This window comes from Anopheles moucheti, chromosome 3 (assembly GCF_943734755.1).
Source record: "Anopheles moucheti chromosome 3, idAnoMoucSN_F20_07, whole genome shotgun sequence".
Taxonomy (NCBI): Eukaryota; Metazoa; Arthropoda; class Insecta; order Diptera; family Culicidae; genus Anopheles; species Anopheles moucheti.
The window spans coordinates 72,717,523-72,848,221 of record NC_069141.1 but is presented as its reverse complement, the minus strand read 5'-3'; the positions used below and the strand labels follow the sequence as shown (position 1 = coordinate 72,848,221).

The following is a 130,699-nucleotide window of genomic DNA, read 5'->3' as shown; positions in this document are numbered from 1 at the left end:
AATAATTGAATAAGTAAGATTACTACGTTAGATTATCCATTGTTTCAGCTGTTGTTTATTAAACTCTGGCAGATCCTCTCCTTTTCTAGGGATCCTAAATTCCTAAGAACTTATAAACACTTTAATAACATGAGATGCAAGATGAAAAGATGAGCATAGAAATTTTGTTAAAAAATTGATATTACACAGATGATGTCAAAGATCAACCGCAAATATATATTGTTAGATTTTGTGTTGTTTGTAAGGTCTTTCAAAATTTTCATCAGACCGGATAAATGCTATTGACGGGTCGGAACCTTAATACTTCATTCATTCGATCCATGTAGATCAGATTGCCAAAGGCAACTTCGATCAAATAGATTGAACCACCAGAGATCAATTCGATCAATTCCAGTCTTGATCAAAGAGCAAAACTTGAGTATCCTGTCCATCATCGGCAATATGTTTTACTTCTCCAAGTGTCTTCCAAATTTTCTGGTGACTTGAAGTTAGGGGTACAACTATTACCGCCAAGAGGACAGTATTGTTTGTATAAAAAAGAAGGAAAAAGCAGTACACACATGAAAAGGAGCTGAAGAATTTATAGATTTTCTAATGGCAGATCCTTGGCCATAAATAATTTCTCGAATGGAAAATCTTACAATATCAGACTCAAAACCACTGAAAATGTTCGATGTTCGTCGATGTCCTTTGCTACAACTACACACCTTTTTATATTTGAAGCGTTAATAACATTAATCTAGACGTGCTGATGAATCTTATGATTTTAGAGGGTCGTAAAGAAAGTATTAAAGACATCACCCAAAGAAACTATCCGAGATCGTCCCACAAATTCTGCAAATAAAAATCCTGTGGAACAGAAAAGATTCCCTCGCATGCGCAAGCTGCTGGATGCTGGAAGGAAACTTTGTACGCTTTTCCGCACTCATCATGTACAGTTTTATGAAAGCAAAAATACTAATAATAAACAAATTAACCATTAATGATGCAACGCGTTTCAAATAAACCGATTCGATCTGCTTCATCCCAACCGCGCCGTGTAATTGGCGTTCAATAAATTATAACCTAACCCCATCGCTGCTCCAGTTGATGAGCTAATGCTTTTATTTTGACCTCTTCGCGTGCCATGCCCAGTTCTACGCCAAATCCACAACCGAAGCCGATCCAATCGGCACGGGATAAATGGTTCTGCTTTGCCCCATAATGCAAACAATAATAACTTCAACCACCCCATCTCGTCCGCCGTATTTTGTTTCGCTCTCTTCCCGGTCCCGTGATCTCCCGTCCACGGGGAGAAAGTATGATTACACGTCTGTCGAGCCGGTGAAACGCCCGGTGAAAGGCACGGTGCGCAAATATTCGGTACCTTTAATTGAATTAACGCGTCGAATTTTTAATCCGCATTCGGTTTTTCTGTTCTGCTTGAAGTAATAGCGATAGAGGACCCCGTCGATGGGACGTCGGCGATTTGCTGTAACAGTGGTGGAGCGCACGTCAAAAAGATACCATCAAACGGGAAGGTAGGTCACAAAACTATATCAAATCATTACTAACAAGGTCTCGTTGCGATCCGGTTGTCGGTAATGGGGGGGGGGGGGGACGGGACGGTGCTTATCCATCGGGCGAGTGCGAGCTCACAAGCGACTGGAGGACCCTTTTCCTACCGGACCCGGTTTTGTTCAATCGGGTTAAGAATCGAAACCCTCGGAGTTCCATTTCTCCCTGCGACTCTCTTCGCGGTTGCGGGGGATGATGATGATGATGTTTTTTTTCTACCTTTTATTTCCAATATCTTTCTTTGCCTTTGGCTTTGCATGATTACGGAACGCGGTACGGTGGACCCGGACCCAAACCCGGTCCCGCGTTTCACCATCATTCGGCCGGTAATCGCACAGCCGGACGGTATTTCTCGTCGTCATCATCATCGCCGTCATCGTCGTCGTCGTCGTGATCATGTACTTCGCTGCTCAAAAAAGGGAACGAACTCGGGCGGAGAGGGCCCTCGGAGGAAATCGGAGTTGAATATGCGCATGCGGGCTGATTAATTATTATTGAAATCACAGCTTTTGCCTTTGCGCCGTATGTCATTAACCTCCTTGACTCGACTCGGAAAGATTAATTGAATGACTTTTAATTTTATCTGACATCATTTACTTGTAAATTAATAAAAGCTTTTCCAGCCAAACACCAACACTAACGAGCAGTATCGGTTTTTGGATTGAATGCAAGATCGTGGTGGTGGTGGTGGTAGGGATGGCAGGCCAGATCACGCGCATGATGTGATAGGTAAGGAAGGGCAGAAATGATCCATCGGCGGGACCGACGTGTTGGCCGCCACGATCCGGCCTGGAACAACCAACAATGACAGTAATAATAACAGACACTTTGATAGCAGCATAATGTTTCACGTTGGTTTGCACCGCACGGTGCTTGTGTTGGTGCTTGGGGTGCCATGGGGGATGGAACATACACCGGGTGACGATTGAGGGGGAAAATACACAAACACACAGCAAAGGAACGATTGAAGGCAACGGGCACCGATCGTGAGTGAGCGGCCGTTGCGAATAAGCGCGGTTCGTTCCGCGGACGAAAATTCTTCTCATTTCACCAGAACTTAATAGGCACCGGGGTGGCTCATAGACCAACCGGACTACCTCGTTGACGATCGCCTGCAGATTGTTTGGGAGAAAAGCTCGTCCTGTTCTTTTTTTTTTGTTGCTGCGGACACAAACAAGATCCGCGACATTACTTATTCCACAGCCGTATGGAATGTATCGTATTTATAGCAGAGCCCAGATTCATGTGCATTAAACGGCTCATCGTCGTCGACCCGTTTGCCACAACGCGGAGACGGAGATGTTGGACAAGTCGGTCGCTGTTTGGGGCAAGAGGGAAACCACAAATGAGTGTAAAGAATTAACGGATCAGGGTTGGAAGAAACAAGCCAACAAAGGTGGTAAAAATGTGGGAGAGCAATGCTGGGGAATGCCAGCGAACGAAAGCCAGATCCGGCGGAGGGGTGGGGGTAGGGGGGAGACCGTCACGAACTCACACTCACATCTCGAACGCTTCAATCAAAACGAATTAAGAATTCAAAAAATTAAATAAAAACACAAATAAAACCCGCTGCGGAACCAGAACATAACATCATAAAGACACGAAAACAGCAACGCGAAGCGGGAGCGGGAGGTGGACGAAAAAAAACGAAAAGAAGAAAGATAAAGCGTGAAATAAAATCCACCGGGCCACACCAAATCCTCGACAGGCATGAGCGAACGGTGGGCATAACAAAGGAGAAATTATAAAGGACACTCCTTAATTAATTAAATCTCGCTTGTGTCAAGATCACTCGATCGTCACGCGTTCGATGATCTTACCGGCGCAACACACACGATGCTGCCGACGACTGCCATCATGATGATGGGGTGGGTGCGGTTTAATGATGTCGCCCCCCTTCTTTTTTTTTCTTTCTCCCACCCATGGTTGGCTTTAGTGTTTTATATGCCGCATTCAATTTTCGACGTTTTTTTTGGATCGGGATGGTGCACAGGCGGGAGTTTTTGGATGATTTCGGAATGGGTGTGGTTGCCACAAAACGGTGGCCACCCCCGCTAACCCCCGGTAACCGCTTACCTCCTGCCGAACGCCCACGCACACCCTGGGACCACCGCAGCCGCCGCCACCGCGTTCCTTGACCCGGATACAAAATGCGTCCCCGTTTATTTACATACAATACACGCACAGCCCGGGGGTGGCTCGCGGTTTTTTTTTCTTTTGCGGGTAATTTGTTACTCTTTGGTTTTTAATTTTACTCATCGCTTCGCTGGGATCGTTTGGGTTACGGGCTAACTCTGGCAGTTAAACATCCAATTGCAATGTGACAGTTTGTTGCTAGATCAAAGCGATCAACCTCCATGGTTAGTAATTGATGAATAAGTGAAGGAATGTCTAATTAATTTCGAACGCACACACGAATGGTTTAATGCAGCGAAAAGCTGTCCATAAAGTAGAGCAATAAGTAAAATAAATATGTAAAATGAAAAGGTGTAAAAGCAATGTAGGTTGTTTGATTTGAAGTAAGTCACGCCTGAAGTCAGTGGTTTGCTCCAAAAGAATTTAATTTGATAGAAGTTATGACAACTCTCAACAGCTAATCAAAATAGTCACTTGTGGTGGGATCAAAAAGGTGTCTTATATTAAGAACTGTCTCCGATTGGTCAAGCCAGTATTGGAGAACGGTATCGTACCCAGTAGAAGTGGCTTTGGCGATCCAAAACCGGAAAAACGGTCAAAACATTAGCTACAAGTCTAGCTGTCTAGTTTTCATCATAACACTCTGCACAACCCCATGTTAGTGCTCTTAATTATAACTATTGGGAAAATAGAGATTAATGTCAAGACTTGGCACTACTAAATTGCTCTTTATCGATGCAAAAACACACAGGATTTTACCGGAATGCGCTTGTTTTCAGTAGAAGGCATCGTAAATTCTTCAGTCAAAAAACAGTTTTAGTTTGTGATGGATGTTCCTTTGCATTTAAAAAAAAAATCATTATAATGCTTAATGTTATAAGTTTTACGAACAAACGATTAAAAGTTACTAGTATACACAGGAAATGTGAAAACAGGAAAAACTTGATAGAAATGACGAGACAATTAGTGGGAATGATGATAATATTTTGTGTTCAAATCCGTTACAAAGTTCCAGTTAATGTTCTTATTTCAATTCATTGAAATTCTCACTTTTTCCTTGACATTTCCATTTCATTTCTTATCTTTTGAAATAACTTCCATAGCCTTGCAGTGCTGAATTCTTTTAGAGCCTCTTAAAATATTTTGATTGATATGATCATCAAAATATTATTGTTAAACCAAAAACGTGAAAAGGAAGAAGAAGAAAGAGCTAATCAATAATTCTTATAAAATATGTCCAACAGTATTTAAAGTTTGATATTTGAATAAATGTAAACACAAATTGAAATTGATATTCACATCAGTCTCCCTATATTCTCGCAAGAGCCTTAAATCAGCAAACAGCTTCTACAACGGAAACTATTAATGAAATGTTATTCAACTATTGAATTTATTTGTACTATTTCTTGGCTGTTATAGATTATGCCTTAATAGATCTTTTAAAGATCATGCTTGCCATTTAACCATGCCTATAAAACCTTCTTTTCGTCACGTAGCTGGATTGAGTGTAGTTGAAAATGTATTTATTATAATACTTCCTGTTTTTTTGTAAATATTTAATTGTAGAATTACAAAATTAAATGAATTGAAAATAAACTTTTTAAACGGCCATAAACTTAACACTATTATATTTTATACAAATGCAAGTGTGTTTTTATTTGTGGCCACTATTAAACATTACCACTCAATACAATAGCTTACCTACATACAGAACTACATCTTTAAACGCTTGACGATGTTCCGAACTGCACACAGCCTGCACAATTTATGTAACACTCGGCCTAATTATCACTCACCATCTAAACAAACCCACCTCGCGATTGCCATTTGCTGTGCATTAATATTCACCATTGTGCTACGAAGCGCACACTGACCAAAGCGTAGCCATTGTTTGCACTAAATGCAGCGATGCACCATCGATGTAATTTCCTTAAATGGATTTATGTAGCACCACCCGCACACCCATCGCCTTCACCCACCAATCAAAAACATCGAACATGTGCCGAAGGTTGCTCCTGTTCGTAGCTCTTAAGACTAACAATGCTTTTTTAAATGCTTTCCCGCAAATGGTGACAAAGATCGGGCTGCCCATTTACACGGTTTCGAGCCCATTCCGGGAAATGGGTTGTTTGGTGGCTGCTGCTGCTGCTGCGGCCGGTAAAGTTAATCTCGGGAGGCAGATGAAGAAGCAAAAAAAAACCACCAACAAAAGCACAACACCTTTTACACCCTGCATACCACACGTTGGCGGCCATTATGTGGCGATTGGGGGTGATTTTATATCGTACCCTCAACCCATACGCTCCGAGCCCGACCGACCGGGCGGAAGCAACAATGGAAATAAAGCACAGAAATGTAAGCCACAAATTGTGGATTCTACGAAATCGATTAACCAGACCGCCCCACAGATTGCTGGTGGCCACGGGGATGGCAAATGGTACCGGGCGTTGGTGTTTCGCTTATGAATTCCACGCTTTTGGCATATTTATGAAAATTTAATAACTTTCGCCCTTGTTCGCGTTGGGTTGGGAGCAATCGGAAGGATGGGGACGTATCGGGGGAGGGGATGCACTTATAAGGAGTGTTTGAAGAAGACGCCTGCATAACGACATTCTCACTAGCAAAATGGCTCGTTGCAATTGGAAACCGATGGATTCCGATGCTCACACGCTTCGGCACAACCACACTTAATACGCGTCGTCGATTGGTTTGTGTATTGGCGAAAAGAAAGAAGGAAAAAAAGCCACCGTCAGAAGCAAGAAGTAGCACCGAGGAGGGCAAGAATCAAGGTAACATCATTAATTCTTTCTCACCTCATTTTAATATCATTTTCCTTTTCCGCACTTTGAATCGTTGAAGCATGAGATGGTGCAGCAGCAGCAGCATGATGATCTCTATGCTGATCCTGATGCGATGGTATTGGTGCGGCGGTGGTATGGGAGTGCAACCGCGAACATGCATCAACTATTCGCATTCGCCACCCCAAAAGAAGAATGCAACCGCGGACGGTATCGGACGGGGGGCCGACGTCCACTCGCATTGGTCTAGCCGACCGAGGTTTTGTGGAAAGAAAAGGGAGCAATAGAGTGCGAAAGCACCGAAGAAGCATGCCAGTGGACTTGAAAGATAATGGCAGCAAAAGGGCACTTCTTCCATCCGCGTCGAGTGCGCCGCGTCGCTCGAGGGTCATGCTGACAAAAGGTGCGAGAAGAATCTTTCTTCACGTTTTCACATCACCGGGGCCACAGAGGCCACTGCAGACCAAACGCACGGGTCGCCAGGTGAAGGGTGCAGGAGAACATTTTCGAGTGGATCAGGGGAAGGGGGGGGGGGCGACGGTTTGCGAGCGAGCGGGACCCACGATACACAAAACCGCAACGTCGAAGGTTCGGTTTTGCGCTAGACTTATGGTCTGGCCTCCTGTGGTGCTCTTGAGCCACGGTACGGCTCTTCAGCGCTTTCAACCGGTTTGCGGCCGACTTGCCCGATGACTACCATCCAGCGCAGAGGCATCCAGAGATCCCCCGGCTTTACCCACCCATTCCCATCCCACTTGGGGAAGAGCGACCCGCCAGAAAGACAATGAAAATCTGTTTTATTATCAGATTAAAGGCAGATGAATTATGAATACAGAAAATACCTAATGAAGTTCATTATAATCGTACCGAGTCCGCCGTGGCTTCACGTATGGCGACACGACGAGAGCACAAACAAAACATTCACACACATACACACAGCCGACAAAATGCATCTTTTGCAGTTGAAATGCAATCCCAATGGGTCCCACATTGGGGGTGGTGGTTTTGGTGGGTGGATGCGCGCAAAAATAATAAGTAACAATATAAAGGGCTTGCGTTGCGAGCAAATGAGGAAAACACTGAGAGGGGAAAAGCATAAACATGTTCATGTCTTCTTTTTTTGCTTTATTTTTCCAGCATTAGAGATTGGTATAGACCTCTGGATTTGATTAAAAGAAATTTGAAGATCTTAACCCGCTTTGCTTCATAGAGGACAGTTCCTATTTAATGACTCAGTTTACATTCAATTACGCTTGTATCGATTTGATTATTAAAGCACACCTTCTTCTTTATTTATTGATGTACAGGCAGTCCCCGAGATACGCTAATGTAGCGGCAAGCTATAACCCGGCAAAAATACTTAAAAATCAGAGTCAGAGAGTCGACTTCCTTCTCTGCACTCAATTTATTCAACAAGTTATGCCACGTTTTGAAGGAATACATTAAAATAAAAAAAAACTATCATTTTTATGAGAAAGAACAGTATTTTCGACCAATTTTAGTCCTTTTTGTCTTGATTTTGTGTTATAAACTAGCTCAGCTGTCAAATTTTCAAAATTCGCGTAATAAGAGGAACCGCGTTTCTCCAGGATGCTGTAAAAGTAAGTCCTGTATCCCTGAGAAACTGTCCCCAGGAATTTAATTTGGTACCAGAGATGTCTGTATGAAGAACTAGCACAACTTATGTAATATCTGTTTTTTGTACTAATTTTTACACTTAAATTTGTAATTTATTTAGTAGATGATATATATTACAAAATAACTCCAATTGATTTTGTAATTTACTTTGTACTTAACAGGTAAATCAATATTAAAGGGTTTGTCTTTTTAAATTCTAGTAGCAAAGTCGAAACCTTTGATGGTTTTTCTTTCATCTGATCCACAATGTGAAAATGTAATTCACACAATGTCGTGAATATTTTAAAGATATAGAGCCTTATTCCTCATTGCTTCGTAATACATTCATTCATTTTAGGCGATATATTGAATGCAAACATTAACAAACATTAAAACAGCTTTAATCTGCTTTAATTTGGATTTGTGAACAAACTGATGTATCGTATTTTAAACCCGGCTTATATGTGAAGCCTTGGACATCAGGTAACGTTGTATCTCGAGAACAGCCTATACAAAGGTCTCAAAAAAATTCTAGATCCCCTTAAAAGCATTCTAGCTCAACTGAAACAAAAATTCAAAAATGACTCTAACTTTGACCCCATTGAAAACCCTGTAAAATGAAACAATGGAAGTTGCTGTTGATCGGGGAAAAACCAAACAGAAATATTTTAAAATACGTATATACTTTCTTTGAAACTTCTATATTCATACTTTACTAACTACAAGTTGAAATGGGATAAAATAACAAACTTAGCCTCTTGTATATAAATTACGTTGAATATGATAAATGTGTTGCTATAATCAGGTAAATTATTTTTTTTTCTTTCATAACATTATACACAATACAATAACAACGAAACTAACCTAACTAACATGCATCGACAACCTATTTAGCGATCCATTTGCTTCCATTTTACCTTCCCAAACCAATGTCCGAACTTAAAATTCCCACGAAAACTAATCGCATTCATTCCCGGTGCTCGCGGTGCGTTACCGCGCACACATGGCAAACGCAAAATGTCCACCGCGAACACTCCCCACCCATAGCCAGACCATCAACGCCGGCATACCAAATGGCGATCGACCCAATCGCTGCCGATGGTTGCCACCGTCAGCGCTTCCATTATTTAGTGGTTAAATTAAAACTGTCGATTGTTACCCACCGCAACGCCCCGGCCACCACTCCTCGGGGTGAACCGTTTATAATTGTCAAGATTTGAATATTAACGAGTTGGCCCCGGGACGGGGGAGCGCCGAGACCTCATTCACCCTGGTGGTTGAACAGTAAAACCCCTCCCCGTCTCGGGGACATACACAATTGGGTTCTTCTCGCTTTGCTTTGTTATGCTGATGATCAACACATGCAAACGTAGGCAGCAACAAAACAACGCGCACACCCGCGAAAAAGCAATGTGCTCGTTTATGTGTGCCGGTTTATTTTCTTTTTTTCACATACGTGGTGGATGGGGTTGCGCGATCGCCGATCTTGTGTGACCGACGGTGACGAACAATTATATTAATGGTCACTTTTAATTAAATTCATCCCCGAATGACACCGTCACGGATGTGTACGTATGTGCGGTTGCGGTTCAGAATGTTGGCCTCCCTCCAGTATGTGTGTGTGTGCGTGTCTCGATTTGGGTTGGAAACAGAACGGGTGTCAGCGAAGACAGCGAGAGATGAAGGGATGATGATGGTTGACACGAAATTCTCGCATTCGTACGAAGAATAGCAATTATATTCATTTGCATTCTGTGTCGCATCGGCCCGTGCAAGAGGGACGGGCAGCTTAATTTAATGCTCTACATATTTGTAGACGTATGTACAAAAACACATACACCCATCCGATATGTTTTACAGACATCCACTCTTGGTCACGGACTCCACTTAGATATTGTTTCCCGTTCGCGCAACAAAGCATTACGCGTTGTTGATGAAACACGGTAGAAACCTTTGATTTCGGTACGACGCCGGAGCTCTGCTTGTTGGGAGGATGGTTTTTCCTCTTTTTGCCCTGTCTCAAGAAACATTTAACAGCGATTAGAACCACGATTGCAATTTATATGCACACAAATACAAATGTCTCTTAGCTTTTTTTCTGTTAGTTTGTGTCAGTAGGCGCATCTGGTGAACATGGCGCAGCTTATTAACTTTGTTGCGTTTCTGCTTATTATGCATACACACGTGTACGCACGGTTTACCCTCGTCCGACGTCAACGCAACGGTGTACACGTGTAATCATCATCATCACACAAGCGTAAAATAATGCAACCAATTATGGAGCATAGAGCTTTTTGTTGGGCGAGCAAACGGCAGAGAGTACGCTAGATTAACTCCGGTACGGTAAGCGGCTGAACGATTTGACAGACATGTATGATTTATTATGATTTATATGAAATAATTAGAGAATTAGAGCAAGATTTTGTTGATGGGTGCATCATTGAGGGAGCTATGCAAAATATTCCGTTTGGGCAGATATTTAAAAATGTTGCCTACTAAGGATAGAGATCGGCACTGAGCATTAAATTTTAATTGCTCAAGATGTATACAGTATTATTTGTTATTTAATCGCTTTTTCGCAGATTTATTAACTAAATAAGTTTTTTAATAACTTGCTTCACATAAAACGCACAACAACTTTTATGCATTTTCATCCCCTTTTTTGGGGTTAGAATTCCAAAAAAAAATTACACATCCAAAATAAAGAGAAAAAACCCGTAGGGAAAGCATTTTCCCTTCCGTTTGTGGCCTTAATTGACTTTTCACACCTTCCTAAACCAACGCGTTTAACGCTAAAACGACACAACGGGCGGAGGAGGGGGGATCGCACCACCGTAAGCGTTTATAATTGTGTCGAGGCGGCCCAAAATGCTAAGCAACCATGGCACACTTGGTTGGTTTCCGCCGCGTGTTCGCGTCAGGCATGGGACGGACAAGATGAGGCTTCGTCAAAAACATCAAATCTCAACCCGTTGAGCTCACTACCCACCACTCACTTACCAGTGTGTGGCAACAGTGCTTCTAATGATATGATTGTAATTGCCATCAAATTAGCTCCCTTCCATCCACGGGGCCGCCAAAGCGTCGCTGCTATTGTCCAAGGGGAGGGAAAAAAAATTCCAACCCCCGTCACCTTCTGGAGCGTCCGGGCTGCCCGGAATGTCACCTTCAATTATGATTTATTATGAATTTTATTCGCCCTTTTTGCGTCCCTGCACTGACCAAAACGCCAATTCTGGAAAGCGCAACCACCGGAATTGGTCTGTACCCTTCACCGTGTAACCCTCCCCCGTTGGGATGAACCACTCTTTCCCTTTTGTTATTGTTGTTGTTTTGGCGTACTGTTTCCTTTTCCTTTTTTCATTTTTCATAGTTCGTCTCCACTAAACAATGTAAGCTGATTATCAGCAATTATTTTCAGCACGAAAAATCATCGATGTAATTATTCTGTAATTTTCATTTAATTTGAATAGCGCTGCGTGTGGATGTGGAGGGAAAAAGGGAAAATAATGCTTAATTTAATAATAATGGCACAAGACACCGGTACTGCCGGTACGGAAATTAAATGCTAGAGCAATAGAAAAATGTTTCTAAACACACACACACACGGAATAAACGGACACCGACACGCATGGCCACGTATGGGAAGGCACCATTGTTTTCCGTTTTGTCTGTTTTGGTGTTTTTTCTTCACTTTTGATTCACACTGCATTTTTCTCCTTTCTCTACCAATACACGACCACAAACGTACAATCGGACCATATGTTTAAATGCCTTCATACCATGCTCTTCAATTAATTTAAGTGCTGGAAGAACACATTAGGAAGTACGGTGCAAAGGAACAAACGATTGTAGAGAAAAGGAAATTTGCTAGCAAAACGCACGGAGAGCACCCATAGAAGAAGAACTAAAATAAAATTAAAACAATTAGCGATTAAATTATAATATGCACCATTATTTAGCAGAAATTCATACGCAATTTGTATATCGGTCAACGGACTGAAATGCAATCGCTTTCCTTTCGGAATTAATGCAGATTAAAGAGAATTTATTTTCCCCTCCCGATTAACCCGCATCGAACAAAACCAGACCAACTGGATGGCTGGACAGAAAATTATGCGGCAAAGCTGTATGTACGATGGCACGCACAAAACGGCATAAATGCGATCAAATTATCTTCAATTAAATTCTAAACTAAATCAAAAGCAAAACCCATCTCCTCCATCCATCCACCCATGAGCCCCTGTTTCCGATCGTCGTCTTCGGAACTGTCGAATGGTGCGCGTTTAGGGTTTGCGGTCCGTGCGCATCAAATGCGCACGAAAGCACCACATTAACGAGACGCACAGATTGACAATAATAATTGGCCCCGGGTTACCGCTGCTGCCGTACCATTTTCCATCCCGGGCCACCACACGAAAGAAATGCCACTGTCTTCGGACTGATGCGCTTGGTGCGTTGCATCAGTGTTGCTGATTTTCGCTCCAGCAAATCCGACCCGGGCTAACGGTTTACGGCGTGATCAAAATTGGTATCGTCATCGCTAAATGCGCAACAATGGCACAATTTATGATCGTTATACAGCGCAAAGCGTACATGAGAGCTGGTGAGTACACCCGCCGGGATTATCTCCTCAGGTCGCTTGCTTCGGGTTTGAGGCCTCTTACTAATTACAGTAAAATTTGCATATGAAACTGTGTTTGTTAAGAAGAAATTATTCGTACTTTTAAATGATTTGAGGGTTTTAAAATTGAAAACCTTCTACTATTTCTCAGGTCTTTGAATTTTTATTGTCTCCGTTAAAGAATATTGTTGACTTAGTGGATTGTATCACAAAGCCATGTTTAGTGCTTCTAAATACATTAACAAAACTATCAAAATTGATAAATCGCATAGAAATTCAAGAGCGTCTGAGAAAAAGACAGTAATTAGCCGTAAAGGTGATAAGCGACGAACCCTAACCAGCCAAAGTCACACACGAACCATCACCACAAAAAGCAAATGATATTGCTAAGATGCTTCTGTCAAATACAAAAAACAAAATTTACAATTTGTTTGTCAAAAACCTCTTTTTATGTTTGTTTGCTAAAAATAATTGGTAAATTAAAAAAGACATTCAAAGCATTAAGCCGCGTCATTGTTCATCATGACAGCGCAAGATCCCACATTTCGGTCTAAGCTAAAAACTGATTGAGTGTTGCAATTGCAATTGCAATTTATTTCCGTTTGTTAAAAATAAATTGCGCGCGAATTTAAATCTGTTGACGCTATTTAAAGGCTTGTGAGAACTATGTTTATGAATTGAGTAGTTAGTAGAACATTTATATACGAATTTTTTGAAGAGAAATGCAGAGAAAAGTAAGCGAAGGCGTGCACGCACATAGTTACAAACATCTGATGGATCGACCGATCAACAACCCCCGTTCGAACCGTTACAATTAATAGCTTATCGAAACGGTCACCAATGAGTCACCACGGTTGCCAACCCACTGGAACCGGGAATCGCACCCTTGCCTACGATCACACATCACGATAAATCACGTACAATCGGCTCCGAGCTGCACAAAATCCTGCAATCGTAACGCCATTGCCTGCTGAACGGAAAAGTTGTCTTTCGGTATTAATCGAACCGATCGAGAAAACCACCCATTAGGCGCAGTCTTCACCTCCGCAAGACGTGTGAGTCTCGTTAAGACCCACCGGGTGAAGATGCAGCATGTCATCGAATCGAACGGTAAAGTACGTCCCGCACCAACTCACCCCGGATGATCGGTGAGTTTAAATTTCCTAATGTTTTACAAACGATCAAATGAAAATCCGACCGCTTCGAATCGAGCGATGGTTCAATTCGATTGAATGTTGTTTTTGAAACGCCCCGTCCCGTGGCTTTGCCTTCTGCTTCGCCCAAAACATCTTCATGCTGTACGCTTTGTCGTTTGTCCGAATCTCGTTCTAGATCGGCTAGCACCAAAGACATCACACCACAGCAAAGCAAACAATCCGCCGATCGTATGAATGGAAGCATTCTTGAGCCGTGTTTTGAGGTTTGAAGATGGAAGCGAATGAGTGAAAATAACGCGAGAGAAAAAAAAACCGGACGTCGGGCAATCGGACGCGGAAGGAAGGAACGTTGACCGTGGGCTCTAGCGAGAGCCAGAGCTTTTTTTCCCCGTTTCACACCCAGCAGCATCCGAGGCAACCGATAAGCCTCCCACCCACCCACTGCGATGGCTAACGGGCATCCGAGACTGCGATCGCTGCGATCGTTCGGCGTGTCTTCGTCATCGCGAACAACACCTTTCCGCCTTCACCCTTTCTGCCATCGTCCAACCGTCCATCGTGCCATGTTGCTGTTGTGTATCTGCATAAATAATTTCAAACAATAAAAACACATATAACCGTGTGCGCGCTGTGTGCGAGAGTCCGCCGCGAGTCCGCCGCTTAAGTAGAGGGCGAGCTCTGATTCGGGGCAAGTTTTACCCCGGCCAATCATGATCACGATCGGGAGATAATGATGATTCCAATATTTATTATTTTAAACGCACACATAAAATATGCACCGGGTCAACAAAGCCGCCACACGACACGAGCGCGTTCGGTCACATTGCCTCGGTTTCGTTCTGTACAGTTTTCTGTGCGCTTGTTTTGTTTCTGTTTCGGGAATGAGTGGGAAATGCGATTCGAGCGAACATTGGAAAACATAAATACCCATGGAAAAGTTTAAACAAAAACTCAGAACTTCAGAACGGTTCCAGTGCTGATACAGTTCTTAGCTCGCGCATAAGCGTAGTGAGAGATAAAAGGCAAAAGAAAAAGGAAACAAAATATGCCCCGGCACAGATTCGACACATTCGGCAGGAGGGTGTACTTTCGGTGTACTCGCATCGCTTGTTGGTGGGAAACGAGAATATAAGCAAAAAAAAAAAACAAGATAAAATATCACCAGCCGTGCGCATTGTCAAACGGCTTACTTCAGAGTCTATCATGCGTACGTTCTGCAACGTGGTCATTCGAAGTTAACGTTGTGCCGAACATTGGAAAATTGGGCGAATATTAAAGTACTCTGCTAATATGTGTTTAAGAAAAGAAAGGATGATCATTAAATTTTTTTGTCTAATACATCTCGATTTCCTTGATTTTTTTCAACTGTAGGAGAAATGATTCAGTTGAGATTCTATAGCGATCCTCAACATATCCCCAGACATCCAGAAGACCAGGCACCCCTGACACTACTAGTATATTAATAAAGTGATTTTATAACATTTCAACCATTTCATTCAATGACTCAATGGCAAAAGCTCACAGAATACTGACCAATTGTAGTTTAAAAATCACGATTTTAGTGATAAGAGTACTAAAATTTTGTTAGAAATTTATTTCCTCGTAATCTAACTCATCAATACTCAGTTTTTTGTATTGTCGTTAACACTTTCTTTATCTCCTTTCTTTTCTGATAAATCTTCTTTTTTTTTGATAAATTTATTTGTTTTTTGAATATTTTGTTTATACCCTTATGGAAAGTGCATACCTTAACAATGAATACTCTTAATATAATGTTTAAGGAAGTTGTTCTTGGAGTTTTTAAGCGTTTATCTCGTTTTAGACAAAATGTTTGCAATTCGTTAGAAAATATCACATATTTCTTCATACAAATCTATCTGTATGACACAATACAAAAGTTTTATTAAGTTGCTATTAAATTTCATCAACTTTACGAAAATGACATATATTTTTTATAGTAAATCCTTTTTGCCCTTAAATAACTTCTTAGGTTTACCCTTTACAAAAAAAAATCCGAATGAACCAGTGCATCCCGACCAGGCAGTCACGATGGAGGGCGGCGACCGCAAACAAAGCAATTGTGGCTGCAAAAATGCAGGCGCGAGGATCAATTAAACACCAAACAAAGCCCACTGGGGCGCGCACATCATGATCGTATCGCCCGTGGACGCCCGTCGAGATGAGAGGCCCGCCACAGAACGACACACTGCACCGGCGCGCTGCAATCATAAACCAAAATGGAGCTTAAGACCAGCAAAACAAAGGCGCGTTAAAATTGCGCGCTTTTCAGCGGTACGCAACAACACAAAAACCCACACCGAAGCAACCAAAACAAGGGTGAGTGCGCGAGCGCGCGCGCACGCCTCAAAGATCTGTCCTCACCGTGCTACATCATTTTTCCGTTTGGGTTGCGGTTTCGGCAGAGCCACCAATGGGCCACATTTTCCCTAGCCCCGGCCAGGTCCGCGGCCCCCGTTCTGTGGCGCAAAAAAAAAGAAAGGACGCAACGTTTCGACAGGTAACGATCTCGGGGGCTGTCCATTAGCCACCAAATGATCCCCACCCCGGGTTTTTGGATCGGATCTCGTTTCCACCTCTATATTCCATTCGTATTTCATATTGTGTGAGGAGGGTTTTTTTTTGCTCCGTATTCTTTTCCGTGCACCTTTATGCTCGCCGGATCCACACTTTTGCGTGCGCAACTGAGCACATAACGAGCTCGGTCTCTTCGAAAGAAAAAAAAAAGCCCCCAACTCCCTCCTCTCGACACGTCGCACACATCGAAGGGCGGATGATATCGTTTCGTATCGTACCTGCAATAGGTCAACAGCTTCAACGAGGATTGGTGAAAAAAGGGGGCCGGGAGTGATGATCGCTTTTTTACAGCATCGAAATGATATAATTAATTCACGCGTACACATTCGCCGGGCGGTGCGCGAAGATGCTGGAAGCCGACTGTTGAAATGAAGTACCGAGCCCGTAAGGAACTTGCGCGCCCGATTGTGGTAGGGCACATACAGCGCACCCTTCGCGCACCACAAAGGAACAAACGCTGGGGGTGAGATTTCCCTAGTACGCGTCCAAGATCAAAGATCAGTCTTACGGTGTGCCACAAGACGACAGTAAGCAGTAATGCAAAGCGTAAGAGAACAAAAAATGGACCACATCTTAAAGCCCCGTCCGGGATGACGAAGACCGGGAAGATCACATGCCCGTGGCAAAGTGTCCGCGCGGGTCCGCTTTACCGGTGTCCCTTTCTTCGCTTCGTTTTCCACCTTTTCCACACCGGCAATGCACTCGTTCCGACGTTCGCCCATGGTGCAAAGCCGCGTCATTTACTTGCGCGTCATATTTTATGTTTGAATTTCATTTATGTGCTCCGCCGTAGCCGTTGCCCGCGTTTACCGACTTTTGCTTCTCCGGAGTACACACACACTCAGAAAAAGGGCTTTTCATTTTTAATTGTCAAACGTCTTCGCACGGGGAGCAACGGGGCGATTGTACAAGGCGAGGAGCACAAGTACCACCGGACGGGTTTTTGCTGTTCTCGGTGTGTAATTGACGTGGCTTAAATCATGTGCTATATAATTCTCACCTCCACAACCTTTTCTCGTGCGAACACGATGGGAGATGGTTTCTTCCGTCCCGTTTGGAAAATCGGCTAAGTAATGCACCGCAAAGCCACGATACGGGGCCATCGGGTGGTAAAGCTCGTTTGCATTTTTAATTCATATTTGGAATGTTAATTTGTTTCGCTTGCGATACGTTTTTCTTGCCCAGCCGCAGAAACAGTCGTTTGGGCGACGGGCATAATTCTTCCCGGGTCCACCAGCTTGATCTCATTCGCACTCCTTCCCGTTTTGGGTCGCGGGAAACGGGGGTTCTTTTTTGCCGTTGTTGAACGGACACTCCATGCCCGTTTGCAGTTTCCATGCCCGTCGAACATGACCGACCGACCGAATGCACCCCGGAGGCGAACTCTGAGCGGTGCAAACTCATTATTGGTTTCCCCCCAACGCGATCGTATAAGCATTATTATTTATTGAAAATTGTTTTGCTTGCCTCAAAATATATAATTACCAAGCGAGCGCGAGAAAACCCCGTGCAACGTGCTCTAAGCCCTCCTCCCCGGTGGTTGTTGTATCAAAAACACACACGGATGGCACGGAAGATGGACAGACTCCGCAGTGCGGTGTGGTCGATGGATTGGTGCAACCCTTCATCGAACTGCACCTCAAGCTGCAGACCACATAATCACAAACTGCACAATAAGGCACACACACAACACCCTGGGCATTTGTCCGGCCGGGGCTGGGAAGCTCAGGGGTGGTTGGCAGGAAATATCGATCGATGCTAGAGAGCATTCTTTGTGTATCTTGCGTGTGTGTGTGTGTGTGTGTGTGTGTTCTTTTTTTTTGGTTCTGTTTTGTACACATTTATTGCTGCTTTGCAGCTGACTCCAGTGATTTGAAGATCAAACAGCCGGAGCGAAGGAAGGCATTGAACGGATGACGATCCGGTGTAATGTGTGACGACCTGCGCGATGGATCATCGATTTCAGCCGAGTCATGCACGCTGCCGTTAGCTGCACCGAGCGCCCCAAGTAGTGCCCACAAATTAATAGACTTCTATGCAAAATCTGCACCCCGCATGCGGCAGATGCAGCCAAAAGGGGGTTCGCTTCGCGCTAGGCTTTGTCCGGCCGGGCCAATGCTAAGAATTGATTTTGTATCGCGCCCCCAGGGCATGATGCATGTACGTGAGCTTTATTGAGCGGGAACTGGTTTACAAATGCAACGGAGATGTACCATAAAACGGACACAACGGCATGAACGTTATGCGTAGGATATCTGAAGGAATTTTCTCACTTATTTGGAGGGAATTTAATTCACCACTCATTGCGATCGTTGCGCGTCAGGCATCGTAATACACTGTAGTTAAGCATGCTGTAGTACAATAATAATGGCTGCAGCCTTGTAATTCGCCAATTGATGATTTTATGGCAAGTAATTAAATGGGTTAGAAGGAACGATAACTGAAACTTCGAGTTCAAGTGGTAAAGTTGAAGAATTCATTTCAAAATTCTCGTCAAGTTCAATTAGAGTTGGAGATGAAGATGCACACAAAGAATCTACCCCAGAGTCTCTGCGAAGATCAAACATCTTCCTCTGCGTAATCAACTAAAAATTGTCTAAATATCACAATCTACACACTGTCTACGTTTAACATCGTTTTGGGGTTGATCTGGAATACTTTCCACCTTCTGGAACTTTTCTAGTTCCATTTAAACAGAACCCAAAAATAGCTTCACCTTTACACCTTTGACCAGGGACTCCCTGCACTGCGATGGCAATGAATGTGGGAATGTGGTAAGTACAACACTTTACCGACGGTAATTGAATTGTGTGTGACACCGTGTCCTTGAAGACTCCCCCTCCATAGAATAATTATAAATTTAATGAAATAAATAAATGGAAACATTCAATTCCTCGGTGAAATCGATTCTAAATCTAAATTCCCCTCTCTGTGTAACACGATTTACTAGGTCATTGTATCTGCCATTTCTGACTTACTAGACTTATATTACCACGTCACCGGATAGCCAAATCCTCCGTACGGAAAATATTGATCCGGATGAGAATTTAGAGCGGTACTGTCGTGTAAGCTGACGGCGCCATCAATACACCATGGGGCTGTATCATCACGTTCTTTACCTTCATGAATAATTATGATCATGCTCAAATATTGTTCTTTTACTTCGGATTTTCAACCTACTCTGGGTCTTGTTCTCTAGGCACGAGATCATTGGGATTTATTCCAATTAATACATCAACGCCTCAGACTGATTGAAGATTTAAACTGGCCCCAAAATGGGGCGAAAGATGCGATTAGAATGCAATGAGAGTTTTTTTTTAAAAAAAAGGAAGCTGTATAATGAGTCGATCATAAGCAACAGCACAAAAACCGGTACCTAACGAAAGTAATAAAACAAAATTCCCAAAAAAACACTTCTTCCAACACACGACCGGCCCGAACCCGTTGGAAGGAAAACCCCGCTAGTGAGGAAACTATGTAGCGGACACACACGCACACGCACACAAAAAAATCAAGAAGCATACAAAAATAATAATTACTAATAATTATCCTTTTGCGGAGGTACAAATTTAATTGAGATGTTTTCGTTTCGTGGCATTTCGGGGCCCTATCGCCAGACAGTGAGCCGAACTTCAACACCGTTCAAGGCATGACGGGACGTGAAACAGGGGCGAGAGAAAGGGCGAGAGAGAACGAGAAAAGCAAGCGAGAAAAAGTGGAGCCCTATATGTGTGGGCAACTGTATGACCATAAAGTGTCTATTAAAGCCCCAACCGCCGGGACGGGAATGGATGGGATGGATGGAAGGAACGAAGAAAAAAAACCACCACGATCTCTCAGCTCATCAGACAGCAGCAGCAAAGGGAGTAGATAATTACTTGCCATGTTCAAAACAAATTATTAAAATGATTAGAAGGCCCAGAGCACGCTCATTTGGCGCATTAGTATTCTTTGCCGTCGTCGTTAATGTTGCATTTCGATCGCAATCCGGTGTAACGGGTGTGGTGGAAGGTTTGCTGAAATTCGGTGCCGAGATCTTCCCGAGCCACCCAATCTGCTCGCCCGAAACACGATCGATATGCAGATTGGGCCGCGTCGGCAGGAAAGATGCTTGGTGTCGCACCATTTTTCCACACCGTTTCCATCGAGGTTCTCTCTCTCTCTCTCTGTCTCTCTTTGGATACATTCTTTGCTTATTTTTGTGTTGAGGTTTTGATGAGCTATTAAAGCGTTTTCCAACCCACGATTAGTGTTAGCTGGGGAACCGTCGGTTTTTTGATGATTAGTTTCACAAATCGTGCTCCTGGCCATGGTTGGGACGGGCGGTACCAGCGGTGATCAATTCCCCACCCCGCAGACGCTTTCTCATTGACAATAATTACGCGTTTTCGGGTGAAGAATTAACGAGAAGATGATGAACAAATACACACCAGACTACCAGACCACCGCACAAAACCCCGAAACACACACCGGCCGCATACGTACATACACATAATTACAATTACCTGTTTTTTTACGTTTGTTGTGTGTCGATGGTTGTGTGCCTCTTCTTCAGAACGTCGAAAATATCCCAAATTAACGATGTACATCCGCTTCATGCCGCTTCGGGGGCTGTGCCTTTCCCTTTACGGGGTGGGGGCAAATAGCGTCCCCGGGGTGGATCTTGATGACGGCATTTTTTAATTCCAGCTTTCCGCAAGAACACGAACAACACGGCGCGTACGAATTCGCACATCCGATCGGCACGATCGAATTAATAAGTGTGGAGCTGGGGTGCGCGCTCCCACACCCCGACCGGCTGTACAATGTTGGCCCCGCAACATGTTCGTCCAAACGCACACGTTAACCTGTTGGATAATTCCTCCGGTGCGATGAACACTTTCCACCGCGTTGGGGAAAATGCACACGAATGCATTTTTAATTCCGACGCGGACACTTGCTCGGGGGAGGGAAAAAACTACACTTGCTACAGTTTCCACAAACGGAATCGGGATGATGATAGTGCCCTACCGCGGCGAACAGCACTGTAATATTGTACTCTCTAAACACTAAGCGCAACGCGTGAATTGCTGCGGCTTTTCCTTTTTAAAACTAAAACGATACACCATTCCCGTTTTCCTTCCTTCCGCACCTTTCTTTTACGTGCTAAAAGGACTAACGCGTACACGGGGATAGCGGATAAAAGCGAACGATGTGAAGTAATGTAGTTGTGGTTTTCCCGTTTTCTTTTCGCGCACACAGTAACGCACACGCCCGGACGGGGATGAGATTAATCGCACGGCGATGAGCTTCACGCTGCCGTCCTTCTCCCCACGGGCGGTCTGCAGTTCCATGCGGGTTCCCCCGTTGGGACCATGGCCAGTGGTCCCAACGAGGCCACACCGCCGCACCGCGATGGGCGCGAGTTTCGCGGTTCCGCGCAACACTCCACGCGCGCCGGCAGTTTGTTTACGAATAAACCGAACCGAACCCGGCCGAACCGGACGAACCCCTATTTCGGTGGCCGAACACAGCATGCAGTGTGCGTTCGCACCACTACCATCGCAACGAACGCACACGGGTAGCGTCACGTGTGCGGCCGGTACGCGAGCACTGCAACGAATAAATATTTAAATTCATTGCTTTAATCGTTTGGGTTAATTTTATGTTCATGTTTTGAGAGCTAGTTTTTTTTAACAATTATGAGGTTAGAGCGTTTCGTTTACTTCTGTATTTGACATGCTTAATAAAAAATGTGCTCAAATATGATGGATATAAAAAGTAAGTTACAATAATACCTTAAAATTAGTTGTACATTTAAAAAAACGTTTTAGAAACAACTTTTGATATTTAAAAAGTATAAATTATGACAAAGGACCAAAGAGTTTATTGTTGAACAATTTAGACAATCCAGAACCATTAAAACATTTTGTTTTCGTGGTTTTTTCTTTCCACCTGTGAAAGTTAATAAAAATTGGAATTGACTCAACAGCACGATAGACCATGGAATGGTCCATTATTAAATAAAATATAAATTAAATAACTAAACCACTGAACACAAACCAAAGAACATAAGAACAGTTATTGTTTGGTGAAGTGGACATTCAAATGTGCATCTACTGTCATTTTATTATACTTTAATTGATATTAGTCAGTTCTGAAACAATAAGAAAAGGGAAAACAGTGATACATAACTGCATGTTAAGTGAAAAAACTCCCTCAAGCATAGCGAAAGTAAAAAGTTATCAGAACTATTATTAAGCCAGTATCTTCGAATAATGTGTAGACATGATTACGCTTTCATGAGAACAGTGTCCATAACTTCAGGATTTATCGTCCCATACATAATAATTCCAATAGTTGAAGACAAATATCATTCGCGTCCTCGTAATCATTGCAAACGAAAGGCACATACTGCTTCCAAAACAACGGAAAAGAAAGAAGCAACAAAAAGCAACAACTCCAGAATCATTTCTATCATTATCGTTCTCCGTCGCAACGAGCAGACATTTTCATCAACACAATCAAGTGAAATTAACGACAAACGGTCCCGTACGGCACATGTTGAAATCGTTCATTTTCAATGAATAACATCCCGTAAAGTAAGCGCGCGACCATCATCAACCGCACCAATGGTCGTCCTCATCGGATAATCACATTGGACGAGATTTACTTTTATCTCGCCACGGACCCATGCCGTACATACATCCGCAAACCGATCACCACCCCCGGCTTGACCACCACCGGCCCCTACCCCGGGCGAACCGACCGTCCCCCCAAAACAGTGTTCCCGTTAGCCGAGCGTATCATTCATTTCAGCATCAGTGACAATGAAATCAAAACCCAACCCGGGCGGGTAAGTAAAGCACTCCCAGCACAAAACCCGGGGGCTCATTCCACCGACTAGCACTGCTCCCAATTCGGTCCCTTTGCTGGCGGCCATTGAACACGCTGGACGGTCACCACTCGATGGTTGTTACTGTTAATATATATGAAAACTGTCACCCATTATGGTCATTATTTCATTTAAAAATGTAGATCTAATTATGTGATGATGTGGTGACCGTGTGTATGGGAGCGCGGCACGTTACACTTCCACGGCACTTTGTCACTACCAGCAGAAAACAGGGAAGACAACGTCTCGAACCTACACCAGCATCCGCCACCAACAAATCGGCCGGTGCTGCCGGTGGAACATGCCTATCATTGAAATCGAAACGATTTCCAACCACCCCGGGGGCAGGCGCTGCTGCACCGCGCAACGGATAACCCCCTGCGAATGAGATGAGTGTGAATTAAGCCATAATAAAATGACGTCTTTGATAAGTAAATAAATCTTTCTCCATTAGGAAGGTAGCGCGCGATCATTCTCCGTCCGACGTTCGGTCCCCTCCCGGTTGTCTCCGCCACGACGAATTGCGATGGTATGATTTTTTGAGCGAGCGATCGCGTCGCGTCGAGTATGAAATAGAACATATTACTCCGCCGAAGTTGTGTTCACAGGCATATACTGCGTCGCTCCTTTTTACTACGCGATACTTTCAAGCACTGCTCAAATGAATTAAAAATTAATTCAATACATCCGGTCATTAGATGACACAGATCAGTGTCACCGCGCGAACAATGGAAAGGGGATCTGAAGCGAACGTTGTAACCACTGCTTCCGGATGCTTCATTGAACGAATTAATACTCTTCCAGTGCTTAGGGTGCGGTGCGGTACTTAGCTGAGAGAGAAAAAAGTTTGTATTCAAACAAACGTGAGTAATGCAGGGCACCACTTGCTGACGTCCGAAACTGATCCGCTTTGGGGTCAAAAGTTAGCATGGACAGTTACTTTAACGTTGAATCAGAATTTTGGGTGCCAACTACTACTTCACAAAGAGACTTACACACAACCAAACTGACAAAGCTTTTTCTTTTCGGCATTTATGTGATGCAAGACGTTAAGAAGGATATGTGATGCTATGTGTATATAGAATACAATGGTAAGTCCATTGCATTAGATGCTTCTACTAGCTGTACTAATGACCTACTCACGCTATGAGAATTACACCCAAGAAACAAGCCAAGTCAACGATACCATTGATCAGAAGGAGCTATGGAACATCTTGCATCGGAACCACTTTCCTGGGAAGTAGATCCGGTTGTTAGCGGCCACCAGGAACAGACAGGTGCAGTGCAAAATTAGAGTATCGAATATGTTGTCAGAATCGTTCGAATCTCACAGGAGTTTGAGGTAAGGTGTCGGACTCTCCATCCTACTCTTCAATATCACCTTGGAAGGAGTCATACAAAGCGCTGGGTTAGACAACGACATCCGTGGTACGATAGCGGAGGATGCAAACGCTCTGGACGACAGACAGAACGATGCATTCTCCCGACCATAAACCACGAGTGTGCTGAGCTGTGCTGGTTGCGAAGGCCGGCAGGACACGATGGCTGGGCATGCTATGAGGATGCCCCACCAAGAACCAAGAAAACTTACCTTATTGGCGGCCGTTTGATGACAGCGCTAAACTCCAAACGACAGGGAGAGGTACAAACGGCATCTGGACATTGTAGCTCGTTGCAATATCCAGCTACGGATAAACAAAATCAAGGAAAGTTAGAAGAAATGACAGGCCAAGAAAACTATCAAGGCCAACACAGGAGAAGAAACACATAAGTATGAAAATTGTACATTATAAACGAACTATTTGTGTTCGCTAATTTCTATTCAGTCAATTTTATTTTGAACACTATTGTACAATATTTGCGCCTCCACATCAGTCGATCAGTACATCAAACTCACAATTTGCCAGCCGCATTAGAATTATAATTGTATCATAATCAAAATAATGATTACTCATTCATTGGAGCTCATTTAATAGATCGTTTAAAACACAATTTAAAAAAGACATAGTTAAAAAACACAAAACACAAAATTATTCTAATAAAAAGCAGCTCATAAAACTAGCTTACCCTCCGCCAACATATCGATATCTACTGCTTTCAGCTTAGAATGAGTAGAGATGTTTTGGAACTTTGACGAAGAATACTTCAGCCAGGGTGACTTCAGCTTCTTTTCCATCATTTTGGGAACGGACTTGATCACGTTTGCTAACCGCTGTACGATCGGCGACAAGCTCTTAACGCTGTAATGTGTGTAGTGTTCCAGCGTTTTAGTCCAGATTATTCCATTCGACCCACTTCCTTCATCCATAGTTGTTAATGGAAACAGATACAACGATATGTACAGTGCTGCGGCCGCAATCTGCAATGATATGGACAATTTATTTTTATTTCTCGTACAATTAATCGTACATATATCCTTGATTTCGTTCCAATGCTTACCTCAGATGGTTTGTAATGCGCGGTGCTGTAATCAACGCTGGCAAGCTCTATTAGATACTTTGCCAGAACGTGATTCACATCCGACGCCTTGGCCGCCTTGGAAAACCGGCGCAGGAAGTGCGTTGGAAGGGGTTTGCCCAGATTGAAATCCAACGCGTTCACGATCTCCTTCTCCATTTCCAGAATTTGATACTTTTGGTACGTATCGTCGGTGATAAACACGAAGTCGTGAATCTCTGGTGGAAACAGTTCCTCGTATTTGGATGCAATAAACATCGCCGTCACGCCCACCAGCTGTAACTTCTTCTTCGGAACTGTTTTCACCTTCTGCAATGGCATACAAAAACATAACAACTTAGTTTGATCGCCTGAAATTAATCGCAGCACTGGTTAAGGACATCACGCACCTGTAAGTAACGATCAATAAGGGACACCGTCATGTGGTAAGTGTCGATGTCCAACTTGAACTGATGATGAACTTCGTTGATCCAATCGATCAGAATCGTACGCATCTTGTGTGAGATCTGATTCAAAGAGCGAACAGCAGTTAGTACAATACGGTCGGAATTACATTCCAATTCTACTTACTTCCTTATGACCCTCAAGGAAGTTCTCGCGCAAGGCATAGCCGGTCCTGCTCTCCAGTTGGTTCAAATACTTGTATATATCGTTCACGTATTCCGACACCAACATCGGATTCCAGCCATCATTCGCATCGATGTTCTCGATGCTTTCCAACAGCTTCTGCGAATGGGTGTCTAGTCTTTCGGTTTTCTGTACAGGTTTCTGAAAACGGTTTATTACTCATATGTCTACCATGTCGCTTACAAGCGGAGTCTGCATCTGGTACGTACCTGGGTGGTCGGGACGGTTTCATTTTCGTCCGAAGATGATGCGCTGCTACTGGGAGCGCTTTTTTGCTGAACTTTGCGATTTTGCTTCGCCAATGTCCGCAGGGACAGCTGGCTGTCTTCACGCTTCAACGCTACGTGCTTAATCTCGTTGCCTTTATTCAATTGCACATGTACTTTCACAGCCTCCCCGTTGCTGGCAGCTTTCAGTTCAGTCGTCGATTTTATAGATTCTGATCGCGTGATGGGTTTCTTCGGAACGACAACGGCGGTTGTACCGTCGACCTTCCGCCAACGAGTGTCTACGCGAGGCTTGATATTCTTCAGCGTCGGGTTGGCGTTCTTCAAGACAGCTCCCTTTTCGCCACCTTTGCCCACCAAGTCCTGGGATGCGTTGCGTAGCACTTTGTTTCCAAGCTCTCCCAAAACGGGACGCCTCGTTGCGATCACGACTTTCTTCATTCCTCCTTCGTTCAAGTTTCCCGCTACGTGGTTCTAAACAACAAAAACGTACGGATCATTAAAGGGTGCCGAAAGATCACTTTCGAGAAGCATCATCCTTTGGGGACCGAATGCACGAAGAGCAAAATGGTTCCGACGGCCATCGATGTTGCAAGTGCTGCCTGTTTCCCGTACCAAAGCCAACCCATTTGACCCGAAGTCAATGGCGTCATCGATTCCGTGAACCATTATGCGACCAGTTGCAAATCGATCTTACCTCATCAATTCTCATTATGCGGGACATTTTCGACGGTTATCGGGTTCTTTTCTCGATGTAGAAAACGGCAAAAGCTAGCACAAACAATACAGCACAAAAAGGCGCTACAAATATATACAGCTGTTCCACACGCCAACGGTACGCCGAGCTGCAGCAATCGGCCAGTGACAGTAAAACCGTTTGAATTCGTACGAACTCTCGGAGACGTTGAGCGCTAATGAGCGAAAAGGCCTCTTGGTACACCGTACACACACAGTTGAAACGATGTCGACAAGAGAGAATGCGTTCTCTATGCGTTCTTCGATGACAGCTCGCAGGGGTGCTGCACTCTACTGCACACAACTGGAGAATACACCAGAATAGGATTTTTCATAAAAGATAACATTGATTGTTTTATGCTTGATATCTTTAGCCAAAAGTAAGGTTCACACTTAAATTGTAGATATTTAAGATATATTTACCTGTAACACATATGCGTAGAAGAGGTACATAAATGGTGGAGTTTCGAATTCTGTGAGTTTTTACATTTGGGGGAAACCATCCTAGGAAACCCAATCAATGTGAAGTAAAGATGTGACATAGTTTTATTATTGCACTAAAAAACTGTGAAAACTATGAGAAAAAACTACGCAATGAGATAAGATAATTACAACAATATTTGGGAAGTGAAACGACATCTGTTTTTGTGCTCTCAAACTCTCCGTGATAAATCTTCTATTTAAAAACAAAGATTACATGGGTTTTAAAATACGATTAGTGGAAGAAAGTAACATTTTCAGATAAATTAATTCACGCAAATAATAATTTCTACATTCTCGCAAACCGCCGCCGACATTATTTTGATGTTTTTCTTTCTTGAAAATCCTATTCTCGTGTATTCTCCAGTTGTGTGCAGTAGAGTGCAGCACCCCTGCGAGCTGTCATCGAAGAACGCATAGAGAACGCATTCTCTCTTGTCGACATCGTTTCAACTGTGTGTGTACGGTGTACCAAGAGGCCTTTTCGCTCATTAGCGCTCAACGTCTCCGAGAGTTCGTACGAATTCAAACGGTTTTACTGTCACTGGCCGATTGCTGCAGCTCGGCGTACCGTTGGCGTGTGGAACAGCTGTATATATTTGTAGCGCCTTTTTGTGCTGTATTGTTTGTGCTAGCTTTTGCCGTTTTCTACATCGAGAAAAGAACCCGATAACCGTCGAAAATGTCCCGCATAATGAGAATTGATGAGGTAAGATCGATTTGCAACTGGTCGCATAATGGTTCACGGAATCGATGACGCCATTGACTTCGGGTCAAATGGGTTGGCTTTGGTACGGGATACAGGCAGCACTTGCAACATCGATGGCCGTCGGAACCATTTTGCTCTCCGTGCATTCGGTCCCCAAAGGATGATGCTTCTCGAAAGTGATCTTTCGGCACCCTTTAATGATCCGTACGTTTTTGTTGTTTAGAACCACGTAGCGGGAAACTTGAACGAAGGAGGAATGAAGAAAGTCGTGATCGCAACGAGGCGTCCCGTTTTGGGAGAGCTTGGAAACAAAGTGCTACGCAACGCATCCCAGGACTTGGTGGGCAAAGGTGGCGAAAAGGGAGCTGTCTTGAAGAACGCCAACCCGACGCTGAAGAATATCAAGCCTCGCGTAGACACTCGTTGGCGGAAGGTCGACGGTACAACCGCCGTTGTCGTTCCGAAGAAACCCATCACGCGATCAGAATCTATAAAATCGACGACTGAACTAAAAGCTGCCAGCAACGGGGAGGCTGTGAAAGTACATGTGCAATTGAATAAAGGCAACGAGATTAAGCACGTAGCGTTGAAGCGTGAAGACAGCCAGCTGTCCCTGCGGACATTGGCGAAGCAAAATCGCAAAGTTCAGCAAAAAAGCGCTCCCAGTAGCAGCGCATCATCTTCGGACGAAAATGAAACCATCCCGGCCACCCAGGTACGTACCAGATGCAGACTCCGCTTGTAAGCGACATGGTAGACATATGAATAATAAACCGTTTTCAGAAACCTGTACAGAAAACCGAAAGACTAGACACCCATTCGCAGAAGCTGTTGGAAAGCATCGAGAACATCGATGCGAATGATGGCTGGAATCCGATGTTGGTGTCGGAATACGTGAACGATATATACAAGTATTTGAACCAACTGGAGAGCAGGACCGGCTATGCCTTGCGCGAGAACTTCCTTGAGGGTCATAAGGAAGTAAGTAGAATTGGAATGTAATTCCGACCGTATTGTACTAACTGCTGTTCGCTCTTTGAATCAGATCTCACACAAGATGCGTACGATTCTGATCGATTGGATCAACGAAGTTCATCATCAGTTCAAGTTGGACATCGACACTTACCACATGACGGTGTCCCTTATTGATCGTTACTTACAGGTGCGTGATGTCCTTAACCAGTGCTGCGATTAATTTCTGGCGATCAAACTAAGTTGTTATGTTTTTGTATGCCATTGCAGAAGGTGAAAACAGTTCCGAAGAAGAAGTTACAGCTGGTGGGCGTGACGGCGATGTTTATTGCATCCAAATACGAGGAACTGTTTCCACCAGAGATTCACGACTTCGTGTTTATCACCGACGATACGTACCAAAAGTATCAAATTCTGGAAATGGAGAAGGAGATCGTGAACGCGTTGGATTTCAATCTGGGCAAACCCCTTCCAACGCACTTCCTGCGCCGGTTTTCCAAGGCGGCCAAGGCGTCGGATGTGAATCACGTTCTTGCAAAGTATCTAATAGAGCTTGCCAGCGTTGATTACAGCACCGCGCATTACAAACCATCTGAGGTAAGCATTGGAACGAAATCAAGGATATATGTACGATTAATTGTTCGAGAAATAAAAATAAATGGTACGATAAATTGTCCATATCATTGCAGATTGCGGCCGCAGCACTGTACATATCGTTGTATCTGTTTCCATTAACAACTATGGATGAAGGAAGTGGGTCGAATGGAATAATCTGGACTAAAACGCTGGAACACTACACACATTACAGCGTTAAGAGCTTGTCGCCGATCGTACAGCGGTTAGCAAACGTGATCAAGTCCGTTCCCAAAATGATGGAAAAGAAGCTGAAGTCACCCTGGCTGAAGTATTCGTCATCCAAATTTCAGTGCATTTCGACGCATCCTAAACTGAAAGGAGCAGAAATTAATGCTTTGGCTGAAAAAGAGCTACCTTTTTAGTAGCTGTAGAACCTTGTGAGAATCTTTGACTAACAGTGCTTGTCACTTTGAAAAATAGTAGTTATTTTTAAATGTGTTTTTTTTTTAAATTGGGAACGGTAGACATTTCTGCAGGTCAAGACTAAAACGATAATTTAATTGTATGAAATGCAACATGTTGAATCATTCAATAATGTATTTGTTTTACGTGTATTTAGCTTTATAAAGAACAACGGATGGGTGTAATCGTTTTCAATCCATTTTATACATGATTTACGAATTGACGAAATAAAACATACAATCATATAAGTCATATAGTCGTTTTTTTAATAATTCAGATCAATGAAACTCAGGGTGTTTCACGCTTTGGGTTCAGTGTCAAATCTAATGTTTGGTGAATTTGATTTAGATTCATGAATTATCTAAGATTTATGACTTCAATGGGATTTTCTATGCACTGATTTAAATTAATTAAAGCTTATTATTGGATGTTCACTGAATTATATTTTAAACAGATCGAAATTAGATGTCTAACATCGATTATTTACTAAACCCATTTAGTACAAGAACATAACATTGGGAAACACTAAAAGCTAAATTCTTTCATCTTTTACTATTTCTTCTTTGCGAATTGAGCCAAAACCTAATTCACTTTCGCTTAAAGAGTAAATGGCGGATAACGATTTTGCAGTGACGGAAGCCTTTTGTATGTACTGCCTTAATTTTACTGAACCGTTGACGTTTTATTTCGGGTATACTTCAGAATATAAATTACATTACAAAAGCTTTGACAATAAATAAACAGTTCCATACATGTTGTCGCTGCAATCATGTGTATAGATGCACCCGCTATTAGCTATCACGTTCGCAAATTGCTTTAGTTTTTATGGATCAACATAGACTGGATTTTTTAGGTCAATGTGCTCTTCCAAAACGGCATCTGAAGTGAGAAATAGAAACGGAAAGTAAGAAAATTAGTTAACTCGCATATACATCTTGCGCATATACAGTCTACGTTACTGTTATCGCTGGCGTCCCGGGCAAAGTCGATGTTGGCAATTAAATGTTCCAAAAACTCTTGGCTTATCCGCTCGGTAATGTTGATTGGGGTGAAGTATTCAAAATGTCTTTTCGTTCTACTGACGGATCGTTTAATACGAACGTTCGGTAGCGCATTGTACGACTCGTTGACGGGCGTGTCGTCATTGCCAAAATGCTGTAAAAAACATTCATTTTAGAATATAATTTTTGTTCGCACGCTTAAAGTCTATTCGCGACCGACCACAGTACGAAAAATACTTGCCAAGCATTTGCCATTGATGCAATAACGGTTCGATTCGTTATGGTTGCATCGCGTCCCGAATGGAAAGTGTCCTTGCTCTCCATTGACGAGGTAGAACCGATGCCTGATGAAAGTGTCCTGACAGGCAACCCGACAGCTCCGATCCGGATCCTCAACGCTCGGTGCAATTTGCATGCCAATCCCGGACAAACCCAACACCTTCTGCTGATATCGTTTGCACAGCTGTGTTGCAAATTCGTACGTCGATAGCACCTTATCGCAAGCCTGTCGATGAAAGCACGGAAATGAAATTCACCCTGAAAATGTGGAACCCCATGGACTTAAATAAGGTAATGAGGACACTAACAATCGTGTTGGCAGTGCAGAGCTGAATGTTGGTGTTGGTTCCACCTGCGGAGGACACGATTTGGACACCCTTGCCGCGTTCCATACAGCTAAAATGACAGCCCGATTTCACCTCCCAGTTGTGCTTGCGCCCTTGCAGCTCGGACAACCTGTTGAGCTCGGACGGTCGTTCACGCCACCGGTTGTACGTGCTCTCCACCTTGCTGTTGTAGCCTTCCGAGTCCACCGGAGGCTTTCGTGCGGTGTAGTTGCTCAGTGCTAAGGAGATATCAACAATAGTATCAGGAAAGAGGGCACTACTAAGAGTGGGAATGTACTAAACACACCTGTTCTAGTTGTAGTACTCTCCGATTTTCGGTCAATTGTGTAGGCATTATGATTCAGCGGTAGGCTTTTATAGTCTCGACCATTTTCCTGGTGAATACTGTTACCACTCCGCTCGGTGTACTGATACACCTCGGTGCAGAGCGTCCCATCGATGCGATAGTAGTTGTTGGAGGTATTGTTGCAGCTAAACTTCTCACATCGGCCACTAACGCAGTAGTACGCATCATCAAAGTCTCCGTTCTGGATCTTGCATGCGGTACCATCCGGGTAGATCCAGCTTTTTGTCTTCGGTACGCCCGTCTTAGTTTCGCAGAATACCTTGCAAGAGTCCTCGGGATCTTCCGCGACCTTCTGCAGCCCGTACCCAATAATGTCGGAATCGAACTCCTTTGCACGATCACAAATTTGGTTGGAAAACTCCAGAATCGTTGTTCGTGCGATGTTGTAACACTGCAATTGCACAAGAGCGATTAATATAGTGAGAAGAAAGGAATTAATTTTGGCTCAAGGATATCAAGGCTCCGACGGCATAGTTGCGGAGGTAATCGATGCCTTGTGATAGGAATCTTGGTATCATCTACCCCATATAAAAGGTGAGAGTTAAGATAAGAGTGCAGCAATTACAGGGGTTGAATACCACCTACAAGATATTCTACATTCTATTACAAGATCATATTGCCTCATTGGTCGCAAAGATAGTTGGAAACTTCTTTTGGGTTGGGTTCCGAAATGGGAAATCAACCACTGATCAGATCGCGCCAGAAGATATTTGTCTATTCTTCAATATAGCGCTATAGAAGACCTTCAACGACTCAGAGGTGCAAACTGGGGGATCATCTTTTGGAACATGCTTACAAATCCTGACTAAAACAGTGGTGACGTACAGATAGGAGATTGTACAGTTGAAGTCGCCCACAGTTTCACTTATCTTTCTAGCTAATTAGACGAATCGTCAGGCTCCGGTGAGCTAGTCACGTCATGAGAATGACACCGGACGACCAAACCCGGAAAGATGCGTCCGTCAAAAAGGCCGGAATAACGGGTTGGCAGACGACGGCGACCGTTCGTAAATAGTTTAGAGAGGAATAGGAGCAAAGTATTTTTTTACATCCACTATGCAAACGTACCTGTTTGGCGATACACGTCTCATATTTACGACTGAATCCGGAACAATTTTTGCTGCAACGAAACACGCAATGGAAGTGGTCCGTCAAACTCTGTCGTCAGCTTAGGCAGTAGTAGCTTACCGTTTGTCGAGACATTTTCTTGCAAACTGCCGTAGTCCTGTGCTGCCCTCCTTCAGACGGCCCGATTCACCGTACAAGCAACCCGAAACACATTCGGTCGGTTCACTCCACGAGTCCCAGGTCGGTATGGTGTTTAACGTGCGCGATATATCCTGCCGCAGGCTGGCAAATTTCAATCCCTCAAGGAACGTCTTCTTGTCGATCGTTTTGAACGCGGTTATATGTTTGCCGGTAGAATGTATGGTGAGGCCTGGAATTTTTGATACGCAAATTCCGCTTCTGCACCACTGTAAAGTGATCAGTGCAGATGATTGGATTAGACGGTTGTATGCTGTACGGATGGGGAAGAATGATAAATACCATCAACTTGCCGCAGCTCGTTCCTTCCAGTGCGGGATGGGATGTCCAGGTGTATCGATCCCGCTGACAGTGCAGATCTCGGCAGATGTCTGCCAAATCTTGCGTTTTCGACCGGGTGCTATCTTTGCCGTACTTTAGCAGACACTGCTGATCGGCATCGAAACGCTCTCCAGGTGATTTACCCTCGCCCGTGTGATCGAGCGATGATCCGTAGTGTCCTCGATCGAAGAGACAGGTAGCTTGAGTGGTTCTGGGAGTACAGAGCGAAACTTATGAGTACCATGTGTGGATGAGAACAAACGGTCATATCAAACTCACTTGAGAAATGTGTTCAAATAGTTCCGACTGCAGGATGACCACGTGATCTTACCACTACCCAACGTTGGTGACATTATGTACAGACTAGGATCGCAATTATTATCCGATGTGTCGTGGCGCATTCCCAAGCTAAAAATCATTGAAAGTGCTCTTGAGGATCGTGTTAGAAAAGGCGCTTCGAAAACAACTCACTTGTGCCCAATTTCATGCGCTACCACGAACACACTCTCGAAGTGCTTTCCCTCGTTGATCGTGCAGCTGGACGTGATCGTACACATACCGGCCACCGGTGCCAAACCCACCACCTGGTTGCTCACCTTACCATTCTTGCTCACCACAAACAGATCCAGCCCGGTCAGTATGACCGCGTGGTCAAAGTGCACCGGGTCCGCGTCAGATATCGGATTCATCTTTCGCTGCCAGCCGCAGAAGCTGTTCAGATAGATGTCGATATCACTCGAGCGGCGTAGATCCTTCGGATCGTTGTGCAAGATTTCGAGCCGCTTGAGAATGAAGTTGATCGGATGGCCCAACGACGGGTGATTGTACAGCAGCTGCACACCGTTGACCATCGCCAGCACGAACCGTATCAGATGGGTTTCGGTGTTTTTGGGGTAGTTTTTCGACATGTGCCGGTACAGATCCTTGTCGATGAAGATGGCCGTCTCGATGTGCAGCACGTCCGGCACCTTGGTGTTGTGGTTTGTGTTGACGTGCCGCTTGGGGCGGGGTTGATACTGTCGGTACGATACCGCCGGTCTTCGCGTCACCGGCTCAATCATCTCCGGTTCGAACATTATATTGGTACGGTTCGCATCGTCATCACCCTCACCGGGGTGCGTTTTATTCCGGTTTAAAATCACATGTGCTCCGGTGCCGAACCTTTCCGGCAGCGGATGTACAACGATATCACTCTCATTGCCGCGTATCAAACCGCGTACGCTTCCCTCGCACAGATCGAACGCCGCCCGCTCGTTGCGATAGAAACAATCCCGATACTTAAGCACTCGATCGTAAGCATCATCCAGCAGCTGTGTCGCGTTGTCGTAGCTTTCGATGAAAGCAAACGCATCGTCTATTAATATATCGGACTTTTGCAAGCGCAGCGAAAAGTTGTCCTCTGTAACGATCGTGAACACATTTTATTGTAGCGATCTTCCACCCGAAAACGGTGCGGCGACACTTACCGGGACCGTTGCTTATGTTGAACTGCAGGAATCCACTGCCCGGCGTTGACCTGCTTTCGCGTTTTCTTTGCCGCACATTAACAATCTTGAAATCATCTGCAACACAATTAGGGAACATTGAAATGTGTGAAACAATGGTTTGGCTTTGGTGTGCACAGTGGTTTCGTAACCGTATCAAACGATTTATCGACGGTTGTACTACACGCTGCGGATCACAAAAGATCTTCGACATGCCGGCTTTTGCTCAATAGGCATGAACTTGAACTCTGCGCCAAAGCAAAAATGTTTGAATGAACTTTTTGTTACATTTCCAAGCCTCTCTTTCCAAATGTCTAACACAAAGTGTTCGCAGCACAAGGGAGATGTCGAAGTATCGAACCGGAAGGTGTGTCAATACGATCACGAACCACAGCTCGCCGGAAAATTTGCCATCCGCGGGTGTACTGTTGCAACCGTGACATCTTGTTGGCCGAATGTACCGTGCATCATACATACCCGTTCTGCGATCACCAAACAGCAGCAGTTGCTCATGTTCCGCGAGAAAATTATGCAAATTCCTTTCATCGATCTGCAACAAAAGAACACAGACGGTAGCATAAACGATCGGCCAATTTGTAGGTTAAAATTCATGCAATACCCACATTAACAAACAATGCCCATCCCTTCGCCTCCCTTTCTTCTCATCCCCCACACATACACACACACGGGTGTGTCCGCGTCCCAACCCGCCGAAAACCCGCGTGCTTTGCTGGGTATCAATGGTACATTCCGCACGGTGTCTAATGAGTATCGTTTGCCGCCCAGTTGCATATTTGCGGCACATACTCTGTATGGCGCTACTGTTTCGGCTCCATGAGAAAACCGCCGGGGTGCCAAACATTCTGCGGACGGTGTGCATTGGACGGATGGAAGAAAGTTTTGCGTGGAATGTTGGAGAAAAGAAGAAAGGTGCGTGTGTGGGTGTATATATGTTGAAAGAATGGTTAGGACATTTCTTTTCCTTCTTGGACCGGATGCATTGTGTGCCGTTTGATGAATGTGCATTGTGCAATGGTCTGTTGGCTATGGAGGTTAGGTGAGTGCGAAGACCCGAGAGTTTACATTAGCATATGGCCTTTCTCCTATATTTGCTTCAACCGACGCTACATCTTGACAGCATCTCTCGGAGATTGATATGGGGATTAATTTAATTTAGCATTTTTACACGTACACCTTACACTAGCAACTAGTTGCTATTCAAGAGCTGCTGGCGATAATACTCTATTGAAACATTCCCTATTCCATTAAGGGCACATTTTTTCGCATCCTTGTAAGTCTGATCCGGTACCCGCAAGACGATTTAGAAATGTAACAATAGTCAAATGTTTTGGGCATCTTAGTGGAATAGTCGTCAGGGGACCCAGTCTTCACACGACAGAACCGGACCAAAATCCCATCGGACCAATCCCCTCGTATGTAAGATCAACCAGCTATGGGTTAAATAAAGTCAAAGAAGATCGCAGGTCTCAGATCTCTTGAGGTTGATTTTGTGTCGATGAAGAAGTGGAAGACTGTCAAACTTGGCGCATCGGCTCATGGCGTAGTAGGCGACTGCGTAGGGCCTCCAAAGCTCGATGAAAGCTGTTATGTAGGGAAGAACATGTGAATTGTTATAGTAAAGAACCTGAAAAGCGGTACTTTAACCTTCTGGAGGTATCGTCTAGACTTCACATGGTAGAGGAGTTCTCAACACTTGGTATAATGCCTTTTTAAAGTTCGGAGTTGTGGAACCCCATTAGTTTTTCACATCTCATTAGAGGGCCCTCGAAGCCCACGAACTAAATTCCACATAACCTTTTAAAAATAAGAGGTCTCGAAAGGGATTGATACGCCACTGAAGCCCCCACTAATTCCTGAAAGCCATCTTGAGGATGACATTGACAGGACAATATTCTAGAGATCCGAATCGGTGTGAAGAAGGAATAAAGAGAAGATTGCTGATGAAGTAGCTGGCTTTCAATATTCCTATAACTGATTATTGTGACGTCGGAAACTTTAAGCCTTATTCAATAAATTCCAATAGAGCAAGAGCTGAGCAGACCAAACACCTAAAGCCCTGGCCTAAAGTGGCCTCGACATTCGAATCCTACTGAGCAAGGATTGGACGGTCAGCTATCCTTGAGCATTGTAGATCATTGAATTGGTAAGGCTTGACTGAATATTTCCCGAGTCCTCCAAGTCGATCCTGCAAGTCGAATAATATTTGAAATTCAATGTAGCAAGCAATGGTTAAGTTATATTTTAATAGCAATTTTGCATTTTTTTGTAAATGTATACTGATGTTTACTATTTTGCAAATAATACCATTTGCTTTAAAGGGAAATTGTTCAAGTACATGCACACAACTCAAATGCCTGCAACGCATCTACCGTTGAAAGCATAAATATTAATCAAGAGCGCTAAACTCACTGGAAAAAGCAGGGACAAAACAGATTGCCTTGAATGAATGCTTCTCCCAGCAGCCTAAATTAGCCTAGACCAACAGTTGAAAAGTAAAACCACCGCATCGGATTTCTAAAGGTCATCCAAAGGAGGGAAGGAACTATGCCGCCCATAGCCACATAAACTATAAACCCGGAAGCACGTTCTAAATGGACCGCTGTGCGTTTTATATTCTCTCACGCATAGAGAACAGACTCCCAACAATTCCCCTCGGGCTTATTCTAGGCTAAATTCTCTTCTAGGTCAGCTCAGGGTCGTAAATCTTGCCAAAAACGTTGACGAGATGACCCAGGTATAGAACAAAACCACCCCCTTCACTCGACCATAATTATCTACCCAGCTGGAAGACCAATGTGGCTAGCAATGATCCATCCAATGCGCGCTACCACGGTGATAATGAAAATTTAAATAAGAAAGATGATGATCCACCGATCCAAACGCGCACCCATTCAGCGCACAATGCGCAATGGGAACGGACGCGCTGCCAAACGGTGCAGTGCAGAACCGCGCATAAATTACGGCACGCTGGGTACCGATGAGCAGGTGCATGTAGATTTTGTAGTAATTTTCCCTAGAAAGGCAAATCGGTGTATGTATGTTACAATTTCGCTTTTCGCTAGATTTGCGTCGCTGGATGAACGCATTTCCATTTCCATGCGGCATCGGGCAAAGGTTTAGAGACAAACAAAAAAAAATAAAAGAGAGCTCACAGCACACACATTATGCGTACAGCGGACGAGTTTAGAGCGATGTGCTATCGTGACCTGCGCGCCCGATGTAACCATTACAAATCATTACCCGGCGCGATCATCGGTCATCTAGCATCACGCGCTTGCGGTTACGGTTGACGCCACACGCGGGTATCGTCACCATTGGTCCGGGGGGACGGTGGGGTCCACACCGGGTACGTTCTGTCCTGCTTTCGGTCGGACGTCCGACGCGCTAGCGAAATGCAACCAAACGCACCGCGGCATTGCGGTGGAAAAATCAGTGAAGCAATAAACACATATATAATTGTGCATTCTTTTTTTTTGCGTACGATCGTCAAGAAAGATCCTAAAGTAAGCAGGCCCACAGAACTACACATCTCAGTGTCACAGCGTGGTACAGAAATCGGACCACTATTCGGGTGGGGTTGGATGAGGCTTGTTTCGCTTTTCATGGAGGCGTCACAAATGTTTTTTTTTTTCTTCGTTTGGATGGGAAACTAAAGTAATTACTACTGGTTGTTTTGGCAGTGTTCCTTCTTCAATCCACATTCTGATGTAAGTAGCTAACCCATTGACGGTGACGATGAGCACATTCAAATAGCGCAGATGTTGCGAACCACTGTTTGGTACCATTTTCTGTGTGCTTTTGCCCGGTATACCACCCGGGTCACACCATTTAGCACGCCACACGGTACACGAGACCGCATCAGCTGAGGTTTCGCTCTCCATCGCTCACTCACTTTGTCTAGCGATACCATCTAAAAAGGTTCGTCGCTTCGTTCTTTCGAAAGACTGCTTTTTTGGGCGGTTTTTATAGTGCAAATTGCGCAAATCTCCGTCTTTTTGGCGCTTTTTGGCCACCTTCCGGCGCACCGTGGGCTAAGGGCGGCGTTCGTTGGCAATTAAGCTGAGGCAGATAAAGATACGCCGCGCCCCCTTCGTGCGCTCCAGCTGTTGGATGCATTTTGGGGGGAAGACACAAATTTACGCGAAGGTTTCGGGTGGTTGGTCTATTTGAGTGGATTTACATTGACCATTTGGCGCCGCACGTGTGCAAAACACTCCGATTCACACCGGTTGGCAGATGGAAGTATCGTGATCAAATCGAATCAAGCAGCTCGGCGCGGTAAATCGCGAACTTAAAATGCAAAACCCCATTACGACGTGTTCGCAACAGAGCCCAAAGACAACAATGCTACGATGCGATAAAACCTAATGGTGCCAAACATTGCACAAACACATTTCACTTTTAACGATCACTAGCTGGCTATGCTGCTCGGGTACTACCACAGGGAGGCAGGGGATTCTTTGGATTTTTCCCGGTTTTTGCCAGATATCTTCATAACGAGGTGAAAACATATCACACCAGAGCTAGGATGCGTCGCCGCATGACGCCGGGTTTAATTGAAATTTTTAACGTGAAAATTGTTTTTTCGTTAATTGGAAAACATTGGACATTGGAAAACATACCTTTACGGTGGTGGTGATGGTGCATGGTGATGGAAGGAAACAGGCAGGGGAAAATGGAACATGATAAATCAACCAGCGCGTTTTCAAGTTCACAACCACCATTTTCGGGCTGGTTTCGAAACAAAGCATCCATTAACATTCAAACATACCAAGAATCACCTTCACTAGAACCCAAATGAGCTCGAGAAAGTGTGACAAAAAAATAAAATAATATAAAACAAACAAAACCAACCCGGCCTTCCACCTTGGGGCTTCGCGCTCGGTGCCTTTTGACATTCAAATTATACCAAATCCCGTAACTATTGTATTCGCAGCCGTGATTATTCGCTCCTCGCCGCTTTGGCAAAGTGTCCAAAATTCAAAATGTTTTAACTCCAAATTGTATCGTCATCGTCCAGAACCACGCGCCGCGTGTGTGTTTTCCTACGACTGAAGAGCGTAGCGAAATTATGCTTCCAGCAAAGTTGAATGGCACTTGGTTTAACCGTTTCGTTTAGGGTTCCGAAAGTAAACACATTCGTCACACAAACCGTACGTACGCAGTTGGGACATTTAGTGATAAGTGTGACAATTTTCCAGCCACCAGCAAACACGTTTGTGTGAGTGAACAATTGGGAGTGAATTGGCCGTTGGCTGCTGTACGCACTCGCGACCCGCCAAAATTCGCAAAACCTCCAAAACCCCCACGGATTATTGATGGAGTCACCGATGGAAGTTGAGTACACTTTCTGCGTTGTGTGACAATCGGCACACCGGCACTCCGGTCCGCGTGTAATTAGAATTCAGGTCAATGAAACCCACCGATGCTGACCGGTTTGCGGTGTGGTTCGTTCTAAATCGATGCGTACGGATCGGACCGACGGATGGGCAATGAGTCCCCATTATCCGGTGCGTGGCGTTCACACGGATGGACAATATGTAAAGGGGGTTGTGGTGCTTCATGTAGGTACAGGTGGACAAAACTAAGCATTCAATTTGATTGATACATGGGCAACAAAGTAGCAAGTGATGTTGGTTTTTTTCAAACCTCATAGTTCATAGTCTTTCAAAGACAATTTTTATAATGGTATAGATTTATCTTAATTATATTTTATGGATAGAAATAAATTCAGATGCTCGAAAATCGGTGTTTTTCGAGGATTTTTTTGTATGATTAGCTATTTGAATTGGGACCTGATGATGTTTTTGCCAGCGGCGTAGATCTCCACACGAAAAGATCGGTCCAAAATCCCGACCAGACCTCAATATTCCGTACGCAAGAGCTATGCGCTGAATAATGTCAAAGAAAGCCAGGAATTACAGGGCAGACCGACCTCTTGAGGTTGCGTGGTGCCGATAAAGATGAAGAAGCTGTTTGAATTACGGATTTGGTAGTATTTTTGTGGAAAAGTATACAAAAGACCACATGAATATATCTTTCAAAAAAAACAACCAACTTCGAATTAAGTTTGCAATACCTTACAGGGATAATCCGGATGGAATTTTGTCTCAGTCCTGTCGTGTGAAGACTGGCGTCGCTACCAATACACCACCTGGCTGCGTCTAAGCTAAGTAACTGGTAAAGCTCCATAATGAAGATTAAAATGTAAAAGGTCCTTTTTGACTTAAAGTTATCGGGATCATTGTCAAAAAAAAAAATCAGAGATTTAATTAAAATAAAAGATCTCCACATTTATTTAGTAAAGTAGTCAATTTAATTTCCAGTACCGAAGTTACTGAAACATCTCCCTTCCAAATCACAAAGGTTGGATACTGACAGTCCTAAGTAACTTCTGCAAACAGATTGTGAGGCTGGTAAGATAATTAAAAAATACATTTCCCATAACTTTCAGCATTGCTTGCGAAGGAAGTGGTCCAATAATAACTATGAGACTTGAAGCTTCCGTTAAATGGCGACGAAACAATGGAAGGAAATAAAGACTTCCTCAAGCTGCTGCTCAATGCTACCGTAACCATCTTCGAGGGTTACATAGTATGAAGATTGAAGGTGCCGTCTTTAAGCCTCAGTCCTTGGTTGACCTCGCCATTTTAAACCTCTTCCTCAATCGATTGTTTATCTGTTTTTGTTTTTAAATATTTTTGAATGATATAAAATAAATTTACATGTATGCAAATCGTGTATAGTTTCGATAGCAAAGGTAGCTAATTATAAAAAAAAAAAATAGTGCATCACCCATCACCCAGCGAAAGCAACATAGTTCTTCTCACCTTTGCATTATCCAACAGTAAGTGGTTCACTTTTTCCACCTGCAAATGCAGACAGTGGACGGGGTGGTTGCGTGCCACTATCAAGATTAGCGCCAGCAGTGCAACGATCTGCAGCCCAACGCTTCCTACAGCTGTGCGGCACGGTTGCAGTTGTGGTTGCCGCATTTTTCACTTTTCACACAGCGTTCGGCATTCGATGACATCTATCGCGGCGCGGTTTGCACTTTTGCATTAGAGAACCGGGAAAGCGGCACCATCCACACCCACCCACACTCACACACACCCACCTCCCTCGCTTGCGTTTTTCTCGGTGTAACTCCTTCCAGGTACCGTTCGGTTGGGCCCGTTATTATACAATCTTCATGTTTAATTTCACTTCTTTCGGCCCACTCGGATGGAAAGTCTACGGCGAGGACTCTCTGCCACAGTAAAGCAAGTCGCGTCTCCTCCCGCTGCGAGGGACGCCCACTACATAATACGATTAGATTCTACATGAGTGACTTTTCCTGTCAGCAAGACTTCGCCTGCATCAACGGTTGCGCGAGCATGTTTTGCCCGTTGTTCTGACAGGTGCGTTTACCCCACTATCAAGCCACCACAATCACAGATACGCTGGTTTTACGATGAGCCCAATTTAACGTACAATTATTATTGTTTGAAATCGCTCGAGCTCAAACCCGTTCGGTGGCACTGCGTGGGCGTTGTGTGCCGAGCGCGTTTGAACACCTCGACCGTTTGCACTTAACTGATGCTAGCATTCCGGCCGCGGTATGGACCGAGCCCTTAGTGGGCCGCAAATCAAACCAACATAGAGCAGCAGCATCGCGCATCCCTTCCTCGATGACGATTAGTGCGCTCGTGGCGCATCGTTCACACTATTTGGGTAAGAGATGTTCCCGCTCGTCCGACTTGTCTCTCGCGCCGGTGTGCATAGAGCGAGCACCGGGCCAGCTGGGCTTGAGGTTCGCCGTTCAATGGAATGCTAATTGAGCGGTGAGTAGCTTTTCATGCTCCGATGTGGCGCACTTAATGTTCTACACCATCAAACGTGAGCATTTAGCGGATTTGTGTACCTTTTTCTTCCAAGCAAATACAATTGAATATGTTGGTCAAGATGTTGATAATGTGGTTCAAGTTGGTGTAAGTTAATTTGCTATTATCTGATCATCTAATAAACATCTAGCGCAGCTTTATGCTAAACACTGTCAATTTAATTAAGTTTTCATTAAACCATATTATATACTTTTAACACATAATTTCCCATAATTCATATGTATATTTCAAATGAGTAATTATCAAAAAAAAAACAAAGAAAAAGCAATAAATATTAGTATTACGGTACAAACGTGTTGGTAGGTGCTTCACACGTGTCTCAAGCGCGTGAAAAGAGCACGTGGTAGCCTCAAATTTCACCCTTTTTATAACAAACTTTTATTGAATTCATTTCAAAGATGCTATTTATTTGGACGAATTCTCAAAGATCAAACCATTATAAATGTAAAAGTGTTGATAAAAACAATCTGATTCGTACGAACTTTGGTTCGTTTGATTTTCAAATCTGATCCTGCTCGACCTGTCGGGAAAATCTGCTCGACAGTCCGGATAATGCAGAAACTACTCGATTGACCCGGATCAACGAGATGAAGCGATTCCGCCCAACGATGACAGTTCAAAATACGCTGTGCTATTGACAGTCATCAAAACTGGAGTTGCTGTTTACGTCCGAGTCGTGAATAGCTGTGCTAATTTCGCAGAATTTGATCACTTAATTCGTTGTTGTCTGCCTTCCGATAAGAATAATTGAAAATGGTAAGTGCGCGTAAGTTATAAAGTCGTTTTAAAACCGTTTAGTGTCAACTGTGGGACTTTTGTTTTGGAACCGATGCGGATGCCGCATCATGTCATTGAGGTTATAACCTGTCGGATTTGTGCTAACTCACCTTTGGTGTTTTGCAGGCTCGTCGTTATGATTCCCGTACTACGATTTTCTCGCCGGAAGGCCGATTGTACCAGGTTGAGTATGCGATGGAAGCCATTTCACACGCCGGTACATCGCTAGGCATTCTGGCGAAGGATGGTATACTGTTGGCGGCGGAGCGCCGCAACACAAACAAGCTGTTGGACAATGTAATCTTCTCTGAGAAAATTTACAAGCTGAACGAGTAAGTACAAACCATGCACTTTACACGAGCTGTCCGCCCTATAATATTTTGTGTATTTTGTTGCAGAGATATGGTGTGTTCAGTGGCCGGTATTACTTCCGATGCGAATGTCCTTACCAACCTGCTTCGGGTCATCGCCCAGCGGTACCAACTGAACTACGGGGAGGCTATGCCCTGCGAACAGCTGGTCTCTCATCTTTGTGATGTGAAACAGGCGTACACGCAGTACGGTGGCAAGCGGCCCTTCGGTGTTTCCATCTTGTACATGGGATGGGATAAGCATTACGGATACCAGCTGTACCAGTCGGATCCCAGCGGAAACTATGGTGGATGGAAAGCCACATGTATCGGGAACAATTCAGCGGTATGAATACTTTAAAATCCGTTTAAGGGGAATGTTTGTAAGCAAATGTTTTGATAATTACAGGCCGCTGTTTCCGCTCTAAAGCAGGAACTGAGTGATAGCGATATCAGTCTAACGCAGGCACAGGACTTGGCTGTGAAAGTACTGTCCAAAACGCTGGACATGACCAAGCTTACGTCAGAGAAAAGTAAGTACATTGTTATTAATACGTCTTTTATAAGTATTTACTATGGTGCCTGTCTAAAATTTCAGTTGAAATGGCTGTTCTTACGCGTGAAAATAACAAGACGGTCATAAAAATTTTGTCCAGCACAGAGGTCGATGGGTTAATCGCAAAGCATGAGAAGGCAGAGGCTGAAGCAGAAGCCGCCAAGAAGGAAAAACTTGGTCAAACATCAAAATAAAACATAATTTGCATATAAGTTGTTCGGTTCAGGTTGAGATGATTGTGTACAACGGGACAGAGGAAACATAAAAATAAATCAACGCACGTAATAACGGTGCAACCATTCAGGATTCTTAATGAAATAGTTATGCTTTGCTTGCTCACACATGTTGGTGACACAAACGGGTATGTAAAATGTATAGATAGTTTATTTGTTAGACAATTTACATGACTGTGTCGTGAAATCGTTCTGGCTTACCTGATTATACGTATTGTACTGGTTTATCATAAGTCGGATCTTTTTCAATTGTAACATTGGTAAAAGGCACTTTTTCTGCATTGCTTTCGAGCATTTGGAGTGTACGATATCACAATCTCACCCAGGATGAGGTAAAAGTCTCACCCAGTTTTCTTTACACATCTGAATGGAAATGAACTTAATGGAAAACGTTACGTTAAATACTAACTTCTTTAACCGGAACCGTTATCTGTTTTCCGTTGTTTCCACACCTGCTTGATGTAGTATACTGTTTCTTTGTGTTTGTTGTCCCACAAAAGTGTAACAAGTCGCCCAAGCGTTGGATCATCATCGTTGCGAGTCCAATCCAACACGAAGCTGTAAATTTGCTGAAACCAAACATAATTTTATCAGTAACCAGTTGTCTCGTTAGTCTAACTAAGGCTACCTCAGCCAATGTGCTGTTATCTGCCTCAAACGCGTCAATCTGTCCCTCAGAGTATTCAAGCTTGCGGGCGAAACTTTTCCATCCATACCCTAAATGACGGGACACCGTATCGATAATCTCTGCGTCAACCTCGTCCAGGCTCTGCATCATTTGCGATATGGTACTGGACAGCCGCAAGTTAGCCCATTTGACGCCGGATGTGCGCGGTAAAGAACCACTTGTTGAAGCTCCTTCGTCCATCACGGCGGAGTTGAACGTGTAATTGTTTCCAATGTGCAGATTGTTTGCATTCCTTATCTGATACACCTGCATTCCGGTCGTGTTGGAAATGGACGTTTGTGGGGCTGTAAGCGTGTTGTGCTGCACATTGTTCACTATCGTTTGTGGTGGAGTTTGATTTTCTCCTGCAATCGGCTGCAACGATTGCGGCGTGTTGTTCGGCACGAGAGCCAGGCTTTCCATTGCGGGCACCACCATTCCGATGTTTGCATTACCATTTGGGAAATTCCCATTCTGCGTTACGGGAACATTGCCACCGGCCATTGTCACTTCCTGGTGCGTATCTGTTTTTCGTCTTGGAGGTAATGGAGCAGCATCTGTTTCCAGCTTGGATGCATCATTTTTCCTAAATAGAGTTTCGATTATATTGGAAAATTTCACCATTTCGTTGACCGAAGCACATAAATTAACGAACAGAACGAGGTTCTTTTGTTTTGCCTACGCTGTACGTGCGTATGGAACCAAAACACTTCTGCAACTAGCTGTCAGTTGGAACAATGACTAATCGGCCAGTTCACAACCCGCAAACAAGGATTATACAAAGCTTTTCATAAAGTATAGGAAATTTTCTTTAAAGTAATGATTGTTTGCATACGTTCCAAAAAACCGCCCATTTTTTTAAATAAAAATTACAAAGTTTCGAAAAAGTTACTCTTGGTGATTTGAGTCTGGTGAGTTTGGCAACAATGCCGATTTGTTTTGATTCATAGCGTCAACACTGCCTTGCCCTTGACAAACCATTGTGTAACGCAGCATTGTTTATCTTGCTTTCATCCTGAACAGTAAACAAGTGGAGAAAATTACATTTTGCCGGTAAAATGAAAGTAAAAGTGTGCTAAATTACTACAAGCTGCATCCACGCTATGAACGTCCGACACGATCACATAGCGGTCTACACTTTTGTGGTGTTTTTATTTTCGTTCAGTTTGTTCTGCTACGGATTCTTCCCATTATCCTTTTCTCCTTCAACAAAGGCCTCCTTTGACGAGCTACCTCAAAGTATCGGGAATGCAAGGTATCTGATATACTTCAATCGAGTTTAGGGACATTCTCGCTAACTTTTACTCTACTTCTTTTATTGTAGCTTCAATGGCACCGATTACAAACCCCGTATTTCAAGAGCCATCCTGATGGTGATAGACGCCCTTCGGATGGATTTTGTGGTGCAGGAAGAAAACTTCCAATTTCTTAACCAACTCCTCAGCGATGGTAAAGCTTGCCTGTACCGTCTGCAGGTCCATCCGCCGACAGTGACAATGCCGCGTATAAAGGCGATGACATCCGGTGCCATTCCCAGCTTTCTGGACGTGATTCTCAACCTGGGCAGTCCGGAAATGCAGCTAGATACCTTTCTGTACCAGATGAAGCAACGGCAGCAGAAAACCGTGTTCTATGGCGACAACACATGGACTAATATGTTTCCGGACATATTTCATCGTCGGGGTGAGAATACGGATTCGTTGTATGTAAACGATTTTTATAAGGTAATGCTTTAAATCTTGCCGAAAAAATGGGTGTGGACAAGTGTGAATTTATTGCATTTCCTTTCTTGCTGCAGGGCGATCAAAACATAACAAGGCTTCTAAATATGGAACTTCAGATGTACGATTGGAAGCTCATGATCCTGCACTATCTTGGATTGGATCATATTGGACACGTGGAAGGTCCTTATAGTCATAAAGTGCCGGGAAAACTACGGGAAATGGATACAGTTATTAAAACCATATATCAAACCATGGACAAATGGGTAGGTTGCAAATGTTCGCAAGCAAGACGAGTGTTAAACGTGATAACTACTCTTCTAGAAACAAAAGTATTACACCAAACCATTGCTAATAATTACCGGTGATCATGGTATGCGTGATTCCGGTGGGCATGGAGGATCAACGCACCCGGAAACAATTGTCCCGGTTTTAATTGTAAGCGATCAATGTGCGCAAAGTGAAGATACATTCCTGCAGATCGATCTGGCGCCCACCATGTCCATCCTGATGGGTGTTGCGATACCGTACGCGTCCATCGGTTCAATGATTGATCCTGCGCTAAAGATGTTACATCGAAGGGATATGCTTTATGCGCTGTATTACAACACTCAAAGACTGGCCTCCAAAGTGGAAACTTTATTAAGGGATAAATTTAAGCAAACTGGTAAGATCGAATGCCTTTTGCTGTATACTTACAGAATTTTAACTTATTTTTGCATTTTTTTAGAAGTCCACAAATCATTCGAGGAAGCGAAAGAACTGCATCAACAATTTCTGCAGGATACGACTGATATTTCCGCCTACAAACGTGCCCTTCTGCTGTATTCATCCGTGTCGAAAAACCTAACTCAGCTGCTTATTTCCAGCTATATACGATACGACATCGTGTTCATCCTTATTGGTACAATTATGGCTCTGTTATGTGCGGCCATTGCAGTCACCCAACTGCTCCAGCACGACACCAATGCAACCGTTTTGCCTTTGCACCCAAAACTGTTTCCCAGCATCAATTGCGTGCTGTTGAGTTTTCTGCTGCTGAAGCTTTTATCGTTCGAAAAGGAATCCGTCCAAGAAGCGACACATGCATTTCACGCCGCAATCGTCCTGGTGTCTGTAGTGTATTTCACGCTTTGGGTGATATTGACCCATTTGCTCAAGGGTGTAAAAGCATCCGCTGTAACGTGGTTCCATGAGGGTACATCGTTTCTTTCACCATTCATTTGGTGCGGTGTAGGGTTCCATTGCGTTTCGCTCGCAAGTAGTTCCTTCGTGGAGGAAGAGCATCAAACGTGGTACTATCTTATCAGCAGCGTTATGGTGCTGCTCACCCTGCAGCAGGTTAACGTAATGAACAGTACGATCGGCGTGATTAAGCACACCAAAACCGATCCATCGCTTGTGGAAGTGTGCAAGGAAGAGCGTAGCATGTTCTGTGTCGCTTCGATAGCTTTCGTCTGCATCCACGTGCTTATACGGCGCTTTAACCAAACGGGCGACAAATGGCAACATATTCCCGATGTTGGCGATTGGTTATCAAAGGATGAACATAAGGTTTGGCTTAGTGTGACCATGTTTATAGGATTGTGTTACTTGGTGTACCAAATTTGCTACATGGCAGGATTGCTCACCACCGTACTGTCGATGACAGCGTCCATGCTTATCTACTACTACCGTGCAGCGTCTGGCACCGTGAGCATCTTCGGACTAAGCGCATCCAAGTAAATATCCGGACGGACATTAGTGACCCCCAAAGGACGATATTTAACAAAAGAATTTTTAATTTCAGCTCATCCATTTGTCTCACGATATTTTGGATCAATTTGGTGGAAATATTCTTCATCGGATTTCTACCCATGGTGTACCGTGCGATTGTGGCACGCACCACTCCAACGCGCACCGGTGAATTGTACAGTAACTGCATTATCATCATTGCACTACTATCCGCCTTGTTGCACAAACCGCACAACGTGCTGCTAGTGGGCACTCTGTTTGCTACGAGTAGATTCCTAACGGAGCGCATAGATCGCATCGCGGACGACAAGTATTGTAGCGTAATGCTGAAAGTAATTACCCATTATTGGTTGGGGAAAACATTCTACTTCTATCAGGTAATTTCGTGTGACTTCGATATTGTTGTGCGCGTTTAAGCGTCACCTTAACATGTTTTGCAGGGCAACTCGAACAGCTTGGCTACGATCGATCTTAATGCCGGGTACGTGGGACTGAATAAGTTCGATATCGTTCGAGTGGGATTGTTCCTGACGCTTCATACCTTTAGTGGGCCTATTTTAAGCTTTCTGCTACTGCTTCATCACATTTTCATGGACAATGAGCGGGACGTAAGGTAAGTACACGAAGCAAACGGTTATGTACCGTTCCCTAACGTTCTATTTTTGCTTCCGCAGACAACAACACCGGTCCGAAACGAGTAATAACATAAGGGAACGGATTCTTACCCTGCTAAACGTACTTATTACGGTACCAGTGAGCTTTTTCCTTGCAGTAGCCACAATATTGCGCGATCACATATTTGTGTGGACCGTATTTTCTCCAAAGATCATCTATGAGTATTTTACCGTGTGGTTAGTACTAATACAGGTAATTCTAGTCATCTCACTGTTGCCAAAGCCAATGAGCTCGGGTGTGTGAAAGTGTTTCATGGCAAAGAGCAAAATTTAAAATAAACTTTTGTGGGATTTTCTATTTATGTACATTCTTCGGTGCTTTTTTGCTCAATTTCTTCTTTCTTTCAATTAAATCGACAATTTAACAGAAGATCTCAACGTATAGGTAAAGGATAAGATAGACTTTTTTTTTAATAAACCTTATTTCTTAAGCATCAATAAAAATAATGTAGTCAAATGTGTTGCCAGCACAATACAGTACGCATCTACAGCAGTTTGCTAGCTTGCAGTGCAAAATGCACATCGTCCGTGCTAATGTTTAGTAAAATTTTCTGAAAAATGTCGTTCCTGCCGCCCTCACATATGAGTATGCGGGACGCCGTCAGCCGTGCGCAAATACCCATTGCTCTACCGGGGTTCGGAACGCTTATGCCCGAAAATGCAGCCAGCGATTCGAGTTGTGCATAAACCCCAAGAAAGTTACATTCCTCAATCCCCGTACGCATCACTTCGGCAGTAACGGCCTGCAGGAATAGTTGTTCCATGCGCGACGAGCTGCGTATGATTCGTACCTTGGCGCTCGTGATCATTTCCGTCAACGCTTGCTGTACGTGCACCATCGAAACCGTCACGGGCTGATCGGTTTTTCTGGCTTGATCGTTTGCCAATTCTGTAGCTCGGCGGCAAATATCCAACGCACGGCGTGCGTCACCAGAAACAGCCGCGACCTTACGTGCTACCAGCTGAACAGCGTCGTTATTGAAGGAACTCATGCCTACCAGACGCGCCATCACAATCTCCTGCAACTGGCGGAAGTTGTACGGTTGGAAGGTTAGCCGGGTAAGCCCGAGTCGGGATGAAATTTTCCCCATCAATAAACGCTCCGGAAGATCCATAGTGTTCGCGATCGTGACAACGATCAGTTGAGCCGTCGCTAGGGTAGGCCAGTTCAGTATGTTGTACACCACATCCTGACGCTTGTTGCAAAGTATGTCCAGTTCGTCCACCAGCAACACCGTCGTGATGCGTCGTGGAGCTTTGGTGGTGAATCGCTTATTCAACAAATTGTACGCTTGTTCCCAGGCCAGTGTCTTCCCGGTCAGCTGCCGATGGATGTGAACGTATGCCTGCCGTGGCTCGGTTAGTCTCATGCCATTGATGTCGATAAACTCGAACTTGGGTATATGCTCTTCCTCCGACAGATGCCGAAGCGCACGTATAACAGCCGTCGTGGTGGCCGTTTTGCCCGTTCCAGGAACTCCGGAAATGTACATACAACCACCGCAGCCATCGAAAATTTTACCCTCCAAAAAGTTGTAGATCTCTTCGTACTCCTTCTCGCGGCACGGAAGACTACTCGGGATGGCCGATACGTGAAGGCGCTCGCGCGCGAGTGCCAGTTCGTTTGTACCATCCCCTATTGGAGCCGCTCGCGAGGCAATCGTCGGCTTAATGGTACCTTCACGGATAAGTTTCATTTTGCTGGCGCTTTTTGGGGTGGATTTGGTGGCGCTCGATCTGCTACTACTGCTCGTACCAAGCGAGGATCGGATAGATCGCTTAGGTGTTTTAGGTTCTTCTATTGGCTCTGGGGCCGCTTTCTTAGGCGATAGCTCAAGCAGCCGCGATACACGACGTCCGTTCGAACATTCCTCAACAATATTCGATAGTTGTATGTTTCGTTTCGGAGTACCGGCGGGTTGCAGCGCTTTGCTGTTAGGCGTCTTCAGGATGCTTTTCCTACGCCCCGTCGGTGTACTCACCATTTCGACATCTGATGGAAGCAGTGATTTACGACACTTGGGCGGAGAGACATGATCGTGTGAAACGGCAGAAGTCGTAACACGCTTTCGCAGCGATCGCGGTGTGTCAGGATTTTTCTGATTCTCCGAGAGGCGCAGTTTAATCTTTATCTCCTGTTCGTTGTTTCTTGTACCATCGCGGACAATCGAGTAATTGAGACATTCATCATCGGTGCCACTGTTGGATGCGTTGGATACACTTGCCTTGGTGCTTAGCCGTAAGTTTACACCGCTTCGACGCCCTTTCTGCAGCTTAGTCTTTTTGTCCTCGTTGTCACTAATTTCTATCTCACTGAGGATGTCCGTGATTTGATGGATGTTCTGCCTCACATCGACGATCTTTACAGCCCAACAATCTTCTATCAACTTGCTCTTCTGTTGGGGATTGAGCGTTACCAAGCTTTCCATCGATTTGGATCGCGTAAGTTTAAGTTTTGGTGTTTTAGGAGTTTCCACCATTGGTTGATTCGATCTATCGTACATCGATCTTCTTTTGCGCGGTGTTACAGCTTCAGGGATTGGAATCAACGGTTCGAGATTCCATTTTCTTACGGTTGATTTAACCAACTTGTACCGGGCGAAGAACGCAGGGCAGCGTGCGGAAGATTTAACCCGCTGCAGCTCTTTCAAGTCTACCTGCGATGATACGTGTTCGACCGAGCAAAGATTAAAAATAGTTTCGATTGAAATGTCCGGGCTGAAGCGACTATCGGCAATGACTTCGCGTGCATCAAATGTGAAGTTCTCATCGCGTGTGAATGTTTTGGGCAAAGCAGCCGGTCTGCAAAGAAAAGAAAATTATAAATCTATTGGTAAAGGACGTTACGTTGGCTAAACTGTGAGTCGCCTTTACCTTGAATACCATTCAACAATTGCCCGACACGGATCCATATTAGTGCAATCAGCGTTCAATACCTCGTACAGATGAACAATTCGTGCCACATCACACCCGTCTACCGAGTCTGGTTCAGCCGCATCCATGTCGGAGACGAGCACGAAATTTCCCACCTCCAGCGTCAGGGCACCGAATATGCATTTCCTTGCAAATAGAAAACCCAATTAATATCCCATTTGTCTCCGTACCGTACCCATCAACGAAACGGCAACATACGAATAGAAAGCGGTAAAATGATGCTTCACAATATTTATTTCCGGATGGTATTGTTTGCCAACCCAGGTGATTGGGAGGTTAAGCTTATTGTTGTTGTAAAGTTTCGTTTTATTCATAATTTAACTAATTTCACACTTAAAGATCACGACACCGAGAGAACAACACAACACGGATGTTTTGGCGCGAATGATATGAAAGGTTCAAAAAGATGGCTATAAAGTGTTTGAACGATTGAACCGTTTCGCTCCCAAGGTGAGTAAAATATAGATGCGGTGCGGTACGTTGTTTTGTGATATTTTAAAAATTTTCAACGATTTTTGATATTTTGTACCGCGAAATTTAAGCTTAATTAATTTTTGATCAAAAAGGTTGAATCATTTGATTACGGATTTGGCAGAGAGTGAGTATTTTCCACACAACAAAACAAAATTTATTTCGCATCGCTCTTCTATAAACCGCGATAAACCGTTTCGTTGCTAGAAAAACTATCAACGAGAAAACTTTCTTGCACAACAAAAGCGCGCGTTTTTGTGTTTATCAAAAATCTTTGCTTGTTGCATCGAAAGCGGTCCCGAGTGCTCTGCAGCTGATTATTTAAGAATTAAACAAGTATTCTTGTGTAGTTTTGGACAGTTTTTGTTTCGGTTTGATAACGCGTCACAATGTCGAGCCCTGCTAGATCAACTCGCAGTCGCCGGGGTGTTGATAGCTCCCAGGAAAATTCACAAAGAACCCCGTCCAAGCAGGGTAAGTATTACGGCAGCCGTACTGCGAAAGTAAGCTAATTGCTCATACGCTGTACTTTACAGGCACTTCCAACAGTGAAACCGAAACGCCAATGCGCATCGGAAGTAGCATGCCCCAGAATGGAGCGAGTATAGCGATTGAAGGTTCCGATCAGGTAACGGTGCCCACCTCACCGGCGGCGGATGCTTCGGTATTACAGGCGACCAGTCCGTACAGTCGAACTGTTGGCATGAGTCAGATAGATATCAGCTCGCCGTTGAACTATGGAACACCCAGCTCGATGGGCTCGATCCGTACACCCCGGTCCGGTGTTCGTGGTACACCGATGCGTCAGCGTCCGGATCTACGGGTTGATAAACAATCTCGGCAGGTTAACGTAGGCAGCTCGGATGCCCATCTTGACCCCATTCGCGAGGAAAGCCAAGCGTCGGCTGCTGATTTGCCGAGCTCCGGACCCCGGCTGGTTGTGTGGGGTACGAATGTCGTGGTGACGGAATGTATGAGCAAGTTTAAGCAATTCATAATGCGTTACATCGATCCGAATGCGGCACAGGATGAATTGACTGAGGGAATCAACCTTAACGAGCCGCTGTACATGCAAAAGCTGGAAGAGGTAGGCTAAGGCAGGGCGATGGAATTAATGTTTTGTGAATTAATCCATGTTTTGTTATAGATCCATACGCTGGAGGAACCTTATTTGAATTTCAACTGTGCACATTTGAAGACGTTCGACGAGACCTTGTATCGTCAGTTGATATGTTATCCTCAAGATGTAAGTGAAGCGCGACATACGCAAGCAATACTCAAGATTAGTCTAACTTTCTGTATCACCTCGATTTAGGTAATCCCAGCGCTGGATATGGCAGTGAATGAGATGTTCTTCGAACGATACCCGGCCGCTATTCTGGACCATCAGATTCAAGTTCGCCCGTTCAATGCGGACAAGACGCGCAACATGCGCGCCCTCAATCCGGAAGACATTGATCAAATCATCACGATTAGCGGCATGGTGATCCGTTCGTCGAACATTGTGCCCGAGATGCGATGTGCATTCTTCAAGTGTTCGATCTGTAGTTTTTCCGTCGTGGTCGAGTTGGAACGGGGCCGTATCGCGGAACCGACGCTCTGTTCGCATTGCAACACGAACCATTGCTTCCAGCTCATTCACAACCGTTCTCAGTTCGCCGATCGGCAGCTCATCAAGCTGCAAGAATCACCCGACGATATGGCCGCCGGTCAAACACCGCACAACGTGCTGCTCATGGCGCACGAAGATTTGGTGGACAAGGTACAGCCGGGTGATCGGGTCACGGTGACAGGAATCTACAAAGCGATGCCGATTCAGGAGAATCCACGGCAGTCGAGCATGAAGTCGGTGTACCGGACGCACATCGATGTGCTTCACTTCCGCAAGGTAGACGACAAGCGGCTGTACGAAGAGGAAGAGGGCAAGGACCATATGTTCCCACCGGAACGGATTGAGTTGCTAAAGAAGATCGCCGAAAAGCCGGACGTGTACGATCGTTTGGTGCGCTGCATTGCTCCGTCCATTTACGAAAACACGGACATCAAGAAGGGCATACTGTTGCAAATGTTTGGCGGATCGAAGAAAAAGCAGGCCACCTCGGGCCGGCAAAACTTCCGTGCGGAAATACACATCCTGATGTGCGGTGATCCTGGTACATCGAAGTCGCAGCTGTTGCAGTATGTCTACAATCTGGTGCCCCGGACACAGTACACCTCCGGGCGTGGTTCGTCGGCGGTCGGTTTAACGGCATACGTGACGAAGGACACCGAAACGCGGCAGCTGGTTCTGCAAACGTACGTATCATATGGTTATAAGATATTGGAAGCGAATTCTTCAATGTATTTTCTATCCTTCCTCCGGCAGTGGTGCTTTGGTGCTGGCGGATAATGGTGTCTGTTGTATCGATGAGTTCGATAAGATGAATGATTCAACCCGAAGCGTTTTGCACGAGGTGATGGAGCAGCAAACGCTGAGCATTGCAAAGGTTGGCATCATCTGTCAGCTGAACGCTCGCACCTCGATTCTGGCTGCTGCCAATCCTTCCGAATCTCAGTGGAACAAGAACAAAACCATCATTGACAATGTGCAGCTGCCCCATACGCTGATGTCCCGGTTCGATCTGATCTTTCTGATACTGGACCCGCAAGATGAAGTGTTTGATCGTCGCCTGGCCGCCCATCTGGTGTCAATGTACTACGCCTCGCGCGAGGAAGACGAAGATACGTTGGTTGATATGAGTGTGTTGCGTGATTACATAGCGTACGCGAAGGAACACATTAATCCCGTGCTGTCCGAAGAAGCTCAGCAGCGTCTGATTCAGGTGTACGTCGATATGCGGAAGGTAGGAGCCGGTAGAGGACAGATTTCGGCCTACCCACGGCAGTTGGAAAGTTTAATCCGTCTGTCCGAGGCTCACGCTAAGGTACGTCTCAGTGAAACGGTAGAGGTGCAAGATGTCGAAGAAGCTTGGCGTTTGCATCGCGAAGCGTTGAAACAATCAGCGACCGATCCACTGTCGGGCAAGATTGATGTCGGTATCCTGACGACCGGGTTATCCAGCGAGGCACGCAAGAAACGGGCGGAAGTGGTGTCGGCCGTCAAAGGGAATCTTAAAGCGAAGGGCAAAATCTCGACCATTCCGTACCAGAAACTGTTTGGAGAAATCCGGGACGGTTCGCAGGTGGTAAGTGTTAACGGGCGGGTATTAGATGTACATTGGATTTTAATTCATTCCCGGTGGTTATTTTTTCAGCTCATCACTAAGGAAATGTTTGAGGATGCGCTTAAGGAACTGCAGGACGAAGGAGTTATCGTCATCGTGGGCAACAACACTATACGCGTTTGTTGATTTCAGCACTCATTAAGTTTACACTATCAATTTTGTGCATTTTTATCTTTTTGCTACATCTAATCGTACCTTGTGTGTGGATAGTAATGTTTGGAAATAAAACAGTAATATTTTTTACGTACTTTCACATCAGAAAAGTTTAAAGAGTTCAGTTAACATACTAGACATCTGGAATCTCTTTGTAAAACATTCTTCAGGGGTTTATTGTGCAAAGACATTCTTTTGTGCCTGAGCTAATCTTCCTTTGGTCTATATCGTTCTACCCCAAGCTTGTTTAACAGTTAGCTACGCCTGCACACTTTCACCATCTTTTTTGCGCGGTTTCAAATCGTCCAAATAGATCGTATGCTTTTCGAACAACTGAACCAACTCTTCGTTCGGTTTATTGTACTCTCGATCGAATTCTGAACCCACGCTCCAAAGCGATTCCAGATCGTACTGTTCCCTAGCCTTTGTGGAGAAGATGTGTAGTGCTATGTTGCCTAGAAATGGAAAACGAAGGTTTGGTGAGCGATGATTTCCTCAAGTGTTAAAGCTCGTCCTACCTAAATCCATTGCCATCCAATCGTTGCTTGATTCTCCCTCGATTTTAGGTATAATATCGGTAGGCGTTCGTTTCATCTTGAACACCTTCCGTACAAACTCTGCCATTCCTCGCATGTGCCTAACGCTGCGTCCGGACACTATGCACATGTAGTCCACATATTTGATGTCCTTTGGCACTGTACATACGAATATATTTATAGCATTATTTAACCTCAGAACGGTCACCAAATCTTCTATCTCGTACACTCCGCTTTTCCCCCCTGCAATAGATAACCAAAGAATTATGCAACCAAGAATTGGGAAAGCAAGAATGCATAGTCTGCGACAAAAAGAACGTCACTTACGCGTTAAGTTGATACCACTGTACATATCTGGTAAATCTTGAAGCTTTTCCGGTTGTTGCAATCCCGCCTCATGAAGCATCCTTTCTTCGTCCACATCCAGAATTACCGGTGCATCAGTGTCGCGAAATACCTGGTACTTGGCAGCAATGGACCGGGCACTAGGGATATTCTGTGGATTTTCTTTCATCTGTTTTCGAACTTCCTCCAGCGGGACTTTTGAGGAAAACTCATCATGGAAGGAACGAAACGCGGGCATAATTATGCCACGGTTCAGCTTTGGAATATATCGGCGAATATTAGAGCACATAATTTAACTATTGAGTGGTTAGCGCAAGTACGTCGCAATCGGGCAGATTGCGGACAGCAAAACGACGCAACGTGCAGCTGAAATAAACAATAACAAATCCCATATTGACAGAATGACACTACAGGCAACACCCGAGTTACGCAGTTCTCGACTCGGATTCGGAAATACGCCGATTTTATAAAATTAACATTTCTCGGATTTTCGTATGTAAAATTGAATTTTGTATCAGCAAATTTCAAACAATCAGAAAACAAACGTTACTTTTAACTATTACAAAAAATAGTTATAAATACTATCGGGCTATCATCGGATGAGCATCGGAAAATGATCGGACTAATACCGGATTATGAACGGAATATCATCGGATTTACATCAGATAATTATTCGATTTTCATCGGATTATGTTCGGACTATCATCGGATTATGATCGGATTATCATCGGAATATCTTCGGATTATCATCATCGGATTATTATCGGATAATGGTCGGACTATCATCGGATTATCATAGATTTATGATCGGACTATCATCGGATCAGTCATACTGTCATTGGATTAGCATCGGATAATGATCCGACTAGTATCGGATGATAGTCCGGACAAATCTACTTATGCACACAAACCATGGTGCTTCACCTATATTAGGCTCCTAGACACGACATATCTCATATAAAGAAAAATTTTATTAATTAAATTTATGTTTGGTCTACAATCTATAAAACATGAAATGGAAATGACCTGTACAACACATAAATTCCATTCAACGTGAGATGGCATTTTGCTGCCAACAAATGGAAAGTTTCAAGTAGATACGACGGCCGAACTCATTCTTTTTAACAGCTTCTGTTGCTTTTGAGCCTCCCATTCTTGTGGGTGTTTGCTCTTACGGTGCACATACTTGTTCGCGTTGGAATTAAAAGTGATCCCGCAGAACTCGCACGAGTACAGCGGAATATTCGTATGAATAGACAAATGTTCCTTTAGCGTCAGCTTCGTGTTGAGCTTTTTTCCACAGTATTCACACTCGTACAACTGTTTCTGTCCGTGGGCTCGCGCCTTATGATAAATGAGCGCTCTTCGATTGGGGCTTACGTGCTGGCACTCGTCACACTGAATTGGTCCCGCTTCGTCATGCACGCGCTTGAAGTGGTTCCGGAGGTTCAGCTTATTATCGAACCACTTTTCGCATCGGTCACATTGTACTCGCTCGATCTTTAATAGTCCCAAGTGTGCCTTTATGTGACGTTCCATCGCCAAACTGCAACGGAACTCTTTTCCACAGGTTGGACAGATTTGTTTGTTGTCGCTTCCGTGCATTTTTTGCATGTGCCCTTTCAGCCCGAGCTCGCCGGCTAGAACCTTATCGCAGATGGTACACCGCACCCGCTCGTGACGCTTCTGGTGTTGCTTTAGATGATACAGTTTGTGGAACGAAAAGCTACACTGGTCACATTTGAACTGTCTCGCATCCGGCGCTTCGTGATCTAGTTTGTGCAGATCGAGAGAGAAGGTATTCCGGAACACCTTACCACAGATATCGCACACTATCGAGCCCAGGTGAGCGCCGAGATGTTCAAGCAGACGCGCCCGTCGAAAAAACTTTCGGTTGCAGCACTGCACGTAGCCAGCCGTTCTGTGCTCCTGACGATAATGTTGAAATAGATCTGGAACCGTTTCCGACATGTAGGAGCACATTTCACATCCAAGATGGAAATGTTCACGCAACAGTTTTTCATCCTCCACTCGAGGTCGTTTCTTTTTTCTGGTAACGGGTTCTAGAACCTTCCGTTCATCCTTATCCGGTTCGTCCCAAGCCTGTTCACTCGGAGATACTGTGAGGGTATCTACCTGGTCAATGTCGAAGTCATCGTTTAAGCTTTCGTTTGATTCCGTTTTGATCAAATGATCTCCAACCTGTGTTCCGGTTTGTTGTGCGCTATCCACCAAGGTTTCTACTTTCAACAGTTCAACATGGAAATGTTCGTTGGATGCGACGGAATCAGTGTCCACCGAAAGTCTTCTTACGGTCGTTTCGAGGGAGTTTTTCAATTCTAAACGAAAGTGTTCACTCAATTCCGCTTTAACCATCGAAATTGGGCCATCCTCACCATTGCTTTGTATTGACAGTCTCGCATCTAAATCTGCCTGATTCGAGCGAACCTTTTCACTGTATTCGAAAAATTGTTCTACCGTCACACGACAGCCACGGCAGGCATCAACTGGAAGATTTTCGGTAGGTAAAATCTGTAAAACACATGCACCAAAATATATTGCATCAAGCTGCTTTTGAGAAGCATTGGATGACTCGCTAATGCTAACTTACGGCAAATGGAAACACTGCTTTGAGCTTTGGTTGAAACACTTCATTCGCGATTGCGATTCTTCCTCTGGCAATTCTGGGAAAAGTACGTAAGCATAGGCGACAAATTTCCTGTGCGTTGCTCATTGTAGATTGTGAATTTTAAAGAACCAACCCACCTGGCAAAATCCCACCCATACATATACAAAACCTTCTCAATAATTTCTCAATACCTTCGCGAAAGGCGTCGTTATTGAGAAGGTTTTGAACATGTGTGCGTGTTCGTGTCTCTCCGGCGTTCGTGTCCTCTTCGGGTATCGAGACATATTTCTTTCCATGTGTTAGTGTTAGTTTTCACTTTCATTTCTTTCGTTCTGTTCGGCGACAAAGGAAACACAGTACGATGCACAACACTTGCTATACGAAATACTTTACTTTATTTTAAATATAAAAATAATTATAAGGTCACTTGCACACTACTTTCACTGCACTTAGAAAATAGAAACTGCGAAAACACTGCGAAACAATAGAAAAAAAAATCACTTTTATGGCTGAACGAATGCAGCCTTCCCTCGCTGAGTACATGACTGTGCGGATGACGCTTCCAATGACGCCGTCGGTTGCTCCTGGAATCGTCGTCTGAAACACAAGGAACCAGAAAAAAAATGATATTAGAAAAGGTCCCAAACATTATCCTACAATTTATCTTACCTTATGCAACATGATGCACTAATATTTCACTGCTCCACGGCCGACTTACAAGCGTCCATCATGCAAGCTGCTTCACCACAGCTGAGCACAACATTTACCGACGGCCTCACGGACTGTGTGCATGAGTGTATTGTTCTTTCACTTTCGATCTTTTCCGATCGCGGTTGCAATTGCCACTACACATTGACAAAACGAGTAAAAAAACACATCCGTATTGCTCGATACGGTAAATTCGACACCAACACCAGAGCAAACGCGCTAAATTTCGTGTCCGTACAGCAAAAACCGAAGGCAAACTTCGGGAAATGTCATATGGGAACGAACGGCATTCGTAGTTTGTTTTGAGCTCGCACTCGATTTACAACAATGCGGACAAGGGTTTGACAGGTATTTGTTATTGTTGTGCAGGGTTCGTAGGATGAAAAGTTCCAGTTTCCACCGTTGAAAAGATCGTTTTCAACGTTGATCGTTGATGGAATAGGAAAACATTTATTGTTCAACAGGATCGACAGGATCCGACAGGATCGGTACCGCATTCTATCTCGAGCAGTTTCTTTTTACACATCATTGATTATCCCGCTACGGCCGAAGAATGAAAAACGAAACAGTTCGCCTAGACCACTTGATGTTGCAGCGCTCCGAAACCGTAAAAAAATCCATGGTTTTAGATTTTACTAGCAAATATAAAACCTTGCGCTTATTTCAAGCAGATTTGATTATTTTGTGCTATCATTGCGAAAGATGTACAAAATTAGGTAACTATCGATACATACCTAAGATTACAAAGGAAGATAGAGAACGCGGATAAAGTAAACACGTATACTTCCCTCTCTGTTTAACAAAAGCCGGCATAAACATAAAATCAGCTGATTCACATTACCATTTGTTATGCTAGTATGCCGATGTGTGAGTGATAAAATGATGGGGCTGTGTGAGTGTGTGTGGCAAACCATATGACGTTTACATTTAGAGGAAACTGCAGAAGAAAAAAAAACTTCAAAACTGTCAAAGTTTTGTTGAGCAGATAGGAGAAAAACAATCGTTCTGAGCTGTGGCGGAAGAAAAAGGTGAATTTATTACATTTTGGCCGTAAACTCTATTTTGTAGCATTTTGCAAAACTTCCCCCCGCCAAGGTGGCAATGGTGCATAGATCATGTTGAACTTTTTGTACGCAATCATATTTACTTCGCTCGGTTATCTGGTTTTAACATGGTACGTATATTGTGTGCGACTCGCGACCAAGCCCATCCCATCGATGCAGATGAGTGTGACGAATGACCTGTCCATAATTCTTTTCAGGCTAGTACCAAAATTGATTGGATTCGTGCTGAAAAAGTTGTACAATATAGAAATCAATGTTGGGCGCATTAGTTTGCCCTGTTCGATACGGGATGTGACCGTTTGCAAGAGCGGCTTTTCGGTGCAGATCGATGAAATTAGCCTGCAAAGTAGCTTTGTCAATTCAGACGTTTCGAAGCTGCTGTCGATTAATGTGCGCGATGTACGCATTAACAAGGATATCAACAAAACACCCGGCGGAGGAGGCAGCAATTCCACAACGCCGGGCAGCAATGGTAGTCCGACGGGAACGGGTAACAGTAGCGATTGGGCTGGATTTCAGGCAAAAACGAAATGCAACCCTCAGCGGAAACCGCTCGATTTTCGGGAAAAGAAGGTACCGCCAAAGTTGCTCAAATTTGCCCAATTCATGGCGGTACATATAAACAATGTGTCGGTAGCGTTGTTAAATAGCGCCCAGGAACCGGGCTGGTTGCTGCATGCCACCGCCAAGGAGCTGCACCTAGACGGCAGCCTCGTGCACAGTACCAAATCGTTGCTCGTATCCGCATCGCTGTGTGATGCACAGGCGAAGATTCTGCGCCATTGCATATCCACCCCGAAGCGGTTGGAACGATCGCGCAAAATATCCGATCTGCCCCAACCATGTCTCGGTGAGCTTAGTTTCGGCATCGCACTCGATGGCGTGCTGGTAGTGGATGCACCGATGTCGCTGGAAAAGCTCAGTCTCGCAATGACAACGACGAAAGTGATCCTGCACGGTGGTTTGTACGAGTTCATTAAGGACACACAGGCACAAAAGCGCCGACAACAGCTGTTTCTTCGACAACACGGCATTCCGGAAGCCGAACACGAACCGGACCGTTCGTTTGATCCAAACGCACAGGAAGAGTTTTCTCTGTACGAATGGTACCAGCGGTTTGCGCCGGTTATACCGAAAAACTTTTTCGTGAAAATAGAAAACACCACCATCAGTGCGGTACGCGAAAACTCGTCAAATGATTTCTCCGCCACGTTGCAAAAGTTTGCAGTGTCGAGCAAATTTAGTACCCCTCCGATCAGCATCGCAGAAGAGTGCCAGCTGCCCCTGGTCTATTTGGGGATGCAGTTGCAGCAGCTCGAGATCGACACGATGCACGAAAAGCTGCTGTTTTTGCAGCAGTTCAGCGTAGATTCGAAGCTGGAGGGTAGCTTGGTTAACATTTACTCGAAACTGGCATCGTTCGTGCTGATCTACAACCATCGTGAGATTTACGGGTGGATTAGTAAGAATTTCTTCACCGGTGATCGTACAGCTCGGCAGCTCAATCCGAAAAGTTTGAAGCTAGCTGGGCTGGCTACGCAGTGCGGATCGCGAAGAACGTCCGCCGGTGGTCCAAAGATGCTGGAAGACTTCCTGAAGCGCATCGTCATCAAGGGTTGTGCCGAGCTGTGGGATGTAACGACCGTATTCCGGTTTGGTTCAGCGCAAGTTTCCTCCATATGTTGCAATCACGCAAAGTTGCTGCTGGAACAGTTTGCCGAAAAGCGCAGCAAGGTGTACGAGAATAGAATGTTGAACTTACTGCTCGATCGTCGGCACTGGAGCGCTGAGTTGCTAATTGAATCGGTTTGGTGGTCACTAAGCTCGAACATTTCGCATAAGGAAAACGCGCAAAGCTTGAAGAAGGGTCACATACGCGGCAGTCCCTTCTACGTGGCGATGAGCTTGTGCAAACTGAGCAGTTACGGCGATACGACCATGCTGGACTTTTCGGTGCATACTTTCCGAGTGGAGTATAGCCCAATGCTGGCAGATTATTTAGTGAACGCAAAGCGCTGTCTGGAGCAGTACCGTTCGACGACAGCGGCGAACACAAGACAGCAATCAGCGCGCGATTCTCATATACTTGCACCAGGGAAGGAACGTCGAGGATCGCTGGCCACGATCGATTTACTAATCAACGCCAGAGTGACAGACATATCTGGATTTTTCTTCAATCAGCACGAAACGTGCATGCTAGCCAACTTGAACGAGCTCACGGTGGGAAAGACGGAGACGAAAAACTTTATCCGCTTCGACAGCTTCCAAATGGAGATTCTCGACTTCCGGCACATAACTGGCTGCGAGTATGGGTCGGCCGAGTTGCAGAATGTGTTTGCTAACGTGAAGGGTGTGCGGGTGGAACACGTGGATGTTGGAGGCGTCCCGAAGGTAGAGTTATGGCTGCTGGAAGATGCGATCGTGATGTGGAACACCAATCTGCATATGCACATTGTAACGCTGCTGCAAGAGATGCGTCAGTTGAGGGATGGTTTGAAAACCAAACCACTTCCAGAACCACCGCCGAATTTACCCGTTGAAGAGCCGGAACGTAATGCATCGGCAATGAAATCATTGTTCCGCTCGATGATCCTCGAGCTGTACGCCGAGGGAAGTGTGGAGTTTGGAATAAAGATCAGCGAACGGCATTCTATGCAGGTGTTTGGCGAAAATGCGCTCGTGCATCGGAAGGGCCAGTGGATGCTGTCGATCGAAAACATTGTGATCAAGATCGACGATCAGCACATATTTACGATCAAGGATATGGTGATGCAGTCATTGGAGCGGGTTGAGTTGCTCTGCCAGGAACGGCAAAACTATGATCATTTCCAGCTGGACTCCAACCGTGTGTGGGCGACAACGATTGGCGGTGTGAAGGTACAAGCATTTACAAAAGACTATTAATTTTTGGGAGCATTCTAGTAGTAAATAACTTTTCTTTCCCGATAGGTGATCTTCCCTTACGAGCACGATTTCTATGGAGCAATAGTGAATGAATTCGTATCGATCTACAAGTGGTTGAAGGTGGTACACAACTACAAGAAGAAACAGTTCACAATGGCCAGTCCATTGCCGAGTGATATGATAATACAGGTATGATCGAGCTACACTTTTAAAAGAGATTTGAGTAGTTTCTATAATTGTGTTATGAAATGCGATCAGTCCGGTGGCTTCAATACAGACTGAGTAAAGAAGATTTAAGAAATAATCATAAATAATAAAACAAAAGCTCTGAAATTATAGTGCTTCTTTTAAAATTTATATATTTTTTTGCAGATCAAAGAATTTTTGCTTGAGATGAGCGACGATCCATTCGAGGTGAAGCTACGCGACAACTACGTGCTGCTGCTGGACGAGTACCACGAAAGCGTAAAGCGGAAGGAGCTGTTTGATCAAAAGATAGCCCAATTGTGCTCGGAACGTCTAATGCTACCGCCCGGTATGCTTGAGGAGCTAAACGCGAACCTGATAAAGAAAAATTCGGAAATTTACATCCAACGGTCGAAGAAAATCTCCGAATCCGGTCCACCGCGTACCCGTCTTATTGCGTGGATTATGACCGATTTAGAAATTATGGCTATGGCAGATCCCTCATTGCACGGTGGAGACAACGCAGTGCGTTGGTTGCGTATGCTTGACCCCGAAAGCCCATGGCCCGACGAAGGTATCGAATTCGTGACGCTGTGGGTGCGCGCCGTCAATATTGGATGCAGCGAGTGGAAGTTTATGTTACGCGACTATCCGCAGCCAATGTTTCATGTGAAGGCAATGCATCTCTTCGGGACGCTAGCGGGCGCTGAGATGGCACCGCCAAGGCGCGCCAAGCGCGACGTCGAGATCGAACTGGGCGAGCCGTTCGGGACGCACACGGTGCAGCGCAGCATGACGTCGATAAAGTTTTATCACGATTTCAACTGGGAGCTGGACTATCTGGCGTACGCGTTCGGACCCTGCTGGGAACCGGTGATGGCGCAGTGTAATCTTATGATGGAGAAAATATCGGCCCCATCACGCGACCCGAGTCCACCGTTACCGTTCTGGGATAAGATGCGTCTGCTAATGCACGGTCAGCTGTCGATCATCGCTAAACAGTTTACGATTTTGTTGCACGCCTCGCTCGATCCGTACAACACGACGGAGGAGATGGAGCTCACATGGAACAACTGCGGTATAATGTATTCGAATGCACGCCTCATGTTCAAGGGCGATCTGAATATCTATGTGCGTACGGCTTCACGATATGACGATTGTCGGTTGCTGCATCTGCCGAACTTAAAGCTAACGTTCAAGCTGAACTGGGTTTGCCTGGCGAACCCGAACGACCACCATGCGGTCGTACCGTGTGCCCCGGATAAGTTGCCCGAGTACAGCAGCAATCAAGTGCACGATTCCTTCCGTGCGTTTCGCTCGCAGCATCTAAACATATGGGTGTCGTTTGAAATCAAGCAAAATGCTATGTCGGATTACGACATCCCGAATTTGGTCCTGTACGGCAGTACGTTGCGGTGGTTTGAAAGCCTAAAGCTGATCCTTTCCGGCGTAACGCGCCCGACCCGTCGTGGCCCAGTGTTTAACAATGTGCGTCCGAGAAAAAAGCAACTGAGTCGCCATTATCGCAAAGCAAATCTTCAGATGAGTTTGCACCGGTTTCAGATATTTTACTGGATGTCGCACGCATTGAATCGTGGTTTTCAACTGAGCGGTGGCAGAATTACGTTTAGCTCGGAGCACACACTAACGCTGCTTCCGATTGACGACGGTTTGATCCATCGTCCTCGGGCCGACTGGTCTGTAATGTATATGAACTGTGAGCTAAACGATGCCGAGATTTGGCTGCGAACAACACAGATCAGCAACGAGCAGCAACAGCAGCAACGTACCGACACGAGCTCGGAAAGCCTTTCAAACGCTAGTGGTGACATTTACCGGTATTATTTCCTGAGCGTCGCGAGGGTTTCGTACGGGCGGGAAGCACTGCTCTCTACCAATGGGAACGAGCGTGAAAAGGACACGCCAACACACAAGCTCGTGGTGTACGATCTGAAGGGTGCATGGACCAAAGACAACAGAGATGTTGCGTTCGCACTGTTCGATTCGCTTGTCAAGAGCCAGAAGCTGAAAAATAACCTCGCAACGGAAGCACTGAAGTGTTTCCGCAAGGAAGGGAGTACCGCGGGTGCGGGCACCGGCAGTGGTTCTGCAGGAGGTGGTGGTTCAACAGCAGCAGGAGGAACGGATCTAGGAACACCATTCAAATCGAGAAGTACCGGGCAAGATTTACATCAGGGTAGCGGTGGTGTAGCCGGGACCACGAGTAGTGGAGGTCACCTAAGTGCGAAAGGAAAAGCACAGCAGTCAAGCGACAGTATGGCAATGTTGCAGCAGCTGATACAGGAAGCGGACCACAAACCGTTGGTGTACAGTGACGATCAGTCAGCGCAGACGCGCCAGCAGCAGCTGAAGGGCCTACAGGCATACCAGGAGGGCGATGTGCTGCACTACAACTGGGCGATATCGCTGGTCAACTCGCAGGTGCTGCTGAAGGGCTGCGAAACGTCCGGCTATGTGATACTGAGCGCAGCTAAGGCGGAGATCTTGCAGCGTGTTCATCGACCAGTATGGCGTGATCACACGATCGTTTCGAAAACGACCTGGGTCGGGTCACTGGAGTGCATGCAGTACTACGCCACGGTTAGTGCGAACGAGGGTGACTCGCACGAGATGGCAGAAATTATGTGGCTGACGGTGGATAACATCCAGGAGAAGGATCGTGACGCACCGGTAGTGATCAGTGAGCTGCCGGATCTGCCACATCTCGTCGGCAGTGGCCAGAGCGTGGGTGGAGTCGTGTCCGAGACGGTTGGAGTACTCGGCGAAAGCAGCTACACCAGTGGACAAAAACCACCGATCCAGCTGCAACGCATCGTGTCGCGGTGTAAATGTGAATTTTTCTACGTCAGCTACGGTGACACTAGCATCGATCCGGGTATGATCAGTGAGGTACCGCCACCGCCGGTCGAGGAATCGATGAGCCCGTGGGAAAATCAGGACGAACCGGTGGATGCATTCACCCTGATGCATCACGATCTGGATGTCTGTACCAACTCGCTCCAGTATGCGATGATCCTGGACATCGTGAACAATTTGCTGCTGTACGTGGAACCCCAGCGGAAGGAAGCGCTGGAACAGCTCGCCCGGATGCGATTCCAGCTGCAGCTGTATAGCAGCGAAGATCAGAAGCGACCGATCCAGCATTTGCAGACAGAGATTCGTAGTTTGATGTCGCGCATCCGATGCCTGGAGAAGGACATCCATTTTATCACGAAGGCGCGCTTGGAAGACGGAGACTCGGAAGATCTTCGGGTTGAGTTCGAAGACGTGCACAATTCCATCTTGTACTTCAAGGAGCTGCTAACGACGAAAAGCGACGAACTGGACATGATGCTGTCGTGCTACAACGAAGCACAGCTGTCCGCTTCGAACCGGTTGGCCACGTTCCGCAAGGACAAACCGGTCACGATCGTGCGTGCAAACGAAATCTGCTTCAAGCACGCCCAGTGGCGTCTGACGGAAGCGGACGGTCAGATCGGTATCGCCGATCTCATCCTGAGTAATTTCCTGTACACGAAAAACTCGAAGAGTGACGATTCGGTTGACCATCTGCTAGAGCTCGGCTACATTAGGATCAGCAATTTGATACCGCGCGACAGCTACACGGAGGTGCTTTGTCCGACGGAAATTCAGCGTGACATGCCGGTGGAACACAAGCGTGTGTTGCGGGTGTTCTGTCGCGAGAAACCACCGGTTGGTGGGATCTCCGTGAAGGAACACTTTGAGATCAACGTCGTACCAATTACGATACAGATCTCGAAGAAGTTTTACAACACGATGCTCAAGTTTTGCTTTCCGGATCGAGACGAAGCGGATGCAGCCGATGAGCTGGATGCAAGCGGCGATGGTGGATCGGTTGCTAGCACGAGCGGCAGTGGGTCTTCCGTTGCCGTGAAGGGAGGAATTAGAAAAACGAACTCGTCCTCATTAGCGGGTGGTACCGGAAGTGGTGGAGGTGGTGGCGTTGGTGGCAGTGGTGGTGCATCCGCTTCCTCGAGCAGTTCCATTTCCACCGCCGGTGGATCAAAATCAACTGCCGGCGGAGGCAAAAAGGCGTCCAAGGATAGCAATTTCTACGTGCGCATTCAGGACGATGTGGAAAAAATGAAGGAGCGGGCAGAGAAGAACAAGCTGTTTATCTACATCAAGATACCGGAGGTACCGGTGAAGGTAAGCTACAAGGGCAATAAGGAGAAAAATTTCGAAGACATCACGGACCTGGCACTGCTGATACCCACGCTCGAGTACCACAACGTCACGTGGACGTGGCTCGATCTGCTGCTAGCAATGAAATCGGACAGTCGGCGTGTTCTGTTATCACAGGTAGGTAGCTACGGGTAGCAGTGCGTTTGAAGTGTATGTAAAACTAATCTGTGCATTTGTTTGTGTTTTTAGGCAATAAAGCAAAAGTTGAAGCTGAAGAAGGCACTTGTTGACGAGCAACCATCACCGCAGGAGGAGGACAAGGCTAAGATGCTGTTCGGCAATCGACATGCGGTAAGTAAAACAATCCATACCGCTGCCAAATGTTCATAAAATGGAAAGACCTCTTTGTCTGACGTAATTGTGTATTTTTTCTTCTTTACACTAAATTCGCTCACACATGTAACTGTGCAATGTAACAGCGTGCTCGGAATAAGGTACATGATGTGTGATGCATTTTTTTTTAGTACAACCGTGTTGATGTGTTTTGATTTGATTTTATTTGCTCAATATTGGTTATCTATTCTGCGATTGTTTTCGATTACAGGGATGTATGATAATCATATAATGGTGGTGCAATTCGCCCCAAAGTCCGTTCTATTACGGGCAACACAAATTGTACAATCTTTACAAAAGTCGTAAAGCTCTAAGCTTTTAGCAATCTTTTATTGGCCAAATCGATTGTCGTCTTCGTTTCCTGGGTGTCGAGTCCTCTATCTCCCGATATTGTTGTGCTCAGCGCCTTCTATGGATAATTAATTTCATGGTGTTCTACACAAAATTCCTAAAGAATACTTAAATACTAAGCACGGTAAGGAATCGAAGACGCTCTTTAGGAATTGAAGACAATGACGTAGACAAGTTAAAATTGAAAATAAGAATGTCAGCATTTAATTCACGACACATCTGCTGTTACTTTGTCCATAGCTGGTCCTGGTACGATCACAACGTACAACGTATTAAAGTACCTCTTTACGATCAAATACAATCGCATTTGAGTTTTCATTCTATTTAGCATTGCAGTAAAGGATAATAAAGTGTTTATTTTAGGGATATTTTTAATTTACTCAGAAGTTTCACATTTTTATGCTTGTGTTATTATCGGCCAACTCACAACTTTTTGTTGATGATTTTCCCTTAAAAAAACTCTGAACATATCCTGTATTTATCTGCTGAATTTTCATCTAATCAAGCATGTTCCGTTTATTATTAGCATAAGGTTTATCGTATTTTATAAACTTTGTTTTACTATACACAAAACTACTCTCGCGTACTTTCAGCCGGAAAACAAAAGCCTTCGGAAGGGTGTATTTAAGTTCTCCAAATCATAAGGAAGGCGTGCTGAACAGCTGATTTAGAAGCAAAAACGTTAAGAAACATCACATTATTAGGGAGTTTAACAATAAGACAAAAGTACGCTTCAAATTAACCAAATTATATTCTTCGCGCTATATAACGAAAGCTAGTGATCTTCAAATAGCATAATTTATCAAATTCATTATCAGTATGTACCAAGTTCGGTCATGGTTCCCAAGTGCAATCATCGAACGATACACGTAATTTTAACCAAGTGTGGAAGACACATGTTTCACCATAGAAATTGCTAATAGTTTCAAGATAGCAAGCGTACCCAGTGAAAAGGTAGATTTTTTGCCTCAAAGCTTTATTGCTTTGTAGTTTTGTTTGGAACAGAAATCACCGTCTATGGTATGACCAATAAGTGAGAGTATGCGAAGCAAGTTAGGCCGTGGCGACTGCATATAGTAAACTACATATAGTGCATGTGCTCTAATGGCACGAATCAGGGGTATTTACATTTGATTAATGTAAGTGTGTGATTATTTATGTTTTCGCATACAGCATTTCCTTCTTCAGTATCCTATTTAAGTCTGGTGCAAAGAATGATTTCACGATTTTGTGTTGTAGGTGTTTGTTGTCTGTATGCCTATTTCTGTATTATTTATCGTATCCGCATTAGCGGCACACAAGCTGTGCAATGTCGTTCACGTTTTATATCAAGTGCACCGTTAACCGTGCTTCTATGTTTTACCGGATTGTGCTCTGTTACCGTTGGATTAGTGTAGAGGTAGGAATAAAACGTGTAAGCACACACGAAAGCGCAGTGTTAAAATGGTTTAGGGTTATTAACGTTAGGGAGGAGGCTTTGTTTTTGAACAAGCGAGAGCGTTAGCTGAGTGAAGTTGCAACAAAGGTTCTAAATATTCCGTACCAAAGTTTTTTTTAGACAGTGTGACTTTATGTTTTTTTGTCCTCACTTAATCCGTTGTTACATATATCACATATCACCTTTTATGTTTGTTAATAGAAACATACAGTGGAGGATCAATCCCCTTGGAGGCCCAGAGCGGAGTTATAGTTGGGGCCTCTTATTTTAAAAAACGATGAAGGAGGGTGGGGGACATTGATCTGCCTTGTTTGTACATAACATATTGATATCGCTTACTCACGTTATCATTCGCTTTGATGGTATTGATCAATGCTCAGAATGAGAGATCTTCTCCTATTGGCTATTAGTTACACATACTAGCAAACAAGGGCCCTCTTCGGAGAGCGATCGATAGAGTAAATAGCTCAGCTACTGTGGCGAGAATCCTCCGTCTCGTTTCATCCATCCATTTCCTACAATGCGTGTCATAACTGTACTGCAGGTAAGTTTTTTAATTATTTGGAGTAGGAAACATGGAGTGCCACTATTTCCGAAGACATTATTCATTGCTTATTGTTCAATTATTTTGCAATAATTATATCTCTTGTCGTCGTGGAATGTCCGGGGGTTTAGAAGGATTCCATTTATAAATATATTCCATAAATATTCCACATTGTTATTTCCATAAAAATAAACTTGTGCACAGTTATGGTACGCACTGTACTGTTTGGACGAACGGAAAGAGATGAAAGATCAGTTGACGGATCAAGCGCTATGATCAGCAGAGGGAAGGGTACAGCTAAATGAAATGCTACCACGTGGTACGGAAATTTGTGCTATCTCTTCGTTGATCATGCTCTCTTGGTGTCAGAAACCAAAAATTCCACCGTTTATGAGCGTTTTCGACGGACGCGATCGGCGCAAAATACGAAAGAGATGCAGGATCCGTTTTGCCTTTTCCCCCACACTCTAATGCATTTGATAGGAATGTGAAAGGAATGTTCTTTTATAAACCTTAATTCTCACATTCCGGTCACCAAAATTGAATTTATGGGTATATATGGGTATGTGTCTTGCCTTGTTATTTACTATTATTTGTTTATTTGTTATTTTTTGTTAATTTACAACTATGAAAGTAAATAAACGTGAACATGGTTTGTTGCTGCATGCTATTCAGTGCCAGTGCCAATCTTCTTATCCAAATTGCTTAGCACATTTGGATTGGGTAACATTACCAACCGCTTTGCTGCGCGTACGACGTGTTTACCAGATGCTGTGTGCAGCGTCACTACGCGAACTGTTCCGTCCTTGCCAGGATAAACCGAAATAATACTTCTTCTTTCTTTGACTTTGGCTTCTTTGACGACCACCAGTTGGTTTTCTTTTAGGGATGATCGACCATTGCAATACTCGGCTCGCGCTTGCAATTGCTGTAAGCATTTTGCTGTACGCAAGTGAACAGTGACTCCTTTCATGCTTTCAACCCGAATGTAACAGCAAGCACCATACGCCACTTGTGATGCATTTGCGAAAATGTGTATCTGCAGATTTGTAGCCTAGTGTTGTGATATAATGTGTGAAATAATACGCCCCATTGCTCACAAGGTAGGATGCATGTTGTCTTGTTTGACGATCACCAGTTGGTTTTATTTTAGGGATACTGATCGACCATTGCAATACTTGGCTCTCGCTTTCAATTGCTGTAAGCAAGTGAACCGTAACTCCTTTCATGCTTTCAGCCCGAATTTAGCAGCAAGCACCATACGCCACTCTTGATGCATCTGCGAAAATTACAGATGCAGATTTGTAGCCGAGTGTTGTGAAGTGGAGCGCGGAATGCGTAAATCACGAAGAGATTCTAATGAAGAGTGAAACCTTAACCATTCATGCTGTAAGTGCGATGGGAGTTCGCTATCCCAGTCCCATGCCTTTCCATCCTTCTTAAGCGACCATAGTTGCTGCATGAATAGTTTAGCAACGATTATCGTTGGACCCAGCAAACCGAGAGGGTCGAAGATGTTGGCTACAAATCTACCCGCTTTATCAACACCGCTGTTGCAGATGGCAATTCAATTCGAAATCGAAGCATTCTTGGTCGTTTTCCCTCTCAACCACGATGAGTTCTCGTTCGGCGATCGGATGATAGTGGCTCCTATGCTGGAACGTGGTGAGACAGTTCGTGAAGTTGTGTTGAAAGAGAAAGTAACAAAGGGAAGTAAGCTTGCACTGATGCACTGTCTTTTGTGTCGCTTGCAGTTTATCTACCACCATACGGTGAGAACGGTATAGACGAGTCGTTGCGAAAGGGCAGTGGCTGGATTCACAACTACCATGTGCCGCAGAATAAGGTGGCCTATTTCGTTAAGATGCCCGACAATACGCCCTTTTGGGTGTGCCCATATCAACCCTTTTCTCAACTCATCCACGAATCCGAAGATCAAACTATTTATTCTATTAAATAAACTTTTATCAAACACACAAAAACACTGTCCACAAAATACTTCATATAAACACGTACGTACGTAAAAGCGTTTAGAAGAAAGCGTCGCCACCAGCAGATGCTGATCGCGCCTCATAATTGCATGCGGTTTTCTACTGAGTATATAATTTGCATGAATATACCAACGAGCGAAGGACGTGGACATCGCTCAGCATACAACGATACGGATGAAGAGCAGTACAATAGATGTTAATATCACATATCACATATATCAGCAGAGTGACTCGCGGTACTGTTTGCCTCCACCACATGTTGCGGAGCAAACGGACCAGTCTGTTAGCTTCCAGTAACAGTAAGTGGATTGATTTTTGCTGTTTTGTGAAGGTAGTGTAGCGAATTCCCACATGGTTATTCTTCTTCTTGATGACAATCTTTGTTGGGGGACAACAGAGAGCAAAATGGAAAGAATTAATCACTTAATTAGTTAATAACAGCGTTTTTAATTAATTAATAGCGTTTAGTGTCCAGCTTACAAGAGCTACAAGAGCAAGAGCACACGATCATCTCAGTCGTCATTGCATATAATTTTTAAGCACTTTTCCTTTCGTCGAAGTCTCTCCGCGCACGCTTTCGGACTCGCCAGAAGCGACTGGTTTTGTGATTGCGCACAAAACAAAACATCAAGAGAGCATCCACGAAAGGAAGTAACATCAATCTGATCCGCACATGGATCCGCAATGTTTGTATATGATACATAGATAACGCTTGTTCACGTTATCAGTCACTGTGATGCTATTGGTCAATTAAAGATCTTCTACTATTGGCTATTAGTTACACATACTAGCAAACAAGGGCCCTCTTCGGAGAGCGATCGATAGAGTAAATAGCTCAGCTACTGTGGCGAGAATCCTCCGTCTCGTTTCATCCATCCATTTCCTACAATGCGTGTCATAACTGTACTGCAGGTAAGTTTTTTAATTATTTGGAGTAGGAAACATGGAGTGCCACTATTTCCGAAGACATTATTCATTTTTTATTGTTCAATTATTTTGCAATAATTATATCTCTTGTCGTCATGGAATGTCCGGGGGTTTAGAAGGATTCCATTTATAAATATGTTCCGTAAATATTCCACATTGTTATTTCCATAAAAATAAACTTGTGCACAGTTATGGTACGCACTGTACTGTTTGGACGAACGAAAAGAGATGAAAGATCAGTTGACGGATCAAGCGCTATGATCACTAGAGGGAAGGGTACAGCTAAATGAAATGCTACCACGTGGTACGGAAATTTGTGCTACCTCTTCGTTGATCATGCTCTCTTGGTGTCAGAAACCAAAAATTCCACCGTTTATGAGCGTTTTCGACGGACGCGATCGGCGCAAAATATGAAAGAGATGCAGGATCTGTTTTGCCTTTTCCCCCACACTCTAATGCGTTTGATAGGAATGTGGCACCGACATGCAGACGTGGTTAATGCCATTATGCGAGAAAGTTCTTGGGAAAATTTCGCCAGGGGCCTCTTGTGGTACCCTTCGGGGCCCCCTCTAGCCTATGTATACACCTTTTAACTATTACATATTTTTTTGGGGCCCAAAACACGGCGAGGCCTTTGGCGATCGCCTACTCCGATTACCGTTTGATCCGCCGCTGGAAACAAGGTTACTCTTACTTACCATACGTTCTTCAAAACATTTTCTCAAACGGTTACGGAATGAATTTAGACACATTGCTTGAACAGAAACATAAAGAAAAACAATTTTATTTCTCCGGAAAGGTTATGATCGAAGATCAGAATTTGTGCAAATTAATATATCAAAAGTAAAACCCCTTTTCGAATCCATCTGTACGTTTATGGGACTAGGAAGCAAACGTAATTTTGTATCACTAAGCAATAATAGTAAATATACAATGTACAAATAAATAAGTTACACTCTTTTTCCGGCACCTGCTCGCAGCGAGTGCGGATTCCGACAAGAAAAGACCAGCCTGTGCCGTTCTCGAAATGTTCCTAAACAACTAGAGAGTTAACGTACCGCGCGCACTGCGCTGGGTGGAACGACGAACGCCCGGTTTTTCTTAGGGATGTGTATAACAGTGGTGTTTGTTTTGCGGTTAAAAAAGTCATATAAAAAAAGATCCCCCGGGGGTACGCGTATCCATAAGCCCAGCTCCCATCACATACCTGGCAAACTGTGTGTCGCGCGTATAAAAACGTGTTACGATTGTATATAAAGAACAGGATTTGTTAAATCGTTGCGTATGCTGCATTATATTATGTTTTTGATTAAGTGTTTTAAACACTATTTTTTAATGTTTTTGTTTTATATCGTATGGCTTCGTTTATAAGTACTCTTTTTCAGTTTGCGAGCAAACAAAATGGATAGAAAAACGATAACTCGACGCACGAAACGCTACTAATGAACAAACAGCCCACCAAACGCACAACAATATCAAATAGCGAATAAATTTGACAATGGTGGCAACGGTTGGGGTTAAGCATGGGTTTAAAACGACAAAACGACACAAAAATCCATCTCGCCATCAGTGCCATTTACAGTCGAAAGAAATAGCAAACAAAACAGAAGGCGAAGGACAGTGTCGTTGTGTGGGGCGCGAACAGACAGAGGCGCGCAAGCAAAGCAAATAAATAACGCTTGAAAACGGAACACACTACGATGAAAGGTAGGAGAAATAGGTTTGCAGCAACAACGGCTTTAGAACGTGGTCAGCAGCTCCTCCTGGATGCTGTTGGATCGCAACAGCTGACGTGGGGATTGGCCGCCAAAGTTGGAGATCGTCTCCGACTTGGTGGCTTCGTTCGTTTTCATCGTGTGATATTCTTCGGAAATTTGCTGCAAAACAGAAAGAAAAACATTGTGCATTAGTATTGCTGGATGAAGGTTTGAGACATTCGTAACGAACCTTCAAGCGGTTGCCTGGGAAGATGGCACGCTCGCGCTTCTTCGTCATGAAATCGGTGTGGACCAACCAGCGATGATCGAAACATTCCTCGACCGTTGGGCGCTTGCTGTAACGATAGGTTTAAACTCGTTTAGTACCATTCTTACAGGCTCATTATCAGATGACGTGGGATATATGAGTCATTGCGACATGCGTTGGTAGGCGGATCACTTACTTTGGTGCACGCTTGAAGATCAGCATCAAGAAGCGGGTCGCCTCGGCGGTAACCTCCTTGTACAGGTTTTCGAACCGGTAGCGCACGAAGCTTATGTTGGCGCGGGTTTCTGCCTCATCCTGGCCACGGAATGGGCTGGTGGCGGACAGGAACAGATACGTCAAACAACCGACCGTCCAGATGTCGGTTTGCGGCAGTGCCGGCTCATCGTTCAGGATTTCCGGTGCTGTAGGAAGGGAATACAAGTTATTGCGGGGTTCTTCACGCTATTCAGGCCATTCGCGAACTTACGCATAAAGTCCAACCATCCCGACCGGGAAACATTAGTGCCGAGCTTAGACACGTACTGCGCAGAACCGAAGTCTACCAGCTTGATGTTAACCTGGCGCACCGACGCCATTACAATGTTGTCGGGCTGCAGATCCAGATGGCAGATACCGCGCCAGTGCAGATACTGCAAACCATCCAGCACCTGGTTGACGATGGTGGCCACTATCTGCTCACTGTACTCCGACCGGCTGCTCAGATAGGTGAGCACATCTGCACCCTGCAGCTTCTCCATGACCAGCGCCGCGATGGAGGTGTTCTTCGGACGGAATGCCGCCAACAGGGCAGCGATGCGTTCGTGGCGCAGTGTGCGCAGCACGTCAAACTCGCGCTCCACCGCCTCGGCCGCACGCTCATCGCCCAGCTCGAATATCTTCGCCACCACTATCTTGTCGGTTGCCTTCTCCAGACCCTTCACCACAATCGAGTACCGGCCGCGCGACATCTCCGACATGAAGGTGTACTTCTCGTTGTAGTTACCCTCGATGCTCCACTTGAGCGGTGTCTTTTCGTAGCTGTAGTCCAGCCGGCCGGTGCGCTCCTCCGGACCGACCTGCTGGCCCGATTCCGTCAGCTGCTGCAGATGCTTCATGGCGCGCGTGATCTGAATCTTGGGCGCGCCCGGGTCCAGCGTGGTAATGTTCTTCGTCGGTAGGCCACGGTCGCTCCAGCCGATACGGTTGTACGCGGCTAGCCGGAACTGGTAGGAAACGTTCGGGCGCAAATCATGCACCAGGAAGAACTCGTGATCGATGTTGCACGCCACGTCCACCCAGTCGACCTTGCCGTGCTCCTTCTGCTCGAGACTGTAGCAGATAACCTGCGAGTTACCGTCGCTGCGCGGTTGCTTCCAGCGCAGCAGCACCTCCGTGTCGCTCACGGCGACCGCATCCGGTGCGTCCGGTGCGTCCGGAATAACAGCGATCACCACCCGGCACCGGGCAACCGTCTTCGCGATGCGGTTGCTTGCGACCGCCTTATACACACCGATATCGTTGTGCGTGGCCGGATGGAACTGGATCACCGATCGGCCGTCCACATCGTCCAACACCTTGATGCGGTTCGTATCGGTGATGACCATGTCGTTGCGGAACCAGGTCACCGACGGTTTCGGATCACCGACGGCATAGCAGATGATCTGGTTCGGTTCACCCTCGCGGATCGAGATGGTTTGTGGCTTCTCGCGGAAGAACGGTGCCTGTCCCTCCCGCTTGCACTCAATCAATGCTTCCGCTTCCGCGTACGAACCAAGACGCGTACCGACCTCGTTACGGATGCGGCGTGATACGGTGAAGCTGTCATCCGTACCATAGCGTGTGATGCGGCTGCGACGCTCGTCGTCGATTTCTTCGTCCATCACGTCCGTAAAGCGACGACGCTCGCGAATAATGGGCAGCTACAAATGGAAGGAAGTGACGGTAAGTGAACGGAACGAAGACTCTTATTGGAAATGCGCAATACTTACACTACCATCGTAGTTCGAATCCGACACCAGGCTCGGTGATCGGTGCTTCGCGATCTTCATGTACTCGCGCAGACGGCACGGGAAGGTAGTATCACGCAGCTGAAGCAGATACGTGTCCGGTCCGTACTGGTAGTGGCTTTCCGACTTGAACGAAGCGGTCTCGTAGTCCGGATGGTTGTCCTTCGACACGTACTCCTCCCACTTCTTGCGCTTGTGCGGGATGTCATCGACCTGCATCGGCGGTGGCGTACCTTCGGGCGTGAAGATAATGCCCGGCGGGTAGACCATGCGCGACGGATGGTCGAAGCAGCTCATCAGCGGTCGTCGGCGGTACCACGTGCGGCAGGATGCGTTCGTGTACCAGTCGCGGTAATGGTAGTAGTAGCTGCGCAGCCGATCCGTACCAATCTGGTACTCCTCGAACGTGCGACGGTAGATCACATCGAACCAGGAGTGATTCAGCGCATCGCGGATCGTCATGCGGTGCTTTTCCTCGTACACCAGCAGCCGCGTAATGAAGTCACGCGCTTCCGCGGAAATGTTATCCCACACCGAACCGATAAACGTCCACTTGCCCTCCTTGACGCGGGTCAGCGTTTCGCGATCGTTGCGACCGAGGAACGGACTAACGCCACCGAGCAAGATGTACGTGATGATACCCACGCACCACATATCCTGTCCGAGGCCAACGCCACAGCGATTGATCACCTCCGGTGCGATGAACTCGGGCATGCCGTAGTCGAGCGTGTACAGCTTGTCATCCTCAATACGGCGCGCCAGTCCAAAGTCGCAGATCTTCAGATTATCGCTGCCGGGGTGCGCAATCAGGAGATCCTTAATCGTCAGCCCCATGTGACCGATGCCGCGCGTATGCATATGCTCCAGCCCAAGCAACACCTGGTACACGTAGATCGCGATCTGGCGCTCGGTGTAGTAATCGTACTTGAGCAGATTGTCCCGCACCAGCTCACCGCCGGAAGCAAGCTCCAGCACGAGCGTGATCGAGCGGTTTATGTCGTACGCATCGTGCAGCCGGATAAGCTTGCGGTGGTTCAGTATGTTCATGATGTCTACCTCGTTGAACATAAACGGACGCAGGTCGGGACTGCCGTACATGATCTTGGCCGCAAAGTTACGACCGTTGGAGCGGTCCGTCGCATGGTACGTGATGCCCTGCGTGCCGCGGCCAATCTCATCGCCAAGGTCGTAGAAGTCCTGGTAGACCTTGTTGCGGGCGCGTACATACGGCGTACGATGGTGCGCATTGTACACGTAGTCTTCCTCGTTGTCTTCCACATGCACCGTCACGGATGAGCTGATGGAACCGATTGCATTGCGTGCGCTAATCGAGTACAGACCCTCATCCTTCTTAATCGCATCCGTCAACAGTAACACACACGTATCCGGCTCGTAGAAGATCATCTAAAAAAGATCCGGAACATAGTAAGTAACCAGAGCATTGAACTCATCTCCCAAGTACAGTTTGTCCCATCCGCTATATCTTACCTTGATGCGAGAGGATTCGTGAATCGGTTGCCAATCTTTGTACCACTTGATGTCGGGGAATGGTACACCGGTGATCTTTGCCTCCACACGTCCCGAACGGCGTCCCATAATGAACACCTCTTCCGGACGCTGCAAGAACCTGGGATATTCGCCCAGCTCCAGACAGACACGCTGGCGCACGGTGCCATGCTCGTTGGTGGCGACCGCCTCGTAAACGCCCACATCCCGATCGGTCATCCGGTTGATGAACAACGTGGCCTGGCCGTTGCGCGTATAGCTGAAGCTATAACGACCGCCCGCCTCAATGATCTGATCATTGAAGTAGTACGTCATTGTAGGCTTCGGATAACCGTAAACGAACCAGAACAGGCTCACGTTGTGATTCTTCGTGCCATACTGTACGGGTTTCTCCTGGCGCAGGAACTCTGGCACCTGTGCCTGGTGGCGATGGCCCGGCCGCTCGACGTCGAAATCGCGCGGATAGAACGACGACGTGTCCGGACGGAAGTCACGGCCCGGTCCAAGGTACGGATAGAACACTGGCGGTTCCGGTTCCAGCTTCTGGCGGTACGTCTGCACGTACGGGCTCGGATCGCTCACACCGTACAGATTCTCGACGCGGATGCGGAACTTGTACTCGCGGAACGGTTCCAGGTTGCGGACCTCGCACGAACAGCCCCGAATACCCGAACGCGTCGTGTGCCATTCACCGTCCGGTAGTTCGATCATTTCCAGCTGATAGGTGACCGGATAACGCGGCACGGTCGTCATCGATGGGCGCCAGGACAGCGTTAGCCGGCGATCGGACAACTTGGAGATCATTGGTTTCTCCGTGAGTGGATACGGCGGCGTGTGCAGCAGATCCTTACCCTTGCCCTTGCCGTAACGACGACGGGGCCGGTAGTCGGACGGTTCGAACTTCAGGTTGGCATGGCAGATGGCTTCACCGAGATTGTTCACCGCCTTGCAGCTGTATCGTCCCAGATCTTCCTCCTGCACATCGTCCACAATAAGTCTTGCCAGACCGTTCCTTTCTGCCTCGATGCGGTACTTTTCGCTCGGCACTAGACGACGACCATCACGGATCCATTCGACCGTCGGCATTGGAAATCCATCAACACACACGGTTAGCTTAGCCTTCATACCATCCAGCAGCGTCATGTCGGTGAGCTTCTTCATGAATGATGGTGGCGTTGGTTCATCGCGCTTTTCACTGTGGAAGGAAATGCAATAGGTTAGCAATAGTTCTTGGTCATAGTGGCGTACACACACACTTACATCCTGGTGACGACATCCAGCTTAGCCTCAATAGTGCTGCTACCTTCGCGGTTGGTCGCAGTGCACGAGTACAGACCCGTGTCGTCCGGTTCGCACTCCTTGATGTACAGACAGCAGCAGTCACCTTCGTACTTCATCTTGTAGCGATCTCCCGCATGGATGGGCGTTTCGTTCTTGTACCACTGAATCTCTGGGCGTGGCACTCCGACCAGCTTGGCCGGGAACTTAGCCTCCAACCCGGGCAACTGCTGCAGATCGGAGAATGGATACACAAAGTTTGGCTTCTGGAACACCTTGCGCACGATCGCCGCGGCACGGGTTTCTGTCTCACCGAGCGGGTTCGCCATCAGGCAAGCATACTCGCCCGAATCGGACATCTCCGCCGGCATGATTGTCAGCCCAACGCTCTTGCCGTCGCACGTCACCGAAACACGACCGGTCGGCTGCAACGGTTCCCCATCCTTCGTCCAGATGACCTCCGGCGCAGGATTGCCGGCAAAGCGGGCCGAGAACGTGAGCTCCTTGCCCTCGTCGGCCGTGATGTCGCGCAGGCCTCCGAGGAAGCTGGGCGGTTCCTCGGGCAGTGATGGATCGGTCGTTGGCAGAATGGTTACCGTAGCAGCGCTGATCGTTTCGCCATGTTCGTTCGTCGCGATGGCCTGATACTCGCCACAATCCGTACCGATGCTTTTGTCCAGCGCGAGCGTGAAAGCACCATCCGTGTCTTCGGTAATCTTGTACCGGTCACCGGATACGAGCGTACCGTTGTGCGTCCACTTGACCGATGGTTGCGGATAGCCGATCACCTTGACGTTCAGCTTCACCGGGAAGCCCTCGATGATGTTGACGTTCATCAGCTCACTGACGAACTGTGGCTTCTTGCCCTTCGGTACGATCTCCGTCAGCGAGGCAGACTTTGCCTCACCGTTCTTGTTCTTCACCTCGCACGTGTAGATACCACCATCTTCGGCCGTAACACGATCGATAATAAAACCGATCAGACCATCCGGCTGGTTGATGAAGTTGATGCCACGCGTCTGACGCAGCGGCAATCCATCCTTGAACCAGCGCACCTCGGGCATTGGGAAGCCCGCAATTTCGGCCTCCATATGCAGCGTATCTCCAACGGTGAGCTTGTGGTCCTGGAGCAAACGCAAAAATACCGGAGGTCTTTGCTTTGCTGTGGAGAGATATCAGGGAGATCATGAGAGTACGGCTCAAGGTAGAACACTCGCATCATAAAATACTTACGAGTGACAGCAACACAGCATTGCGTGGTCACATCACCACTCTTGTTGGAAAGCACCAGCTTATAGCAGCCGCTATCACCCGGCAGACAGTTCTCGATCACCAAGCGACAGATACCGTCATGGCCGTAGGTGATCTTAACGCTGGGAAGAGAACGAAAGAATTGAGGTTTTAATGCATTCCTGATGTTTCCCACTAAGCACACTTACTGATCATCGGCCTTGATTTCGTTGGAATCCTTGTACCAGGTCATCTTTGGCAGCGGGCTACCATCGACGATGCAGCGCAACTCCAAACGATCGTCCTCCTCGAGGTCCAGTGAGCGATCCAGTCCCTTGCCAAACACTGGCTGTTCGTTCTTGACCTGAATGTTAAACTTGGCCTCGGTTTCACCGCCGATGCTGGTTGCCAGACAGGAGTATTCACCCTGCAGCTCCGGCCCGAAATGGGTGATGAACAGCTCGCTCGTCACCTCCGTATCGCCCGACGTCACGATCTTGATCTTTGGTTCCTGAGATTCCTCGTCGATCTGTTGCGTGTCGAGCGGGGTGCCGTTGTGCAGCCACTGAATCGCTGGACGTGGCACACCCTGTACCAGCACCTTGTTGTACACGTCGGCCCAATCGTGCACGGTCAGACAGTCTGGTTCCTTGGTAAACTTGGGCTTCGATGCTATGATTGAGCAAATGGAACGTTATGTAATGTCTGGTATTTAAAACATGTTAGCTGTGACTTACTTTGCACATTGAGCTTAGCGGTAGCCACAGTTTCTCCCTGGGCGTTCGAAGCCGTCAGCGTGTAGGTGCCGTGTTCGGCAAGAGCGCAAGATTCAATCACCAGTCTGTTGAGGAACGAAAAACAAATCACTCATTTCCCTAGTTCATAATATAACGCCCCAGGATATCGCTTACGTGTAGACCTCCTTCTCAATGTCGGCAATGACATCGCAGTTGTCATTGTTGCACAGATTAAGACCATCCTTCGTCCAGGTTACCTTCGGTTTCGGATTCGCCTTAACGAGCACCTGGAAGACACCCTGCGTGAACGGCAGCACCGTCGTGTCGTGGAAGTTTTCAATCTCTGGCTTCAGCAGCACATCCAACCGGCCGTTCGATTCGCTGATATCGTACTTGTTCTTCGCCTGGAAGGTATAGTCACCGGTATCGTAGTGACGGGCCTGATCAATGTGCAGCGTGTAGGTGATCTCTTTCAGATTGTACTCCAGCTCCTTGATCTCCGTCTTCATCTGGATGTAGTCGTCGGCCTTAACCTCCGCACCGTTCTGCAGCCAGGTGATCTCCGGTTCCGGATCCGAGGTGAGCGTAACGGTCAACGACACCGGTTCGTTCTTGTGCACGGAAATGTTCTCCAGACCCTTGAGGAACTTCGGACGACGATATTCCTTGCAAGCTGCGATAAAATGGACGAGAATCAGTAATGGTACGATAAGGATAAGGAGAAACGTGCAAGCACTATTTGCTGTGAAACTTACGAATAACGGTCAGCTTCGCTGGTAGCGACTTTTCGCCAATGCGGTTCTTCACCACGGCCTTCCATTCACCAGCATCCGCCTCCTTTACGTCGCGGTTTTCGATCTTATAGGTCGTCTAGTGGGTTTCACAGTTTAATTACATTAGTATGTACTAAAGTGCTCCTCCTCCTTCGCAAGATTACTTACACCCGAATCCGTGATGCGGATACGATCGCTAGCCTTCACAAGCTCATCGTTGTGGTACCAGGACACCTCCGGACGTGGAATACCATCGGCTTCCACCGTCCAGATCAGAGGCAGCGAGTCGAACGTCGTCACGTCTGCGATATCCGTCTTCAGGATCTCCGGCGATGCTGGGTGGATAGTAATGGCAAACGTACGATTAGCAAGGTCACATCACCAACATGGCTGACAGCTGTGCAGGCCGAACTACCGACCGCTAGAGGTTTGGGCTGGTTAGTTCCGATAGTTGCTTGGTGAGTGAAGTTTGAAAGTAGATATTATCTTATAGAATCGATATCACAATATTTACAGCAGTATATACAGTACGACTAGTGACAGAGATAGTGACAGACAGGCGGACAGACAAGACAGTAAATGGTGAGCGGCAATTGTCAGCTAATGAGCGGTAGACTGTACAGGTGAAAATTAGCCAAAGAAAAACGGCAAAGTAGTATCGTATAAGGTATGTGAGTGCTCCAATCATGTGGGGCAAACAGTTGCCGGCTTCTAAACTCATCGCACCAATCAAACGGTATGTACACAATTTTGAACTATTCTAACCACAGTCATCTAATAAATAAAACTCCCTACCCGCAAACCATACAACCCACTAAACCGGGAACTAAACACACGCAAGTAGAACGATCAGTGGAAGGAGGGGTAAGAAAAAGATGGCGGCTATGTACAACAGCTATCTACAACGAAATTTGTTGAGTGTTGTCTTGAGTGGTATAATTTGATGTAATGCACAATTTGCGATACCTTGCAAGGACATGCAAGGTACAAGCTACACGATAACTTACCGATCAGCATCCTTGCCGGAGTAGCTTAATCCAAGCGCGAGCTATTTGCGTAAAGTAGACACATTTGTTAGTGAAGCTATTGTTTTCTGTAACAAACCAATACCAATTTAACCGCAAGTCTAACGTTAGGCAATAGAAGGAAAATGGATTGGAAAAAGGGGTAAAAGAGGAAAGTTTTCTCTTGGAAGGAGGAGAAAGAAAAACTCAAGGAAGCAATCATAGTTGATCATGCTGTGTCGTGTGTGCTTTCAAACCGTTCGGTGAGAATTTGTAGTGTGCGTGTGTTTGGGTTGGGTGTAATTATTTTATACCTTCAGGGCGTGCCGGTTCCAGTGGAACAGTCGTAACAGCTTGTTCGGCGTTCCCATCAACGGTACCGTCTATAATCGGTTCCTTCACTAGAGCTTTCTGGCTAGCAAGGGCTCGTTTCTCGACTGCTTCCTCCTGTACCGGTTCGGGGTGTTCTGGTTCGTTCTCGCTAAGCTCTCGTCGCTCGAGCGTTCTACCTTGCTGGGGTAGTTCATCCTCGAAGGATACCTTCTTTTCGATCATTCGTTTTCCACTTCGCTCTTCACATACTCCCGCTTCGAGCAGGTTACCCTTCCGCGGGGAATCTGGAACGTCCTCCATTTTCATTTTCTCCGTCTTTGCGTCAAACGATCCCTGGGAGGCATTTTCCTTTTGAAGCTCACTCGTATCGAGCGTTGCGTTTGTCGGTTTCGGCAGCTCACTCTCAGCACCGGTGCGACTGTTTTGGCGCGACAGAAGCAGTTCATCTTCCGACGCGGATGTGATCGATACGCCGCGCGATAGTTTGCCCTTCGGTGTTGCCTCACCATCCGATTCGATCTCCTCGATTACGGTGCGGGTTGCGGCCGACGCTTCGGTTGCCGACAGCTGGGACTGATACTGTCGCTTCTGCTCGGGCGACGTGAAGGTGATCGTGTCAATCTCCTCCACGTGCAGGGCGGACGCGTGCGGTCTGTTGGGGTAGATGATCTTTTGCATCACCTCCAACGGGGAACCGCTGTCCTCCTCGAAGATGACCGTTGTCGCGCGCATCTGATGCACTGAGTGTGACTCATCGGGCCCTTTTACGGGGGGAGGTGTAGGTATGTGGATTTGGTTGTTGTGCGTGCAGTGTGATTTCATATCAAAAGGATACATAAAATGGGATATATGCAGTGTGAAAGAACGGGAATTTGTGCCATGGCCGCGATCAAGTGTTGCACAACAAATGCTTGGACAAAAGGTGTACTAAAGGACTGAAGGGAACTAAAGGGGACTGTGCGGGGGTGTTCATGCCTTTTCATGCCTTCGTGAAGGAGGGTTTTTTCTTGAACATGAACAGGTGTTTTCGTTTCGGAATTTTCCGTACAGGAGTGCAAGCTGCCCAACACATGGGCAGGACGCTTGCGATAAGGGGACGGGATGGGGGAAGGGGGGTTTCGGAACAACACTAAACACGTACGTAAGAACGGGCTCACACCGGTAAATTACCTGTTACGATTGCTGCGTGGCTTTCCTCGGTACACACCGAAACCATGATCGTCTCACCGTGCTGACCGATCTTCATACATTCACTTATCATACGGTGGGCTTCGGCATTCTCCCCGGGGCTCGCTACAATGGCCTCTGGCGTGTGGAGAATGGCCGTAACACAGATTTGCGGTCGGTTGGACATTTGTTTAGACACATTCGTCGCGTGGTGATCGAGACGACACGCAACGGTGCGATTTGGGTAAAATACAAAACAGAATGTTATTTGTACAGTGTTGCTTTTTCGCGTGGATGCAGATGTTTGCCCCGTTTGCCGACCATCACTTGTAGGGTGAGGCTTGGTCAAACGAGTTCGATATCGTGGAAACTATTGAAGACACTGAGGAAAACGGTCAAACCAATTGTGATTGTACATCTTAGCTTAACTATGTACACGACTGGCTTGCGGCGGAAATAGGATAGGAAGAGAGAGTCTATGCATCTATTTAGCCCAGCATCGCGCAGGAGCAATAAACAGCAAGTCAACAGGGTGGACAGGAGCAGTGTCTAGTAACTAGCAACAGTGGTGATGCTAAACTAAAAAATAAAACACGGCAGGCAAAAAGGGTAAAACTGCAAACGAAACAGTCTCTCTCCCTCCATGGCGGACAGGTGTTGTTACCCTCTTGTGCGGAGATCGGTTCCACTGTCGATATCTTCCTCGCAGGCATCGGAGCATCGGCGGCAACGTCGGGCACCTGTTCCGGTACCGCGATCGGTGCAGCAAGCGTCACCTCGGTGATGACCTCCTGCACCAGTGTGATCTCCTCGGCAACTTCCACCGCCATCACGGCCGGCAACGGTTCCTCCTCATCTTCCGGTTCCTGTACGCACTGCTCCTCCTGCGACTGGACCTGCAATACAGTTTCCTCCACCTCGAACGCAACCGTTTCGGTAACCTGCGCTGCCTCCACTTCCACCACCAGCGGTGGTTCCCCATCTGCCCGCTCTTCTACATATACAGCTGCGTGTGTAGGCGGACACGACGTGGTTATGTGAGTGTGTATGTGTGTGTATGGGTTTGGACAATTAACAAACGAACATATAGAAAAGGATTATCACAGGGTTTTGCTCTTGTTTGCACGTGTGTGTGTGTAGCTTCAAAACTATCGATACAGTGTGAAACATGGTATTAAGAAAACCAACATATAGAGCGGTAGCACCAACACACAACCAGCTAGTTTACAAAAGTAGAACCATTTTCCCGATCTTCATCATCCACGGTAACCTATATGACGTCTCAGACGGGGCTAGGAAAGGTAGGAACATACGCACATTACGATACTCACTTTGGACAACGACAAGGCCCTTGGTAGTCGCGGTACCCATCGAGTTGACAGCCCGCACCTCATAGTCGCCGGAATCCGCACCACGTACCATCGTCAGCGAGAGCGTGTAGTTCTCGACGCGCTGCGAATCCCGCTTGATCGTCAGCCGTGCATCGGTCTGCACCGGCTGTCCATTCTTGAACCATGTCACCTCCGGTACCGGCTCGGCGTAGATCTCCACCTCCAGCGTGAGCGTGGTGTTTTCGTCCACGTCCGTGTCGACGAGCGGTTTGCGCACCTTGGGCGAACATTGCACGGTCGTCTTGGCGCTCGTCTCATCCGTGCCGAGCTCGTTGGTGAACTTCGCCCTGTACACGCCCTGCTGCTCGGCCTTCGCTTCCTTCAGCACGAGCTGATAGTACAACCCATCCTCCTGGAACTTGTACTCGTTGCGCGACTCGGTAATCTCAACGTCGTCAATGTACCACTGCACCTTCGGGCGTGGATAGCCGTCCGCCTTCACCTCTAGCACCACATCCGTGTCGCCCTCCTTGCAGGTGAGTGCGGTCAGCTGTTCACGCACCTTCGACTTGGTGCTCACGTTAACCTGTGACTTCTCCGTCACCGTGCCGAAGTCGTTGATGATGTCCGCCGTGTAGAGTGCGGTATCGTCACGGTTGGCAGCGTGAATCTTCAGCACGTAGCGGCCATCTTCCGCGATGATGACGATGCGCTTGCCATCGGCAACTACCTCCTTGCCGTCCTTGTACCAGCGCACAATCGGGGCCGGGTTGCTCTCCGCCTTCACGACCAGCTCGATGTCCTCCTTCTCGTTGACGACCGTTTCCTCCTGCAGGTGCAGGGTCGTTCGTGGTGGGGAGTTGATAGTAAACTCCCAGAACTCGGACGCCTGGCTGATTTCGTTCATCGCAATGATCTGCAAACAACAGTGCAATGCAATTAGTAAACATCTCGCAAATCCCTCTCGAAGGCATCTCTTACCGAATAGTTGCCAGCATCCTCCAGGATGGTGTGGTTAAACTTGATGATGTAGTAGTTCTCTGCCGTAAGGAACTTGATGCGATCGTCCTCCCGGATTTCCTTACCATTGCGGAAGAAGCGCACGGTTGCCGCCGGCACAGCATTTACCTCGATCGACATCTTGTACTGTTCCTTCACCATCGCCGCCATATCGTGCGGTTTCGTGATGGTGGGAGGCGTCTTCACAACCAAATTAATGAACGTAGAGTCTTCGCCGAGCTCGTTTTGGGCCACGATCGAGTAGGCGCCCGCATCCGACGGCTGCACGTCCTTGATGACGAGCGACACTGACTCGGCGTCCTCGTAGAGGAACTTGTACCGACCACCGGGCTCGATGATCGTACCCTCGTGGCGCCAAACGATCTCCGGCTTCGGGTAGCCCTTGACCTTCATCTCGAGCAGCGCTTTGCCGCCGATTCGGGCCAACGCTTCCTTCGACTCGACCTCCAGGTGCGGCTTGGATGGTTCCTGCATGAGCTGATTCACTTGTCCCTGAACGGTGAGTTCAGCGCTACACTGGATGTTACCCGAGGATGTCGCGGCAACACAAGTGTAAAGTCCAGCATCTTCGGGCTTTACGTGCTGGAAGACAAGCGCCAGCGAGTCGGAATCATCCGCCATCAGCACCTTGAAGCGCTCCTCCGGATCGAACGCAATGCCGTTCTTCTTCCACACAAACTTCGTCTTATCGTCCAGGTTGTCGAGCTCGGAGAACAGATCGAGCTGGTCGGCCACGAGCAGCTGGGCTTCGGTTTTGGTCGTGCCGAACTTGTTCCAGGCCGTGCACGAGTACACACCGCAGTCACCTTTGTGGACCTCCGGTATGATCAGCTCGTAGAATCCGGTCTCCGCATGGTCGCGGTTGATCTTCATGCGCTTGTCGGTGTCTAAGATTTCCTTGTCATCCTTGCAGCTGTTTCGGATCGTTTGTTTATAGTGTTTGGAGCGGGAATATAGTAAAAGAGCAGACACATGCAGTTGGCGTCATGCAATCACTTTGGAAGCGTACTACGGTTAGGGTCGACTACGTCGAGTCGTGGCGCATGCCTCTCAATACTTACAATCGAACCTTCGGCGCTGGGTCGCCCTTCACCTTGACCATGAAGGTAAGGTAGGTCTTCTCGATTACCTCGGTATCCTTCAGCTGAATGGAGAACACCGGCGAGTTGGATTCCGACATAGCCTTGCGCTGCTCGGGTGTCACTGTGGATGCAAACAGTAGTACAGCGTTAAGGATGAAGTACGAAGCGCGGAATGAACATTGTACATACGCGTTTCGACGATGAGCTGCGCTGTGCAGGAGGCATTCTCTGTGCCGTTGATGGCACGGGCGGTGTAGATACCGCTGTCCTGTTCGCGACAGTGCTGAATCTCGAGCGTGTACGTCAGATCGTCGCTCTCCTTGGTGATCACACGGTCGGCCAGACGATCATCTAGCGGTTTGTTGTCCTTCAACCATTGCATGTTGGACATCTCGTCCACTTGCACGCTGAACTTGGCATTTTCACCCGCTGTTAAGCAGAAAACGAACTCCATTAATATCCCGTGCCGTACAGTGCTGATGCGGATGAAGGATGAAGGTGGTAAGGAAACGTTTGTCCAGGAGTCAACACTGGGCGTGGTGAGGGACGTAGAAAGAAAACAACAGGGATATGTCTTTGTTGGGGAATTTTCCCAAAGGGAACGGACGGACAGAAGCGTCACACGTAATGGGACGTCACGGTACAAGAACAATTACAGTGGACGGCACTGGGACGAGTACTTAAAGCGTAAACTCTACAAAGCTTGTATCTACAAAAGCAAAACGAATAGGGTGTTTGATCGCAAGAAGGTTTAGCTTTAATACCGACAATCTCCTATGTTCGGTCACAGTATTGGATCGTCAGGTTGCAAAACGGTGTTGGAGTAAGCGGTATAGACGCAAGGGACTTGAAAACCAGGTACAGTGAAAGCAGAAAGCCGTCGTTTTTTGACCTTTACGACCTGTTTCGAACGCTTTTCAAAGGGTGAAAACAGATGGCACGTTCTGCAATCCGGAAGAACCATTCGGACGATGGTGAACGGGGGTTCGGGATATGACCACCGGTGGGGCCCTATAGACTGTGTGCGTCTGGCTGATGGTGTGTTTGACAGTGGTAAAGAACGGATGAACACTTACGCTCCACAGTGAGACCACGGATCGGTTTGATGAAGTGCGGCCGTATGTTGGTCGGTACGCGGATCTTCTTCGTGTTGTTCGTCGACATCTTGGACTCGTGGCGCGTCTCTATCGCAGCTAGTTCTTTCTCGTGAGCTATATGAGGTACGCATGTACGTGGAAGGTAGAGAGAGCAGTGATGGTTGGAAGGGGAGTAGGCATGTAAAATTGGGTATTATGAGTTCCAGGTCGGAAAGTGGACAATGGGAAGTTGTCATATCAAGCCAACCATTAGGCAGTGGTTACGTGTCAAATGGTGTGGTATGTCGCGTAGGTGGTAAGAGAATAGAAATTAAATAGAAAAAGAAGCATTCCATTAGAGAACGAGCTGTAAAAGTGGCCTCACAATAGTACAGGAAACGAAGAGTGAAGGAGAGTTTGACAGAGCGTTGTGAGAGATGATTGATCAGCACGTGAGAATGGTGTACGATGGATGATCTGTTAGTTGATTAGGTTGATATTTAACGAACAGACAAACACACACACACAGTGAGCTACAACCATCGATATACGACGTTTCAACAGATTACAACGAGTTACGTCACGTTACATAGAGCCATTAGTGACAACGAAGACGGACACATTTACGTGGCAGTAGTTCTTCACGAAACAGCGAAACGATCTGCTGCGATCTGCTGCAAAAACATAGCGTGCGTGAATAATAACAATCTGGATGTAATTTCGTTTCAAGTTTGCAGGGTCAACACTACGGTAAATGCATACGGTACTACATTGAAGGATTTGCAAACATGGTGCCTGGTGTTACGACAACATACAGACACGGAACATCTACGGAACATGATGCTGGCGCTTTCTTTTCTGTACCTTCAGTGGTGTGACTCCTGCGTGAGGATAACCGCGAAGATGAGTAGCGCGCGTGCGCCGAACCGTACTGATCCTCCATTCTGAGCTCTTTCTCGATCAGCACCACGTTCGGGTCGGCCGTACAGACGCGTGTGCCCGTTACCGGATCCTCAACCGTGTACTGATACTCGTACACCGGTTCCCGCGGACGTTTGTCTTCCTCCTGCTCCGGGATGACGATACTGTCGAACTCGCCCTGTTCCGCCTTCACGATCGTGTCCTCCGCGTACAGGACGGTTTCGTCCGCCTTCTTGCAGATGTTCTTGATGCCCTTTAGCTTACGGTGGGCGGCCGCAATCGAAAAGTCCGGATCGGGCTCGTTTATCTCACCGTCGAAGAAGGCCTGCGTTTTGCGCTCTAGCTCGTCCGTATTGACGACCAGCTTTCGGGTAATCTTGGGTGGCGGTGGTGGTGGTGGACGCTCCTTCTTGATGAACACCTCAATCGTTGCCTGATAGACCGGCGGTGGAGGAGGATCAAAGAACGTGGGCAACTGCAATGGTGGCGGGGTTCGCTTTCTGTCTTCACGTCCGTTACCGTCGTTACCGTCTTCGTTACCACCGTTGGCGGAGCCTTGGTCACCGGCCGACTGCTCTGACGGGTCGGAGGATGCTCCCCCCTGTTCGTCACTACCCTGCCCCTGATCGGCAGACTGATTGTTGGAACCTTGCTCGGAACCGGCACCAGTCGGTTGGCTATTGTTGCCTTCTCCACTGGTGGTCGCCTTGCTAATTTGCGGAAGTCTTGGTTCGGTGCTGGTCTCAAGTACCGACTGTACGAGGTTCCTAGTGGCAGCAATCTGCTGCAGGAACTCCGAGGCAGTTTCCTTGATCTGCTGTATCTCACGGATGCTGCGCTGTTCGAACTTGCGCCGTATCTCTTGCTCCTCGAGCTCGCGCACACGCTTGGCCTCCGCTAGGGCCGCCTTTTCACGGGCGTATATTTCCTCTAGCTTACGGTTGAGTGCCTCCTCGCGCGACTTCTGCTCAACGACACCTTCGACGGACGCGTCCGGTTCGTCGGACACCGCCGCAGGTGTAGTACGACCTGTTGCACGTGCGGTATCCGCTATCACACGATGAGAGGGAGGCGAACAATCGGGGCGATAAAAATATTCAGATGGAAAGTAATGTACAGTGAGGTACGATGGAACTTCTTACACGATATACATGAGTATGGGGATGAGATGTGGTGTGAGTGGATGAGAAAAGCAGCGAGTAGCGCAAAAGAAAGAATAGTAAAATATTGAAAAAGCCGTCGCCACTTACCTTTTCTAGTCGTAACAGTCTCTACCTTCTTGACACTTTCACTAGCCTTCTGCACGGTTGTTGTTTCAGTCCTCCTTTCCTGCACCTTGACGGCGTCAGTCTTCTTTTCCGCCTGCTTCGGTGTCGGTTCGGTAGCTTTCTTTTCCGGTTCCGGTGCCTTCTTGGGCTCGGATACCTTCGGTGGCGATGCCTTCTTCGGCGACGATGCCTTCTTAGCCGATTTTGGTGAGTCTGGACGGCGTGACGTTTCCTCCGTCTTGGTTGGTGCTTCTGGAATCTTTGGTGATTCCACTGGTTTTACCGCTTCCTGCACCGGTTTTGGAGTTTCCACTTTTTTGACCGATTCGGGAGCTTTCACAGGTTCTGGAGCCTTTGCGGGTGCAGTAGTCTTGGGTGGTTCCACCTTCTTTGCTGGTTCCGGAGCTTTAGCTTGTTCGGCAGGCTTGGCAATAGTTTCTGCAGGCTTTACTGGTTTGGTAGGCTCGGGAATCTTCGTTGGAGGAGCGGGTTTTGAAGGCTCGGCAGGTTTTTCAGCTTTAACTGGCTCTGGCGACTTTGCTGGTTCCGCTGGTTTCTTGACTGGTTCAGGTGTCTTAGTTGGTTCAGCAAGCTTGACAGTCTTGGCTGGCTCAGGTGTTTTTGCTGGTTCAGCAGGCTTGACAGTCTTGGCTGGCTCAGGTGTCTTAGCTGGTTCAGCTGGCTTGACAGTCTTGGCTGGCTCAGGTGTTTTAGCTGGTTCAGCAGGCTTGACAGTCTTAGCAGGCTCAGGTGTCTTTGCTGGCTCAGCAGGCTTGACCGTCTTGGCTGGCTCAGGTGTTTTAGCTGGCTCAGCAGGCTTGACCGTCTTAGCAGGCTCAGGTGTCTTAGCTGGTTCAGCTGGCTTGACAGTCTTGGCAGGCTCAGGTGTCTTAGCTGGCTCAGCAGGCTTGACAGTCTTAGCAGGCTCAGGTGTCTTAGCTGGTTCAGCTGGCTTGACAGTCTTGGCTGACTCAGGTGTCTTGGCTGGTTCAGCAGGCTTGACAGTCTTAGCAGGCTCAGGTGTCTTAGCTGGTTCAGCAGGTTTGACAGTCTTAGCAGGCTCAGGTGTCTTAGCTGGCTCAGCAGGCTTGACAGTCTTAGCAGGCTCAGGTGTCTTAGTTGGCTCAGCAGGCTTGACCGTCTTAGCAGGCTCAGGTGTCTTAGCTGGCTCAGCAGGCTTGACAGTCTTAGCAGGCTCAGGTGTCTTAGCTGGTTCAGCTGGCTTGACAGTCTTGGCTGACTCAGGTGTCTTGGCTGGTTCAGCAGGCCTGACAGTCTTAGCAGGCTCAGGTGTCTTAGCTGGTTCAGCAGGTTTGACAGTCTTAGCAGGCTCAGGTGTCTTAGCTGGCTCAGCAGGCTTGACAGTCTTAGCTGGTTCAGTTGCCTTGACTGGTTCAGCTGTCTTAGCTAACTTTACTGGTTCAGCTGGCTTCGATGGCTCTGCAGGCTTTGCCGACTTCACCGGTTCGGGAGTCTTCGCGGGTTCAGCAGGCTTGGTTGGCTCAGCTTTAGTGGACGCACTGACCGACGTGGATTTCGCAGCAGACTCGATTTTCTTCGTATCCTCCTGTACTACTTTAGCCGCCTCCGACACCTTTTCCACCTTTTCCAGTTTCGACTTCTCGGAGACCTTAAACGGAGCGGCCTCTTTTTTCGGCGATGGTGATTTAGGCGTTTTCGGTGTTTTGACCTTTTTCGGTGAATCTGGACCTTTATCGTTGGTTGTTTTGGTCGTTTGTTCAGGAAGCTTAATCGCTTCGGGGATCTTCTTTTTCGTTTCCGAAACCTTTGCTACTTGTTCGACTTTAGTCGCTTCCTGAGTTTTGGAAACTTCGACACTCTTCTTGACTACCGTCTCCGATTGCTTAGCTTCGGAAGTTTTGGTAAGCTCGGTGGTAGTTGTTTGCAGTTGTTGTTCTTCCTTTTTGGCCGGAACCGGCAGCTTCGAGTTGGTGTAGTCATCGGCGTTCTGTGACTGTTGTCTCTTGAACGCATACTTCGCCTCAATTTGGGCAATCTTCGATTGAGGTTCCTCGGTTGTTTGCTGTTGGGTTTGATCTTGTTGCGCTACAGTTACAGTCGTTTCCGTCGTCGTTTCGGCGGTCTTCATCTCCTGCAGTTGCTGCTGCTGGCGTGCCTTAAGCGCGGCGTACTTCGATTCGATTTGTTGAATCTTGGACAGTGATTCAGTTTGGGGTGTATCCGGTGCGTCTGGTTTCGTTTCAGCCGTACCGGTCAAGGCCGTTTCTACCGATTCCTTTACCAGTTCCTTCGCGTGCTGAATGTGTGCGGTGTATTTAGATTCAAGCTGCTGAAGTTTAGTGAGTGGCTCTTGTACCGTTTCTACCGTGACCGAAGAGACAACGGTTTGCTGCTGTTGTTCTTGGACAGCAGCGGTCGTTTGCTTGGATTCGATCAGCTTGACCGACTCTTCTCCAGAGGCACCGCTGAGTGATGACTTGCGGGCAGCAATTTTCGATTCGATCTGCTGAATCTTCGAGACAGACTCTTCCTGCTTCTGAGCAGCATATTTAGATTCGATCTGCTGGATCTTTGACACTGCCTCAACCTGCTGTACCTGCTGTGCACTCTGCTGTTGCTTTGTCACGGTGGTAGTAGTGGTGCTGGTTACCTGCTGCTGCTGCTGATTTTGCTCCTGCAGCAACAGTTCCTGCTTCTGCTTGAGCGCGGCAAACTTCGACTCAACGATCTGGAACTTGGCGTCGACGATGTCCGACTTCTGCTCAAGTTGCTTCTGCTTCAGTGCCGCGTACTTCGATTCAATCTGCTTGATTTTGTTCTGCTGCTCGAGCAGCTGCTGCTGCGTCTGTTGCGCATCAGCTGTCCCCTCGACAACGGCGATCGATTCCTGCGATGAGCTCGAGGATGCGGTCGAAGAGATCGATACAGTCTTGCTTTCCGACTTGCTGCTCTTGGTGACGCTTTCCAGCTGCACCGCCTGCTGACGTTTCACGGCCACGGAGCGTTGCGATTCGTGCTGCTCCTCCTTAACGGCAACGGAGGATGTCGCAACGGTGGCGGATTTCGTTTCCGACTGCATCACGCTCGACGCGGTAACGACGCTTTCCTGCTTGGTGTGCGTTAGGTCAAGCTTTTTGGCCGATTTCTTCACCTCGAATGCGGCCAACCGTTCCTGCACGGAAGCGGACTTCTCTTCCTCGCCTTCCTCGGTCGACGTTTGCTCGCCCAGCTGCTGGGGCAGATGCTGCTGCTGCTGTTGCTGCAGATACTGAATCTTCTGCAGCGCCTGGTGCGACTCATCCCGGCTAGTTTTGTGCTTAAACACCACGTAGCTGTCCGCGATGTCCGACGGCTTGATGTTTTCATCCGTCTTGTGCGCTTCGATGCGCTGCGGCAGCTTGATGATGCTATCGTCGATGTTCGTCTGGGTCGGATCGAGCCGCAGATCATCGTTCGAATGTTCCTGCAGCGCGACCGCATTGCTAGCGTACTCGTTGATCTCGTAGATCCAGCGCTGCTTCGCCTCCTCGGAGTACGCGATCAGATGGACCGGATCGGCACCCTTCGCCTTCGGCACCAGCTCGAACGCGCGCGTATCGATATCCCGCAGCTCGCAGTCCGGCAGCCGCACGATGTCCTTGAGGATGAAGATCGACCGCTCGTCCGACAGGCGCTTCACCTTGGTGACGAGGATGCGCGACTTGAAGAGGAACAGGTAGCGCTCCTTGATCTTGTTCTCCCGGTCCCGCACGCCAAAGTACTCGTGGGCGAGCACCCGGCCAAGCTTCTGCAGATTGCCTGGTGAAGAGCACGTGGTAAAGGGGGTAGGGGGAGGAAGGGAAAACAGGTGGATATACACGGTTTGGTCACGCTTTGTTTGTTTGTTTGTTTGGTGCGAATGCGCCGATTCATTTGCCTACCTCGGAATCCTTCGATACCCTCGAGGAATTTGTTGTTTGCCGCCCGGCTCGGCACCGAGAGCATCAGCTCGAGCGCCTTCTGGATGTCGAGCACATTCTCACCGAGCGCGGTCGAGTACTTGAGCAGTTCCTGTGCGCCATCATGTATGTGTGTGTTTTTTATTATTATTTTTTTTTATTGAAGAATTTGAACAAGATGAACAGCAGAATATGAGTCACTGGCGTGAGCAGAAGGTATGGTGTCGGATTGCTGTGATTGTGTGCTGAACGTACTGGCTGTGGGATGGATGTTCTATATACCGTAACCGCGATGTGTACATAAGGTGTACACACACACACACTACTTCATTTTAAGTGTGGGATGCTGATTGTAGTATATTACGCTTTACTCTCATACTTTCAAGTGTACTTCGTGTGCTTTTGTAACATCGTTTTTAAGCCATTTTTAATTCAGCTATCGGGAGTCTCGCGACTAGTGAAAGCATTTGAAATACAAAATGGAGCACGAGCTAGTTACGCGACTGGTTGGTTATTCAAGTGCTACTGAATGATTAATTGCTTTCCGAATGTAGTATTGGTGCGACGTTGTAAGCGGTAGCGATTACCAAAGCAAACGCCTTATTGCATCACCACTGACTCACTCCGCTCTTGCGAACGGTGAGAGAACAGTCCGTTAACCATATCACAATCCATCAACGCGTGTGTTTCGGTTGCGAATACGTACGCGCGACAGCGTAATCGCGTCAAGGTATGTTGTGCCATTGCGTCACTGGTTGGGAATAGAATGAACAACATTCATCGCAACAGAAATAATAAATACAGGCGGCACTCTATCTGGGTATAAAGATCATTCCCGTACGGTTTGCAGTACAAGGTTTTAATGTAAAATGTATATAAATCTCTCGCGAGATACTAAACCAAACCGGTCGGTGCATTTCATATTCGCTTCCTGGATGCTTTTCTAGCGGCAAATCTTACGAGCTGAATCGACGAGGTTTGAATGTACAAAAGCCTCCCTGCCCTTTCCAGACCGAGGGGGAGTGCTAAATTTAGCGCTGGAGAAACTGTGCTGTTGTTTGTTTGTTTATCGGTCTTGACTTGGTCGATGATCGCCGATCGATCGACTATGCTGTGTTGGCTATGTTGTGGTGAAGGTTAATGTTGTTTTTTTCTCAAACTTTCATTATTTTTTTTAAACCGAATCCGAGTAGATATTTTGCTGATGTCGAAGGGGCGAATGTTTTTTGAAGGCCAAGTTTCCCTTTCTCGCTTTAACAAGTGTTTTGTGTTCCAATAGGTTCTTTTTGTTCAAATCAGTGTTAGTAGTATGAATTGCAATACTTTCATCTAAAGCATGCTGCTACGGTTTTAGCTCAGCTGATTAGTTGCGCTGTAGTTAGATGAGATGGGAATGGAAATCTCGAGCATGAATGATGGATGTTGAATGTATAGGTGGTGTGCGTATTTCCAGTTTGTTACCAGTTGCTCACCATTGTTTTGTTTTTTGTGGTGAGGCTTACCTTGAAAAGTAGTTTGTAATCGTTGATGCGCTGGATCGGTAGCTTCAGATGCTCGGTGAGACTTTTGTCGTCGTCGATTTTCGCCGAAAGCTCCTACAATGATGCTCCAACGAAAAGGACACGCACACAGTAACAAAAAAAAAACAAACGGAGGGAGGAAAAGAGAACGAAACGAAAAAAAAAATACAGGATTGAACTTTTAATTAACTCGATCACCAAACATTCACTGACACTTTAGACGCAACACATTCATAAAATTCCACCGTAAGAGCGAAGGGTGCACTAAAGTGGTCAATCGCTGCTACACTGCACACATTTTCTACACTTTAATGTCGAATATTTTCTTCCTAACGAACATATGCGCACACACTGCAACGGGTTCCGCAGCGGAGGGGTTAGCGACACAAGATTTAGCAATAAATTAGCCAGATTGTCACTCGAAACGGTAAAGACTCGATCGTTCGCAGTGGTGGGTGTAGGCACATATTTGGAGCACCAGTGGCATTAAAAATAGTTCGGTTGATAAAACGGAACGAATGTGGTGTACGATATTTCGTTTCGGAGGGAGAAATAAATCGATCGAATCATTGGTCGTCCCGCAAGCATTGGGAGACTATTTTTAATCACGATCTTCCATCGGTTTCCCTTGATGGAGATGGAATATTGTAACGATTATATGTGTTTTGCTCTAGCGCGCCACAGCGATCAGTGTTAGTAGCTTAACCAACCCGGTAAAAATGTTCCAAAAATAATTTTAAACAAAAAAAGCTAGCAAAGGTCAACCGGACGAGAAAGAGAAAATTGAAAAAAAACTCATTAAAAAACAGTCAATAGAGGCCAAGGTTGGTATCGTGACCAATCGCGAAGCATATGTTTACCAAGTTGTAGAGCATCTGGAAAAGGGCCCAATGGGCGTAAAATAATTACCCCTTTTCTGACCGGTGTGACCCCCAACTTTTAGCAGCTGACCATCCGCCGCATAACCCGCCTACGAAGGTAACATCTACTGATGACATATTCGCTTCGTCCCCGAGTAGCAAACAGGGGCACCATTTGGCTATTTTGCGGAGGCACGTCCGACGTCGGCATTAGTCAGTCAACGCTGAGTAACGCGCTGTGCCGTGGGCAGTACATTGATTGCTAGCCAAACAAATACAGCGCACACCAAATCTACGGCACAAGCTTTCGCACAACCATTGGGAAATAGGTGTGGTAATGTCAACCTTTCACGTCGTATGTGGTTCATTTCACGAGCGTAATATTTTACCACGGGGCCAAGCCAACGAAAGGTTGTTTGTTCCGTTTGCCGACATTGCTTAGACCGAAAGGATCTAGTGCGGTGTGTGATGGAATCGCTTGTAGAAAATTATGACCTTCAACGGTACCGTATGTGGAGCAATGTCGGCATGAAAATGTTTGTTTTATTTTGGAATGAGAGCAGTTAGAAGTTATCTAAGAATGGTTCATGGTTCAAAATTAGTTAGAGAAAATTTCAGTTCAAAAGAGCCAGAAGTCAGAAGGAAATTTATCTTCTAAAATCATCGATGGAGACGCCTAGTACTTTAAGTAAACATTTCAAAATTCTTACTAGTGGTTTAGCTACATAAAACTGTGATAACATTGTCATAAAAGCATAATTTTAAATGAAATTAGAGCTATATTAAACAAAATTACAACACTACGAAAAGGGTAATGTGTAAAAGTATCATTAGATCACAACCATGATCATGTAATGGAGACGCCTGGTGGCTCAGTTTAAATTTAATTTTTTTAAAATTTTTTATTTAGAGTTAATTGGGGTATATGATGAGGCGTAGGGAATTAATACTAAACATAACAAACATAAACCAATGGTTTCATAAACCATCGCACTATTTCAATGCAAGTTTTTGCGTCTGTCCATTAATTCAAGATATTAAAACTGTATGGAGACGCCTGGTGCCTTGTACAATCCAAACTCCAACGTCCAGTGTTTTGATATTTGTATTAGAAATGCATATTTTTAGCAAGATCCACGATCGTACCATCGACGGGACTGGTCTTGCCGTATGTTTTGCTAACATGTAAAACAATATTTATCCGCTTTGCTGTTTTGCAATCTTTTGACGCACACAGTTCTAATTTTTCTTCCGTTACGACACATCGGCTAAATTTATGTGTTCCGTATTGCTCTAGCTCTCGCTGTTCGTTCGTTGAATGATTTAAAGGTTTTGAATGAGATTGTTTATTTAGGCAAGTTTTGCATCTTTAGCAAAGCGCGGGGAGCGTAGGTACGCTTTTGCGGTTGTCAAGTTTGCGTGTGTGGCATCGCTCGGAACGGAAGGTGATAACGAAACGTAACGTTTGCTTCCTGTGTTTTCCCTGTGTGGTCTACGATTCCCAGTGCTTCGTGCCGCGAACCTCGCGTTTCCCCCATCGGTGGTTAGTTTGGTATGGTTTTTTGGGTCTGGTCGCAGGCTGGTTGGTTGGTTGTTATAAATAAAATTCGTTCCGTTTCGCGCTACGGACGACATGTGTAATTAAAGCTGTCGTGAATGCGGACGGTTGTGTTCTGTTTTTGCCGTATTTCTAATAAGCTAAGGCAAAGTAAAATCTGGCTCTCCAACCAACGTTTAATTGAGGAAAAGATAAACCGATTTTGTAAAGAAATTTAAAGTAGATTAGAAGTAAACCATATAAATGGAATAAAAAATATATCACTATGATCTGACTACAAATGGCTGAATTTGCGCGATCATTGCGTGGGCGAACGTGACGTAAATATGGGGGTTGAATTTTTATCTTTACTTCACTTTTTGCACATTTTCCACACTCTCTCTCTCTATCTCTTTCCTGCCATTTTCTTCGTCCCACAAACACACCTACACACACAACCACACTAGAAGAAACTATGAACTTGTGCAGATTATATCAGCGCTCGAATTAGAAAATGATTTATGCGCTCAAACTCAAGTGGCTCATCATTACTAATTTGTTTTCCACCACATTCCACTCTTGATAGAACATTTTAAAATATTTCAAACATTATCCATTGATTTGTCGCATACACACAGCACTGTTAATTAAAGCTTTCTTTTACGGGCAATAGCTCGCTCATTTCAAGCGATGTGGTACGGTGTAAGATAATTTTTGCTGTTACACAAAACCCAGAAAAAAAGCACGATCAGTTTGTACAAAAATAACACAAAACTTGACCACAAGTTGCTTTCTCCACCGACACAGGCAAGGGGGAACATTTATGCAAGCACTTGTTTTTCTTGTCGTACGGTGATATCAACGATTATGCAATAATATGCCAACAGTAAAGGGGTTAGCATTTCACCATTTTTCTTTACGGAAGGCTAATAAACATTTTTAAACTCACTTTAAATACACTTTTTCTGTTGCTTCTCGAAGCCTACAGCTTCACTGCAGGTTCGTATAATTCCTCGGGAGGATGGATAAAATCACGGTCACTCGTTATCGTATCGCGATCAGGCGAACTCCAGGAATAACTACATAAACATCAAACGCACTCTCACACACACATACACCGAACCGTACCGGATCCGCGGAATACAAGCGCCGGACGGGACGGAAGCGTCGGTGGATCTTTTCCCACGGACACGCGAAAACTTCACGGGCGGGCGCACAATCTGTTTCGGGGGTTGCTCCGGATCGATCTTTCCACTGGCAGCTTTGAAGTACGACTGAAATTCGGCCACCCCATCGACCGTGAGCGAAAAATATAGATATTTCTAAAATTACGTCCGGACCGAAAAATTTCCTTTGCCGACAAGCGACGAGAGCGCGTTGTGCCGCGTTAGTGTGTTGGTTATGGGGTTACGTGCTGCATAGCCGGTCGGGTGGCAGGTGCGTGAGAACGGGAGCGGAGAAGAGGAGAGTTTCAACCCGAGTGCGGTAACAGGTGGTACGAAGCGTAACGCGTAACGCGTGAGCAGGGCCAGATCGGCGATCTGGTCTGGCGTGTTAATGTGTTCGTTTTGGGGTGCGCTCCACACCACGACATATCGTCAACGTCGGCGATGAAGGGAGCTATTTGTCGGCCATTGGCCATACGGATGCCAGAGAAAGAACCACACGATCGGCTACGGTGAAGAACGAAACAGACGCGATAGCTCCCCCTTACGTCAAACCATGCAGCATATATGCTGGATTACATTGCCTCACACTGTAGCAAATATGTTTTTTGTATCTGGGGGCACACACCTTTAAAAAAAATGAATTACTAATAATGCTCCTGAATTGCTCCCAGTTGAAGGTTAAGCGACTGAGATGGAGCGTGCGTGCTGGTGGCATTGATTTTTTCGAACCCACACCCGCTCAGTGACGTTAATGTGGATGTGCCAGGTTAATAATTTCTTGGTTCGCTGCCATCTTGGTGGAGCAAAACAAAATAGAGCAGTGGGGTGGAATAGAGAAAAAAAAATGCAACCCGAACGACTGCCGAAAATTGGTTCACCTTGACTCATATCTGTCCCTTTGCGGTTGTGTGAGATGATAGAATTATACGCGGCTGCATTATACGGTGCCAGGAATGCGACACATCTGTCGGTGATTGCATTTCAAGCTGGCGCCACCCGTGGCATCGTCGCGAGTGGCAATGAGCTACGCAGCGTACTTAATTGAATGTAAATACTGAACGTAAAAAATATTATTTTACGATATTGAGTAGACAATTCTAGGAAAAGGACATTTAAAGGAGAGCGGTCTCGAGATGTCTAACATTATTAAAATTATTACTCTTTTATTATTATTCAACGTATTGAATTAATATTATTGTACAATAATAGCACAAATTTTCATTCCCATAAGTTTATCAGAATACTCAGGTAACTGTGGAAAATAGTCCGATTAATTCTTTATTTGGCAGACGTCGAGATAGATTTTTAGACTCGAAAAAGAAGATAATATTTTGATGTGTTTAACAGAACTGCTAATAAAATTTCTCTTGTCTTGCTTTTTTACAGCAAATATGTCTTATCTGGTTTTATAGTCTGTGTCAAAAAATCCGATTAACAAATGAGACCATAATAAATGGATAAACATGGCTGCTCGACGATCAACGCGTTCGAAACAAGTTAAAAATTGAGCAAAACCAAAAATGAAACAGACACAAATCAGCTTGTACTTTTGATGCCTCTTTTTAAAGTATGTTTTTGCAGTGGAACAGTTTAACAAATGTTCTTTTAAAAATACTTTGCGAATATTCACACAGCCGTACAAACGGCACACAACATTTTCCGATCACTGACACCGGCGCCAGCTGCTTGCCATTTTTTCGCATATCGATCTTCCGCTTTCGGGTGGACGTGGAATTGACCGGAACGAAGCGAACGGGCCAAAGAGGTCGAGAAAACCATAACGGCCCTTGTGCCGTACGTTTGGCGGGTGTACCATTTGTTTGCGTATGTTTGATACCCACCCCAAAGCCGTGTGCTGCTGTGTGTTTGCTTTAATTTTAGACCAACTCAATAGACCAAATCAAAACGCTAGCCTCCTCTTCGCTCAATAAAACCGACAGCAAGTGAATGCTGCACAAGCTGTGTCTGTTGTTTCCTTTTCTTCCTCTATTGAAACTAAATGAACCAGCAGCCAGTTAATGGAGTAAGATGAAAAACGGGAACGAAATTGTAATTTGATCCGATAGAAGGGTTTCCTCTTTCCATTGGAAACTTTTGTATGCTGATTGTGACAGATTCGCATGACGGCCATTGTTGCCTGCTGGTGCTACTGCGATGGTCCGTTAATTGATCGAGCGGTAAAAGTTAATGGACGACACCGAGGGAAGATCATTGAACGAAAACTTTCCGCCGGTACTTAAAGACGTCCGTATGAGGCAATGCACGACCACATGCCAACAGCGTTAATGTACTCCCGTTGTATAATAGGTTACGATAATTCCGTCAACCGTTAAATTGTACATTGAAAAACTCCGCGCCCCTTTCTTGTGATCCGCGTGTGACATAACCGTCGACAAGTTTTGATGAGTTTCATCACCCCAGATGTTGCAAACGATGAACACGTACACGAGCGGATTATAGGACGTTGTGTGTACGCTCATGCAAGCAGAGCACAGGCAAACCCATTTACATGCTCGGTGGGCTTTTTTCTTTTCGCTATAAAGTCGAAAAATAGAAACCTAATCCGTTGGTACGTGTACACGGCAGCAGTCCGACAGTCCGGCAAAACACACAATTTCCGGCACCAAGCGGTTGAGTAACAAGTGTGTGCAGGCTGTTTGTTGACCGTAAACCGATCCCGGGACGACACACGGACACACTGTTTGCATGTTGCCGGTTATAGGGCGCCCCCCTTGTTTCATCACACACACACACGCACACACGGTTTGACAGCTGTCGGATGGTCTTCGGGGGCCTTTGAGGGAGGCTGCGAGGCAAGCAACTCTTATTACGTCTGTTGTTGAAATTGTGCCGAACATCATTGCATTGATGTCTGCATTTCCGTCATGTGGTCCATTCGGTTACAAACTTGCAATAAAAAGGGGGGAGGGAGGTTTGGCTTAAGAGTTTGCAGTTAATCTTCTGAGCGATCGTATATTAAGCAAAGCGGACTAATCCCAGCCTCGTCGCAGCTAATCTCCGGTTAGTTTTCCGGCATCAGATCAGTCGAACAACGATCTCTGATCGTTTGCGTGCTTGCATGTTTTTTTGGGGCGTTGAATACAAACCAAATTTTACAAAAAAAAACAGGGGAGATTCGAGAGAGAGAGAGAATGACACAGCGTGAGAGGGTTATAAGCTAAATTTACGAATTTACTTCTTCACATCGCAACATTAAACTTTGATCGAAGAAGCATTTTTTGCGTGCTTGCGAAATCCAGCCATGTTGGATTTAATTCCAACAGATGGCGCTAGCGGCAATGACGAGAGTTGTGCAGCAGTCTCATACTTAAAGCAGTTTATCAGCTTTGCAAACTTGAGAAAGACAACATAGAAGATGGTAGTTAAACTTTAACTATTTATCCTACAGTGCCTAGAATTATAATATGTCCAGAGAACTAACAACGCATTTTTCAGAACATTAGTAATCACATACTCATAATACTAAACGATTAGGAAACAAACGAAATGATCAGTTCTGTAGAGCAGAAAAATTATACCAAACGCGCCTTGTGCAAAGTTTACATACCATAAAGAAGTCTCGAATAGCATCGTTCGAGGCAAGGAACTCCTGTGCGACCGGTGCATCCCGGCAGTACTTTACGTGCTTGTCGAAGTCCCGCTCGAGACGCAGAAACGTTTTGCCGATCATCTTCGCATTGTTTGCGTAGTACTTAACGCCCTCGATCAGTACCCTGCCGGCAGTAAAGGTGGATTAAACCATTAGTGTCCACTAATAGTGGCTATGTAAACCGATCGCATATACTTACGTATTGTGGAAGTCCGCAATCTGCTTGAAGTTGTTAAAGATGTCATCCTTGTGATCGCGCACTACCCGCGGTACTTTGTTGTCCTTGTTGTCGATGTACTTGAGGTAGTTGTCGACGACCTGCTGGAGATCCTTGGCGAACTCTTCTTCCGTTTCCACCAGCTCACGGACCACCGCTCTGGTAATGAAAGTAATCTTCTATAAATCAATTGCTCATTAAACAACACACCTAGTGCTAGAACTTACTCTCGTCGATAGGAGGCATCGTTGGACTTTTCGCCAAACACGGCCTGTTCGGTATGATTCACGTCCAGCACAGATACCGGTATCCAACCAGCTTTGGCATTATCATCACCGTCGAAGATTCTTACTTTCCACCTTGTGTAGGAGAAGAAGATGAAACACTCAACAGTAACATTCTCAAATCACATTCCCAAACAAATCCATACTTCTCGTTCGGTTTCGGTTGATACGGTGGCTGTGGACTGACGCTACGACGATGGGATGAGCTCTGGTGGTTCTTCTTCGGCTTCACCGCCAGCTTGTGCCTCGAGGCCGAGCTGTCGAGCCGATCCTCGGTCTGACCGATGTTCATCTGCGGATCGAGCTTGGGCTTCCTGCCGATTGAAAGGTTGTAGGTTTTTGACGGTTTTTTTTGGTGTTCATTAGGGGAATCATCATTATACTTACTTTGCCGCATTGACTGCCGAATCGCCCATGTCGAGTACCTCGACCAGATCGCCAATTCGCACCGAGATCGAGTCCGGTCCTTCGGCATCGTAGTTTTTGTTCACAACCAAAATATCGTACATCTGCGCGTAGATGGAGCAGAACGGAAAGGATTAGTCGAATGTCAGGCGGGGATGAAATATAATGAAAATTAATGATACTGTTCACCAGCCGGGTGCCAAAAATTACCTTCAATGAGCGTACTGCGATCGCTCTAGAGCAAATGCAACACACTGACCCAGGTGACTCAACAAAAAAAATCGAACTGTCTTCTAAACTGCAAACTAAGAAAATAATCCCTAATCTGCCATTTGCTCCTAAAGTAATGCAATTTACAGCACAAATCTGCCTTTTTTACAAATCTAGTAAGAATTTTCGTTAATATGATTGTCACCTGGGCAATGTTTGGACCGATACCTTATGACACAAACCTTAGAACAGTGTATTTCAGTTCAGTGTGTAAGCATGAACACGTTATTCGCTATGTTTGGGGTAAAAACTTTTGGCAACTCTAGTTGACTAAAGTTGTCCATTTATTTCGGAAAACATGAGCACGAAAGACCGTGTTGGCAGCAGCTCGACTTCTCAAATGATACACGAACCGGTCGGGGTGTTAATTTGCGTGGACAAAAAATCCCTACCGCATGTACGATTCGATACCAATCTCACGGCACTAGCGACTGATATGCGATACTTGTCCCGGGTGGACTCTTAAAAAGTAAAATTAATCTTGAATGATTAATTTATTGCACCGGATTCGATTTCTTTCCGTTTCGTGTCGTGATTCTGTTCGCGCCGAGCAAAACAGATTAGTGATGCACGGCACAAGTGGACAACCTTACCTTGGCGACAGATGAGTATCACACTAATGAGGCCATAAATCCGTCAACCGCAATCGTTACAATTTATCAAACGCTCGTTTTTATATCATTTTGGATGGGGATTTGTTGTGTTTTGGGGGTCCCACTTGCAGCTCGTTTTGGCACACCTCCAGTGCGGTGGGCATTTGAAAGGGTTTGGGTAGTGCATTAAAACTAGCTCCATTTTTAAACCCTTATTTGTCGCCATGCGCTGACAGTTTCATGAATATCAAATACGAATGAGATCATAATTTCTCAGCGACGATAAATTGAATTGCTGAAGAGCTCCGAGTTAATTGATCGTCGGGGAGATTCTTTCGCATGAATGATGATCATATCAGTACGCTCGATCGCAACTAATTGAGATCGAATTCTAGCGAACAACGTCCAACTATAGACGTCGTCATTCAAGTCAAGTTAAGAGATCCCAGTTGTCAAGCCGAGAGATTCCATCCACGGTATGAAAAAAAAAAAACAGCAGGACTGAGGAAAAAAAATGGCGAGAATGGTGAGTTTTCCTAATTGGCGCTGCGTCAGAAGACTGTCAAAAATGGTGTGCTGACAGTCAACCGGAATGGTTTGGTTGAATTCCGTCCGGTGTGCCAAAAATGGGTGGTCAAACTAAAAAGGGACAATAATAAAAACATCCAACCAACACGAGATGACATTTCCCGTGACATGTGACCTCGTTTTGTGAGTTCTTCTTCGGGTCCAAGAACACCAACCAAGTCGGTGATGATATAAGCTGATGCAAGCTATCCTCTTGGTGTTGCCCGTTCGCTCCTATTTGACCTAGTGTCGGGCATACACCTTGACCGTGGTGTTCCACTTACGTTCCGGGAGAACCTTCACTTCTTCGAGGAAAAACAATTTCCCCACCCAGCCCCAGAGATATTGCAGATAAACAGGTTGCGCATCAATTTGTACTTCGGTTATATTTAGCCACAAAGTGTTACCGTTTGCGATAAGTAATGTGATAGTTTGTGGTCGGGAATCCGGTGCACGGTCTGGATCTTACCCACTCGCCGATCGCCGCTTGGAAGCGAAGGTGAGCGAACGTATATTTACGAAGCTTTTTTATCTCGTCCACATCGGGCACCCAAGGTGTGCCGCCGTCTACGCGTGGTGATTGTTTTGTTGATGGTTTCGGAACTGTTTACGGTGGAACAGAAGAAAAACAGCCGAACCATCGATCGACCAGCCCCGTGTCGGGGTGCATCGTTTAAGGCCGGGCAAAGCGGAATGTGATTTGAATTATAATTTGTAACGCGAATGGAATGAATGCTCCGTTGAACCAGCGTGATGTAGGCGAATAAATTAAGTGCAGGCGATGGTGAAAAAGTTATCGAATGAAATGACGCCCACGGAGAGCCATATGGTTACAGTTGAGGTGAGATGATTGCGAAGGGTTGATCATTTAGGGTGTGTTTTCGTTCATTCAAGTATAAATTTCAAGTTATGTAGGAACAATGCAATCAATTTTCTAATGAACGATAAACTCAAGATGTTGTTGGTGGAAAACAGTTTAATTTCAATATTTTAAATTCAACATAAAATAAATTTATGTTTATAGCATGACAATAACTCATACTCCTGGAAAACTTAACGTAAGGAGTCTGATCGTTACAAATCATCAGTAAACTAATCTTTGGTGCACTGTGACTACTTAGTTATCAACTTTTTAAGGATGAAAACACTGTTTGATGGATTTGAAATATGTTTAAAAATACAAGGAATAAAGCATATGCAAGGTGGATTCGTAAACGTTTAATCTTGTAATTATATCGTAAGTTTCCAAGGCAATAACATCGCAATAACCTCTACATATTCAGCCTTCACAACCTAGCGCTAGAGAGGGTCACCCACGACTCGGACGTGGAAACTTCAGGGACCATCTTCTATAAGTCAATCCAGATTAATCCTGGCACACGCTAATGGCATATACATCATTGGTTTACGGCTCTCTTACGGAACGAATGCTTACCAAAGGATTGAGCAGATGGTAGTAAACCTCGGATTGGAGATTAAGGAGGCAAAAACCAAGTTGAGGTACAAATAGGTGAATTAATTTTCGTAGCCTTCCAAAATTTCTCATACCTCCTTAGGCTTCTGTGATCAACTTTCAACCTCAACTGAAACGATCAACTTTTAATACCTTCAAAAATTACAACATCGATGATTAGACCATCATTTGAATACCCATTCTAATTAAAATCCACTTTTACAACCCATATCCACCTGTTACAATTATTTCCATTGTTGAATCACGATTACGTCGGTTGCCCTTTTTCCGTCCTGAAGCACAAATTATATTTGCGAATAAAATAGAAAAGGGATGAAATAACAGGGCAGGTGTATTATTTTACCAACAACAGACCTCTATTCGACCACCCACTCACTTTTGCATCACTGTCACTGTCAGAAAATTGCGCTACCGAGTACGACAGTGCAGGTCGTTAACCACCGCTCTGGTTTTTCCTTCCGACCGTGAGCATTTCCCTTACAAGATGGGAAATTTGAACATTTGAAGCGCACTGCCGGCTGCTGCTCTTGAGTCATCTCCAATTTCTCCCTATTAACACATTGGGGCATGATCGTGTTCTAGGTAGGCCTTCATGAATCACCTTGCACTTGTCAATCAGTTCGTGTGACTGAGCAGCGTTCAAAGAAAATCCTACCTCTACTGACAAGATATGCAGCACTCTGTTAGTACCCGCTTGGTTGGTGTTTTGGAAACATTGCGCCGAGCGAAAATCGTACGTAGACGCAACCATCGCCATCCAAGGTTGTGCACCCGACTGCGTAATGATCATCGGCTCGGAAGTGTCGATCATATTTCCCAAAACATAAATGCCAAACCGGATCAACAACAGGGGTCTCCTCCCCATTCCCAACCAATCGCATCTCAGATATTTATGCGTTTCGCTGCCTATTAGTTGGTGTTGGTTGGAGCCACTGCGAAAATAAATAATAAATAAAGTTTATTTTTGGACCCGTCTGCCAACGGTAAAGCGAACTTTACGTTGCACGCACGCACGCACGCACGCGTGACGTTACGCCTGCCGGGTGATATCCAGCCGACGGATATGTGCCAACTATTAGCATTCACTTTCAACTGACTGATACGATGGTAGGCATGTTGTTTTTTTTCCTTCGCTTAATTCACCATGTTTGTGGTCCACAAAACAGCCACTCCAGATTCGGGGCAATAAATTGTTTGTTTGTCGTAAACTTTGCATACCCGTACCGCCGTACGGAGCGCGCGCGCGTCCCGGGGGTTGTGTTTTGAAACGGTTATTATTCTACGCGTCCGAAACACACACCACTCTGCCTACACCGATCAAGTGGTGTAGGTCAAACACGGAAACGTGTCACGTGCGCGATCCACGATTCATTCATGGCTCCGCGTGACAAACCCAGCTGTTCAGCAGGCAATGTTGGCTTGCTTTGATCCGGGGAATGGTGAGTGAAATGAAACAAAAATGCAGCGGGGGAAAAATGTAAATAACATCTCGAACATAAATAAAAAAAAAACGGGCCGTTCCCCCCAATGCCGTTGTGTGCTGAGATTGAGTCATCTTCGTTTGCGGGGTGGCATGCCAGCGAAGGTTTGTTTTTGTTTTGGGTTTTGGCAATCGACGAAACGATGAAAATAATTGCTTTTTTGGATTGAAATAGCTTCACTCCAAGGCAAATGGTCTTACAATAATTGGGATCATCTTGTACAGACGTTGACGCAGACTTGTCAATAGTGCATAGCACATTCTTACACAAAAGTATCAAATGTTCATCTTAAAAGCTAATCGCATTTGTACTTTAATGTTTTCTTCACTAGGATGTTGACACAACTGTCATCCTTTTTTATGCAAGTTTTTTGAGTAACAAATATTATCACTTTGACATGCAATTGAGTCTGCAAATTATCTGTTGTCCTTGGCAGTTTTTACAATTCAGACAAGTATCGTACAAAGAACTTGTGTGAAATGTTGTGTCTTGAACGTAAATTCGTGTGCGAAATCATTGAAAATGAAACAAAAAGCTTATGTTTGTTTGTTTGTCAAAAACTCGAATCGTCGTCGTCGAAGATTTGTCTCGCTGAGAGATCACAACTCAAATCATTTTAATTTAAGAGAGATTGCTAATGAATTAAACGTGTCACACGAAACTATTTGCAGGATTCTAGGAGGTCAATTGGGTATGTAACGTGTGACTGATGGGCTCGTTCCAAGACAATTGAAAGACATGCTTGAGCAAGTGAATTCTGAGCTATTAGCCTCTCTGAATTAAAAGTTACCACATAAAAATGAAAGAAAAGTAACTCTAAAATGAAGTTACCATTTGGATGAAACCGCCTCGAGTCAATTGAGACGATCAAGTAGAAATTGCTAAAGGAATTGAAGGCGGTCTCTTCAAAGGACTACAAAAAAATGCTTCAATAATTAGTAAGAAAAGATAACATATGAGTATTGCGCTTCTAATGGGACCGATTTTAAAAGGGAATCGATTATTCGATAGTTGAGCAATAACTTGAATTATTTTTAAACCAACTTCTGGTACTAAAAGGAGTAAAATTAAAGTAGTTATGAGAGTTAACCTATCATGTCGTTAAAATAGGATAATTTTATTCTAAATGTATTTCACTTACTAAAGTTAATTTTGTGGATAGGAAAACTTTTATCCATGAAATTGTTTGAACCATTTGGACTATTCCGATAGCGGAGTGGTAAAGATAGATATAAAGAGAAAAAGAACTTCCTTCAACAGAAGGAAGATATTTTAGCCGAGTTTTTCCACCTTGGGAAATGATTTATATGCGGTTGAACTGTCAACTATGTGTCTTTTCTTTCCCCATGCAGCGCAAAAAGATAAACGTTCCCTGCACGAAAACTCTGTCGTCCATCATCTGAATCGTGGTCTAAATCGTCGGAAAACTATGGCTGACATGGCGCACAGGTCAATGGAGGGTACATTTTGTTAAAATATTTTTAGAATTTCCGGCCCATCAGGTGGTGGCTTGATGGAAATATTGTATTCCTAGCGAACCCGCGGCAACCATTAGTGCGTACGCACGAACCCAGAAATACCCACGTAGCGCATTAAATCGAAGTCCAAGAACTCTGATCGTCATACTTTCCTATCGTTCATTTCGATCTACCCAGTGCCACTGGCGGCCACTCATCTGGAGTTCATTATTGGTTACATTTTTCGCACCACGTGTTGAATGTACCGCCCCCCATTTCTTGACGTCAAACACGGCTAGTGACCCGCCGCCAAACGATGATGTGCTCGGTGGTCCCTCCTAAAGCACACCCCCCCCGGAGATGTGAACAATAAAACATCTGCTGGCGAATGTTAAAGGCCCCCCCTGTTATAGAGCATGCGAAAACACTTTCGCGGCAAAAATCCTCCGAGCAATTGGCCGCGCTCCTACGCAAAGCGATGAAGAATGGGGTGGATTTTTTTTTCGCAATCGCGGCTCGGTACGGCGTATGCCGTATGCCTCATTATGTCCGTCAGCGGTGTGCAATTTGGCTTTCCCTGGCGGACTCTTACGCCTGTACGGCGTAAACGTCATATCCGTTTGTTTGGAGAGTTGAAAGAGTTTTGCGCGTATTACTCGGAGCTTTTCCAGAAGCGTGAATAGAACGGGCGGTAGATTCTACAAAGCGAAGGTGTCATGGGAAAAAGATGAAATGTGTATAGCAAATCGGTCGTTGGTGAGGAGTTCATTCTACCCAGGTGGGTGGTGTGTGAACGATCTCCAGTAGATCACAAACCTGTTCAACGTAATGCAGGTTTACACCTTCCATCCATTATGAACTCGGTGATTCCTCGGCCATTTTGGAGCACCTGAACTAGGTGGACGATCCGTCCGTGTTACATTTGTCAGCACGTGGTTGGCACAGGGTGTATCAGTGGCAGAGTCACGCATATAAATGCTTAATATTTTGTAGAATTTTATTTTACTCAATTGTACTTCGGTTATTCGTTGCCATTCATAAATTTAGGTACATGCAGCATATCAGGATGCAGACTAAAATAACAAATCGTTAAAATTGGAATCCTATTTGCATATGGAAAAGGACAACAGGAAGAAGAATGGAACGAGATAACTAAGATTAAGGAAATTTACTGTATAAAAACCAATTTTGCTGGTTTCAGAAAGCTTTCCTCGCTCACAGCACAGTTACGCCAAGTTTCTGCCCATAATAAATTTTTCAAATATCACATCTCGCCCTTCTGCGGCTTAGGTTCCCCAAATTATTGGGTATTTGGAGCCTCCTTGGAGATCAACGGTGTAAGACCTTGCTTGGGAAGATTCCCTTATAATTTTGTTTTGCTGCTGTCAGTGATACTCTTGTCCTAGGAGGCCATTCCTTCGCGGGGCCTGTTCGAGAGTCAGTTCAGAAACAGCCACATATTATGCAATCTTATAATTAGCGATATTAAAATGTAAGATCTAGTATTAGAGATCGAGAGAATTATAATTAATTATTTTTGTCAGAAAGTACAATGTACTGTCATTTTTCATTTGTAAATAAATTATTCTGCTTTATATGTTTCTCAGTGTGAATACTTGCAGAACCACCCTGTACAAGCGATTGATGCGTTTTGCCGCGTGCGTACCAGTACGTGTTGCAAACCGATGAAGAAGAACGAAGACGGAATAATCTATTTTAAGAATTATGCAACCGAACCGAAACCGGACCACTACCGAGTCGCGGGACACGCAACAACGCATGGCTTTCGGGCAGGAACGAACGCACAGACGCACCGGCTTCAAACCGACAACAAGCGGAGAGGCCGGAGCAGTAGTAGCAGCTACACGCGGTTTTTTTTGCCTGGTGGCACTTGGTTTGGTAATCGCTAATCCGCTAATAGGGCACCACTTGCACCGGGGTAGCAGCAGGTGAAGCCGACCAACGTGTCATCTTCGTCATCTTCATCATCACACGGTGAGGTGAGTGACACATGAGCCAATTTGGGTACTGGCCAAAGCGGATCGTCTAATGAGAGCTAATGAAACAGCAAAGCGCTATTTACACACCACCAATGGTGGACACTTCCTCGTTCGTGTTGTGGAGGTAAGTGAACGAGCATATACGAGCATGTACAGCAAGGAGCAAGATTTTTGACGGAATTATCCGACCATTTTCTCCATTGACTGAGCAGGAGCTGGGGAAGAATTCGATGAACTCTGCAAATGGTAAGCTTAAGAACGATGAGATCCGTCTACGCCTATTGAAGATATGGAGTACTCTCTTGGCGCAACATCTTCAAAGAGGTAATCCATCAATAAATGGATGCAGATGTTTGTTTGTTCGGTACTGCTCTAGATTGCGCAACGCGAACGCCTTTGGATGGTAGGAAGACGGATGTGGGTCAAGCGCAAAAGCGCTTCTTCCAGTTTTGAGAACTATTTCTAACGCCATCACGGAACGATTTGGAGCAATGGCAGTATTGCTGGAAAACCTTATGTCCATAGCCTTACTTAAAGAAATCCTCTAGCAAAACTGACTGCTTTTGAAAAAGTATTCTAATGACCTTGCCTGCAGTGAACTACCGCGCACTCTACACAGTCCATTAGGCATTACGGGACCGCGCACAATATTCGGTGGTGATGATGAGTGGTTGTTTGCCTACCAAGCTGCCAGCGCATGATTTACGTACGCGGTTCGGCTTTAACCGTCTCCATACCGTTGACTAATTACCGTGCCGAGTTTGCAGAGTATCAAATGTACGTGCCTTGGGAGAGATGAAATATTAGGTCGCCGGTTTTTGTATTTGTTGCACCGTGCCACAACGGAACTGCAGAAGAAAAACGTCAGCACAGCAGGGTGATATATCACGTTTTGGAATGACGCGTCATACCCCCGCCTTACGTACAACCAAGTTTTGGGTTTGAAACGTTTCTCTACACAGATACGGTTTTATTCGGAGTAGTTTACAGAGGCCACCTGGCCACAAGTGTTGGGCGCTCATGCCGTTTACAGGATCAGTTCGGCTTCACGGACGGTTTCTTAGCATGGTTCTTATCATCTAGCTAACTAATCATTAAGAAAAAAAGCGATCTAAAGTTGAGTAGCGTGACGAAAGCACCACTCCCGGTGTATCACTTCCAGCTCCAGTCGTGTACGCTCGTGCGGGATGACGTTCGATGGATCGAGTCCCGGCTGTTGGAGCGATAGCAGGTCGATGGTTCGCGGCCTTGCGCTAGCGAGGCCTTGATCGCGATCCTCATTGCCATCGGTAGAGTCTGCTGAAAACGAATTGACAGAGAGAAAGAGTGAGAGTTTGTGTGTATGAGTGAGTAAAGGAGCGGTGTGCTTCTAACGATTAGCAGATGTTCCATTACATTTGCGATGATGATGCTTCGCCGTAATTAATATACATCCACCGAGAGCAGACTCAATGGAGACAGACGGATTGCAGAACGCTGAACGCAATCAACATTATCCAGCGAAGTAAAAACGGGGAAAAAAGGATAATGGGATTACTCTAGCTCATCTGCTTGCCCTCAAGTCTCGTCCCACATTGAGAGTCGTCCCGAATCGATCAATTCGGGTGACGGTGAGCATATACCCTTATTAAGCACACTATTTATAGACGATCCATCTCGGGGCGCGGTACCAAAAACTGTTCGACGAGTTCGCACATGATGATCCATTACCGAAACGAACATGGCTGACGATTTTTCTTGCGTTGAAGATGCGTCTTCGCAAGGGAAGGCAAACCCAAGCATAAGATTCCGCTCGTGTGTGTGCGGTAACTGAACGATAAAAATAGACATCTCTCTCTAGCTCTTCACCTTTTGTAGTACGACGAACGGTACCACAAATCGACATCCCTTGTTTGCCATTATCACACCGATGACTGGTGGTTATACTTCTTCAGGATTAACCTGAGCTCCGCCGTACACTGAAAGGGATGAGAGCTAATCTTGTGTGTAGCACTAATCGTTCCTCGAATAATGCTCAGTTGAGCTGTTCCGAGATCTAGAAGCATATCCAGTTGAAAGTAGGTCATCCATTCATGTCCATTCATTCTTCCCAACCGAGCACCGGAGTGAGACGCAAGATCGGGCAATTTTAACCCCATTTATAATAGTTGCGTTAGCAAATAGAGACTAAGCGTTGACAAGATGTTATCATCTTTATGGAAAACAACATGTTTCGTACGCCAACGCCAACTTCGATCGTGGGTGGGTGTGTGAGTGTATTTTTGTGAAGATTAATCTTCATAAACAAAGCAATCTCGTAGAGAAGAACATCTCAACGCAACAGCTCGTCTACACCCCATATCTCAGAACACAGCACACAAGAAATGTCAACTGCCATGTTCGTTGTCCTTCAAACTGATTATTTGGCCTGCTCGATGTCGTCTATAATTAGTGTGTCGCTTTACTTGCCCTTCCCAGGCGAGGCTGCCGAAAAGCAAACGCGTCGGATGCCAAGGAACTAAGCGGAACCCGCGAACCTACCTTAACATTGTCTGCCTTTGCTGCGGGGTGGTAATGCTGATGCTGGTGTTGGTGCTGATGCTGTCGGGAAGGTACATGCTGCTGCAGATGCTGGTGATGGGTGATGACGGTGGGGAAGGTGTGTAACGGTTGGTAGAGTGGTTGCAGCGGTGGCAACGAACCTACCGGATGGTACCCGTTTATCGGTGGCAGCTTGCGTGTTATCAGCCGAGGGCTAAACGATTCCTGCCGTTCGAGCTGTCGAGCAGCCCCATTGGCCGGCGGTGCGGTGGCTGGCACACGTAGCGATCCTCTCCGGGACAGAGGCCGATAGAAGTAGGCCGCCTCGTCCACCTTATCCAACGCATCGTGACTGCTGCTACCGCTACTGCTGAGCGTTTCATAGTCCGGTTCCTCCTGCACCTCGCAGCTGTACATCGAGAACCGGTGCAGGAACCGCGGTGTGATGCGTAACGCGGACAGCACATTCATCGGCTGGAAGTGCCGGATACCGTCCTCATCCAGCACGGTGTAGGCGATCTTTCCCGCCAACACTTCGTGGCTCGACTCGCGCGGTATCACCGCCTGTATGCCGCGCTTGATGATGAGGAACGCTTTCGGGTAGTGGTGATGCCGCTGGCTTTGGCCACTCTTCAGGAAGAACTCCTCGATCGCAAGCTGATTGTTGGTGTAGAACAGCGACAGCGGTACATCGCGGGACGACTCAATGACGGGGCGCCGGGCGGTTGCATGCGACAACGCTCCACTCTGCCGTATGAGTTCCCGCAGCTTGTCACTCTTCGTGGCGTGCGCTGGTGTTCGCTCGAGCCCATCCATCAGCTCCCGATACTCGTCGTCATCTTCAGCCAACTGCTCCATGATCAGAACACGGTTGATAATGGTGAACAGTTCGTCCTCTTTGTGGAGATCACGCAACGCTGCCGGATGGGTCAGCAGATACTGCAACGCCTCTGCCTCCTTGGCGTGTCCAAGGGCGTGTGCGAGTCCCTCCGACTTACGGAGCAGCGTGCGCAAAGCGTCCTGGGAACGGGGATCTTCCACGAGCTCGACCAGTGCCGCCTGTGCCCGCTCCTGTATGCTATCGACCAGCGCGGTTTGCAGTATCTCCGAGATGTTCACGCTGTCCTCCACCACGCCGGAACTCTTCAGGCTGGTCACGATCGATTTGAACAGGTTCTCGTCTTTTTTGAGCAGATTTACGAACGCTTCGGACATGCCACTATTATCGAGCAGCTGACAGAACTCTTCGATCGCCCCTGTTGGGAGCGATCCCGTACCAGGTGCGTTGTCTTCGCCCATCGGTTCCTCCTCCATCAGTGCCGTCAGCGTGCGTAGCTTTTGATCGATGTTGTTCTTGACGATTGTACGGTTAACCGCACCGAACAGATAGTCGACTGCTTCCGGTGACTGAATGATGTGTTGCAGTTCCTCCACCGTGTACTCGCCAGTGGATGCCTTGATCGCTTCCGCTATCATCTCGTACATGGACCGCTCGGGTGCGTTAGGGTCCGACGCTTGTGCTTCGCTGAGGATTGTGGCCAAGCTGGATGCGAGGGCTTCCACAGCGCCGATCGATCCATTGCACACCGTCTCGTCCTTCGGTGCATGTGCATCACTGTACTGGAGGGACTCGCGATCCACCTTCCGGCAGACCTGCTTCAACCTGTCAAAGATACTCTCCAACACGTCCAGCTTCGCACCCGGCAGGCTATTCTCGGCCAGGAATTGCTGCAACGCTTTGCGTTCTTTCGTGCTCTCGAGCACGTAATCCACGGCGGAAGCTTCCACCTGACGTCCGATGGGCATTCCCGACTGCGCAAGGCTCTGCAGGATCGTTAGATCGAGGCTAACCACAAGCGTGCTCTCACCGGAAACGGCTCCACCGTATGCCGGCTGGCTGGGTTTCAGAAGCTTCAACTCCTCTGGCGTCACGGTGAAGCTCTGCACCGAGAACTCTTCATCCCCATCTTCGTTGTCCTTCAGATCCGGTGCGACGAACCGCGGTCCGTCCGCCGTCTGTACGATGCGACCCGGGATGAAGGTGACGCGATTCTCCGACTCCACTACGCGACCCGGTACGAACCGCGGCCCATCATCCGTGTCGACGATTTGACCCGGGACGAACTTTTCGCCGTCGTCGTCGGTGCTGATCACCTGCCCCGGTATGAACGTTGGTCCGACGCGCGTGTTGATGATCTGGCCCGGTACGAACCGTGGCCCGTCCGGTGTTTCCATCGTCTGGCCGGGCACGAACTTGGGCCCGCTCTTCGTCTCGATAATCTGCCCCGGTACGAACTTCATGCCTTCGGACGTTTCAATCACCTGGCCGGGGACGAACTGTTCACCCCGGTCGGTGAGCACCACCTGGCCCGGTATGAAACCGTCATCTTCCGTCTTGATGCCGGGTATGAACTTCGATTCGGCGAATTGCTTTACCAGCTTGCCCGGTACCACTTTGCCGGCCGGAAGATGCTCCCGCCCGATGCGCTCCGGATAGAACTCCACCCCAACATCGTTCTGCACGAGATGGCCAAACACGCACAGCGACGGTTCTTCGATTGCTAGCCGCTCACCATCCACCACCATGCCAACGGGCGTTGGCTCACTAAACCGGACCGCATCGATCGTGGAAGCCAGCGCGAACGACACTTCACCGGCCGGTCCGATCGTCGTAGTGCCGGGCATAAACACATCACCGTGCTTCGTGTGCACGATCTGGCCCTCGACAAACTTCGAACCCTCCTTCGTTTCGATGTTAACGCCCGGCACGAACCGTCCACCGCCATCAACGATTCCGGGCACGAACGCGTCGCCGACATACTGTCCCGGCACAAATCTTGACCCCTCGGCGGTGACGATCGTTTTACCCGGCACAAACCGATCAGCACCACCAGCGATTGGAACCGTCTGGCCCGGCACAAACACTAGCTCACCCGGACCACCGTCCGGGTTCGGTACGTTCTGGCCGGGGATGAACCGTTCCCGGCCCTGCACGGTAATTGTCTGGCCGGGCACGAACCGCAATCCGTCCGGTGTTTCGATCGGCTGGCCGGGAACGAACTGTCCGGTACGTTCGTCCACAACACCGGCGATGAATTTGCTCACACCCTCGGGGGTTACAATCGTTTGGCCCTGCACAAAGCGTGGCTCACCGTTCACGGACAGCACCTGGCCACACACGAACCCTTGGCCGGCGATCGCCTTGCCTGCCACGAACGTGGCCGACGGTTGCTTGCCTGCCCGGACCGTCGTAACCTCGCCGGGGATGAACTGGATCGTACCGTCGTGGCCGGTGATGGTGACACCGGGTATGAACTCCAGCTCACCGGAAGCACTTCCAGCGCTGGGGAGTGATTGACCCGGTACGAACGTTGGCTTACCACCGACCAGCACCATCTGGCCGGGGACGAACACGGATTGGTGGTTGACGATCAGCTTCACGCCGGGCACTCCGTCCACCTCGGTCGGTTGGGCTTGGTTCAGGTGCGCCATGACGGATGCGAGATCGTCCAGATGGGGCAACAACTCAGCCGATGCGCCAAGCCGCTCCTCTAGCTGGGCAAGCTGGCCAAGCATCTCGGGCGTCAGTGCACCGATTGCCGCTCCCCGTTCCGGCCTCAGCTCCACCTTGGCGGGTGTGATGGTGCCAACGTACGATGCCGCTTCCAGGCCGGAACAGTGCTCGAGCTGGGCTTCATCCACCAGCAACTTCCGGGCGGTGATCACCACCGGGAGCACGTTCAGCGGCTTCGGTAGGGCAGTGACCGTGCTGCGAACACCAGCACTTTCCGCATTCCGGTCCGCTGCTTCGCGCTCGAGTGTGCTCCAGTCCCACGATTCGATGAGCGGCTTTACGAGATCGCCCAGCTCCGGGTCCTGCTCGAGCAGGTGCTCGTTTAGCCGGAGTGCCTGCAGCTTCTCCGCCCGCTGGCGTTCGCGGCGTTCCGCAGCGAGCCGAACCGCCTTCTCGCGGTGCTCCTCGATGAAGCGCTGCTCCTGCTCGATCTGTTCCTCCTCGACGCGCTCCTTGCTCTCGAAGATGTTCGCTATGCTGGAGAGGTTCGACTTCGGTTTCGGTTTCGGACGCTTCGCGTCCTCTTTCTCCCTCCGCTTGATCACCTCCTCGCGCGGGCCCTCGCCCTCATACAGTGCGCCACCCGCTTCGAGCGTCGCGTGCTCGAAGCTCTGCAGCGGAACGCTCACACTGTTACCCTTGCGCAGCTTGATCAGCAGCTTGTCGGACTCCTTCGCCAGCATGACATCCCGCACGTCGCCGTCGCGGACGGCCGCCTCTAGGCGGGCCGGAAACACCAGCCCAAAGTTGCGCTCATCCACCCGATACACGTACAGGCTCTGTTCGAGCGGTTTCGTCTTCTGCTGCAGGATAGCGGTAAGATTGCGCTGCGCCTCATCACTATCGTCCAGCACGGGCAGCACGTAACGGAACGCACACAGCACCTCGTGCCGCCGGTTACCGTACGCGCCCGGCTGGTAGTGGTGCGGTTCGAGCTCCGCTGACACGTTCGTCACCCGGCACCGGTCCGCACCGGCCGGCCGCTTGACGAGCGTCACCGGGATGAAGTGATGCGAGGGCAACCCGTACGATTTGCCCGTCACGCGACAGAAGCGCTTCGCTGCCGCCGGTGAGATCGGTGGCAGCATCGGGAAGTAGTTGGGCTTCGGCAACGACCGACATTTGCCCGTGATGCGACAGAACGACATGGTGGCAGGGGTCGGGGTCTCTTTTTGGACAGTGGAAAAAGCGGCCCGCGCTTAGCAGTCTTGCATTTCCGGGTGTGCTTCCAAAACAGTGAGACACTCACAGCCCAAAATCACTCCGAAAATAGCACCAATCACTTTCACCTTAGCAGTTCCCGCCGGAAATGTTAATCTTCTCCGGCACCGTTAGTGGATTCCTTCCCACCAAAAAAACTCCTTCTACACACTCATTCAAACACACGTGAGTCAGAATTTGGGGAATTTTGCTTTTGCTTCTCCACGCGAACGAACCCAGCCGTTGCTGCGTAACACGGTGCGTAACGCAATACACGTATACAGTGGCCGGAATAGGTTTATTTTCGGTTCGCCCTTATGCATCCGCAACGCGCTTCCTTCTTCGCGCGTCGGGCTGCACTTCCCAACCTGCCACGGGACCAAAATGCCAAAATGGATGCGAAAACGTAACGAATCGGCGCGTGTGTGTGTGTCCTGTTGGCATTTAGCTTTGCTTCGAGCTCCTTCGCCGGTGTTCACATCGGTCGAAGAATAGTGTCCGAATGATCACTAATTTGATGGATGTTTCGTGACTTTGCTGGTGGTTGTTTCGGTCACGGCGTTGTTTTTTTCTCGCAAGAGGGCAGTTCGTGGCAGTGAAATAATACACAGGCAAACACACAACACCACTCGTTTTGCCGAATAATTCACCAACCACGAAAAAGATGGAGTGCGGGAAGTACCTTCCTTTTATTTTTGTTTATTTTTTCGTTCTCCCTTCTTCTGGCCTGCTAAAAATATCTTAAATTCTTTCCAACTTTCGTCGTCCGACCTACCAGAGCACTGCTCTGGTCGTTCCCGTCTATTGAAGCCCTCCTGCTGGCGAGGCTTTCACTGTACGGTTTGTATTTTGCCAATAAGTTGTAGCGGTAGATGTTTCTTTTGCTGACGATTTTTTATGTTTCACTTGTGTCACTTTCAATTAACGCTCGCGCTTCAACGTGACAGGATGGTGTAACGCTTCGGTCATTTTTCGTTGTGCCACAGCGGATCTTTCACTACATTTGCACTAGCCTTGCTACGTTTCGTTCACTGATTGCACTTGCCCTTTTTTTATCACATATATTTCCGACACTCTAGACAATGCGTTGTATCACGTGTGTTTTCACACTCTCCGCTGCTCTAACCATTTACACACAGCGAGAACATTGCTTTGTGCCGCTTGCTCCTGTGGCGGTTTAATTCTTTTTGACCTGGTCCGGTCCGACCAACCGTCTCGAACTGACTGACTGGGAAACTCGGCGTGCGTGCTCTCACAAGGTGGGATCGTTTATTTAAATATATCAAAACTTTGCCCCCTTTCCCAGGCCAACGGCTTCTCGCACTTTCCATCCAACGGATGCAACTCTCGGCCGCACAAGAACCAAGAGAACCGAGGGACCGAGAGCGTGCCCAAACGGCGCGAGAGTGTTGATCCATTAATGCTCGCGGGAAATTAGTGGGATTTCCTGCTTCAAGATCACGCGATCACTTGGGAAACGAGCACGAGAGCAGTGACTCATCACACGAACTTTTTCCATCTCCCGCTGAGCAAAGGTGTTGCGTGTTCTCTCGCGTAACTCTCCCCCAAAATGTTAGTTTTTCCACAACCAGCTGGTCATTTTTCGACTCACCCACTAAACGCAAGCACAGGGGAAAACGGTGTCCGATTATTCTGCTTCCAAACGTCCGATGAGGCAATGCCATGTGTGTGAAGGTGTAAAAATTACCAGCGGACCATTGCAACCGTAAATTGGACCATGATGGATGATGATTCCCGACCTCGAGGGGTGGTTTTTTTTGTTGCATGTGTCACTTCTTGCTGTATAATTTGTTACGCAGTGCAATAACCGTGCAGGAGGATGGTGTCCAACTGCACACCTCAACGCGTTTATTAACCTCATTCACGCGATGCTCATTCGTGTGTTTTTTTTTCGTGGGAAAAAAATACTCTACCCCCGGCCCACGAAACACGTCGAATGCGGTTTGAAAATCTTCATTTTGCAAAATGTAAGCAAAGCAAGTGCCCGAATATTCATGATCGTACAAGAAAAAGCTGGAACCATGTTGGGAAAAAAAATCGGAGATTTGTTTGTAAACAACGTTGGTTTTGCTGAGGGAAAAAACTCTGTCTGCTCTGAGGAAATGAGTGCCGCATCTGTAATTAATCATTCACAGTTTAAATGGATGATTTTTGCACCAAATCGTGATTGAAATGGGTACGATTGACAACGAATAATCACTGCAGACGGACCAGAGACAGCGCTCGATGATGCGACCTTGGTCTGGTTTTGGGGTCCTTCTTCTCTTAAATGATTCAATCCAGCTGGTATTTCCAATTAGCAACAACCCGCAAGCAAAAGTCCAAATGTGAGCGACCGCGGAACGGGTGACAGAAGAAAGAAGATCGCTTCAAAGCGACTTCCGCGAAATGTCACGCATTATTCTTGTTGCGTTGCTGGTACGAAGTAAAGTGTAAAACATGACGGGCAGCCTTGTTCACAGACACCGACAGGACAGGAAGAGAAGCGGTTGCAAGCGCGAAATTAATCAAACTCAAGACTCACCAGTTGGGAAGGTTCTTTGTAGGTGGGAAATTTTAAAGCTGCTAGCTATGATTTTTCTTTGAATGGAATGCGGACATAAAAGATGGGATGACAAAATGGGAGAAAAATTGATCAACTGCCTTATAGAGTGGGAAAAGAGTTGAGTTGCATTTGGAATTCATAAAACTTATAATTTGTACAAGAATATAATTGTAAATAAATACATTTCTACAAAATCTGAAGGTCTTGCGCCTAGAATTATGCAATAGGTTTACAAATGAGCACTTTTAGTTTAAGAAATGTGTCAGGAAGATCCTATAATTTTGTTTTGTTATAAACCTAAACAAATTTTCAATCAAAGGTTCGTTGTTCCTCCAATTTTAATTTTAGGATAAGGAGTGATTTGAGGATTTTTAAGTGAGCATATTGCATACTTTTAGGCGCGTTTAGTAGATACAATACACTCTTAAACATATAAAATTGATAATCGTAATGAGGATCGGTGTTGTTGGCACTCTTACTAGCAAATGTCTACAATAAAACTGTTTTTATGATAAAGTGTTGTTTTCCATCAACGTGATTTAATCAAAAAAAATAATTTATGAATTGATTTACGCGAAATACGCACGTCAGCCACTATGAATCCACACAAACAAAAATGTAAATTTGCGTTTTAATTCCCCCAAATGATTCACGTTTCCGACGCATCAAAAACAAAGTCAATAAGGCAATAAAAATTGAACAGGATTAATAAATCTGTCACCTTATCATCTTAAGCGTTAAATCCCATTGCAGCAAATACACGCGGTTGTGGCCAATACACCGCACCGATGCAAACGATCGCCATTCATCAGTCGTCCAAATGGGTGTGGAGAAAGATCACACCATAATCGTTAGCGTGCCGGTTGTGATTAATGATCGCCGAGAAGTGGGGTCCATCTTGCAAATCGTTTGCCCCCGCAAAAAATATGCCAATTCCGAATTGGAACGACGGCAAATTGTTCGCTGTTAAATCGTATATGTCTGTGATCTGGGCAAAGACGTCAGCTTTCTGCGGTATTAAATGAAGCATCGCACGAGGCAAGATAAATGATCTTGGTTAGTAGTTCCGGTTTCGATTTCAGGTTGTGTTTCACTCTTCTTTTTTGGGTGCCACGTGTCGTAAACCGTTCGTATCGGGTTACGTTCCACGTCGATTGATTTACGTATGTCGCATCCCCCGGATCCATCATCCACATCAGCGAAAGATCATGAACTCGATCAAGGTTGTACGACGCAAAGGTCGACCGCATTTTTAAAGATGGGGAAAAAGTTTTAAAAACGGAAACTGAACCCCTCACACACGCCTCTACCCCGAACCGGAACTGAGAGACGACGACTGATGGATGTTATTTGACAGTTTGCCATCTATCTGGTAGGATTTTTTTCCGTACCAACGACGCCCGGCCGACACTTGCCACTCCCGGAACTGACAGCAGGGTAAATTAATGCCCGTTGCAGGCGGCGTGTGCAACTGGTCCCAACGCTGATGGAGCGCATCAATGCATACCGAGACTGCTGTCCGTAAAGTCGGACTGACAGATGAGATGGGTGGATTAAGTGCAATCGCGGAAGCAGTGGAATGTGCGAAAGCGCATCAGCGTTTTTGAAAAAGAGTGGTTGTTTGAATTGAAGTTCCCTGCACGCGTCTTGCTGTACACACGTCGGCTGTAATTTTTCTGCGCTTTAACTTGCGGACTAATGAGCAACATTAGCGCAAGGAATATTCCATTGGTAGGTGCTAAATTAACGCTATTTGATCGCGAACTTGAGACGAAGTTAAATAAAATTTGTTCATTAAGGATGCGTCAACGCGGTAAACAAACCATCACCAGAGGAATGTTTTCATTTTCTCGTGATTCTCATGTTTTTTTTTGTTTGCTTTACCGCAAATAGACCTTGACCGTTGCACAAAGAAAGGCGGGAGAAATTGTTTGCTGCGAAGCAAATATTTTTCGTATGCCTATTTCCGCATACAGCCAACGGCTGTTGTATGCTGCACAATGATTCGATCGAATGGGTTTTGTGCACTAAACAGAACAGCACAAAGCATACAGCATGCATCCATTTTTGGCACGGTATGCTGCCGTTTGTGTTTGTCCGGCCGAATCGGGTCGGGTTGCACATCTGGCATGCATCATAGCGATGGCCCATTCTCGCCTTTACTCACCCCCTAATGAAAGGTGAAATGATCTACCGTCAAACGCGACCGTGTCTGGCAGTGGATCAACTTTGTTTGAAAGGAAAACCGGCTTTGGCGCGAATGCATCATCTTTTTTTGGCGGTCAATTTAGCACCGAAGAATGTACGGAAACACAACAAGGAATGTGTTCTTTTTGCCTGGGAACGTTGATTTCATCCTTATGAAAGAAATAATTTCTACCAGCTACCATGCGCCTCCATTTCCCGAGGCATGAGTCAGGAAACGTTGTTTGAGTCCGTGTCTGACGTGTAACTTACTTAACCACTGAGTTGTGTTCGGTGTGACAAATGTTATGCGCACAGCGACAGGGACAAAGCTTATTAATCAAACTGCTGCAAAACGATCTTGTTTATGATTTATCAGGGTAACAAAACCTGAAAAACTGATTAATGGTGATGGGTATAAAGTGAAAAAGTTAAGTTCTCAGAAAGTTTTCATTTCTTTTTTACTATTTCATTGCAAGTTCTTTGCGTAGTCACACGTATTTTCGCATTATAATTCGCATGTTATGAAGCAACGTAGCAGAATTGATTCGCTTTAATACCAACGCACACTCATCGTTTTGCACCTGCGTCATATTCACTATCCAAAGTGACGCTTGTCGGCAGCATGCAAACGAACGTCTTAATCGCACAAGAGGGCGGATGCAGTTGGACTTTATCTGTCACCCGGAGCGGTCTAAGTGTTTGAACAGTAAATCCACTCTCGAAAGCAATCTTGTCGTGCCGACTGATTCATGGTAGGCCCTTCTAAACGCTACGCGTAAAATGTGACGAAGCATAAATGATTTAATATTTCCCGCATAATGCTTACGTTCGCGATGGATTTCAATGCCTCCCGGTTTGCACATTTGCAATCAAATGAGCTGTGGCAAATATGGATTTAGATGCTGTTAAATGTAATATCTAAAAAGTATAAATTTAGTTGCTGATTTAAAAACTATTCTTAGAAATCATTAATATATTAACTTATGTATGAGAATGGCTCTAGTCATTGTAATAAATACATATTTGTTTTATAATTGAAATATTGAATTATGGAGACGCATGGTTATTGGTAACAAAAATATTTCATTAATGATTTAATTTAGGTAGAAGTAGAAATAGAAATATGTACTGTCTTTAAAAATGTTTATAAATCACTAAACAAACCAAAACACTAAGCAACTTACTAAAAATAATTTTCAAAATCATCATCATCAATTCAAGGAACTTTTTAGCTCCTCTCTGTTCCCAACAACGGTTGGAAAAAATACTACCAGATGGCGCTTTCAGTGTCGCGCCAACTTTGTAAGTTTTACTAGAAACCCCCACCACTAGAGGGCGCTACATTTCGTAAAAAAAAATCTATCTTGCGCTCAAACTTGTATCGCTACGCGATCGACGTGTTTTTGGTGTTTTTGGTTGAACCTTCCCTTTTTTTCTTCATGTTATTTGCTTGATACATTTGCCGCACACTTCACACGGTATGAAATTTCCCACGAAGCGAAAGATAATTTATTTTTAAAAACACCCATCTATATCAACACCCCACACGGGTTACCGGCAGACTGCCAGCACCGAAAGCCGCACGGAAAGCGGATGACACCGCCAACGGCACCGAACGGAAGTGTGAGAAAAGAATGTGAAAATTGTTTAATTGCGTTCACCGCGTACGGGTAGCAATTTCATTTTTGGCGCCGCGCAAAGATGATTTCTGAAAGGTCTGTAACGCGATGGGACCTTCGTGTAATGTATCAAATTTAAAAAAGTATTCCTTTTCCTCACCCTGCAGCAAAATGGTTAGCACCATTGGTATCGGTCCAAAGGGTAATAAATAAACGGCTTTCGGCGTTAAAATCGACACGTGAAGCAACCGCACTTACCTTAAATCCCTCGCTAGGGTTATCGTCGTCGGATTCGTTGGGATCGTTGGAGTAGCGCAGCCCAGAGGGCGTCGTGTTGCATGGACGGTAGTGATAGATCGGTCTCGTCGCCAGTCGCTGTGACTCAGGACGGTGGGCCGCAACACAATCGGGCTCCCGGGAACGATGCTGGGAGGGCTGTGTTGCAGGTACCGGGTCGGCAGGTGACGCCTGAGGCGCACGGTGTTGGCGTTTCGACGGTAGAAGGATGTCTTCCTTGCTATAGGACACGCCGAAGTCTGTTTCAACAACACCGCCGGTAGAGGGAAAGATGCAAAAGATATAAATTAAATAATAGCAAAAATCACCAACCAATAAACACGCTTAACAAATCGCCCATCACTGTAAACATATACTTATTTCACATGAATAACGTTGTTTAAACAAAGAGGTTTTGTTCAGTTCGGGAGCTTGAGTGGTTAAATGTCTGCATTATTATTTCGCGATTATTTACGATCGTACCACATTTCACGTGAAAACGTTTAAAATAACCATTAGTTACGGTGTTTTGGTGCGTTTAGTCAGCAGAAGGGTTCACTGTTTTGTGTGTAGGTTTTACAATTTTGCTCACTTCCTTCGCCACAATCACGCTTTGAAACCTCCGTTTATTTTTTGCACGGGTTTCTTAACATCACATCACATAAAACAGAAACACTTCAAACACTCAACGGAAAGGTGTTAACCGGGCCGAGAATTGATCGTACACGAATGTTTTGAGTTATTTCTCTATCGTGGGGTGTGGCAGAGAAACGGTCGAACGAGGGGGAAATGGGGAAAAACAGATGTGTGGCTACACAAACACGATGACAACGAGCCAGGATCGGTTATGGATCGTAAAAGTTAACGATCCTCAGCCGGATAAACAGCTTTGCAAATGATGGTTTAGTGAGGTGGCAGGTTTGAGTGTTAATTTAAGTCAGTATTGCTGAACCACCGATAGAATTTTAAAAGGAGTTGGCTTGTAAACAACTAAAAATATAGTTTCTTTTAATTTTGTATTTAAAAAGTGAATCAGATAATGTGTACTATAACAATTTTATTGGAAATGTCAAGAAAACGATATGGAGACGCCTGGTGTTTTGTACAAAAAATAATCAAATGAAACTTGACTTTATTATTTACATTATTTGCATCATGTCACACTAATATGTTGCATTCTAACATCAAGAAATGTATCAAACTGTTTTAAAACCTGAACTGCTTTATTACTTTCAATGTCACGCTACTGCAAAGGATGGATCACTTGTTCATCAATCATTTAAAAAATCATTTGTTTATATGCCATTATTTACCCTGAATGCTATAGACACAACACAAAAAATAATGTGTATCCGATCGAAAAAAAGTTGCATTGCAATGAGGTTTGCAGGGCGCGTCCGATTTACGCGCCAAATATTTTGCAACTGACATGGGACACCCAAAGGCATCTTCTTATGCCGTTAACAGC

General features: G+C 46.2%; 14 protein-coding genes across 16 annotated transcripts; 5 read left to right on the top strand and 9 right to left on the bottom strand.

Moving 5' to 3' along the window:
• Positions 1-25,146: 25,146 nt before the first annotated feature.
• Positions 25,147-27,567, bottom strand: LOC128300181 (G2/mitotic-specific cyclin-B-like). Its single transcript, XM_053036159.1, has 6 exons — positions 27,367-27,567; positions 26,652-27,143; positions 26,386-26,583; positions 26,205-26,321; positions 25,798-26,124; positions 25,147-25,717 (listed from the first exon to the last, which is right to left on the bottom strand). The coding sequence occupies exons 1-6, from the start codon at positions 27,391-27,393 to the stop codon at positions 25,409-25,411; spliced, it is 1,470 nt and encodes a 489-aa protein (XP_052892119.1). The 5' UTR covers positions 27,394-27,567; the 3' UTR covers positions 25,147-25,408.
• An 825-nt stretch (positions 27,568-28,392) lies between these two features.
• Positions 28,393-30,612, top strand: LOC128300180 (G2/mitotic-specific cyclin-B-like). Of its 2 annotated transcripts, none has more exons than XM_053036158.1 (6): positions 28,393-28,593; positions 28,817-29,308; positions 29,389-29,574; positions 29,639-29,755; positions 29,836-30,162; positions 30,255-30,612. In XM_053036158.1, exons 1-6 carry the CDS (start codon positions 28,567-28,569, stop codon positions 30,561-30,563), a joined length of 1,458 nt encoding a protein of 485 aa, XP_052892118.1. In that variant the 5' UTR covers positions 28,393-28,566; the 3' UTR covers positions 30,564-30,612. The 2 variants fall into 2 exon arrangements, with proteins under 2 accessions (XP_052892118.1, XP_052892117.1); XM_053036157.1 differs by having other exon boundaries at positions 29,377-29,574; positions 30,255-30,609.
• A 750-nt stretch (positions 30,613-31,362) lies between these two features.
• On the bottom strand, positions 31,363-42,663 carry LOC128304470 (A disintegrin and metalloproteinase with thrombospondin motifs adt-1). The gene is made up of 13 exons (XM_053041661.1): positions 42,499-42,663; positions 36,125-36,197; positions 35,630-35,725; positions 34,635-35,562; positions 34,443-34,571; positions 34,125-34,374; positions 33,765-34,051; positions 33,645-33,696; positions 32,517-32,967; positions 32,192-32,448; positions 31,846-32,109; positions 31,563-31,758; positions 31,363-31,482 (listed from the first exon to the last, which is right to left on the bottom strand). Exons 1-13 carry the CDS (start codon positions 42,661-42,663, stop codon positions 31,427-31,429), a joined length of 3,204 nt encoding a protein of 1,067 aa, XP_052897621.1. The 3' UTR covers positions 31,363-31,426.
• Positions 42,664-44,184: 1,521 nt separating this feature from the next.
• Positions 44,185-45,538, top strand: LOC128301051 (proteasome subunit alpha type-4). The gene is made up of 5 exons (XM_053037354.1): positions 44,185-44,307; positions 44,455-44,660; positions 44,727-45,024; positions 45,088-45,211; positions 45,277-45,538. Exons 1-5 carry the CDS (start codon positions 44,305-44,307, stop codon positions 45,426-45,428), a joined length of 783 nt encoding a protein of 260 aa, XP_052893314.1. The 5' UTR covers positions 44,185-44,304; the 3' UTR covers positions 45,429-45,538.
• LOC128301050 (protein immune deficiency) lies at positions 45,468-46,818 on the bottom strand. The gene is made up of 2 exons (XM_053037352.1): positions 46,096-46,818; positions 45,468-46,036 (listed from the first exon to the last, which is right to left on the bottom strand). The coding sequence occupies exons 1-2, from the start codon at positions 46,756-46,758 to the stop codon at positions 45,881-45,883; spliced, it is 819 nt and encodes a 272-aa protein (XP_052893312.1). The 5' UTR covers positions 46,759-46,818; the 3' UTR covers positions 45,468-45,880.
• A 402-nt stretch (positions 46,819-47,220) lies between these two features.
• On the top strand, positions 47,221-50,636 carry LOC128301309 (GPI ethanolamine phosphate transferase 2). The gene is made up of 8 exons (XM_053037710.1): positions 47,221-47,389; positions 47,459-47,858; positions 47,933-48,121; positions 48,180-48,522; positions 48,586-49,576; positions 49,645-49,966; positions 50,030-50,202; positions 50,264-50,636. The coding sequence occupies exons 1-8, from the start codon at positions 47,238-47,240 to the stop codon at positions 50,505-50,507; spliced, it is 2,814 nt and encodes a 937-aa protein (XP_052893670.1). The 5' UTR covers positions 47,221-47,237; the 3' UTR covers positions 50,508-50,636.
• On the bottom strand, positions 50,589-53,563 carry LOC128301310 (origin recognition complex subunit 1). Its single transcript, XM_053037712.1, has 3 exons — positions 53,396-53,563; positions 53,138-53,323; positions 50,589-53,065 (listed from the first exon to the last, which is right to left on the bottom strand). Exons 1-3 carry the CDS (start codon positions 53,509-53,511, stop codon positions 50,749-50,751), a joined length of 2,619 nt encoding a protein of 872 aa, XP_052893672.1. The 5' UTR covers positions 53,512-53,563; the 3' UTR covers positions 50,589-50,748.
• A 403-nt stretch (positions 53,564-53,966) lies between these two features.
• Positions 53,967-57,147, top strand: LOC128301111 (DNA replication licensing factor MCM4). Its single transcript, XM_053037437.1, has 6 exons — positions 53,967-54,142; positions 54,205-54,755; positions 54,816-54,914; positions 54,984-55,963; positions 56,034-56,853; positions 56,923-57,147. Exons 1-6 carry the CDS (start codon positions 54,058-54,060, stop codon positions 57,016-57,018), a joined length of 2,631 nt encoding a protein of 876 aa, XP_052893397.1. The 5' UTR covers positions 53,967-54,057; the 3' UTR covers positions 57,019-57,147.
• Positions 57,031-58,251, bottom strand: LOC128301112 (uncharacterized). The gene is made up of 3 exons (XM_053037438.1): positions 57,909-58,251; positions 57,564-57,824; positions 57,031-57,500 (listed from the first exon to the last, which is right to left on the bottom strand). Exons 1-3 carry the CDS (start codon positions 58,213-58,215, stop codon positions 57,304-57,306), a joined length of 765 nt encoding a protein of 254 aa, XP_052893398.1. The 5' UTR covers positions 58,216-58,251; the 3' UTR covers positions 57,031-57,303.
• Positions 58,252-58,960: 709 nt separating this feature from the next.
• Positions 58,961-60,660, bottom strand: LOC128303803 (transcription factor grauzone-like). The gene is made up of 2 exons (XM_053040869.1): positions 60,538-60,660; positions 58,961-60,458 (listed from the first exon to the last, which is right to left on the bottom strand). The coding sequence occupies exons 1-2, from the start codon at positions 60,658-60,660 to the stop codon at positions 59,016-59,018; spliced, it is 1,566 nt and encodes a 521-aa protein (XP_052896829.1). The 3' UTR covers positions 58,961-59,015.
• A 1,718-nt stretch (positions 60,661-62,378) lies between these two features.
• LOC128300706 (protein hobbit) lies at positions 62,379-71,862 on the top strand. The gene is made up of 7 exons (XM_053036868.1): positions 62,379-62,437; positions 62,525-65,204; positions 65,277-65,420; positions 65,604-69,761; positions 69,834-69,935; positions 70,064-70,078; positions 70,922-71,862. Exons 1-7 carry the CDS (start codon positions 62,379-62,381, stop codon positions 70,970-70,972), a joined length of 7,209 nt encoding a protein of 2,402 aa, XP_052892828.1. The 3' UTR covers positions 70,973-71,862.
• Positions 71,863-75,983: 4,121 nt separating this feature from the next.
• Positions 75,984-97,906, bottom strand: LOC128304402 (obscurin). The gene is made up of 24 exons (XM_053041589.1): positions 97,828-97,906; positions 95,338-97,705; positions 93,908-95,193; positions 92,601-93,707; positions 91,737-91,871; positions 90,850-91,089; positions 90,640-90,781; positions 89,540-90,491; positions 88,559-89,474; positions 87,231-87,365; positions 86,042-86,821; positions 84,892-85,058; positions 84,706-84,820; positions 84,125-84,623; positions 83,951-84,054; positions 83,423-83,885; positions 83,217-83,356; positions 81,966-83,145; positions 80,688-81,900; positions 79,182-80,603; positions 77,681-79,112; positions 77,390-77,615; positions 77,176-77,281; positions 75,984-77,105 (listed from the first exon to the last, which is right to left on the bottom strand). Exons 1-24 carry the CDS (start codon positions 97,889-97,891, stop codon positions 76,968-76,970), a joined length of 15,330 nt encoding a protein of 5,109 aa, XP_052897549.1. The 5' UTR covers positions 97,892-97,906; the 3' UTR covers positions 75,984-76,967.
• Positions 97,907-99,143: 1,237 nt separating this feature from the next.
• Positions 99,144-129,335, bottom strand: LOC128304404 (obscurin-like). 2 transcript variants are annotated; one of them, XM_053041592.1, is made up of 8 exons: positions 129,214-129,335; positions 107,430-107,551; positions 107,189-107,356; positions 106,986-107,117; positions 106,741-106,917; positions 106,500-106,665; positions 99,348-99,440; positions 99,144-99,217 (listed from the first exon to the last, which is right to left on the bottom strand). In XM_053041592.1, exons 2-8 carry the CDS (start codon positions 107,549-107,551, stop codon positions 99,209-99,211), a joined length of 867 nt encoding a protein of 288 aa, XP_052897552.1. In that variant the 5' UTR covers positions 129,214-129,335; the 3' UTR covers positions 99,144-99,208. The 2 variants fall into 2 exon arrangements, with proteins under 2 accessions (XP_052897552.1, XP_052897551.1); XM_053041591.1 differs by having other exon boundaries at positions 99,156-99,440.
• On the bottom strand, positions 116,240-122,531 carry LOC128304403 (uncharacterized). Its single transcript, XM_053041590.1, has 2 exons — positions 117,810-122,531; positions 116,240-116,585 (listed from the first exon to the last, which is right to left on the bottom strand). Exons 1-2 carry the CDS (start codon positions 122,529-122,531, stop codon positions 116,442-116,444), a joined length of 4,866 nt encoding a protein of 1,621 aa, XP_052897550.1. The 3' UTR covers positions 116,240-116,441.
• Positions 129,336-130,699: the final 1,364 nt, after the last annotated feature.

What these genes read in the sequence shown, in the direction of transcription:
- LOC128301051 (XM_053037354.1), top strand. An exon ending in AAAATTTACAAGCTGAACGA is followed by an intron (nt 44,661 to 44,726) that starts GTAAGTACAAAC and finishes ATTTTGTTGCAG; the next exon opens with AGATATGGTGTGTTCAGTGG. An exon ending in CAAGCTTACGTCAGAGAAAA is followed by an intron (nt 45,212 to 45,276) that starts GTAAGTACATTG and finishes CTAAAATTTCAG; the next exon opens with TTGAAATGGCTGTTCTTACG.
- LOC128300181 (XM_053036159.1), bottom strand. Translation starts at nt 27,393, where the DNA reads ATGTCCCGCATAATGAGAATTGATGAG. An exon ending in AAACCGTCCCGACCACCCAG is followed by an intron (nt 26,584 to 26,651) that starts GTACGTACCAGA and finishes AACCGTTTTCAG; the next exon opens with AAACCTGTACAGAAAACCGA. An exon ending in TCCTTGAGGGTCATAAGGAA is followed by an intron (nt 26,322 to 26,385) that starts GTAAGTAGAATT and finishes TCTTTGAATCAG; the next exon opens with ATCTCACACAAGATGCGTAC.
- LOC128301310 (XM_053037712.1), bottom strand. Translation starts at nt 53,511, where the DNA reads ATGAATAAAACGAAACTTTACAACAACAATAAGCTTAACCTCCCAATC. An exon ending in CATTTTACCGCTTTCTATTC is followed by an intron (nt 53,324 to 53,395) that starts GTATGTTGCCGT and finishes TCTATTTGCAAG; the next exon opens with GAAATGCATATTCGGTGCCC. An exon ending in ATTGTTGAATGGTATTCAAG is followed by an intron (nt 53,066 to 53,137) that starts GTAAAGGCGACT and finishes TTTTCTTTGCAG; the next exon opens with ACCGGCTGCTTTGCCCAAAA.
- LOC128301111 (XM_053037437.1), top strand. Translation starts at nt 54,058, where the DNA reads ATGTCGAGCCCTGCTAGATCAACTCGCAGTCGCCGGGGTGTTGATAGC. An exon ending in AAGAACCCCGTCCAAGCAGG is followed by an intron (nt 54,143 to 54,204) that starts GTAAGTATTACG and finishes TGTACTTTACAG; the next exon opens with GCACTTCCAACAGTGAAACC. An exon ending in ACATGCAAAAGCTGGAAGAG is followed by an intron (nt 54,756 to 54,815) that starts GTAGGCTAAGGC and finishes GTTTTGTTATAG; the next exon opens with ATCCATACGCTGGAGGAACC.
- LOC128300706 (XM_053036868.1), top strand. Translation starts at nt 62,379, where the DNA reads ATGTTGAACTTTTTGTACGCAATCATATTTACTTCGCTCGGTTATCTG. An exon ending in GGTTATCTGGTTTTAACATG is followed by an intron (nt 62,438 to 62,524) that starts GTACGTATATTG and finishes AATTCTTTTCAG; the next exon opens with GCTAGTACCAAAATTGATTG. An exon ending in GGCGTGTTCTGTTATCACAG is followed by an intron (nt 69,762 to 69,833) that starts GTAGGTAGCTAC and finishes TTGTGTTTTTAG; the next exon opens with GCAATAAAGCAAAAGTTGAA.
- LOC128304470 (XM_053041661.1), bottom strand. Translation starts at nt 42,663, where the DNA reads ATGCGGCAACCACAACTGCAACCGTGCCGCACAGCTGTAGGAAGCGTT. An exon ending in CGAGCTGCGGCAAGTTGATG is followed by an intron (nt 34,052 to 34,124) that starts GTATTTATCATT and finishes ATCACTTTACAG; the next exon opens with TGGTGCAGAAGCGGAATTTG. An exon ending in TCTGCACTGCCAACACGATT is followed by an intron (nt 32,110 to 32,191) that starts GTTAGTGTCCTC and finishes TTTCATCGACAG; the next exon opens with GCTTGCGATAAGGTGCTATC.
- LOC128301112 (XM_053037438.1), bottom strand. Translation starts at nt 58,215, where the DNA reads ATGTGCTCTAATATTCGCCGATATATTCCAAAGCTGAACCGTGGCATA. An exon ending in CAGTGGTATCAACTTAACGC is followed by an intron (nt 57,825 to 57,908) that starts GTAAGTGACGTT and finishes TATCTATTGCAG; the next exon opens with GGGGGAAAAGCGGAGTGTAC. An exon ending in TTGGATGGCAATGGATTTAG is followed by an intron (nt 57,501 to 57,563) that starts GTAGGACGAGCT and finishes TTCCATTTCTAG; the next exon opens with GCAACATAGCACTACACATC.
- LOC128304402 (XM_053041589.1), bottom strand. Translation starts at nt 97,891, where the DNA reads ATGCTCTCGGTGCCGAGCCGGGCGGCAAACAACAAATTCCTCGAGGGT. An exon ending in GACTGTTACGACTAGAAAAG is followed by an intron (nt 93,708 to 93,907) that starts GTAAGTGGCGAC and finishes ATCGTGTGATAG; the next exon opens with CGGATACCGCACGTGCAACA. An exon ending in ATTGAGAAGGAGGTCTACAC is followed by an intron (nt 84,055 to 84,124) that starts GTAAGCGATATC and finishes GTTCCTCAACAG; the next exon opens with ACTGGTGATTGAATCTTGCG.
- LOC128304404 (XM_053041591.1), bottom strand. Translation starts at nt 107,551, where the DNA reads ATGTACGATATTTTGGTTGTGAACAAAAACTACGATGCCGAAGGACCG. An exon ending in CAACCGAAACCGAACGAGAA is followed by an intron (nt 107,118 to 107,188) that starts GTATGGATTTGT and finishes CTCCTACACAAG; the next exon opens with GTGGAAAGTAAGAATCTTCG. An exon ending in GATGCCTCCTATCGACGAGA is followed by an intron (nt 106,918 to 106,985) that starts GTAAGTTCTAGC and finishes TTTCATTACCAG; the next exon opens with AGCGGTGGTCCGTGAGCTGG.
- LOC128304403 (XM_053041590.1), bottom strand. Translation starts at nt 122,531, where the DNA reads ATGTCGTTCTGTCGCATCACGGGCAAATGTCGGTCGTTGCCGAAGCCC. An exon ending in CAAAGGCAGACAATGTTAAG is followed by an intron (nt 116,586 to 117,809) that starts GTAGGTTCGCGG and finishes CGTTTTCAGCAG; the next exon opens with ACTCTACCGATGGCAATGAG.
- LOC128301050 (XM_053037352.1), bottom strand. Translation starts at nt 46,758, where the DNA reads ATGGTGAAATTTTCCAATATAATCGAAACTCTATTTAGGAAAAATGAT. An exon ending in ATAACAGCACATTGGCTGAG is followed by an intron (nt 46,037 to 46,095) that starts GTAGCCTTAGTT and finishes GTTTGGTTTCAG; the next exon opens with CAAATTTACAGCTTCGTGTT.
- LOC128301309 (XM_053037710.1), top strand. Translation starts at nt 47,238, where the DNA reads ATGAACGTCCGACACGATCACATAGCGGTCTACACTTTTGTGGTGTTT. An exon ending in CAAAGTATCGGGAATGCAAG is followed by an intron (nt 47,390 to 47,458) that starts GTATCTGATATA and finishes CTTTTATTGTAG; the next exon opens with CTTCAATGGCACCGATTACA. An exon ending in ATCAAACCATGGACAAATGG is followed by an intron (nt 48,122 to 48,179) that starts GTAGGTTGCAAA and finishes CTACTCTTCTAG; the next exon opens with AAACAAAAGTATTACACCAA.
- LOC128303803 (XM_053040869.1), bottom strand. Translation starts at nt 60,660, where the DNA reads ATGAGCAACGCACAGGAAATTTGTCGCCTATGCTTACGTACTTTTCCC. An exon ending in AAGCAGTGTTTCCATTTGCC is followed by an intron (nt 60,459 to 60,537) that starts GTAAGTTAGCAT and finishes TGTGTTTTACAG; the next exon opens with ATTTTACCTACCGAAAATCT.
- LOC128300180 (XM_053036157.1), top strand. Translation starts at nt 28,567, where the DNA reads ATGTCCCGCATAATGAGAATTGATGAG. An exon ending in TTATTGATCGTTACTTACAG is followed by an intron (nt 29,756 to 29,835) that starts GTGCGTGATGTC and finishes ATGCCATTGCAG; the next exon opens with AAGGTGAAAACAGTTCCGAA. An exon ending in CGCATTACAAACCATCTGAG is followed by an intron (nt 30,163 to 30,254) that starts GTAAGCATTGGA and finishes ATATCATTGCAG; the next exon opens with ATTGCGGCCGCAGCACTGTA.